The sequence below is a fragment of the Quercus lobata genome, chromosome 3 (assembly GCF_001633185.2).
Source record: "Quercus lobata isolate SW786 chromosome 3, ValleyOak3.0 Primary Assembly, whole genome shotgun sequence".
Taxonomy (NCBI): Eukaryota; Viridiplantae; Streptophyta; class Magnoliopsida; order Fagales; family Fagaceae; genus Quercus; species Quercus lobata.
Genome location: NC_044906.1, coordinates 819,736 through 924,746, shown reverse-complemented (window position 1 = coordinate 924,746; position 105,011 = coordinate 819,736). Strand labels below are relative to the sequence as shown.

Here is a 105,011-nt window from a genome sequence, read left to right as displayed (position 1 = left end):
CAATATTTTCACAATAAATCACATATAATTAGTCTACAATATTTTCACAATAAATCACATATAATTAGTCCACAATATTTTCACAATAAATCACATATAATTAGTTATTATTAGTTAAAAAAAATTGTGACAACTAATTGTGGCAATGGCATTGCCGAAATAGAAAAAAAAAAAATTGTGGCAATACCATTGCTGAAATAGGGAGAAAAATAAAAGTGACAAACTACTTGAGACAATTGCATTGCCGAAATAGGGAGAAAAAAAATTGGAAATACCATTGCCGAAATAGGGGAATAAAAAAATTTTTAGCAACTGTGACAATGGGATTGCCGAAAATGTGAGAAAAAAAGAGAGAGAAGGATTATGGCAATGGGATTTCCGAAATAGGAAAACAAATTTCGACAATTCCATTGACGAAAATGTGGAAAAAAAAAAAAAGAATTGTGGGAATCAAACTTTTTCGCAATAGCATTGTTGAAAATGTGAAAAAAAAAAAAAAAAAAAAAAAAAAAGAAAAGAGGAGAAAAGGATAAAAATTTTAGCAACTGTGACAATGGGATTGCCGAAAATGTGAGAAAAAAAAAGAGAGAAGGATTATGGCAATGGGATTTCCGAAATAGGAAAACAAATTTCGACAATTCCATTGACGAAAATGTGGAAAAAAAAAAAAGAATTGTGGGAATCAAACTTTTTCGCAATAGCATTGTTGAAAATGTGAAAAAAAAAAAAAAGAAAAAAAAAGAAAAGAGGAGAAAAGGATTACGGCAACGGGATTGCCGAAATAGGGGAAAAAAATTTTCCCTTATTTCGGCAATACCATTGCCGTAAATGTGAAAAAAAAAAAAAAAAAAGGAAAGAAAACGGCAATGGGATTGCCGTAAATTAAAAAAAATATATATATTTTTTTTCCCTTATTTCGGCAATCCCATTGCCGTTTACTTTCCTTTTTCTTTTTTTTTTACGGCAATCCTATTGCCGTAATCCATCTGTCCTTTTTTTTTTTTTTTTTTTTTTTTTTTTCACATTTTCGGCAATGCTATTGCCGAAATAGGAGAAAAATTTTGATTCCCACAATTCTTTCTTTTTTTTTTTCCTTTTTTTTCCACATTTTCGTCAATGGAATTGCCGAAATTTGTTTTCCTATTTCGGAAATCCCATTGCCATAATCCTTCTCTTTTTTTTTTTCTCACATTTTCGGCAATCCCATTGTCACAATTGCTAAAATTTTTTTTATTCCCCTATTTCGGCAATGGTATTTCTAATTTTTTTTCTCCCTATTTCGGCAATGCAATTGCCTCAAGTAGTTTGTCACTTTTATTTTTCTCCCTATTTCAGCAATGGTATTGCCACAAATTTTTTTTCCCTATTTCGGCAATGCCATTGCCACAATTAGTTGTCACAAATTTTTTCAACTAATAATAACTAATTATATGTGATTTATTGTGAAAATATTGTGGACTAATTATATGTGATTTATTGTGAAAATATTGTGGACATAAAACCTGTTTTTTACTCTTCTAGAGATTTCAAAACCACTTTTTTTTTCCCATTTTCGGCAATGCCATTATCACAATTGCTAAAAAAAAAAAATTTATTCTCCTATTTCGGCAATGACATTGCCGCCATTGCCTTTTTTTATTTATTTTAAGAGTACTCCACACTCGGACACACAGCATTCGGGCAGCAAAACTGGGCAGTGGAATTTCGGCAATCCCATTGCCGAAATTCAACATTTTCTCTCTCCTCCTTTTCTTATTCTCTCTCCTGCTTTTTGGCTGAATTTTGGCAATCCCATTGCCAAAATTCAGTCTCTCTCCTCAATTTGTCAATTAACTTCCAACAGTTCCTATAACGCAAATTAACTTTAAATTTTGCAATATTAACCCAAAAGACTCAAAACAAAATAGAAGAAAACGGTCAAATCCAAATGAACCCATAAACAACTTTATGCGAGAAATATCACAACATTTTGTCATAAATGGAAACTCAATATTAATTAGACAAAATGATGATTGGACTTTTCCACTCTGGTCTCTTTCAGGAGTCATGGGCAATGTCATGAATGGATCCATAAACAACTTTATGCAAGATACATCCCAACATTTTTTTGTCATAAATAGAAACTCAATCAATGCGAACTAAATCCTTCTGTGACATGACAAATAAGATCCAATTTTAAAGATAGTAAAACAAAATGCTAATCTACATAAAACCAATGCAATATATTGTACCCCCAAATTTGTAATTGAGATCTGGAACTCAACCATAGTTCTTTAGAGCATTTCCACCAAGGGAAGTAAAACTTTTAGCATATATCACCTCAAAATCCAAAATTTTAGCTTTTAACAACTCATTTTATAATACACTCAATATCAAAGATTCTATATTTTTTACCACTTCATTTTTTTTTTCTTTATTCTTCAATTATATTTCTCTCTCTTCCTCTCTGTCACTCGCAGCAAACCCATACCCACCCCATCCACCACCACCACCAGAAAAAAAACACCAACCACCCATACCGACCTATCTATCCAACAAACTTACACTCTTCCATCTCAACCTAGCAAACCCATATCCATCCCAGCCACCAACACTTAAAAAAAAAAAAAAAAAAAAACTAGTAGATGCAGAAAAACCCATAGAGACCCATAGAGATTCACCACAAAACCCAGAAAACAACAGCATCCACAAAACCCAAAATCGGTGATCGACGGAGACCCACAGATTCACCACAAAACCCACAATCGGACCAAATCTCAGCCACGACCTTAGCCACCACTGGAGATTCTAGAGAGGAAATCAAATCGAATCTCAACCACAATCCACCAAATCAGACCAACAACATCCATCAAATTGGAGCAAATCTCAGTCATGATCCACGATCCATCGGTGAGAAGAAGGAGAGAGAACCGGTGAGAAGAGAGGAAAAAAAAGAAGAGAGAGAGAGAGAGAAACTTGGGTGAGATGGTGAGAGGGAGAGGAAGAAGCTTGGGTGAGAATCGTGAGATGGTGTGACAAAGGAGAAGTGAGAGTGGAGAAAGAAGAGACTTGGAAAGGAGACAAACACGGAAGAGAGAGGGAAAGATATTAATAAAAAATGATAGCATTGTGCTACAATGCATGCACTGTAGCAATATTGCAAATTTTTTAGTATATGCAATCTTTGATGGAACATGTTTTTGGGTTATAAATACTAAAAAAACATCTTTTAGCATATGCAATCCTTAATGGGAATGCTCTTAGAAATTAGTACCTTTTGTTTTTCAAATCGGGATTTAAGTTTTGGGATGTTTGAGGTGCACCATGAAATTATTACAAACAGTGAGTCAAGGATCGGAGTGAACCATTTATTTTATATAAAGTAGATATGACATTATAGGAAGGTGGAACATGATCAATAGGAATTGAAACATTGTAAATGGTGCAAAATTCTTAACTTTTAAAACTGTTTCTTCCTATTTGATTCAACAATCAGAATTATTTAGTGACTCTTCCTTCGTCTTGTAAAAAAATTGAAATTAAAATCACCTTTTATTTTCCTAGAGTGTCAAGGTAATGCTCGCATCATTTTAATTAGCTCCCTATTTAATTCGGACTACTTTCCATTTTCATGTCAAAGTCATAACAAGTTATTATTGTCCGCTGCTACAAAATCATTCATTCCAAAACATTAAAACATGACATAATATGTCAATGGCTTGGTAATTCTTGCCTCAATATTCTTTTGTCTAGAGATGAACTTGTATTATAGAGAAAAAAACATATTAAATAGTTCTTAAACGCCCCTAATTTAGGTGAATATCATAAAGAGTACGTTATGTATTATGGTTTGCTTTCCCTTTTTTCCCACTAGGTTTGAAATTTAGTGCCCATTAGATATAGTTTAAGTGTATTGGTTTATTTGACTTGAACATATAGTTTTGTAAGGAATGCCGTATATTTCACTAACTTTTACTGTTTTACACATCTTACTCGGCCAAAATGGCCCTATACCACCTTTTTTTGAAATTTTTAGCAACAAAACACTGTTTCGGAAATAAATGGCAAAGTACCACTTTTTCCAGAACTCGAGTTTCAGAAACTCGAGTTCCTCAAAAAAATTATGTGGTACTCGAGCTTGGTAAACTCGAGTACCATTTACACAATACTCGAGTATACCAAACTCGAGTACATTTTATAAATAAAATGCAAAAAAAAAAATTTACACAGTACTCGAGTTTGGTAAACTCGAGTACTGTGTAAATTTTTTTTTTTTTTTTTTTTTTTTTTTTTTTCTGTTTTGTTTTGTTTTTTTGTTTGGGGATATACAAAAAATAAATATAAAGATAAAAATAAGAATTTTATTTATTTAAATAGAAGTATTGTAAAATATAGAGATTTTAATTTCGAAATATGAATTTAATTTTTACATTAATTAAAATTGTTCATTGTTTTCTCATAAAAATTGTTCACTATTTTCCGTATAAACAAATTCTACGATTTTGCATAAAATTATTTTTTGTTCAGCATTATTTATGAAATTATTCGCTCTCTTTTTTGCATAAATTATTTTCTGTTCACTATTTAAAAAATTGTTCACTGTTTTCTCATAAAACACCAAGTGAAATCGTGTTTTCTAAATTTAAACGCCAAATCTGAATGCTTTTTCATGTTTGAATTTCACAATAATCGAATATATTTTTCTGCTTTGATAAAATCTGTTTCTACATTAATAAAATTTTCTCTCTGCACATCATATTTACTGTATATTCAAATCTGCTTACACAGTACAGTGTAAATTTTTTTTTTTTTTTGTTTTGTTTTGTTTTGTTTATGTTTATTTTTTGTATATTCGAATACTTATTTTTATCTTTATATTTATTTTTTGTATATCCCCAAACAAAAAAACAAAAAAAAACAAAAAAAAAAAAAAAAATTTACACAGTACTCGAGTTTACCAAACTCGAGTACTGTGTAAATTTTTTTTTTTTTGCATTTTATTTATAAAATGTACTCGAGTTTGGTATACTCGAGTATTGTGTAAATGGTACTCGAGTTTACCAAGCTCGAGTACCACATAATTTTTTTGAGGAACTCGAGTTTTGGAAAAAGTGGTACTTTGCCATTTATTTCCGAAACAGTGTTTTGTTGCTAAAAATTTCAAAAAAAGGTGATATAGGGCCATTTTGGCCCATCTTACTCACATAGCAATTAAAAAAGCACTTGATTGGACTAATAGTACAACTCAAAAACACAAAGGAGGGCATGACAAAATTTAATGAATTATTTGGTGTCGAGAGACTTTTCCCTTCAACCTATCATAAGCATGAAATTGTTAGATTTATAACATAAAAGGACGAGAGAGTAGTAATGCTTAATTTGGAGAAAAAAAACATTGTAGTTATTACTTGAAAAGAAGTTAGAGGAATATTAACTGGAACACACACATGGTCAATCCAACGCCTCATTTTGTTGTTGGTGAACTTTTGACCTCTGATTAGGATTTTTGTTATCCTTAAATTCCTTAACTTGATAGTTTGAGGAAAGAAAAGGAAAAAAAACATCCATGGTTCTAGCAATTTCCATAAACTGCATGCCGTTTAGCACACGTATAGTGAAGTTGATCACTCACAAAAAGCAAAGGTCGTTACCCAAATCCCCCTCTTCTCCTACCAACCCTGTTGTCTAGTCTAGGAATTCTCACTTTCCTCCATGTCCTCTTCGTCCACTTCCTCCTCACTTCCAGACCTTCCTCCACTTCCACAACTACCACACAACCTTCGCAAATCATTCAAACTTCTCAAAACTCATGCTGCTGCTGTTGCCAATTTCACTCTCCAATGGCAGGACCTAGAGGACCACTTCCATTCCATTCACAATTCAATCCAATCCAAACTCCAAGAATTCCAATCCCAGCAAAAAACCCATTTGGATTCTAAAGAAACCATTTTGATTCCAACCCATGAATCCCAAGTCAATTCCAAAGAAACCCAATTGAGTCCAGCTCTTGAATCCCAAGAAAAATCTGAGGAAACCCAATTCTCAAACCAACAAGACCAAGCGGATTCTGAGGGAACTTTGCCTGAAAACAATGGGAATTCTTATGAGATTCCAATAAATGAAGGTTGGAAGGCAGTGTTGTTGTATTTGAATGATCATTCGAAAGAGCATGAATCTATGCACAACGATTTATATAATGCACTTAAGGATTATGTGGATCCTGGGAAGCTAGTGTTTGAGGCAGTGAAATGGATTCACTCACAGGAATTGGAGAAGGGGAATACAGATAAAGAAATTCGTGTTTCAAGGTGGAGTTGTGCGCTTTTGTTGGAGGAGTTGCTGAGAGTGAAACCAGTGGTTAAAGCAGAAGTGAGAGAAGAGGCACTGAAACTAGCCTTTGAATTGAAGGGAAATATAAAAGAAGACGATATTGAGAATTCTTGGGAGGTTTTGGGGTTTTTGCTGCTTGTGGGTGCATTTGGATTGGTGGCTGAGTTTGATGAGGATGAGGTTTTGGAGCTTTTGAAATATAGTTTGCATCGTAAAGAGACTCCAGAGTTGGTTCGGGCTCTTGGTTTTGCTAACAGGGCCCTTGGTAAGTTTCAACGAATTTTTTATGCTTGTTATTTATAATTTATATATGTGGTAATGTGGTATTATTATTGCACTATTTGGAGTGGTAACTCAGTGGCCTTACTAGTTACTAGTTACTAGTTACTACTATTTCCTGTACTTTGTAAGGTCAGTTGTTCTTATATAATGCAAAAAATGTAATGGCTGAAAGCTTGAGGGGTTCTTACTCTTTAGCTGGTTTGGTTAGTTTGAATGCTTTGATATGAACATGCTTGATGCTCTGACAAATAAAAATTCTTCTTCATTTATGGGATTTCTTCTAGGACAGTGAGTCCCATATTTTATCGCATTGTTTATCAGCATTAGTAACATCAAATCTTGGTATTGACCATTCAATATTCATTTCGAATCATTATGTTTGAAAGTTGTTTTTTTGATAAGTGATTATGTTTGAAAGTTGTTGCAATGACCATGTCAATTACCAAAAATGTAACCTTTCATGGCTGAATGACTTTTTATGTCTTACACTCAATATCTACTTTTATTCATTTTTTTTTTTAAACTTTATTACTTGTCTACTTCTAAGATTAAATTAGACTGTTTCAATCTTATTAATTATATGATTATGGTGCTCAGCCACTAGAATTATATAACCATCTTAAAATAGTCACAGTTCTCTTACTTTTTTGACGTATAATGTTCCTTATTGATGCTTTAAGATTTAGATATAGTAGTCCATAGCTCTTTGGCTCTCTATGGCATTTTATTTTTTCTGCTGTACTTACACTGCATTTTAATTGAATCTGGAACTTTTCCTCTGTTCTAGTATGAATTTCTGAAATGTTGTGCCATGTAATGTAGAAAAAGAAACGTTTCTGGGTGTCACAAAAAAGAAAAAAAGAAAGAGATGTATCCTGGTTGGAAATCAGTGTACTTCTGGATCATAGATTTTGATACATTCAGATTTGCCAATTCATGAGGGCTCAGGGTAGTCCTTGTGGTTTTGACTGCCTCATGGTAACACTTGATTGCTTTATGTGTAAATTATTTTTATTAAGAGGACTCTGCAAAGGGAATTTATGGTAACTGTGCTCTTGCTGTCTTTGTATTGTATTCAGTGCTAGGGGGTTTATTTCTTAGTAAGTTATACAATTTTACTTTATTGTTCACATTTTTTACCCTCTATTCTTCCCTTCCACAAGTGGAATCTCTTCTTGCTGCATCTGTCACTGTTATTGCCTTGATTTTTAGTCAGGATATTGCTTATTTTGTTGTTATCATATTTTACTCCTCTTTTCCCAAACCCTGATGAAGTTCCTTCATTTGTGTTTTACATGTCCTAGATTTTATCCAAAAACTCCTTACAAAGAATAAGCGACTCGATGCTATCAGATTTATATATGCATTCGAATTAGATGACAAGTTCCCTCCAGGACCCCTGCTCAAAGCCCATTTGAAGCATTCCAAGAAGAAAATATGGAGGAGTATCAGTAGAAACTATGGTTCTATACAACCTGACCAAAAGGTATATTTGCCTCTTGCTTTTCTTTATCACAGTTGCTTTCGATAACTAGTATCAAATGGCTGCTTTGCTTAAACTACAATTCATTAAATTCCTCACAGAATGAGATGGCAAATAGAGAAATAGCTGTTCTAAAAGCGATGTTACGATGCATTGATAAGTACAATCTTGGATCCCATTATGATCCTAGGAACCTTGTAAATCGCATTGAGCTTCTGAAAAGGCAGAATCAAGAGAGGAAGGCAATGAAAGCAGCTTCTAAATCCAAGGCTCAGGTGCAACAGAAGAACACAAATAAACGTACTGCCAATTACCACAAAGCTGGCCGGGATCAGCAGAGCAGATTTAAGCGTCCTCAGACAGATGAATCTCGTGCATCTGTGAATGCAGCTTTCTCAATCCACTCAGTACAGCCATCTTATCCTCAGCGAGAAGGTTCTTTTGTGGGTCAAGGTGCAGAATACTTAAACCCACCTGCTGGAATGGCTGTGGCAGCAGCTATTCCAAATGTTTCCGTTGGTACGATCCACTCGAGGCAACTAACTCATTGTCAGCCAGAAAGCTCATTCACAGCACAAGATTTACAATACTTAACCCCATCTGCTGGACAGTATGGTTTGGCGCGCTCCTCCCCTGATCCCACACGTGTGAGTTTATCAGGTGCACCATATGGTTTCCCGTACTCCAGTCCCGTCCCCCAATATGCAAACTCGTCTGTTGGATACAATGGAATGGTGGGCTCCCAAACTGGCACCCCATGGAGCTCATCATCTGGTCAGTATGGGGCAAATATTATTGCAAATGGGAGCACTGAGCAGATTGGATCAGCTGGAACCCAAATAGCTGTAGGCATTGCTTCTAATTCACATCCAGACAGATCAATTTCTTATTACCCAGGGAATCGACTTAGGAGCCCTAATTATCATGATGATAGGTCAGTGTCTCAAACTCACAGTAGAGATAAGCAGTCTCAGTGCCCACCACCAGCTATTTATCATCTTTAGATATTGCTTTTTTTTTTTTAAGTTACATTATAGTCATTACTCTTACAGTTTTACTTTCATTCTGTCTTCCCTCTCAATGAAATTTAGCTTGTCCATGAATGAACATTTTTGTATATGGCTTGAAGATAAAAAGAACTATTGTTTCAGTTTAGGCAATCTGAATGTCTTGATGATTGCTCATATCTCTCACTGGCAAATTCGTGATGTGTCATCTTATGCTTTCCGTATATACGAAGCCTTTGATGCTTGTCCTGTGTTTTTCAATAAATTCACTCATATTCATAATTCATCTAAAAAAAGGGTCTCCAGTACTTTTTTAACTGAGTTCAGTCGTCCCACCACTTGAGCTTAAGCTCTGGCCAAATCTCTGTAGACTAGCTCAGTTCGACCACAAATAAACTTGTTAGTCCTCCCAGTTACAATGGATTCCCTAATTTGCTTGGTAAGAAATAAATTATAAAAGAGCCTTCGAGTACTAGTTGGAAGAGGCAATCATACATTGTGAGTTTATATTAAGGGATAGGAATCAGAGACACTAATGGGGACTGATTAAAAATTTCCTGTCCCATTTTTCAAGTTTCACTTTATATTTCCACCAATTATATCATATATATATATGTATATATTATTTTTTAACTTTGGGTATTTTGTGGGTTCCAGCTAACCCAATTGGTAAAGTTTCTGATGGTTGAATAAGAGACCTGGGGTTCAATTCCTGCCTACACCAAAAACTGATTGGTGTCTTAGTCTGATGATATAGAGCTATCATCAGGAGCGGACGCCATAAGTTGAAACTCTCTCTCAAAAAAAAAAAACTTTGGGTATTTTAAGATAAAATTAATATATATAAAATGACAAATTGTGATTGGTAAAACATAATGTAAAACACAAAAAGTAGGATGAAGGATTTATATTCTATAAATTTTACTATGTAAAAGATTGATATTAAGGTTGTGTTTGGTATTAGCTTAAAAAACTACTTTTTTATTATTTAGCTTATTTTTACTATTATTCGCGGGTTTCATTGCACTTTTTGATACTATTCATGGATCTCGTTGTACTATTTCAACTACCTTTTAGCTTTATTTACAGTACTTTTAGCCAAAAAATTTCAATTTCAGCTAAATAAGCTGTTTCCAAACGGACTATAATGGGTACTAAAAATTTTATTATATATGCTTTCAAATTATGACTTTTTTATAATAAAAAAAATTTATAATTCAACAATTACAATGGAGGGAGGAAGGAGAATTTGAATTCTGAATGTTACTGTTAGAAATGCAAAGATATGTCAACTAGTTGAATTATATAGTTCTTAGTTAAGATGTGCCAATTAGTTGAACTACATGGTTTTTAGCTGACGAGTCAATTTTTAGATACAACAAAAGAGTAAATAATCAAATTATTTATTATATTGTTGATGGGACACCAATTACATTAAATGTCATATTACTTTTGCAGCCATGTATGCATTTTATAAAATCAAATATGGAAGGCCACATTATACATGATTCTACCTATCTTATTTATCTATATAATATTTAAAACATGAATATTAGTATTTATTGTTGCTATGATCTTGTTAAGCCATATCAGCGAAACATTTTAGTCTATTATGTCAATTTTAGTCTATTTGGTCCACTTTGATCCACTTGGTCCATTTCAGTCCATTCTGGTCTACTTCAATCCATTTTGGACTAATTAGGCCTTGAATTGGTTCTTTTTGTAGTTTTCTCTTTCCAATTTTGGGCTCAAATTTTTTCTTCTTCTTAATTTCTGGATTGAAAAGTATAAAATTTTATCTTATTTTGCCAAACTTTTTTAGTTTTAGGCTAAAACATACCAACAAAATAGGCATTCAAAATTAGAGATCATACCCTAAAAAAGCAATAAAATGAAAAATATTTAAAAGATTACTTTAAAATTCAAGTTTTAATAATATAGGCATTATATTTATATTTGAAAAGAAAAAAAAATGTTATTATTCTAAACTTATATAATAATTTAAACTTAATATAACATGTTAAATGTGTTCCATAGAATGTTGGTGTATATTTAAAAGTAAAAAAAAAAAAAATCTTGGATGTGTTCAAATTAGTCAACTGATTACAATATATTTAAAAATTTTCTTTTTCATAACATCTTCTCCATTTATATAAAAAAAATATTATAATTATGTGATTTAAATATTTTTTATTAAATTACATTATATATATATAAATATTTATTTATTTATTGTTGTTGTTGTTGTTAAATGCAAAATACATTATATGTTTCATTACATAAAACTTATAAAAATAGAAAATACTTTAAAATAACAGGCACTATTAAACTACAAATTTTACATTATATTCTTCTAAAATAATTATATTATATTTTCTCATAGAATGCGTAAATTTGCTACTACTATATATAACTTATACATGCATTGCGTCTATAAGATTATTTAATTTTATATCAAGTAAATCTTTATGCTAAACCACCAATTTAGTTTAAGCATTTTGTTAGCAATGACCACATTTTTACATCATATTGATTAGAATTAATAATCTCTAAACATTTAAATTCATATTTTTTGTTAAATAAATTAAAGATTACACTGTCAAAATATACTAATAGTTTTAAAAATTATGAAACATATAAAAATTCAATCAAAATTTAAATAGTTTAAATAAAAAACGTCCCTTTACATGTCTAAAAACAAGTCGATATAAGAAAAATATAAAAAGAAAAGCTTTAATTTTCATAGACAAATGCAATAAAAAACTCTAACTTCGTACCACTTACTAATGATTAAATTTGCAGTTGTCCTTTCTTAATGAAAATACAAGAATACAAACAGAGCTTCATATCTCACTTATCGAATTGTGAGTATTTTTATAAAAAAAAATATATATATTTTTCGAAAATAAGGATAGTTTCAATTAAAGAGAATTATTTTTTATAAAAGATTTTTATTTATCTATTTTTAGAAACATATATCAAGAATATACTTTAATTTAATGAGCTAGTTTAAGATAATAAGAATAATAAGATGATGAAAAAAAAAAGCAGTGAAGCAATAACCGTGAGGATGATTATGTTCCACTGTTAATTTAGTGAGGGTACCGAAGGGAGGCATAGCGTAATTCAGGCAATCATACATCCCTCATATTTTTCTTGCACCTACAACAGTGAAGCTACTACATGTTTGAGGCAAAATCTCTACGGAAACATCATATATTTGTAATTTAGGCAGTGTTATTACACACATTTCTTTTTTTGAACGGGGATAAGTTACGATTTCAGTTCAAAAAATAAATTGTGTAAGATATGCGCAATAATATGTGTGAACTAACAATTACCCTTGTAAGTTGGGTCCAATGTAGTCATTTACACACCGAGAGAGCCGATAAAAATCGCACAAAGTCATTTAGTAAGAAAATATTATTTCATGTGAGTTCTACTAGGTGTTACTGTTTACTAAAAAAATAAAAAATTAGGATGTTTATCCTACATTGGTTGTATGTGTCTAGAGTCCACTGTTTATAACCCAATCTACAACTACAAAATAGTTATACTCTGGTTATGTAATGTATTATAAAGCTGGTTTAAAACACTAGTATTATTATTTTCGTGTGTATTCTAATAAGTATTACTGTTTACTCAAAAAAAAAAAAAAACAAAAAACAAAAAAAAAGTAAGAAATATTAAAGTAACATCTATTCACTGTTTGAAATGGGGACTAAGTTTTTTTTGACAAGTTAAGAATTTTGTTACTAAAGAGCTACCTCATGAAATGAACACACAAGGTAGCCTAAAAAAATACATCAAGTATTACATGCAAACGAAAGTGAATCAATGAAATCTGTGACAGTACTACTAGAACTAAGACCCATTAAATTTGACCATTCATCAAATTGTCTAACCAGGTAACTGAATGTGAGAAAGTTTATTCATTGGCAGGTCTGTTGGACCAATTAAGTGCCATTAATTAGTTTCATACCGTACAAAATAACCAAACTTTTGGTTGGAACAACCCCACTTGGGTCCGTATCTCAAATTACTAGTGGATATGGCTTAATTAACTCCACAACTTTGACTACAAGATTGCCAAAGGAAAGATGTATTTCCTATAAAGCAAACAGAACATCCAGTCATAACCCGTTTGAATGTGAGCAAGGAACAAAAAGTCTGGCAATCACAGTGCTTGGGAGTAAGGCCAGCCATACAACGTCTGAAGTCATCAAGCATTCGATCCATTCATCGGCCCCAAGATATTATACTTTACCAAGATTAAGCTTAACATAATTTTTATTTAAAACAAAAATTGCTGATATGACATCAACATCAGCTGGATATTGCTTTTCCAACCGCAACAGCAGTAGCACCTTATCCGTTGCCTCACCTGACAAACGGGGGATGTCTTATCAATCATCAAATATATGAAAGGAAAAACAAATCGGGAGCCTGAAAAAAAATCTCCTTCTGCTTGTCATGCTCGCAATAACAGGTTGATCAGAGGCCAAATGCCATCACATCTAAATTGTTGAAAATTGAAGTTTATTTACATAAAGCAGAGTGTTTTGAAGGATGGAGAGCTAGTAACAACAACTTAATTTAATGGTGGGAAGTTTAGAACACATAAGGGACACACAGGGTGTAGCTGATCCACTATGGGTTTGAAAAATTGCATATACAAAATTGCTCAATTTACAGTGGCATAACTTAATCCTCTCTCTCTTGATATATATATATATATATATATATATTAGGTGTGCAATTATGTATAAGTGTATCTATAATTGTATATATGAGCTTTGTATTTGACATTGACCAAATCCATGTTGTGATAATCGAACATGACAGAAGTTTTTATTAAATAGTGGTAATATGTAGTAGGAAGAAGCATCTTCTCAAAGGCTAACTATAACAATGAAACCATTCTATAGATAACAGCATAAGGTCTTGAAGAGCAATTATAGAACTACAAACATAACAAAGGAAATCATAAAAAAGTGAAATTTTGCAACTAACCTGACCTTCCATTTGCAGACAACTTTTTCATATTGGATATCACTTCCATTATCATCTATTTGCCATGAGTTGGATGAAAATTGACAGCGAAACAGACTTTACTTTTTCCTCCCCATCCTGCTCATCAATATGCAAGATGGTCTTGCAACTGCACTACCAACCAACTCTAATATCTCAGGAGCAGTACAAAGCACACCCTTATGCTCCTAGGAAGGCAATAGCAATTTGCTCCAAGTAAATGATTTTGAGTTTAAAAGTCATCAATATGTGTGCATGCATAGAATATAAGTAAGCTTTAGCTCAGCAATTAGGGATTACCAAATCTTCTACTACAGTGATCATCTCTTACACTTAATATATTTGTAAGATCACATCCTTTGCGCCTCAAAATAGTACAATCAAAGGGAGAAAATTTTGGGGACCTGGAAGCAGAGAGAGAAATGTTCCTGATTAATTAATTTTCAATCCATCAACTTCCTTTCTTGTTTGTCATATAACCTCCTGGGAGCAAATTATTATCTACAAATTCTTCATTAAATCAGTTCTCAAAGTCCCACTGCTCTGTTTCTTCTTCTGTCTCTCGTAGCCATTCTCTGCCCATACCTCTCAAATATATCTGCCAAATCAACTGACCCTACCTCTCTCAATTTCTTTGCCACATCCTCAAACATAACAACACCCTCCTCATTTGAATAATACTTCAAAAACTTATTGTAATCAAATCTGGGAACCTCAAGCCCTTTCCTTAAACTCCTCTCCACATACTTTGTGGCTTCTAAAGACTTTCCCGCCTTAACCAAACCACCAACAAAAATAGTTTCAAAATTCACAAGTGGGTCAGTTCCCTTCCTCCCTCTCTTCCCTAGATGCCCTTGCAATAACATTATGTAGGTATGCATTGTCGGCTCACACCCTCTCTTTATCATCTCTCTAAACACTTGTGTTGCTTCACTTGCCCTTCTTAACTTCAAAAGTCCTTTTATCAACCCATGGTACACATTGATATCCGGTTTCTCAATCCCTTCCACAATCCTATAAGCCTCTCTAACTCTCCCTCTCGCCAAAAGCCCATATATAAGCGATCCCAATGTTAGATTATCAGCCTGAGCCCCTCTCTCACGCATTTCTTCAAACAACATGTACGCTTGTGCAATCTTACCCCTTTTGCACATCCACTCAATCACAAGCCTATAAGTTGAAAGACCCAAATCATCAATTCTCTTTGTCCTCATCATCTGAAATAACTTCAATGCCTCATCATACCTATTAATCTTGAAGAGGGATTCCATCATTTTCTCAACCGCATCAATATCAGGCTGGAACCCCTCATCCACCATCAAATTCCAAACCTTTGAAGCCTCAACCAAATCACCCACATCACAAAAACCCTGTATCAAACACTTATAAGTAACCCCACTTGGCTTTATCCATTCTTTCAACTTGGACACAACAAACTTGGCCTCCTCAACAAGTCCATTCCCACACAAAGTCTCAACCACCTTATTCAAAGTCTCCAAGCTATACTCATACCCACATGCATTCATAGAGTGAAAAAATTCCACACACCTTTTCAACTCCCTCGCTGCTGCCAAGGTGTTGAGAGCAATCCTAAAAGTCTTCTCATTGACAAGACGACGTCGTCCCATCTCATGGAGAAGCTCCCAGAAAAGCTCAATGTTGCGTGATTTGCCAATCACGTCAAGCAACTTGTTGAAGGAGACAGAGGTGTGAGTGAAATGTGAATGTGAATTGGCTTCTGTGTATTGAAAGAAGCGGTAGACAGGTCGCCATGAGTAAGGGAACTTGTTGCAGACTTGGAGGAAGAACTCAAGGGTGAGGTGGTTGTCTTGGTTGATTTGTGACTGGCAAGCGTGGAGCTTGGAGTGAAGTCTTGGGTCTGGTGAGTCTTGTTGCTGGTAGAGGATGGTGCAGACTCGGAGTAGGTGATCCGGGTTAGGTGGCAAAATGGTGGTAATGGGCTTGGAAGGTTGTGGTGTGTGAGTATGGTTGGTGCCTAATAGATGAAGGTGGTGGTGGTGGTGATGATAGATGAGGTTTATGATGGGTTTAGTGGGTGCTATTCGTTTCACTATCATTGAGAGAGACTGATCTTGTTCACGATTTGCTGAAGCAGACTGCATTGAAATCACATTTTGTAGTGTCAAAATGGAAATTTTATCAAACCAATTATAACATAAACTGAAATTGACTTATTAAAAACACACATTGATGTTTGTTACACATAACATTAAGCTATAAAGTTTCTATAATGGCAAAAGTCACCTTAATATAATTCATGGTAAAAAAAAAACCCTTCTACAAACTAGCATTTCAACTTGTAGAAGCTTCCCTAAAAGAAAGGGGCCCAATGGACATCACAATGCCTATCAGCAGTCTAAGCTTCCAGTGAGTTTTCAGACCTTGAATGCTTGGAATTGAAAAAAGCCACAGATGGAATCGGACTTAAAAAAATAACGCATAAAACTCTTTCAAATTCAAGGCACTTCAATTGGCACACCATTATTAATAACAAAGAGAATGTAAACCCTTTAAAATTACCACCATAAGCAAAGTTTGGAAGCTTTTCTTATTGATTTTCCTGTGGTTTCTGAGCAACCAAACAAAGGAAACAAATGAGAAAGAGATAGAGGCAGATTAGCACCTGGAAGTAGAACGAGCTTAAAGTGATGGCAGTTCCATCAACCAATGTAGTTGAGAAGTTGAGCTTGAGAATGATGGCTATGGGGGTTTGACGGTGCACAAAGAGAGAGAGAGAGAGAAGCGGCAGAAAATTCAGTGGGTCGGGTTTTTTATTTTATTTTATTTTTAATTATTTTTACTATGATTGATTTCACAAACTAGTGCATTCCCATCATGCCAGTTAAACTAGCATTTGGGGAAGAAAATAGATAAACCCACACAAATCTGCAGTGCATCAACCTCCTCAAACTAGCATAGAGAAGTAGCGTATGAACTTTGAACATTACCTCATTATTATTGTTGAGGGTACAATTAATTGCTATTGTTAAAAAAAAAAAAATCAGCTGTTTATTCAATTGCAGTATTGCACTCTCTCTCTCTCTCTCAAGGTCCAATCCACATAGATTAGCGGTAGTTAATTTGTTGCTGGTGGACTGGTGGTGGTGCAAGGTGTTGGAGCTTTGACTGGTTTATGATTTGGGTTGAGTTTTGTTGGGTTGCATCTGTAGATGCTGGTTTGCATTCCTTTTACTCATTCTAGGGTTGAAGGTGCATAAGTTGAGTGAGGAAGAGTGTGAATGCTTCAGAACAAAATGTTTGATATGAGGACAAGATTCCATTCTTTTCATTGAATTAAAAAAAAAAAATCTTCTTCCTTTTGTTTTCACAGGGCTTTGTTCCTGGTACAAAAATCATACCCTATGCTTCTACTAAAGAAAAAAAAAGGCTACAACTATAAATTTTCACTACCAAAGTTTCTCATAGTCATTTCTTCAAACACATTGCATACAACTTACAGCCTAACAAAAATTGAACAAGTTATAGTAAAACCACAAAATTTATAACTCCCAATACCAAAGTCTCTCATAGTAACTTGTTAGGACACAAAGAAACAATCAACAAACACTCACCTCGCAGTAGCTTCCCGATTCTGCTTACTACTTTTGCAACTTCTGCGAAGGTGAAGAAGACTGAAGAGAGAGCAATCGGAAATACTCATAAAATCAGAATTTCTGAACGTTTAGCATTTGACACGTCATTTAAAACTAACAACAATTTAACCTAGCTAGTACCAAAGTTAACGTTAATTTAGTTTTTATACCGTTAATAACTCTAATTGTCGAAGTTAAGGAGGGGAGGAAGAGAAATCTTTGATAATAAATTGTTACTGATTTACTGGTTTTAATCGAACATACCACTGATATTATTGCACTTAAAATTTGTTATATTAAATTATTGTGATATATTGTAGCATTTTTATCCAAGTAAATATTCTAAATTAATGTTGTCAAAAAATTTGTAACTCTATAACATTTTCCTACCAAATTTATTCTTTTTTTTTTTTTGTGATTTAATGATTTTTTTGAAGCTTTGTCAAGTTTATTGTTGTGCATACATGACTAGAGAGAGTCAGTAATGCAGGTGGACATATCTTTCTTGAGTGCATATTTTTTATTTTTTATTTTTGGAGAAAAACCTTCCCAGCAAAGCAGGGGAGGGCTATGTATTAATAATTTCTGCAGAGTATTCTGCATAGGAGCTTACAGGTACTTCTTCTATCCAAGTACAAAAAGGAGAAGAGAAATTACAAGCTTCCCTAGCAAGTCTATGGGCTACTTTGTTTCCCAATCTACGAGTATGGCAGAAGACCAAGGACCTAAAGCTGGGAGAAAAGGACTTAATATCAGTAATTATATGCCCAAAGGGAGCTGCCGAGTAGTCATCAGAATTCATAGCTTGGATTGCAATTGCTGAGTCGCCCTCAAGGATGACCTGATCAAATCCAAGTTCTAAGGCGAAGATCACAGCCCTTCTTGCTGCCAACACTTCCACTATCTCCACAGAAGTGGGTAGAGGAATAACTTGTGTTAGAGCAGCCATTACAAGAACATAGTCATGCACAATATCATGTGTTTTTAATCATAAGAACTTAGTACCAGCCTTCACAAATTTTATTGCAAATAATTTACCAAAATAATTTGGATCAAGTTATTGCAACGATATCTTTATTGTAATTGTAAGGACACGATTTGGTGACGAACCTAACAGTATTGGGTTCACACGTAAAAGGCCCAGACAATACAATTTTTAGAGCGTGGGTGTAAAGAACTAGGTTAACTATAGCATTTCCCTCCAAGATTTCCCTTAAACCAGTTTCAGGTACAGGGTCGGTCTCACAAATATTTTTCTTCGGTGAATAATACCACTTTCCCTTCTTACTTTCTTCTCTCTTCTTTCTCTCTATTTCTTCGTCCTCCTCTTTTCCTCTTTTTTCCCGATCCCCGTTTCAGGTTCTTCTTTTAGTTTATATACTTCCCTTTGCGCTTCATCCTTGCCGCACACGTGTAGGTTGGGTTCGGAGGATTTCTTTCTGTCCCATCTGGCACCTCCTGGAACTTCCTATGGGCAGCTGTAAGGCTGCCTTCCCACTGTTCAGGTATCACCTCCACATTAATGCGGCCAGAGAGTTGGTTGAGAGGTCATTAATGCGGAGGTAGCTGTAGCTTCAGATATTTGTTTGCCTTATCTCTTTCACTTTTAGTCGGCTACTCTACCCTTTGAGATGACCGAATTCGGAGCTCTGATCGTAATGAGCCCACGTCTTGATCGTCCTCGGAAACGGTCGTCCTCGGACGAGTTATGCCGAGGACCAGGGTATCCTCGGACGGATATACGATCTCTGATGGGCCACTGGCCCAACAGTCCTGACCCCATTTTGAACCCTAGGGGCCCATTAATCGAACGATCCCCACAATAGCCCCTCAAAATCCTACTTTTCGACTCTTCAGGAGAAAAGGTGGATTTTGACGTCATAAGCCTGCATCTGTGCGCGTTTCGGGGCATGCCCCTGACGCTTCAGCACCCCGGTTTTGGTAGCATTAAATTCTGACAACTCCCTTGTCTCCCACGTTCAACGGCGAGATCCAAATCAAACGGTAGGGGGTTTCTCTTATTTTGTGAGCGGGAATTTTACCGCTCACAACCTTCACATGACTATAAAGGTGCTCCCAAATTGAACCTGTACCTTATCCCTGATAATTATGCAGTTCCAGAGCTCATAAAACTGAATCTGCCTTCTTCCAGTCTTCTCTGTTCTCCTGGCGACCACAAATAATCACACGTTGTCCGAGGTCCTTCCTTTGAACCTGTAAGTCCTCTTAAAGCTTTTGCTATTGTTATTCAATCGCCAAAAAGTTTCTTTTCTACTAAGCCTCTCTAGAAAGATGGGGAAACAGCGGAATCCCTTTCGGCGTCTCGTTGACTCCGAGGAGGGTATTAGAGACTTTCACTCTAAGTACAATATCCCACCAACGGTAGGGATGAGGTATGCAGCCCAAGGGGAGTGGGTTGACGCCAGGCAAATTGGGGAAGTGGTTATCCCCATGATCGCCTTTATCGAAAGTGGGATGACCATCCCCATGGGCAGTATCACTAGGGGTTATCTTAGTTTCTTTAGGTTATCCCCCACCCAATGCGCTCCCAATATGTTTAGGATTCTGGGTAGTATAGACGCTTTGAATCAGTGAATGGATTTAAACGTATCCCATCACGATGTGAATTGGGTGTATAGCCTTCACCGCTTAGCTGACCAGGATTATTATCTCAAGTCGAGATATCCTGCGATAAGGCTAATTCAATGCCTCCCTACTTCAAATAAGCATTTAAAAGAGGATTTCCTTATTTTTTCTGGGAAATGGCACGATGGTCTACCTTGCCCGACAGTAGAAGGAACACCAGGTGGGTGCAAAATTGCAAACCTACGCCATTTAACTCATGAACACATTTTACTAACTTTTATTATTCTCGGGCCTCACAATTTTAACTTTGAAATTAACTGTTTTGCAGACAAACGCTACACGAAGCCCAATCTCAGATTAGTCAATAAAGCGAGCCTAGACAGATTATTGGGAGCCGAAATATACGTGAACGAGGCTGATGGTCAATTACGGGCAGCACATTTAATCCTTGGCTACACCCCCCTTTCTTTCGGCTTTCAGGCGCCGAAGTACGTGATTAGGGCACGCGACCCTCGGCTTCGCCGTATCAGTGTTGCTTACGAAGGGTTCGTCGTTCCAGAGGGTATTCCACTTCCCAAACACACACCTCTCACAAAGCCTCTTTTGGTGGCCAGCATCTCGGCTGGGCCCTCTTTACCCTTATCTTCCCTCAAAAAGAAAGGAACCAATAGAAAAGGGAAAAAGGGAAAAAATAAGGAAACCGTTGTAACAGTGTCTGAATCCACAGATGACTTAGAAGTTCTCGATCAGCCCACAAGTCCCGAGGAAAGTTCTGACGAGATGGGGGCACACAGAAAACCCCAGAAAAGTTTGATGGAGCTAATGGAAGGTCAACAGGGAAAGGCTGCACCTGCCCAGACAATACCATCCCTGGTTTCATCTCTTCCAGCCAGGTCTCATCCTACAGTTCCTCGACACCCTCCCCAATCACCTCCGCAACCAGTGCCAATTAATGCTGCCGAGCAAGAAAAGCACAAAGAACGGAAGAGTAAGGAGGCGGCAGATGCAAGTAGATCTCGCCCCACTCAAGAGGAGGGTGCCCAACGAGCTGTAAAGCAGCAGAAAACTAGGCACCCCGCTACACGGGGTCAAGAGAAACCTGATTCCCCACATCCCGACTCACCGGCGTGGCTGCCAGCTCCTATGCTCGGTGGGGAGCCCCTGCGAAACGATGCCTCTATAAGGGACTTCAATGGCGGCATTGGGTGTCACGTAGCCTCGGCCATAGAGGAGGCCTTATTGCTCCCAAAGGATATGGCTGAGATAAAGAACGTGAGGAAGAACCAACTCATCCTTGACAATAAACGATACTTGGGCATGGTGAGAAACTATTTTTTTACACTGTTTCATTGTGCGACTGTGGCTTACTAATGCGCGTTTCCCATTAACTAGAACGCTAATTCCCACCTCGTTTCTTATAGATCATCCAAAATACTTTCAAGCTCGATGAGATGCTCAACGCTTGCTCCACCTAACTTGACGGTGAAAGGAAAAGAAGGGCATCGGCTGTACAAACCTTGTCCAGGTCCGAACAGGATTTAACCGTCGCAAGGAAAAAACTACAGGTCGAAGAAGAAGCTCGCAAGAGTGCTGAACTGGCATCAGAAGGTTACCAGAAGCAGGCCGAGGAACAAACCAAGCTTCTGCATGAAGCGAACGCCGAGCTGAAAAAGACTCAGGAGCAAGTTCTTGTTCTTAAGAAGCATCTAGAAAAGACTCAGAAGCTAAGGGAGCAAGCTGAAAAACTCAAAGAACAAGCCGAGCAGAAGGGCTACGAACTTGGAATAGCTGAAACTGAGAAAGCCCTAAGAGCCGAAGTTCCAGAAGTGTGCCGCATCTTCTGCGCGAGAACCTGGAATGAGGCTCTTAACCGCGCTGGGGTTGAAGCCTCATCTGAACTACGCAAGCCAGACAACGTGTATTATCCCGAAGCGATACGCTCCTCGGCTCCTCAGTCATACCAGGCTGATACCCCTTCCCCAGCTATTAATCCCCCTAACGAGGAGGTTCCGTCTCGCAATTCTCCCAATAAACCCATTACTGCTTCCAAATCAGAGACAACCTCACACGATTTTCAACAAGAATTGGACTCCACCGTCCAATCAACTGGGGGCATTACCAATTAGCAGAAAAATATAGAAATTATTTTGTAATTTTAACTAGAAATGTAATGGAGTACTTTCTCATTTAGTTTTTTTTCATTCTGATGACTCTAAATTATCTTCACCCGCACTTACTTTGTTGCCGTAATTTTCAAGGGGTCCATCTCAATCACCCTTTTTCACTATACGCCATCCTTGCATTCGAAGCTTTCTCTTTCTGACTTCTTTATAAAGGTCCATAAGGCATTATTTCCACCAAGTTTATGATTTAGAAAACTCATCACCGCTCTGTTTACCGTTTAATAACTCGATAAACCACTTAGCAGGCCAATTTTTATCGAGTTTATGGTATGAGGACCTGGCATGATCTAATTTCTGTTTAACAATTTATTATGAATGGTAGGATGTTAATTTCCACTAAGCTTGCGATCCAAGGACCTGGCGTAACTTAGCTTCTGTTTAACAATTCAGTATGAATGATAGGATGTTAATTTCCACTAAGTTTGCGATCCGTGGACCTAGCATAACTCAGTTTCTGTTTAACAATTCAGTATGAATGATAGGATGTTGATTTCCACTAAGTTTGCGATCCATGGACCTAGCATAACTTAATTTCTGTTCAACAATTCAATTTGATAGGATGTTAATTTCCACTGAGTTTGCGATCCGTGGACCGGGCATAACTCAGTTTCTGTTCAACAATTCAGTATGATATGACAGGATGCGAAATTTATAGGATGCATATTCGACGTAAATTTAAAAGAAGATATCTGAATTGAAACTGATTTATTAGTAATAATACCTTCTGAGATTATTTACATTCCAAGGATGGAGTACAGGTTTTTCATCTAGGTCTTCTAGATAGTAAGCCCCTATTCCTGCTACAGAAGTAATCCGGTATGGTCCCTCCCAGTTGGGTCCCAGTTTTCCCCAATTTGAATTCTTAGTGGCCCCCAAGACCTTTCTCAGCACTAGATCTCCTATGGCTAACGGCCTCATCCTTACGTTGCTATCGTAGCTTCGCTTGAGTTTGTGCTGGTAGTAAGCTAGCCGAACCATTGCGCTCTCCCTTCGTTCTTCAATCAGATCTAGATTGTGCTTCAACATTGTATCATTATTGCTAGAAGAAAATGCATTGGTCCTCAACGTTGGGAATCCTGTTTCTAGGGGAATAACGGCCTCGGCCCCATAGGTCATAGAGAAAGGAGTTTCTCCCGTCGAACGTCGGGGTGTTGTCCGATACGTCCAAAGCACATGCGGTAGCTCTTCCACCCACTTTCCTTTCGCATCATCTAGTCTCTTTTTGAGCCCATTGACAATGACCTTGTTAACAGCTTCAGCCGCCTTGCAGATAAGCTGGAGTGGAATACCTGTTTCTTATTCCCAGCTCTGAACAGTATTCCTTGAAGGCATTGCTATCGAACTGGAGCCCATTGTCCGAAACAAGAGCTCGTGGAATACCAAATCGCGTAACAATATTCTTCCAGACAAACTTCTTCACATCCACGTCCCGGATGTTCGCCAGGGGTTCAACTTCAACCCATTTAGTGAAGTAGTCCGTGCCGACGAGCAAGTACCTCTTGTTTCCTATAGCTTTTGGAAAAGGGCCGACAATGTCCAGTCCCCATTGCGCAAAAGGCCAAGGGCTTGAAAGAGGGTTAAGGACTCCTCCTGGCTGGTGAATATTCGGTGCGTATCTTTGACACTGGTCACATTTCTTAACATACTCCTGCGCCTCTCTATGCATATTTGGCCACCAATAACCCTGCGTGAGTGCTCGGTATGATAGAGACCTCCCTCCGGTATGGCTCCCACAAATGCCCTCATGTAACTCTTCTAGGATTGATTCCGCTGTCTCAGGAGGCACACCGAGCAAATATGGTCCAGAGAAAGACCGTCTGTACAGCTTCTTATCCTCGGATAACCAGTACCGAGGTGCTCTTCTTCGTATTTTCTCGGCTTCCACCTTATCCTCGGGCAATGTGTCATTTTCGAGAAATTTTAATATAAGGTCCATCCAGTTTGGTGATGGACCAACTTGACGGATTTGGCGAACCTCCTTTTCTGGTGAGGTGGGAGTACACAAGTCTTCGACGACAATTACCCGAGGGAGATTTTGTACTGAGGAAGTGGCGAGGGTCGCCAAAGAATCAGCATGGGTATTCTCCCCTCGTGGAATATGTAGTACGTCAAAAGATTCAAACTCAGCTCGCATTCGCCTTACTCGGTCCAGGTATCCTTGCATCCTTGGGTCTCTGGCCTCTAACTCTCCGGTTACTTGGCCGACAACCAGCCTTGAGTCCGAGAGCATCTTCACCGCCTTTCCACCCATTTTACGGACCATGCTCATTCCCATTATCAAAGTTTCGTACTCTGATTCATTGTTAGTAGCTGAGAACCCTAGCCTTAATGACTTCTCTATGATGACCTCTTCGGGGGATATCAAAACCAATCCCAGTCCAGCTCCCCGTTGGTTGTCAGCCCCATCCACGTATACCTTCCACTCCGGCCATCCTGACGCGGATATTGTGCCAACCGCTTTCTCATCCATGTGATCTCGATTCCTACTAATCTCCTCAGGGCACTCAGCGAATTCAGCTACCAGGTCGGCAAGAACTTGACCCTTCACAGAGGTGCGAGGCATGTATTTGATGTCAAAAGCACCCAGAATCGTTCCCCACTTGGCTATTCTGCCGGTATAATCAGCACTTCTAATTATGGATTTGAGGGGTAATTGGGTCAAGACAACTACAGTGTGAGCTTGAAAATAATGCGGAAGTTTACGTGTTGCATGGACGACTGCCAGTATGGCCTTCTCTAACGACAGATATCTCACCTCGGCTTCATGGAGGGATCTACTCACATAATAAACAGGCTTCTGAACACCCTTGTCTTCTCGCATCAAGACAAAACTGACGGCGTGAGGAGCTACCGCCAGATAGGCATACAACACCTCATCCACTTCAGGGCTAGACATGATAGGTGGTTTAGATAAATAGTCCTTCAGCCGCTGGAACGCCTCGGCGCACTCCTCGGTCCATTCGAATCCCTTCCATTTATGTAACAGACGGAAAAAAGGACGACACCTCTCAGCCGACCTGGAGATAAACCGGTTCAAAGCGGCAGTCATCCCCGTCAACCTCTGCACCTCCTTTGGATTTCGAGGCGCTTGTAAATCGTTAATGGCCCTAATCTAATCTGGGTTCACCTCAATTCCCCTATGGGTCACCATGTACCCCAAGAATTTCCCGGAGCCTACACCAAAGGAACACTTCGAGGCGTTTAGGTGCAACCTATGCTCTCTCAATATCCCGAAGATATTAGTGAGGTCCTTCACATGTTCAGTCACTACCTTGCTTTTCACCACCATGTCATCAATGTAAACTTCAATGCTTCTGCCCAGCTGTGGCTCAAACATTTTAGTCATCATGCGTTGATAGGTTGACCCAGCGTTCTTGAGACCGAAGGGCATCACCTTGTAATGGTAGTTCCCAACCGGGGTCACGAAAGCGGTCTTTTCTTGATCATTGGTGGCTAACGGAATCTGATGATACCCCTGAAAGGCATCCAAGAAACTCATCCTAGGGTGGCCCACAGTTGCATCCACCAGCTGGTCAATCTTCGGCATAGGAAACGGGTCCTTGGGGCATGCCTTATTAAGATCCGTGAAATCCACGCACACTCGCCATTTCCCCGTCTTCTTCTTCACCACCACCGTATTGGCCAACCATTGGGGGTAAAAGACTTCCTTGATAGCCCCAGCCTGTTTCAGCTTAATGACTTCACTTCTGACCGCTTCGGCATGCTTCTTTGACGGTCGCCGAGGGATCTGTCTCCTAGGGGGAATGGCAGAGTTCACATTGAGCCGGTGACAAATGAAACTTGGGTCTACTCTTGGGGCTTCATACGGGTCCCATGCAAAAACGTCCACGTTGGCCCGGAGGAACTCTAGCAAACTCGCTTTCTCTTGCAGGGGCAGCTTAGCCCCTACCCGGAAAAATTTTTCTGGATCATTTGTGACGATCACTTTTTCCAGATCTTCACACTCTACCCCATTGGTTAACACGTCTATACCCGACGCTGGGGGCTTTAATTGCTATGAATCATTATCGGCAGTAGCCGAGGTTTCTGCCTCTGGCCGATGCCAAATGGCCGCTACTTGGCATCGCCGATCGACCGATTGGTTCCCCACTATCTCCAGGACTTGGTCTCCGGATGGGTACTTCACTTTCTGATGCAGGGTGGACGAAACCACTTTAAGTGTGTGAAGCCAAGGTCTACCCAGGATGGCCGTATATGGAGAATAAACATCTACAACAATAAAATCCACCTCCACCACCTCCGTGCCTGACTGCACGGGCAACCTGATTAGTCCCATAGGAATGACCAACCTTCCTTCAAAACTGACTAGAGGGGAAGTATAGGTTGTCAAATCCTCCTGTGTCAAACCTAGCCCCTTGTACAGATCCGGATACATTACATCCGCTGCGCTCCCCTGATCAACCATCACTCTTCGGACATTGTAACCACTAATCCTCAGCGTGACCACCAAGGCATCCTCATGGGGCTGTATAGTTCCAATCAAATCCTCGTCTGAAAAACCCAAAATCAAAGGGACACGCCTCTTGGCCCTCTTCGATGCTTGAGAGCGATCCTCGGCGGGGAATCGGGACACCGACAACACTCTCGTGGGGCAGGAACCAGTCCTTCCCGGGGCCGCGAAGATGACATTGATCGTCCCCCGGGGGAGCCTTGATGAAGCATCCCCCCGCACCTCAGAACCTGCCTGGCTTCCCATTCCGCTGGAATGGTGTAAGAGTTGCTTCAATTTCCCTTCTCGGACCAATTGCTCCAAATGGTCCCATAAATTCCTACAGTTGTCTGTCGTGTGTCCATGGTCTTGATGGTAATGGCAATACAAACTCGGGTTGCGTTTTGTAGGCTCTCCCGCCATCCTGTTCGGCCATTTGAAGAATGGCTCATCCTTTATCTTTTCCAACACCTGCTGGACAGGCTCCCGAAACACCGCATTAACAACTTGGGCGTCCGCCGAGGTTGGCTGCACAGCGAAATCCCTCCTTGGTCGGCTATTATTATAACGATCCGACCTGAAATCCCTTCTCTCCTGTGGTATCGCTTTTGCCTTTCCCTTCCCCTGAAGTTGATCCACCTCTATTCTTTTGTACTTCTCTATTCTATCCATCAACTGGCGCACACTGGTGACAGGTTTGCCCGTCAAGGATTTCCTCAAGTCGTGGTCAGCTGGGAGACCTGCCTTGAAGGTGGTTATAGCCACAGCGTCATTTTTCCCCCCTATCTCATTAAACATTTCCCAGTACCTATCCGAATAGCCCTTGAGAGTTTCGCCCTCTCGCATGGACAAGGTCAACAAAGAGCCCAGAGGCAAGGGAGTTCTGCTGCACGTAATAAAGCGAGCGCCAAAAGCTTGGGTCAGTGCTTTGAAGGATCCAATAGAATTGGCCCTTAAACCATTGAACCATCTCATCGCCGTCGGACCCAAACTCGACGGAAAAATTTTGCACATCAGAGCATCATCCCTGGAATGAATAGCCATCTTCTGGCTGTAATAACTTACATGTTCCACCGGATCCGAGTGGCCATCATACAGAGAGAACGTAAGTTGATTAAACCGCCGAGGATGAGTAGCATCATCAATGCCTTTTGTAAAGGGTGATCTGGAAATCTGGCTCAGTGCTTTGTTCATCGCATCATTTCCCAAGCCCCTGCTTGTAGGACTTTTACGCCTCCGCCTATGATGACGCTCCTCCTCGTAGGAGAAAGTCTCACTCTGCGGGGTCCTCGACCTCCGCCTGTAGCTAGCCCCATCCGACTCCCCGGATGATGGTTCGGAGCGAAGTGGTGAACGCTCCCGTCGTACATGGCGTAACTCTCTCTTCAAATCCGCAATCTCACGTTGCAGGTCCCCATCATACTTCGCATGGGACACGTGACTCTTCCCGCGTGTACGGGTTCTCGTGGTATGAGTGGTATGCATGCTCCCCTCCTGGACTTCCCTCCGCTCGGGACTCTTTCGAGGACCACCGCGCTGAGAGCCCCTTGACTCCGCCTGATGCGGGCTAACATCACCCTGATGCAGCCCTGCTGCGGGGTGAGGCGGTTCCACTCCTTCCATCGAAAACGTTGTATTAGAGGTTATACAAGCTAACACAAGCTCTCCCCACAGACGGCGCCAATTGTAAGGACACGATTTGGTGACGAACCTAATAGTATTGGGTTCACACGTAAAAGGCCCAGACAATACAATTTTTAGAGCGTGGGTGTAAAGAACTAGGTTAACTATAGTACTTCCCTCCAAGATTTCCCTTAAACCTGTTTCAGGTACAAGGTCGGTCTCACAAATATTTTTCTTCTGTGAATCCTACCACTTTCCTTTCTTACTTTCTTCTCTCTTCTTTTTCTCTGTTTCTTCGTCCTTCTCTTTTTTTCCTTTCTTTCCCAATCCGATCCCCTATTTCAGGTTCTTCTTTTAGTTTATATACTTCCTTTTGCGCTTCATCCTTGCCGCACACGTGTAGGTTGGGTTCGGAGGATTTCTTTCTGTCCCATCTGGCACCTCCTGGAACTTCTTATGGGCAGCTGTAAGGCTGCCTTCCCACTGTTCAGGTATCACCTCCACATTAATGCGGCCAGAGAGTTGGTTGAGAGGTCATTAATGCGGAGGTATCTGTAGCTTCAGATATTTGTTTGCCTTATCTCTTTCACTTTTAGTCGGCTACTCTACCCTTTGAGATGACCGAATTCGGAGCTCTGATCGTAATGAGCCCACGTCTTGATCGTCCTCGGAAACGATCGTCCTCGGACGAGTTATGCCGAGGACCAGGGTATCCTCGGACGGATATACGATCTCTGATGGGCCGCTGGCCCAACAGTCCTGAACCCATTCTGAACCCTAGGGGCCCATTAATCGAACGATCCCTACACGATCTCTGATGGGCCGCTGGCCCAACAGTCCTGACCCCATTCTGAACCCTAGGGGCCCATTAATCGAACGATCCCCACAGTTATAATTCATTTAATTTCCCAAATTACCATTTATTTCTAGTTTCGATCAAGTCCAAAATCAGTGTGTGGACATGTGAATGAGGTCACCTGGAAATGTCTTTGAAATTCTATGCAAGTTTTTGGTTCAAGTTATTGTAATTATCATGATTTTAAGTTCAGCTTTGATGCAAAATATATATATATATATATATATATATATATATATATATATATATATCATATCATCTTCGGAATGGGTTGGGGAAAAAAATAAAAATTGAAAGTGAACAATAAGGACATACTCTGATGATAAACTCAATATAATATGTAGGTGACAAGTTGACGACTTGTCGTATTGGTCAAAACCTCATAAAATCGTAAAAATTCTTTTGAAAACGTATTCTATAGTCATGAGAAATTATAAATAAAATATCATCAAATTATACTCTGACCATAAAGAAAAGACAAAGTAGTAAAATTCCCCAACGGAGAGATTGTGAAGTACAATCAAAATTCACAAGTGGCCCACATAAAGAAAATCACATTTCAAGTTAGTCCGCATTTGATTTCATTTGGGTTTCATTTGTCAAAAACCAAATGACTAAAAGGCTTACCTTTTTGAAATTTGAAGGACTGATGATTTTGACCGAAAAGAAAGAAAACAATTAGAGCAGGCAAAGAAACAGTGAAGAAGAAACGTTGCACTTTCCTCTCTTATTATTGTCCTCTCTGTTCATCTCCAGTTTTCCTATGCAACAAAATATTTGTTCACACTCACACCAGTAGTAGTACCACACCACTGCAAAACCAACCAACATTCTCATTTACCAAACTCACAGCAACCGCAACTCCTCCCTTCCTCCACCTCCCAAAACAAAGAGAAATGACGGAGTTGGCATTTTCCGTTGCAGAGAAAGTTATCGAGAAGCTAGGCTCCCTTGCTTACCAAGAGATTTCCTTGACATGGAGCATTGAAAGCGATCTGAAAAAGCTTCAGGATACCATGTCCACCGTCCAAGCCGTGCTGCTGGATGCTGAGGAGAAGCAAGCAACAAACCACCAGCTGAGCGTTTGGCTGGAGCGACTCAAAGTTGTCTTTCATGATGCCATGGATGTGCTGGATGAATTCGAGTGTGAAGATCTACGGAGGCAAGTGGTGAAAAAATATGGAAGCACTGGCAGTGGCAGTGGCAGTGGCAGAAAGGTATGCTGTTTCTTTTCATCTTCGAACTCGCTTGCCTTCCGTAATAAAATGGGTCATAGAGTCAAGGGGATCAGAAAGAGGCTAGATTTGATAGCAAATGATAGAGATCAATTTCATCTTGAGATGCGACTCGATGATAATCGTATTGTGCACAGGGAGACCCACTCCTTTGTTCGTGATCGTGATGTTATTGGGAGGGCTGATGACAAGCAAAAGATCATAGATCTTTTGATGCTCCCAAATGATAATGATAACATTTCTGTGATTTCTGTCGTGGGAATCGGAGGTCTGGGCAAGACTACACTTGCTCAGTGGGTGTATAATGATGTAAGGGTAGCTAATAGCTTTGACCCCAGAATATGGGTGTGTGTATCAGAAAATTTTGACGTTTTAAAATTGGCAAAAGAATTGCTTAAATTGGCAGGTGGTGAGATTAGTGAAAGCATGAGTCTGAATGAAGTGCAAGCTAGATTACGAAGAATTTTAAATGAAAAAAGATTCTTTATCGTTTTGGATGATGTTTGGAACGAGGATCGTAACAAATGGATTGACCTTAAGAATTTGTTAATAGGAGCACAAGGAAGTAAAATTCTTGTCACTACACGTAGCCACAAAGTTGCCTTAGCGATGGCTCCTGGACCAATCCATGACATAGGAGGTCTTCCAGACGAGGATTGTTTGTCCTTGTTCAAAAGATGCGCATTCATTGAAGGGGAGCATGAACAGTATCCAAAACTAGTAGAGATTGGAAAACAAATAGTGGAAAAATGCAAAGGCGTTCCTTTGGCTGTGAAGACTTTAGGGAGCTTACTTTATTCTAAAACCGAGGTGCGTGATTGGATCTCTATAAGGGATAATGAGATATGGAAACTGGAGCAAAAGGAAAATGACATTTTACCGGCATTAAGACTGAGTTACAATAAATTGCCATCGTACTTGAAACAATGTTTTGCTTATTGCTCATTGTATCCAAAGGATTTTAGATATCGTAATCAGGATTTAATTCAGTGCTGGATGGCAAATGGGCTCCTCAAAAAGTCCAACGAAAGTACTGAAGAGATGGAAGATATTGGAGAACAATATTTAAAAGAGTTGTTATCAAGATCTTTCTTTCAAGAAGTTGAAATCTATGACACTATTCGGTGGTCATTTAAAATGCATGATCTGTTACATGATCTTTCATTATATGTTGCACAAAATGATTATTGCTTAATTGAAGACACTAATAACACCAACAAGTTTGAAAAGGCTAGACACGTTTCAATTTTGGACCGTGAATGTGGTGTTGATGCAACAGTAACTTTTTTACACAAGTTGAGTAACAACATGCGGACTATTAATTTCTCAACTGATGATCGGGGCCAAATTGATTCTATTAATATTAATGAATCTTTGGTGGAAACATGCATCTCAAGGTTTAAGCACCTGCGCTTGCTAAATTTAAGTAATTCAACGTTGGAAACGATGTCAAGCTCCATTAGTACTTTGAAGCATTTGAGATATCTCAACTTATGTGGAAATAAGATAATAAAGAAATTGCCTGACTCCATTTGCGATCTACAAAATTTGGAAACTTTGATATTACGGGCCTGTACAGCTCTGGAAGAGTTGCCAAGGGATATAAGAAAGATGGTTAGCCTCAGATATTTTGTGATAACCACAAAACAAACGCGTTTACCTGCCAACGGAGTAGAGTGCATGTCTTCGCTTCGATATTTGTCCTTTTACAACTGTCATAGACTAGAGTGTTTTAATGAAGGAATCCAACGCCTCACCACCCTTCGCTGCTTGAGCTTCGAATTTTGTGAAAGCCTGATATCTTTGCCGCAAGGTATGAAACACCTAACCGCGTTGGAATATCTGGATATTACATATTGTGAAGAACTTAACTTAATGGAAAGGGATGACTACCCGACAAGTCTTCAAACACTCCATATTGGGGGATTACCACAATTAGTGAGTTTGCCCCAAGGGCTTAAAGGATCTGCCGACACTCTACAATTTTTATCTATTTTTGATTGTAAGTACTTGGGGGTATTGCCAGAGTGGCTTCCCGATCTTAGTTCTCTTCGAAAGCTTGAGATTTGGAGATGCCAAAAATTATCGTCTCTGCCAGAAGGGATGGATCGCCTCACTGCCCTAAGAGAACTGGAGATTGTTCGTTGTCCTGAGTTAAGGAGAGATTATGAGCGAGAGGTCGGCAAAGATTGGGGCAAGATGGTCAAATTCAGTTTTGGTGAGTACTGAGTAGGTAAGGGCTAAAATCTTTCTTCCTCTTCTCTTCTACGTATGCTCTGTTTTTCTATCTTACTAACCTAAAAGTCTGAATGTTTGTGGAATTAAATCACAATAAACAACAACTAACCCAGAAATCATTTCTACTTTTCTTTTTCTTTTTTAAAAATAAAAGGGTAATACATATTATAGCAATAATATGATTTTTTTTCTACTTTTCTTTGGTTCTTAATTTAAGATAGAAACAAATTGGAAAAAAAAAAAAGTTATGAAAAGTAAAAGATAATTTGTCATTTTTTTGTTATAAAGATTTGAGTCTATGGAGAATAAAAGAGTAGACAAATTATGAACTCTATTCTTGTCTCTCTGTTTTTTTGGTTGTATTTATTGAATTAATTCACAATAAAAAAACAACTAACCAAGACGGATTTTTTGTTTTTGTTTTTTTTAAGCAAAAGGGCAATAATCATTTAAGATAGAAATAAATTGAAAAAAAAAAGTATGTTATGGAATGAAAAAGATAATTGTTTTTTGGTTTTAAAGATTGAGTCTATGGAGAATAAAAGAGTAGACAAATTATGAACTCTATTCTTGTCTTTGATGGGAGAAAATTTTAAAATCTTGTAATCTTTTCATTTCCTCTCTCTAAAAGTGAACTGAACATGGTGTTAATGAGCTTATTTGGCCTGTATTTTCTGACTAGGAGTAGATGCAATGCAAAAATATAAAGTCATATTATCAAGGATGTATGAAATCTATATTTTTGTGAAATTGGCATTATTTTAAATATATTTGATTCTTCTTGTTTCTAAATTGACAGATGATCTTGGAAGATTGTTCTCTCAGAAAAGGATGTTCCTTGTGCTTAAAATTGCCACTGGTAAGATTTTTTTTTTTTTAAATTTTTAATTTTCAGTGTTCAATCTAGTGAATGATTGCATTGGATTTACATTTCTTAGTACCAGTGGATTTTCTTCAATTTATACTCATCTAATGATTCCATGCTTCAAAACATTGCAGCTTATCAATTCAGCCATAACATGCAGCACAGAAAGTCTCAGCCTTCTCTTGTATTGTAAATAATTTTAATAATATTGTGGTGTGCATTTAGTGTTTGTAATGATTAATGGAGTGATGTGTGTTTATTTTATGATTTCAATTGTAATTCATGTATTATCTAATTTGCACAATGTTTTAGTAACTTGAGTCATGTGTGTGTTATTGATTGTTTGTCTCTGCTTCTTGGTTATTGGAGTTATTCAAATGAAATTATTTGTTGTGCTTTATCATTTAATTGAAAAAAAATTGAAGTTTGAAATTATTTTCATGTGATGTAAAATAACTAATAGCATTAGAATATTTGGTAAGCCAACAATGTGAAAATTGTAATTTTATGGAAGTGGAATACTACCTAGAAGTTTGCTTTAGCCATCAATTGTTGGTTCCAAATGTCAATCTGTTTTGAAAATTTGGTATTTTAAACACCCAAAGTTCTCATATCTACTGAGTGGCCTTAATGCCCAAAGAGGACTAAAGACTGAAGATTGTTCTAAATCAAGATGACAATGCCAAGGAGATATTGGTGAGTATTGTGTATAAGTTGCTTGTAAATTTGGCCTCCATTGTTTGCTGAGTTTCACACAATTTTGACTATAATTGATGCCTCTTGTTTTTGAAGTTTTGTCAGGTTTTCGTGGAAGATTCTTCTAAGGAAAAGGGATTCCTTTAGCTTAAAATTTCTTTTCCAGGTGAGATTTCAGAGTTTGAATGTAAAAAAATCCATGATGATGTGAAAGCAACAAAGAAAGACATTGAATTAGCCATTAAAGTAGCTTAGTGTCTCACCTATGCGTACTTGATTGAATTGGTCTTTCTTGTAGGTCATACATGGCTCTCTCAAAACTTGCTGTTGATTTTGGTAGAGAATCTATGTTGTCATTGCAATGGTTTTTTAGCTCACGACATGCACTTGTGATATCTACTAACTCATGAAAACTTGCTATAGCTCTGAGATTTGGAGGATTACCAAAGGTGAATATTTGATGAAGCAAAAATTTCCTGCTTGCCACATGTTTGGTGGTGAGCATATGCATAGCTTCTTCAAAAATTTCCAAACCCTTAACTATTAAATCCATAGTTATTGTAATCCTAAAAAAAAAACAAACTTCAATTTTTTTACTTAGTGAACACCAGAGAAGATATATGTAGTTTTGTGTGTGAAGGCTGTACTTTTTAATCTCATTTTACACTTAAAAACCTTGATTCTTCTTGGATATTAATTAGGCTAAATCCACTAAATGAACACTATTGACTTCTAGATTTAGGTACTTTTTACTTTCATTTTCAAGGCTTTGGATACTTCCTATAGGTTTTTAATTTTTGGTACTTTCTGTAGATTATTAATATAATGTTCAAGTTTCTTATCTATAATATGGTCCTCTTTCTAGGTTATTACTATCATGCTCAAGGTTTAGAAATTCCTTTGGAGCTGTGTAATGTGGGATGTGGGGAAAAAATTAACATTATTTATGTCTTTCAAGGCTTGGGTTTTCATTGTTGACACTTGATACGCTTATGAGTACTCAACTGATATGTGTTTCTTGATGAAAATTTGGAATTACAGCCTATCAGTATATATAAAGAGTTTTATATTTTACTAATGATCCTTTGTTTATTGGTTTGATCTCAATTTTAGGTTAGTCTGGAGTCATTATAGCTTTGGTAAAAGGTTTACTCTGCACTGTACAGGGTAGAATCTATGAACTTTATGGGCGAGAGGCATCTGGAAAAACAACACTTAGCCCTTCACGTCATCAAGGAAGTTCAAATCAAAAGTTCTGAGGTACGTCCTAATTTTATCCTCTTAAACTTTTTGATCAGAAGTGTTTAAGGTATAATTGGAATTAGTTTGGTTTACTCAGGTAAACAAGGAACTTCTTTCTAACCTGTTATTGTGAAATCTGATAAGTCAATTTACATAGATCCCAAAGCCCTTGATTGTTCTAATATATAGATTTCACAATAATCAAAGCTAATTATAGATCCTTCTGCAAAACTTTCATGCCTATTTTAGCTATTATCATTTTGTCAAAGGCTGTTGAACCTTAAGCACATCCCTCTCTCATGTCTCTCTTCCCATGTGAGAGTTCCATGACCAATGGATTTGTCATATTTAGTTTTGCACAATTTATAACTTTTATCTGTATTCTTCATTTATGGTGGCACTTTTAAAAGAAAAAAGAAAAAGATGACGCTCCTGTTTTTTATTTGAAGAAAGTTTGAGAACTGCTATAATAATATTGTAAGTCATTACATCTTATATGCTATGAGGTGTAAAGACTCGACCAACAGTTCCCATGAAAAGAAGGAAGTATCAGAAGATATTGAAAACATTTACTTGAACAATAAGTAGTTAAATTTACATTTTACTGTGCTTAAATTGGTGGTTTGAGCAATGGCTTTTCATAGAGATATCCCATTGGTTTTGGAAATTGTCAGTTGTTTAGCCTTTTAAGATTATCTTATCAGCTATGTTCAGCGTAGCTTTTGTTAAGGCTAATATTTTGGTCAGACCACTCTTTTGGTGAACTTTTTATTCTAAATTTCTTACTTTTCTAGTTGTTCATAAGATATTTTTATAATGGAATTGTTGTTAGTCCATTGTTTGATATCCTGATAGTCTCTTAGATGAAGCCCTTTTTGCAATTAATCCTGACACACTAGATATGACTGTCTCCGATCTTATGCTCAAGAATGCAGGATCAAGCCATATCACATTGTTTGATGTTGCTTTGTCATGGAAAGGAGCTCCTACTATCTTTTAGTTCTTGCTGTAAGGTTTTTCCAGATACTCACTTTTTCTATATAAATGTTTTCTATTCATTTTACAACTATTAAGCTAAAATTATAAATACTTTGTACATAGCAACATGTAATAGTGAATATTAAAACCGCTTGCATCACCATAGCAGTGATTGCAATTTAGAATTAGGCATCTAGTGAATATAGATAGCAGCATAGATATTTGCTGGTGTTGTTTGTCAATGATGGAGAATCTTGCTACCAATTTAGTCCATAGATGGTAATGACAGTAAATTTGAAAAAATGAGTACTAATGAACCTTGTGTGTATACTATAAGCACAAATTTGTAAGATCACACTTAGTGATTGGCATGTTAGGATTTTTCATTTTCTTTTTCTTTTTCTTTATTCTTTTTCCCCTTTCTTGGGTGTACATTAGATTTAATACGGTAGTTGTTGCCTTGGAGTAATGCTTTTGGTTCTGAGTCCAGAATATTTGCACTTTAAATGGTTCTGGTATTAGTTGTTCAAGTTTCATTAACCCATTCACTAGAATTGCAACTGTAGAGTTGTCATTGTCATCATCATTTTCTGCCATTTAAAGAAAATTTACCCAACAACTATAGGTGGCCAAATCTCCATATGCTAACCTATATTGATCGGATTTGCAGTTTGTTTCATCATTGGAGCCTATATTATTACAACTTACTCAATGTAGACCAGAAAAGAGTGTTAAGTTATTTGCACTCTGTTATTTTCTTTCTCAATATTCTTATGCTTTAATACCATCTTGCATGTTTGGAATTTTCAGGTAGTTGCCCTTCTCCTCCAATGTGAACTTAGATCATATGATAGGTGGCACCTTCCAAGATGTAAATCATGAATAATAACACAAGAACTTACAAGAACTCATTCCTCATTCTACCAATCTCATTCATAAATTTTCTTCACTAGGTTGAAGACAATATATCTAGTCATTTTTAACCTCCTTGTTTATATGTTATAAGCTGTATTTTATCAGTTGTAGCATAGAAGAAATCCATTTACCTGCCCATATTACCTTTTATTTCCAGGTCCAATCACGTCCAAAATCATGGCAACGTTTTGGACATATGGATGAGGTCACTTGTGGTGAGAATGCCTTGAAATTCTATGCAGTTGTATGACTGAGGATGATAAGAACATGACTACTCCAGATTGAGGATAAGGTCAACCTTCTGTCACTTTTGATAATAAGGAGCATTAATAAGCTTACAAGGTTCTTAGAGAAATATTATTTTTTAAAAGTCATGCTACCAGTCACTTTAGGAGTAAACATTTAACTTTTTGAATAATTGTTCGCCTCACTTCTACCTCACCTTTTCATGGAGATAGTTCTATGTGCATTGTTTTCTATTAGTTGTACTCTCATTGCGTGTATAAGAAAATTTGAGAAAACTTCATAGCTGAGTATCTACAACTTAAAATAATGAACCAAATTTTTGGTTGCTACCCTCTTTCCTATTGATCTTTCTTGAGAAAGTTACAGTTTCAATCATAAAGGGCCATATTTCTATTAGATTAGTGGTATCCTTGAAATATATAGTCTCATTTATATCTATACAGACTTTATATTTTGTCATATAATGAGAAGGGCATCCACTTTTCTTGGTGGATTTGTGCATATGGGGTTTCAGGTGCATGGTGTCACTTTGAGATTGATGGTATCAATGTCTCAATTTTCTTTGGTCTTCTTAACAACATGAAAATAGATCATAAACTGAGTGGCAAGATTAAGACAAAAGGTAGCTAAGGAAAAAAAAAAAGATTCATGTAGCAATTGGAGCATAAATATAAATGAGACATTCCATAGCTAGCAGCTCACACAAACTGACAGTGCCAATATAGCCAAGTATTTGGGTAAGATGATTGAGCACTTTAAATCTCCCTAGATGCTTTTCCTTGAAAATTATGTTAAAATACTGAGAAGGCTATTGCTTTTGTTGAAAATAATTTGATCTTTGCATAAATTTTGGTTGTGGAAGCTCTTGAATAAATTATAGATGGATAAATAAATTTTTTCATGGACAAGAAAAGTGATTGAAATCTTTTGTGTCTAATATTAATTATGGATTTTCATACTTTCATAAATTTTGTTCCATTTTATTTAGGTAACTGCTCTTGGGGTATGCATGCAAGTTGGTTGAAAAATAATCTTACACATTCAATAAAAAGGTTGAATGGAGGGATACAATTAGGCGGAGGCTTTGGCTGCAACTCTGAGGTCTTGGATTTGGCTTGTTAACATGGAGTCATCATCAAATAAGAAAGAAACTACCTCTTATATCCAATGACAAACATGAAGTCAAATGGTATATGTTTGAAAATGATAGAATCCTTGATAAGTTAGTCATGATCTTAAGAAGGAAGTTGTTTGATAGAGAGAGAATCATATTAGATTCTTGAATGGTTGAGTTATAATCAAATATGTTAGATGTAAAATTACCTAGCTACTTTACAACACCTAAAGTGAGCTGAAGGATCTTTGAACTTGAGATTTCAAAAGTGTCTTTCTCTTCATGCATTGCTCCTAATATGAATTAACCAATTGACAACTGTAACATTTAAAGTTGTTTCAATTGAAAAAGCCTTTTTCATTATTTCAGAAGACAAACATCACAGCTCTTATGTGGTTGGGTTTCATTGGTTTGTCTTGGGTTAGGTCAACGGGTTGGAAAAATTTTGTCTAGTCAAATTAAAAAAATTAGATTTTCATTTAACTATTTAGGCTTATAATTCAATACAAAATTGCATTTTATATAATTGTACAAAATATTCAAAGTCTCAAAATACCAAAATAAATTAAATAACAAATTTAAACTAGATATCAAAATCCAAAATAAATTAAATGAAAAAACTTAAAATTATGAATTGGGTCACTTCTTGTGAAAATTTTGCTAATCGAAAGTTGTCTCATCAAGCTAATAATAATAATAATAATAATCATAATTAATTCTCATTTTAGTTTGTGAATCCATGAAAATCCAAAATAAGGTTTGGGTTAGGTTGAATTGGGTGAGCTTCATCATATTTGATGAGTTGAATGCAAACCTCTAATTACCATAATCACAAAAAATGTATACTTGTGCCGGTTATTATAAATTTATTTATAACTAACACCACAAATAGTAAAATACTCCAGGCAAGTGAGTTAACGTCACCAAGAATTTAAGGTATAACAAACAAATCGAACCCATAACGCCGTTCATCTTGGGCTTTGGGCTAGGAACTTGGACTGATGAACACAACCAAGGACTAAAGAAGAGCAAAAAAGTATGAACACAAACTTTGCAACAACTTGTGCATGTTTTAAGTAGTGATTGAATTACTTTTCACCAAGTACTAGTGCTGGTCTATGTGTAAGAGATGTAATTGAATCACAAATTGACAAATGTGCAAGTTATGGCAAAGTGTGTGGTCATAAAGAAAACCCAATAGGTGTAGGATCACAATGATGCAACAACTTAAAATTCCACAAAACAAAAATAATTGCAATGATGGCAACAACTTAGTATTTTGCAATTTATTACAATTTTGGCAATAAATAACAATTTTGTGTAAAATAGGCTCTTGATTCTCGATCGATCAACAAGTGTGTTAAGAGGTGTTAAGCTGTGTCAAAAATGCAACTTCTCTTTCCTTAAGCTAAACTTAGGTCTTCGTGTTGAACTGAAAAATGCACATTACAACTATCAAGACTTACAATTTGTCAATTTACAAACACTTAACCTATAGAACCTAACAATCTCATCTTTTTTTGACAATCTGTAAACCATAGTATATTAGATGCAGTGACAACATAATCCTGCAATTGATATCACTCGAGAACAAGTGAACACCAAGTACCAACCACTATAATCAGGCAAGAACTATTATCAACACTGATACTATTTTGATATACTCTTATCAAATAAAAATAATTTTTCAATCTACCCTTTACTTACAAGTAATAATGACAAAAACACTGCACCAAAGGATATCATTAGACTTAGTCTAGCATGTTCCATTGTCTAGATTTCATGTGATACATCAAGTTAGGTCGCAACAATGTGATTGTTGTAAATACCAAAATAGCTGAAATGTTGGGATAGTTAGCCTTTATTTATTTATTATTATTTTAGGATAGTTTGATAGATACAACAAAGGGGAATTTGAACTTTATATGTTTTCATTTGAAATACAATGAGGTGTTAGACTGCCAATTGATGTACATGACTCTTGGTAGAATAGCTAAGTTATTAGAGATACACATTTACAACCTTTTAAAATTATATATAGATCCACTTTAAAAAGAAAAAAGAAAAAAAGAAAAACTATTTAGACCAGTTGTTCAATATACAATTGCAATGTTCATAATTAAGCATAATATTCCAATTAAGTCTTTGATCCTAAATAATAAAACTAACAAATTAAAAAATATAATTTTTAAATGATTGATAGTGTGGATTAGGTTGGTTTACTTGAGTTGATAATTTCGCCAAGTCAAACTCAACCCGACCTAAGCTTAGAATAAAAATATTAATAAAATCCAACCTAATCTAACCCAACTCAACCCAAGACGCAGATTTGTTAGGTTAGATTAGTGGGTTGAAACATACTTGTGCATTTGTGCTGATTATAAATTTATAATTAGGACAAAAAAGGCATAAGAAATAGATCAAACCATATGGCCCGTTCATCTTGGGCTTGGGCCAATGAACACTAGCAAGGACCGAAGAAGAACATGAAGAAAACCCATGAACATCACAACAATGACGCCGGCAAACAGAAATACAAAACACAAACAGTGAAATTATCAGAAAACTGAAATGGGTTTCTCACTTTCTCTACCTTAAACCCCGAAGCCGAAATCTTCACAGGAATTCCTTACAAAAATGGGTATCTATACACCTTCACTAATGAACCATCTTTGTCTCAATGCCTTCAGCAGAAGACCTCGCCTTTCCACTCTACTCTTCTCTCTCCACCAGGTATCTCTCTCTCTCTCCAATTTTATTTCACGGTTTTTTGTGGTAAACTTCTGGGACATTGTGATTTTCTTGGTTTCTGTAGCTGCAGAAGTTTTGGGTGTTGTTTTATTTCAAATTTCAATGCCTTTGTGTTATATCTTAATTTTTCTGAACTGGGTTCCTAGATTTTGCAAAGTTTCCTGCTTTTTTGTTTCTGGGTATTTTGCACTGATTCCAATGCATGCTTTTATGAATATGAAATTGAAAAGATTTAAATAATATATAGAGCTTTTGCTTTTTCTTTGCTTAATGTATATGTGAATGAAGAAACAAAGGCCCATGTATAAATTGCAAAGAGGAAGAGAAGAGAAACTATAAATTGCGAAGGGAAGCCAGAGTTTTGCTGTTGTTGATTGAAACTAAAGAGGGAATAAGGGATTTTATTGCTGGAATGCTGGAGCTTGTGATGGTATAATGGAAAGAAGAAAGATAGGAAGAATTTGTGAAATTGATATGTGGAAAGAGGCTAGGTCTTGGAATTGCATAAACATGAGGAGTTGAGTAGGTCAGAGAGAAAATAAATAATGATCTCAACAATGTGTCTCAGATTTTTGTTTGAAAAAGACGATGAGGGTGGCACAAACCTACTTGACAGCCAGCAATATGATCCTAATAAAAGGAGAGAGCTGCATCACGGAGGAGGAATCCTTGTTTTGTGGCTTTCACTGGTCATAAATTATTGCTTGAGGTAGAGGTGTTTGGTTCTTTAATTTGTTTTCAAAGCCTCTTTCACTTTAGGTCTTGAATCATTTGGTGAAGTTTGGGAAGGAGAAAGACTATAGGGCTAGAGGTGCATGGCATGTATGTTAGTTTGATAGGAGGTACACTGCTCAAGAATCTCTCCCTCTCTTTTATTTATTTATTTTTAACTTTTTATGCACTGAAGGAACATCCTTAATAGTTGTCAGATAGCATTTCTATGCCTTTTAGGCTGCTCGTTGATCTTTATTATGACTAAGATGATTGCTGAAGAGCTCTTTTTCTGTCTTTAACTTCCTTCAAGATTTTCAGGATCTATAGTGTTGTTGTTGTAGTTATGGTAAATACCACTATAGGCAACACCTGTACTACCGTCAATGTATGTGTGCCTTCTCATGGTCTTTCTTGTTCTCAAGTCAATTGATTAATTCTTTATTTCTTCATTTCCACATATTAATTGTTTGATTCCTTCTGTTCTCAATTTTATATATTTTATTTAAATTCTAGATGAGTATTGCAATATTGCCTTCCTTGTTATCCTATAACCAATTTTCTTTTTCCTTCCAGAGTGGAAGAAGAGACGAGGTAACCTCTATTGCCATGAACATTTGCCATCTTTCCACTGTAGGTAGAGAGCAGCTCATGATGCAATTTTATGTATATTTTGGTCATTTTTCAGACAAAACTTTCCTACTACTAATGCCATTTTTAAAATTATTTTCTTCTTGAAATTCGTAAATGTATATGATTGGTCTGCTCTAATTTGTAAATTCTAATGATATTCATTTTTTCAGCTGAAGTTTCAGAATTTGAATGTGACGAACTCCTTGATGATATCAAAGCAACAAAGAAAGACACTGCATTACGTCTAGCTCTCTCAAGACTTGCTAGTGATTTTGGTAGAGAATCTATGTTGTCATTACAACGGTTTTTTAGCTCACGACGTGCACCTGTGATATCTACTGGCTCATTGAAGCTTGATATAGCTCTTGGGGTTGGAGGATTACCGAAGGTGATTATTTGAAAACGAAAAGCAAAATTTTTCTCGTCACATATTCTGTGTGAGCATATGCATAAGTGTACACCCCACATATATGCTAGAGACAGGCAGTTACCTGGTGCATTATACCAAAAGAGATGTGTGGGACATACGTGTATGACCCTGTACGGTCAGCTATCCTAATATTGTTTTTTGATACAGTTAGCTAGGTTAGTTGACCATAGCAATTATTCCTTTGTAGTTTCTGCTACCTAGATCTTCACTATGTTAATTTTCAATATGAATTAAAAAATATTGGCGCAGAGCATACATGTTATAATTACCTTTTATTACATATCTGACTATACATACTCTAATGTTGTTGGGTATTAGGCTCATCGAATTAAGAATGGTGGTTTTGTTTAATTTTTCTGCGAAATGGAATTTTAAACCCTTAAGTATCAATTCCATAGTTGTTATGAACCAAAAAGATGGATTTTAGGGATGTGAATGCTCTATGTTAGAGATTAAGTCTTTTTTTTTTTTTTACACTCTCCTTGATTGGAGTGTGGTCTTTTGTCATTTTTCTTGTTCTTCCCTTCTTGTTTATTTGATCGTTGTAATCTTGGTTCTTGATTTGTGCCCCCATTGTACATTCCCAAAGTACTCGGGTTGGCTGTTTTTCTTTGTTTAATAAAATTTTCGTTAATTATCAAAAAAAAAAAAAGAAAGAAAGATGGATTTTAGTTATTTGTGCAAAATGAACACTAGAGAGAGATTTTATAGTCTTTGGTGTGAAGCCTATTATTTTTAGTGGGATCTCACTTCATGGTTAGACCTGGATTGTGCTTGGACATTGGTAAGGCTAAATCCACTAAACAATCACCCCCCCCCCCCCCCCCCCCCCCCCAACCACCCACCCACTCACCCCACACGCACACACCAAAAAAAAAGTGTGTTTTCTGTTGTTGATGCCCAAACTTGGGATTTCATCTTATGCTTAAACATATCATCTAGGACACAAGTTGGAAACTATGATGGAATACATCATACTCCCTTTAATTTTACTTATCTAAAAAAGAAACAGTATTCTCTGTCAGTCATTAGCATTATGTTCAAGAAATGAACTCTTTTGGCTTCTAGATTTTGGTCCTTGTCACTGTTGTGTTCAAGGTTTTGGGTACATACTATAGTTCTGTTATGCATCTCCATATAGGTTCTTAACATTGTGCTCAAATTTTAGGAATTCATTAGTAGCTTTTTGAGGTGGGATGTGGAGTAAAAAATAGTGTTGCATGCATGTTTGACCATTTTATTTTGAGTCTCTTTACTATTAATTCATTATAGCCAAGAGCCTTGTAGCTCAATTGGTTGGCATCTCCTGGTGTCTCCAAGAAATCCAGGGTTCAAATCCCTCCTCCCCTGTTGTAATTATTAAAGTATCAAAAAAAAAAAATATATTAATTCATTATATAAAGAGGGGTTACTTATCAAAAAAAAAATATATATATATATATATATATATATATATAAAGAGGGGTCTTTGCATGCCATGATTATGATTCTCAACTGATGAATGTTGTTTCATGAAAATTTGGAACTGCAGTTTGTGAACATATAAAAACTAAAAGAGCTTAAAAACGTACTACTTATGTTATGAATCAGTTACTTCTTGATGAATGTATGTTAATGATTTTGATCTCAAAGTTTATGTTTAGCTACAAAGAAATGGAGTAGTGTCATTACTGATGTGGTTAGAGATTTACTCTACACTTTGCAGGGAAGAATTGTTGAAATTTATGGGCGAGAGGCATCTGGAAAAACAACACTTGCCCTTCATATCATCAAGGAAGCTCAAAAGCTTGGAGGTGCGTACTTATTTTTTCATCTTCCACTTTGTGATTGATGTTTTAGGTATGACTTGAATTAGTTTGGTTTGCCAAGGAAAACAAGAGACTTATTTTTAACCCATCATTGTGAATGAAATCCAATCAGTTAGTGTACATAGATCCCCTAACCCTTGATTTTTCTTATTTACAGTAATTACATTAATCAAAGCTAATTATAGATCCTTCTGCAAACTTTCATGCATATTTAAGTAATTATCGTTCTATCAAGGGATGTTGGACCTTAATGAGTAGATTATTATTTCATCACTTATGTTTAGCATAATTACTTGGGATCTGAATGATTGGGAGTTGGATTTAGTGGTGAATTTACTTCATATTTTGGAATCCAATATCCCTTCAACTGAAAATGGGGATTGCATGAAATGGAAGTTGAAGAAGAATGGGGATTTTGATATCTGTTTACTTTATATTGAGTTGCAAGGTCCCCTCTCCATTGTCTTTCCCTGGAAAGGTATTTGGAAAGTTAAGGCCCCTCATTGAGTTCCTTTTTTTTGTTTGGGCTGCAGCTTGGGATAAGATAGTCACGGGTGACAATTTGAAAATTAGGGGTTTCGCTTTTGTTGACTGGTGTGTTATGTGCAATTTTTGTGAGGAGATTGTGGATCATTTATAGCTTCATTGTGAGAAGGCTCATAGGTTGTGGTGTTTTGTTTTTTCGATCCTTTGGGAATCCGTGGGTTTTACCAAAAATGGTACTTGATCTTCTTTTGGTTGGTGGAATTGGTTGGGGAAGCACTCGTCAGACATTTGGAATTTAGTTCTGTTGTGGTTGATGTGGTGTACATGGAGGGAGCGTAATAGGTGGATGTTTGAGGATGTGGATAGTTCGGATGACCAGTTGCTTGCTTCTTTCAGTGGTTCTCTGTTTGACTGGTCACAACTCACAGGCTTGGAAACTAACATCTAGTGAATCCCTCCCATTGTTTATTAGTTCTCTTTCTCTTTTGTATTTAAGTTTTCTTTTTTGCTTATTTTACTTTCTTTCTTTGTAATTTTTGACTATTTTGTGCTCCTTTGCACAAAGTGGCTTTATTTATTCAGATCTTTATTATTTATTAAAAAAATAATTCCGTCGAGGCTAATGTTTCAAAATGACCACCCTTTTGGTGAACTATTTTTTTGGAAATTTCCCACTTTTCTGGCTACTGATCAGAAATATATTTATAATTCAATTGCTGTTAATCTGTATTTTAGATGACTAATATCTTATCATAGCTGATAATCTCTTAAATGAAGCCCATCTTGCAATTAATCCTCATATGCGAGATACAACTGCATCCAAAATTTCTGCTCAAGAATGCAAGACTAAGCCATTTCACGTTGCTTGATGCTTTTTGGTAATGAATAGGAGTCCCTACTGCTTTGTTCTTTCTGTATGGTTTCTCTGGATAGTCACTATTTTCATTATGAACGGTCCTATTACAGCTATTAATTGACTGTTATCAATGCTTTGTACATAGCAACATGTAATTGTGAATATTAAAACTGCTAGCATCACCAGAACAGTGCTAACATGAACAACCTTATGGTGATCTACTGGTGCTGTCTTGTCAGTGATGATGGTCATGACAGTGAGCTTGACAAAATGATTACTAGTGAATTCTGTGTTTATAGGCACAAATTTGTAAGATCACACCAAGTTCTCAGCATGTTAGGATTGCCTTTTTCTACTTTTGGGTGTACATTAGATTTAATATGGCAGTTGTTGCCCCGGAGTGCTTTTGGTTGTAAGTCAAGAATATCTGAGCTTTAAATGTGTGCTTCTGTCTTGCTATATAAATGCATTGTAGTTCTTCCAGGTAGTTGCTTCATTGTTTTTTTGTTTTTTGATAAGTAGTTGCTTCATTGTTTCCTAAGTTTCCTTTGAATGCGAACAAAAAAATCTAAACAGTTCCCTTTTTCAAGAAGATTTTTTTTGGTGTGTGAAAATATATACCCCTGCAAGGATCTGAGATCACATATTTGGTTGTGTGCTGCTTATTGACATAAGTTTGACATGAGTAAAAAAGTAAGCAGTTCTTTTTTAATCATTGATGATGGCATATTACAAACATGTAAGGAAGGCAGACATCTTAGTGCTTCACTGAGTAATTGGTTGTTTATTTTGGCAGCATGGATTACTATTATTTTTTAAATGGACTAGTTGGTTTACTTGTCCTTTAATAGATTTAGCCTTAATTAATTACATTTGTTATATGACATCTTCCTTCTACCCAATTTATTATTGTTCTTTATCTTGCTTTTTTTAATAGATCAATGCTTTCTTTGCCTCATAGAATTGTCCTTTTGGCAGGGTATTGTGCATATCTTGATGTAGAAAATGCGATGGACCCTTCACTTGTAGAATCGATGGGTATAAACACAGAAAATCTTCTTATCTCCCGTCCAAGTTCTGCTGAAAATTTGCTAAGTGTGGTTAACACTCTGACCAGAAGTGGAGCTGTAGATGTTATTGTGGTTGATAGTGTAAGTGATTAATTCTCATACACGATTCTGGTGTTATCCTTAAATCTTCCTCTGGGGGAGTAAAAGGGGGTGCCTTGCCTTGGTTTTTTTTTTTTTTTGGCTCACACCCACAGGTGGGTGTTGTTCAACTATGGTGCTTTGGCCAGTCTTTATCAGTTTGTTTTCAGTAAAGTCGTTCTCCTCATGGATGATGTATTCTAGTTTGTACAGAAAAATAAAATGTGGGACATTTTGTGAAGCTGTTATTATTATTGTTAATATCATCATAATCTTTATCAATTAAAGAAAATACACCAATAGTTCTAGGTGGCAATATCTCCATCAGTTAACCTAAATTATATGGGTTATGCAGTTTTTGTTTTATGGTCATTGGAGCCTTATTATTGCAACCTACTCTTTATATTTCCAAAAAAAAAAAACTTTTTCCTTGGGTTATTTTTTTGTTATTGTAGATGACTAGAGATCAGTCAATTGGACTCATTGTTTTATTTTCTTTATCAGTATTATCATGCTCTAATAATGTCCTGCATGTTGGCCTTTTCAGGTAGCTGCCCTTGTCCCCCAATGTGAACTTGATCATATGATTGGTAGCACCTTTCAAGATATGCAATCCCGGATAATGACCCAAGCACTTAGAAAAATCAATTACTCATTATGCCAATCTCAAACTCTTATTGTTTTCCTTAATCAGGTTGAAGACGATATATTTGGTCATTTTTAACCTCTTTGTTTATATGTTATTATTTTATCAGTTGTAGTGATGATGAAATCCATTTACCTTCTCGTATTACCTTTTATTTCCAGGTTCGATCAAGTCCAAAATCAGGGCAAGGTTTTGGACTTGTGGATGAGGTCACCTGTGGCGGAAATGCCTTGAAATTCTATGCAGCTGTACGAATGAAGATGATAAGGACAGGATTACTCAAGGCTGAGGAAAAGGTTTATCTTTTGTGACTTTTGATAATAAGAAGCATTAATGAGCAATAGTGTTTTTGATTATTGCTTGCAGATATTATTTTATTATATTTTTCAAAATCTCATGCTACCAACCTCTTTAGGAGTTTGCATTTAGCTTTTTGAATAAATATCTGCATCTCCTCTACCTCATATTTTTGGGAAAATTACACATTACCATCTTAAAACTATACCCTCGATTATACTTTGCACCGAAAACTTTTCGAATGCACGTTTTACACCCTAAATTATAATCTTTGTTCACTTTGCACATTGACATCAAGTTTGCTATTAATTTGGAGAAATTACATTTTACCACCTTATACTATACTCTTGATTACACTTTGCACCCTAAACTTTGAATTTCCATCCAAGTTAACATTAAATTAATGTCGGGGTGCAAAGTGTAACAAGGGTTATTGTTTAGGGTGCAAAATGTGCATTTGAAAAGTTTAGGATGAAAAGTGTAATATGGGGTATAGTTTAGGGTGGTAAAGTGTAATTTCTCCCATATTTTTTTATCATGCTCAGAGGAAAGCGATTAATGCACAGGTAAGAAAGAGTGAGTTAATTTAAGTTGAGGGAACAAAAAATGGTAGATGAGGACAAAAAATAATATTAGTAGTAGTTGTATTAGTAGTAAAAAAAGACATGTCAATTAAGGAAGTTACAATGATTATGACTTTGAATAGCATAGAATGGAGGAAAAGAATACATGTAGCCGACCCTAATTAATTTGTTGTGGATCTATAGCCCACCCCAAAAGATTTGGGACTAAGGCTTTGTTGTTGTAACATTGTTGTTCACCTAAATAAATAAATAAAAATGGTGGCTTCCCTCTTCCTATTAATCTTTCTAGAGAAAGTTAGTATTAATAATAACTGGCTTTATTGGGTACTTTGGCATTAAATTGTATTTATGTGTCTGTATAGACTTTCTATTATACCAAATAATGACAAAGGCATCCCCCCTCACTCTCTTTTGGAGTTATGGATCTGTGTTTCAAGTATATGGTGTCGGTTTGTGATTGATGGTGTCATTGTCTCAAATTTTGTTGTCTTCATAGTAACAACATAAAGTCAGATCTTAAGTTGAGTGGAAAGATAAAGGAAAATGTTAAATAAATAAATAAATAAATAAATAAATAAATAAAGATTAATTTATCAATTGAAGGATATATATAACCGCAACATTCCACTGTCAGCAGCTTGTGCAGATTGACACTTGCAGTAGAGCCAAGTATTCTGGTCAGATGAATAAGCAGTAGATGTTCTACCTAGATCTATTTTCTTGAAAAATGTGTCAAAATACTGAGAAAGCTGTTGTTTTGTGAACAATAATTTTATCTTTGCTTAAAATTTGATGGTGGAAGGTCCTAAATTTGATGGGTGAATAAAGGAATTAAATTAGCCATGGACAAGAAAGGTGGTTGCAGCCTATTGCATCTAGGATTATGTAGGGATTTTCATATTTTTTCTGCTCTTTCTTTTTACTATTGTGAGCATTTTTCTTTTGATTTATTGTGTTTACTTGATCATATTTTACTTGTTTTTGTTTATATTTTTTATTAGTATTTTTAATAATAACTTACGTTCCAGGTAACTGGCCTTGGGGTTTGCGTCCAAGTGGTGAAAAACAATCTGGCGCCTTCAATGAAAAAGGCCGAATTGGGGATACAATTTGGGAGAGGCTTTTGCTGTGAAGCTGAGGTATTGGAGTTAGCTTGTGAACATGGAGTCATTGTCAAAGAAGGAAGCAACTACCTAATAGATGGGAAACTTTTCAGTGGTAAACATGAAGCTGAGCAGTTTCTAGTCGAAAATGATGGAATTCTCGATAAGATAGTCTTGATATTAAGGAGACTGTTGTTTGAAAAGAGAAAAGAGCATCACGTTAGATCCTTGAATGGATGAGTTTTACTCAGATATGGTAGTTAGATGTCAAAGGACCCAGCCACTTTTCTAACCTGTAGGATCCTAGAACTTGAGATTACAACAGTGTCTTCCTCTTCAGGTACAAGTCTTGCTCTTGATGTGAATTAAGCATTCGACAACAACACTAATTGAATTGATTTAATCTGCAGTTCCCTTCTGTTATTTCAGAAGAAAGACATAATAGCTCATGTGGTTGGGTCCTTTGGTTTATCTTCAGACTTTCATTCTTTGCTTGTTTATCTTGTAAAATCATTTTAAATACTCTGATAATGAATTATAAATCTCTGTTGTAATATTATAGTAGTTGCAAAGAACACCAAAAACATCAATTTTGAGTACTCTTTGATGTATTATCTGTAAAATATTGTTTCAATGCTTGTTGGACCTTAGAGACGAAGACAGAGACTTTTGTTAGACCTTCATTAGAGGCTTGGCCAAACGAAACTCTATCACCATGTGTTTGGATAAAGAATTTTACTATTTTATATAAATTTATAAATGAAAGGATTGTATTTAAAAATGATAGGATTTACAATCCGCTCATTTATTTAATTTTAAAAATTCTGTTGATTTCTCAATAGGGAGAGAGTAAAGAAATTTGGAAAATATTTTTATATTATTTTCCTTTCAGGATACTAAAATTTTCAACAAAATAGGTAAAATTTGATTAGAGGATTAAGAAACAAAAAACCATTGTATACATTTTCTCTATACTCAAACCACAAAACAATAAAGAATTTCATTATTATCCATTCTTTTAATTTTTGTTCTGGGCATGAGTATAAAACCCTTAGTCCATTAAGGGTGAATACCACTTATTTACCCAGTGTTGATGGCAAATTTTGAGAATATTCTACATGCCCATTGCAAGCAAAGCTTAGTACTCTTTGGACCCGTTATACATTTTGTAACATATTTTATTTTTTCATGCATCGCCTAAGCTTATATATTTTATTTGGGGACATTGAAGGAGTGTGGTCTTGAGGTAAATAGTGAGCCTATTTGGGCTTATTCCAGAGCCTAAACTTGCATTTTGCGAAGTTAGCTTTGAATACTAGTAAAACCTAAAGGTCTATGATCAAGCCTATGTGCTGGTCACAAACAAAACTAAAAACACTAATCTAGATTTGCTATATTTGCCACATTATCCCGAATTTCCATAAAGCTCAAAATAAGGCCATTTTTCTAAAAAACCAATAATTAAAAAGCCTTGGTTCTTATGAGTAGATGGATAGTAAGTGCCTCCCTAATCTGATTTAAATTCCACAACCATAACAAATAAAAAAAAAAAATTAAAAAAAAAAGGCGGGGGGAGGGGGGAGTGGGCTTCCAACTCAACTCTAGAAAAACTCTCCGACTCTTTTAACTTAACTTATAAACCATATTCACTATTTTGACTTGGAGTAAATACAACAACATGAAATAGTAGCACTATTTTTATTGTCTTTAATGCTATACCACACACATGATCTCGTGTGATGGCACGAGTAGTGTCCACTCTCTCCTTCATCACCTTCCTTATTCTCCCTATTTGTATAACATTAACGGCAAAAAAATATATATATATATATATATATATATATAATTTTTAATATTTCGATAATATTCCTTTTGTTTTCATTATGATTACAAGGCCTTTTACGATCTTTCTTTATTATGCATCACTAGTTTTTATTTAATACTAGAGTGAATTGTGGGCTTTATTCTCCCTTATTTTGAACTCAGGTTATAGACCTAATTTATTGGCATTATCAAAAATCAACCCAAACACCCAACAATTGGTTCTGGCAGATGGGAATATTCACCTATAAGTTTTACTGCTTAGAAAAGGTTTCTTAGTTAGTTGTTTGGTTGTAATCTCACACAAAAAATAAGTAGAGTTAAATGGCCCAAATATTAAACAAAATAAAAATAAGGAGTAACATTAAATTGTACAATAGAAATATAGAACAGAAGTAGAAGACAAAGGAGTAGCCCTTATTTATTCATTTAGGAAATATGAACTATCTCGGGCCAATTCTTTCCAAATTCTCACTCACAGTTTCTACTCAATTCAAGACATTCTCCAATCTTAGGACAGAGTGGCATTTTCTTGGCCTTTTTCTGATGTTAACAATTCACACTTATCTTTCTCCACTGTGCTCGACCCACATCCAACCAATCCGGTCATTTTCAAGGCTCTTGAGTTAAGTATGATTTGCTATTCACAAATTGAAGACAAAATCAAGGAGTTGATTTTTTAGAGTAAATCAAGATATTGGAGCGACCAATTACATTGAAATGAAATTAAAAATCAGAATATCCATGTAATAAATTAATAATCGACCCATTTTCAAATTATGTGAATCCCATTATAAATATGGGTTCTCTTGTAATGTGTTATCAATCAAGTGAATACAAGATATAGCCACATACCCTTTAGAGGTATGGATGTAGCAGCCAAGCCTAACCATGTAATTCTTTCTCTCTCTTTATCTCTTGTTGCTTCTAGTTTCTACATCAATTTTCTATTTCACGTTTAATTTTAACAAGTTCAAAGAGGGAAAAATTATAACTGGTTTTTTTTTTTTTTTTTTTTTTTTAATTTTTATTTTTATGTAGACTTTTCACACAGAATGGTTAAAATTTAACCCCGAAAAATGGAATAATAGACAAATAATGGGACATATCGACAAAAAGTCTTATAACTCAATTATCATATTTTAGTATTTAAAACAGATAATTCTCCCCCATTGTAACTATTGATTTGTTATTATTATTATTATTTAAAAGGGAGGGTGATGGAACGGGTACCAGAACTGCTATTTTAGAAAACCATTGTCGTTGAAGTAAATGCTAAGAAGGTAGATGGACAAGGCGAACTCTTAGACTTTTCAAAGGTGCTGAGCAAAGCCTTAAGATAATAAGGAGGTAGATGTGCTTTAAGTGCTGCAACTTCCAAGGCGTGCTTGACCAGCTAAAATGTGGAGTGAATAGCCACTAAAAAAGTCTCAAGCACTTGCATTTCCCCCCTATAAAAGGGCAAAGTATTAGTAGTCCTGGAGACATGCTTGTTATACTTAGCTTTTTCTTCCTCTTCTCATTAGTTTTGCTCAATGGCTAAATCCCATTCTGCTAGTACTATAAGCCTTTCCATGATTTCTATAGCGCCACTACTATTTGCCATGCTGATGGCTAGCTTAGACACAACAGGTCTCTCTCTCAATTTGCACCATATGTGTGTCCTAAAATCTCCCTTTACCCCATCTTAGCATTTGTGGGATCATGATCCTTTTCCTAGGCCCTTGGATTAGGATCGTTAAAAGTTTCTTACGTAACTCCACTACGGTGTTCCTAAATATCTTATGAATTCATTTTGAAATGAATGGATTAGATTTGGCTGTCATTTTAGGAACTTTGTGGTAGAGTTACTATAAAAACTCTAGAGGATCTTAATTCCATACCTTCATAGTTTTTTATTCCTAATTTGATTAATACAACATCCTCAAAAAGATTCGTTCAGAAAGAACATGTGTACAATTACTGACTTCTTGTATGATGTACTGTAGGTGCCCAAATAGGTGTTTGTTATGGAATGCTTGGTAACCTACCACCACAAAGAGAAGTGGTAGCGCTTTACAACCAATATAACATCCGAAGAATGAGACTCTATGATCCAAACCAAGCTGCTCTACAAGCCCTCAGAGGCACCAATATTGAGCTCACCCTTGGTGTCCCCAATGACCAGCTTGGAAACATTGCTTCCAACCAAGCCAATGCAAACACATGGGTCCAAAACAATGTGAAAAACTATGGCAATGTCAAATTCAAATACATTGCAGTTGGAAATGAAGTAGACCCCTTAGGTCCAAATGCAAGGTTTGTTCTCCCTGCCTTGAGAAACATACAAAATGCAATTTCCACTGCTGGCCTTGGCAACCAAATCAAAGTTTCCACTGCCGTTGACACCGGAATCCTAAAAGTATCCTACCCTCCATCAAATGGCTCCCTCAAGCCCGAATTCTGACCATTTCTTGATCCTATCATCAGCTTCTTAGTGAACAAGAAGTCCCCATTACTTGTTAACTTGTACCCTTATCTTAGTTACAAGGATAACCCCAATGGCATCCGCCTTGACTATGCTCTTTTCACTGCTCCTTCAACTGTAGTGAGCGATCCCCCACTCAGTTATCGCAACCTTTTCGATGCCATTCTCGATGCTGTTTACACGGCTTTAGAGAGGGCCGGTGGGGGGTCTTTGGTGATTGTTATATCAGAGACTGGTTGGCCTTCAGCTGGAGGGACAGCGACAACACTTGATAATGAAAGAACTTACATCAACAATTTGATTCAACATGTGAAGGGAGGGACTCCAAAGAAGCCTGGAAGACCTATAGAAACTTATGTGTTTGCCATGTTTGATGAGAATCAAAAAAATCCAGAGTTTGAGAAACACTGGGGGCTTTTTCTACCAAACAAGCAGCCTAAGTTCCAAGTTAATTTCAACTAAAGATTGCATATCATGAGCACTTTATGCATGGAATAAGAAAGCTTCTTGTTCTTCCTTTTTATTATGATCATAAATAAAGAAGGCAAATAATCTTGGACTAAATATTACTCTATTTCCTGACTACAAAGTACAAAGAGAGATCATCTAGGAAGTGAATTTCCTATAATAGATGGGTTTCAATATTCACACACATATTTTGTCTTATATTTGTACATTATTGCACAACACAACATTAATGGTCACACTTTCCCCTACATGTAATTGTCCACAACGACAAAAAACATTGCTTGCTGAAATTTAACAAAAAATAATCATATCCTATGACCTGAAAGATGGAGATCCTGAGTGCTTAACGTTTTCGACCCGAACTTATCAAGGAAAATTGTAAAAGAGGGTTAGAACATTGTGCAACTAATAAACAAAATATTATGCTCTGGAGACTACCTTAGGCAAACTTATAACTCACCCAACTATGGAACTTTAGTAACTTACCTTAGGAAGGAGAGTACTGTCAAGAACTTACGAAGAAATTTCCATTCGGACGTGAGGCACTTCTCTTTATTTATTTATTTTTTGTGTGGGATTATCATACTAAAAAGACACTTTCCATCATTTCAATTAAGAAACAAATTTCTCTAAAATGATAGATTGTTTCTTTCGACACAATTATACAATAACCAAAAAAAAAAAAAAAAAAAAAAAGCCAAAATAGTTTTTCTATTCGTGGGAGAGAGCATGACTCATGTTTATGAATTCTTAGTCACATTCACATAGCATGGTTTTGCTTTTCCTTTTTTTTTTTTTTTTTTTTTTGTAAATACAAATTTTTTATTTATTTAACTAGTTTTTTAAACTAATTGAAATAAAGTATACCAAAGCAACGTATGACTGTAGTTCTTTCATCATAAATATGTTCCATTTGTAGAAAATGCATTTCGCTAGTATGCGGCAAGAATAGCTAGCCATAAATAGTAATTCAAGATTTCAAAGATTTCAATATGAGCCGTTCTAAAGTCACAAAAAAATTCTTTTGATAAACCTTTTATTTGAGTTGATAGATAAATCTGGAAGTTGTGTAAAAATTTTTGTGTATTTTGATCCTAGATTTATTGTTCAAACATGGTCGTATTGTATAAAGGAACATGAGAAGTTCAAAATCCTTCTAACATAAATGAGAAATTATGATCTCTGAGAACTTGCAAAGCTTTATCTGTAGTTGGACATCCAATTTTAGGTTGGCAAAAGGTAAAAGTTCGATAACTCTTTTTTTTTTTTTTTGTAAGTAAGATGTGCACGTATGTGTTGAGTTTAAGATTGTCCAACCTAGACCCAAACCTAACAAAACCATCTAACCGAGAGGAATCTGAACCAAAGGCCATCAAGTTTAATCATTGGATCGGTCAATGGTGGGTGTGTACCAAGAAAACCTGACGATCTCAGGTTGAGTGACAGGTTTCTTGATTTGAACTCTGACTCTGACCAATATGATAACTCCTTCTCCCTTCACCAAGAGTTTTTGTTCTTCATCGTGTGCCAACATGGTTTGCAAATTTGATGAGATCTCTACCCAATCTTGTGAGTCTCCACTGGATACGATAGCTACATCACTACGTGTCAATGCCACCAAATCTAACTTCTTTTCAATTGATTTGGTCATTGTAACTCTTAAGTTGTGGCAGTTGATGATCGATCCATATGCCTGAGGTTGGTAACAATTTGCGTGATTCCAAAACCATTGAGACTAGCTTGATTGCCAAGTTGACCACTCTGACTGACCTATGGATAGCTTAAGCTAAGTCCCACATTGGATATTTACTAGGTAGATCTTGAGCATCTAAGTGATTACGAGGAGCCCTAAATGTAACTTGACAAGTCCTTTTGGGGTATAGACACAAATATGCTACCCTTTCTTCATATCATTACAAATAGAATCAAAACAAACCTAGTACATCATGTGGCTCAAGGGTATTGTAGCACAACGGGGACTTTAACGAGGGTGTTAGAAATTTAAGTGGGAAATATAATGATTCTTTAAATTGTGTAGATTCAAATTAATTGTATTGAATTGAATTGGATTGTATGCGTGTCTTGTGTTATGTTTGGTTGTGTATTGAGACCCAAATCTAGTGTTTACTTAGTAGATCTTATGTGTAAGTGAAGAATTGCTCCTTGCCTATAGGACTGCACATAGATGTCCCTAACACTTCTAACACTTCTAACCAATTAGAAATTTAAGTGGGGAATATTATGACTCTTTAAATTGTGTGGATTCAAATGGATTGGATTGAATTGAATTGGATTGTATGAGTGTTTTGTGTTATGTTTGGTTTTGTATTGAGTCCCGAATCTAGTGTTTACTTAGTAGATCTTATGTATAAGTGAAGACTTGCTCTTTGCCTAGGATTGCACATTGATGTCCCTAACACTCCTAACCTATTTACTTTACTTAGTAGATCTTAGGTATAAGGGAAGACTTGCACCTTGCCTAGGATTGAAAATTGATGTCCCTAACACTCCTAACCAATGCAAGTAAACAATGAACATTAAAGATTTTTGTAAATTGAAAACTTTCCTTCCAAACTCAAGTTTTGGTGAAACCTCAAGTTAAGTCTTAGGGGATGTTAGAATATATAAGTATATTAGAAAAGTATAATTTGCTTTCAATGTTATTGGAGACCAAATCAAGATGTTAATTCTGGTAAAAAAATCGTGGGATTAGCTAATAAATCAGGAAATTGATTGTTGAAAATTGTGGTTTTGAAGCACTCAATATACAATTTAAATTTGAATTATATCATTGAATTTTGTACATAATCTCCATTACAAATATGCAAATATAGATTTCATTGTAAAATATTATCAAGAAAAGTAAATAAGAAAATCTAGTGTTTTGAGCACTTGTCCAGTGGATGTAGCCCACATGGCCAAACCACATAAACTATATTATCTTTTCTCTCTCTTTTTCCCTCCCATTATCACAAAATAAGAAAAGAACAAAATTGCCAATAACTACAACTTTATTCAATATCTTTTTATTAGATACGAATTTTGATAAATCTACCATTAATTGGATTACACATTCTTCTTATATCTTTTATACTTATAAAATTTCCAAAAGAATAAAAATCAATAATTATTTCATTAATCAAATGTTTAAATTTCAAGTTTTTATAGTCTAAAATTATGCATAAAAAAGAAGTTTATAAATCGAATAGTAAATAATATATGATTGATACAGAATTTGACATGCATGTTAAGAACATAAATATTATGCAATCCAACAGTAAGATATTCAAAATATGTAGTCATGTTAATTTTTATATTGAGAGTTATAATTATTGGCTACAACCAAATTTGTAATCAAATTTTGTCCAAAATATCTTTGAATATACACGTTCATATTTAGGAAGAGGCTAGAATATGATAACTGAATTAGTCCCATAAGATTTTGAGGTGGCTCCCTTCCCCTAGTCACCGCATGAATTTGCGGTTGTCACTTATTGACCTATTGAGCACACTGAGTCCAGCAGCCAGAAGTTCTAAGTCATGGTCTACTAATCTTGATAAAATCAGCAATATCGCACGCCTCTAAGGAAAGAGGTCATGTTGTTTCGACACAAACAACTATTGAAATCTCGATTTTCCACAATACAGTACATTGAGGATTACTAACTTCCAAATGCTCTTTAAATCACACCTTTGTTCATTTCTGAAGCTAGGATTTGGCATTTTGCCTTACAGATAAGATAAGGACCTCTTTTTCTAATATTTTGGGTCACTAGCATTCTCTTTGGTGATTGTCACTTCTCAGTATTAGCATCATTTGTTTTGAAATGTCAATTAGAAAATTTGGCAGGTCTAGAGTCTAGTCCCATGAGGGTTGGTCTCCACTCCTTAGCCACCTCCTTCAATTCTGTAGCACATATTCACGTCTTTGTTTTTTAATTATATGGTTTGTGCACATTGAAATGCCTCATGGAAATACTTGTACATTGTATTTAACAAGATTTTCAACTTAGGGCCAAGAGTATGTAATTCAACTGGTTAGCATTTTTTGGTGTTTTTAACGGAAACATTTAGGATTCAAATCAATGGTATAGGATTCTGTGTGCAATTAGTTTATTTGCTTAAATATGTGACAAAATTTTTTAAATAAGAAATAAAGAAACTTGTTATATAAAGTCGTTTTTTATCTCACATTTTAAGAAAATAAATTGACCACAAATAAGTTAGTCAAATACACTACTCCAATTTATTTGCTTAAAGGTGAGACAAAAATGTTTCATCAAATAACAACTTATATTATTGTTTAAAGTTAATTTTTGACTCACCTTTAAGAAAATAAGCTAACCTAGTGCAATGATGCATTTTTTTGACTCACCTTTAAGAAAATAAGCTAACCTAGTGCAATGATGCATCAAATAATTTTCACACCCTTTATGATCATTTCACTTCTACTTTTCCATGATTTTATTCAAATTTTTAGAAGTGTATGTTTGTTTCAATGCATATTTTTACCAAAAACAAAAAGGGAGAATCTATTTTTATTGTTACAAAATGACTAAAATTTAGTCTATTGATTTTTACTTCAATTGTCAAATGACAAATGAGCCCTTCTAGTTTAATTTTTGCCAATTTTAATCCCATACTTTGTCAAAATGAGCCAACAGAACCAAGTCCTATGATCTATGCAAATCTGTTAGTAAATTAAGTTGTTTAAATATAATTTTTTAAGTAGTACTTATCAAACAATAAGATCTATTAAATGACGAATCTCATAAATGCTTTCAACTAGATTTTTAATTTTTAATTTTTTTTAAAAATGTTTAAATGATATCATCTCCAAATTACAAATTTGGACAAAATGATCATATTGACTCATTTCCAATTTACAATTCTTGGTCACTAGATATTGAATTTCAATGGCAGTCTTATTAAATACAAGAACATGAAAATTTGAATTTCCTTCATATATGAAGACTAAAAAGTACTCACAACAAATAGAATTGTATTCAACAAAATCCTGCTAAGTTGCTAACCATCACAAAATCAAAATATTTTTTGTCAGATTTCTCCAATCCCACTTGCCAAATACCACCATAGGGAAGAGTTTGTGTAGCAACATTGGACAGCTCATCCCCAATTTTCCTCACAAACTTTTCAAAGATCCTTTGCAGCCATCAAATTAAGTTAATGAAATCATCAAAACAACAAACTTAGAGACTAAATTGACAAAAATTAAACCTTAGAGAGTAATTTAACAATTGAAGTAATAGTTGAGGAACTAAATTATATTTTAACCATTATATAACTAATTGTACAATTGAAGTAAAAGTTAAGGAACTAAATTAAATTTACACCATTATATAACTAATTGTACAATTGAAAAAGTCAAGGAACTAAATTAAATTTTAACCATTATACAATTAAGGACTCTAAGAGCCGGGTACCCAAAAATCCAATCAAACTTGACATAAGCGTCGGAGAAAAGTCTATCCGTCAAATTGACATTTAATGCTCTAACCTGCCACCACTCCTTCTGCATTATGTACAACCTTGGGACAAGCACCTTAAAAAATCCTTCCTTTAAATCAACTGGTAAATAAATAAACTTATGTACATCCTAAGCTCAAGGAAGAGAGGGACGTATGTTCATCACAACTATTCAACTCATGTTCTTACAAAAAGTATAATAATGGCAAGGTTGGCTCAGAGGAGACTGAGGCAATTGCCTAAGCCCCAAATGGAAGAAGGTCCCCTCTATCTATTTAGGCCTTTTCGCTTAGAAAAAAAAATTGTCCCAAAAATTTTAGTCAATAAAAATTAAGTTTTTTTTGGAAAAAAAAAAATCCACAACAACTTTTATTTCCTCATTGAATGTTGCGCATTCTCTTAAATTTGAATTCTATCTACCGTAGTTAAGATTGTACAAATTTTTACTCTCCCGAGAGCAGAAGTTGAGGAGTCTAACAAATTCAAATTCAAAATTAAAATTAATACTAGTTTTATGGAGTATGGACAAGTTAATTAATGAAATCCAATACTATCTCTAAAATTAAATAAATAAACTTTATATTTATCTTCATTCTTGAAGGAATATCTACCCTTCTTCTCTGCTTACCTCTTGCTGCTCTGCATCTTGATTATCTTTCAGCTTTCCTTTTTTTTTTTTTTTTTCTTTAGTTGCTCATAAATCGGTTGTACATTCATTTCAAGTTGACTTTTATTTACACTCCTCTTTTTGATCTTCTTCTTCATGTTTTATTTTACCATTGCAAAGTTATTTTCTCCCTTTTGTTGTTCTTGGTGGTGAATGGAAGAGTAACTTTATCTCTATATTTTTATTATTATTTATTGCTGAGTATGAGGTCCTCTAAAACTCATTGACTTAATGTTACGTACTCAATGCTTATCCTAATTTATCAATATTTTTTTTATATTTAGATTTAGGTTTTCTCTTTTTTACACACGTGACGTACGTGTATAGAAGCCTCTCTATATATAATTTTTTTTTTTCTTTCTATTTAATCAACTAGATTTCTGTCTCAAAAAAAAAATCAACTAGATTTCGAAGTTTCTCTCTTTTACACGTGTTACTTGTGTACTACTCTTTATAGCGAAATTAGATATGTTGCTAGGCCAGATGTGATTACTGTAAAATGTAAAAGATCTCTATTCATTTATCACATCAAAAACTAAATTATTAAATTTATATTTCGAAAGAAGCAGAAAAATAGTTTAATTATTAAAAAAAATAAAAAAATTAAATTAATATTTAAATATAAAAAGCAGGGAGTTTGCTATCAATCTTGGTTGGTCTTTCATTCCAAAACCTTTTACCACCACACATTTCACATTAGTGGAGGGAATGTGCAGAATAGATGTGAATAGCGATTGAAAATAGTAAGTTAGGAACTGCTTCAAAGATTTAAGAAAAGTAACATCTCAAGTTTTAAAAACTCGAGATTCAAGTTAAAAAGCGAGTGTTATAAAGTCGCTTTGCAGTTGTTGTGAACTGCTGAGGTGGCAAAAACTGCCACGTAGATTTCGAGTCTTAAAGACTCGATTTTTACATAGTAAAAACCGAGTCTTTAAAACTCGAGATTTAATTAAACAAATGCCTGCTTTTTAATAAAATTTTGAATAGAACTCGAGTCTATAAGACTCGAGTTTCTCTGGGACTAAGTATTAAACACGCGTTCTACATAATTTTATTTAGTCCACACTCAGCCTCACTAACCTCTCACCCAAAAACAGAGCATCCTCAACTCTCACCATACACTCAGCCTCACTAACTCTCACACCTCTCACTCTCACTCACCATATTGCCTCTCTCACTACTCTTCCCTCTCAACAATTTCATATTTCAGGTAAGAGTTTTTTGATTTGATTGTTATTGTAGTTGGGTATTAGTTGTCTATGGGTTTTGCCACTAAGAGAACTTTCCAATGGTTCTTAATATCTTTAAATCTTTTTATTGACTTCTTATCACAATTCATGTTCCCATTCTGTGCTGCCAAACGCTGCGTTGATTGTTATTGTAGTTGGGTATTAGTTGTCTATGGGTTTTGCCACTAAGAGAACTTTCCAATGGTTCTTAATATCTTTAAATCTTTTTATTGACTTCTTATCACAATTCATGTTCCCATTCTGTGTTGCCAAACGCTGCGTTAATTTATTTGTTTTGAGTTTTGTTATCTGATTTATTCTGAGCTGTAACAAAATTTATTTATTCTAAAGATTTTGGGCTTTTGACTTACCAACATATGTAAGATATAAGCTCATATTACACCTGGTGTAACTTTTTTCAATGTTGCACTATTAAGTTAATAACTTTCATTGGATTTCCATGCTTGCAAAATTCGCAGATGATTAGATATATATGTAAATTTCAAGGGTTTTTTTTTTTTGTGCTTTAAAAATGTTCGCAAAAATATGAGTTTATGGATTAGAATTAAATAATGTTTGAGTAAAGTGTTTGATTAAATTGAGAAAACTTTCCAATGGTTCTTAGTGTCTTTCGGTCCATGGGTATTAGTTGTAGTTTTTTACCATATGGTTCTTTGTATTTGATTAATGGGTTAAACATGCTGCCAGCCTTAGCGTATTGGAAATTCCTCTTAAGATCAACTTTAACCTGCTTTCAAGCATCTAAGAAGTAAATATTTGTCCAATAGCAAGGTTAGAAATTTAAGGTAATCAAGGTTCTGGTATCTTCCGTTTTGTTCAATAATAAGCTCACTACTTCTTTTTGATAAAAGGTTAGAAAATACGCTATCTACTTCTAGTACAGGTTAATATAGATGTGTATGTGTGAAAAAAATATTATGGACTTTAATCTTGTAACGACTTTTCACGGAATCATTACCAAAGTGCTTTGTACAGAATAGCAGAGGTTCTCTTATTCTTTTTCGAAGGGGCTTTTGTTGAGAACAGTCACAATCTTGAAGTAGATTTAATTTGTAATGAGTGTGTATCGTGTGTTTATTAGGCTAAAAGGTCCACTCTGATGTGATTATTAAAGGTAGTCTTGGAATCTAATAAAATAGTTGACTGGGATTTCAGTTGATACTAATGTCTTAAGCATGAAATATGTTGGAAATACTAAAAAGGTCTCGATTCTTTTTTTTTGGGGGGGGGGGGGTTGTATGTGTTACAAAAAATTTGGCTGTGTTTGTGTTACAAAATTATATGATATATCTTTTGCAATTATCTAGTCCCCCATTATTTTTTGCAATTTTGTATGTGTTACAAAAAATTACGTTTGCAATTATCTTTTGCTTTACATGTGTTTGCCTCTCATACCATCCTGTTGTAATTAGCCTCTTGTATATAGGAAGGACAGATGGATTTGTATATGTCCAATTGTTAAATATAGTCGTACTACAGCCAAAATTTTAGGAAAAAATGTTCAATTTGTATCATGAAAAGCAAATTAAAAAAATTTCTCGGCCACTTCTTTTTATTAGAAAGTTAAAGACCTGCTTCAAGTTTCTTTTAGATCAGGGAACTTGAAAATGTTTGTTAACTAACATAGTAACTTGACTTTCACAAGTTCACAATGCTTGAAATTGATATAATCATATATTATCACGGTGGTCCGTTGAAGAATGCCAATGCGAACAAGGGATTGCCATTTGAAGAGCCGGGTATAAAGACCTATTATACCCAAATTGATCATAGGTTGAAGACCCTTGACGAATTGAAGATGATGGTTATGGAAGAGTTGTGTGAGAATCCTGTTGTGCACAACATACAAATTACTTATCGTATGCCAAATGAAATCCTGAAGCACCGGATTAATTACAAGTATATGGCAATAAAAGCAGACAAACATGTGAAGATCATGTTTGACAAGTTGGAGAGAATACTTGAAGTAACTAACATTGAGTTGTACATATTGTTGGAGCCACGTGCAGAAGTTGGTATCGAGGAAATCCAACAAACACAAACAAGTTTAGAAGTTACAGTTTCGGATGCTCAATATGAGTATTTTACACATGTAGAGCATGATGATGTTCATGCCGATGATGATGAGGATGAGGATGAGGATGATGATGATAATGACAATGAGGATGAGGATGAGGATGAGGATGATGATGATGATGACAACTAGGTTGATGAGAGTATTGCCATTGACGGTGAAGATTTTGGCGATAGAGATGAGATTGAAGACAGGATTGAATAAGGGGACTTTAGGGACTTTGAGAGGGACATTGATGATGATGATGAGACATTGGATGGTAGTGAACCTGATACAGACAATGTTCTTAGTGTCCAAAACATTACAGACACAATCCCTGCCTACTCACCACCTGCCTTGTCATTTTCTGAAAATACTTAGGAAAATATGGTTGATCCTTCACATATTGAGACACCATTTGTGTCTACTTGGAGAGAGGGGATGAATTTGTGCAAAGGCTTGACTTTTGCCAATAAAGTGGAGGTGCAGCGCATATTAACAAAGTGTGTCCCAAGGAAAACAAACATTTTATGATCAGTAGGTCGACCACAACAAAACTTTGTGCGAAATGCGTGGATGAGTCATGCAAGTGGTATGTCTGCGCAGTCATGAAGCCCAAGTTCCACAGACTATGGATGGTCACCGTGTACAAGAGTCTTCACACGTGTATACAGATTGGGGTGCGAAATGATGGTAGAATGATGAGTTATAATTTTATTGCAGATGCCATCCTTAAGAAGTTATGTGAGGATCACACTACCCCAATTAAGCATCTCAGATCTATGATAGAGTCGAAATATGAGGGACAGAAGCATTCTTACTACAAGGTATAGGATGCGAAACAAAAGACGATTAGGAAGATGTTTGGGAATTGGGAAGAGTCTTACCAAAGGTTGCAAAAGTTGCTAATGGCATATATTGATCAGGATTCGACTACCCAGGTGTTCTATCGTACCACATCCATCGGTGAAGATGACATAGTATTTTTGAATTATGTGTTTTGGTCTTTCGGTCCAAGCATTGATGGATTCAAATATTACAAGCTGGTTATCAGTATTGATGGGACCCATCTATATGGTAAATATCAGGGAAAGTTGTTGGTTGCAATGGCAACCGACGCTAACAACAAGATATTCCCTCTCGCCTTTGCTATTGTGGATTCTGAGTCAGGATCCAGTTGGAGGTGATTTTTACAATGCCTCAGAGATGTGATTGGCCACATGATACCTAATGAAGGCATTTGCATAATTTTTGACCGATATCTCGGTATCAAAAATGCCATTGCAAATTGGCCTAGAAGGGATGATGGAAGACCACGGGTATTTCATAGATACTACTAGCAACTTCAACACACATTTTCAGAACTCAACTCTAAAGTCAGTGGCGTTGAAAGCAGGATATGTTAGTCAAGTAGTGAAATTTGATACCATAATGGAGACCATTAAGCAGGTGGAAATTGAGACCATTAGAAATAAGAAGAAGGTGACAGGGAAGGATGGCAAGGAAAAGAATCAAGATTATCTTCCATACATATACCTAATGGGCGAGTCTGTGGATATGTGGACCCAGTCACATGATGGTGGGAGACGTTTTGGGACAATGACAACCAATATATCAGAGTGCTTCAATGGTGTACTGAAAGGTGCATGGGGCCTTCCTATTGCCGCGTTGGTTGAGTTCATTTGGAACAAGCTTGTTCAATATTTCCACGACCGTCACAAAGAATACCATTTTGAGTTCTCAGAGGGTAAGAAATGGAGTGAATATGCCTTCTCCATGTGGGATGGAAATAAGCGTAAATCTGAGAAACACTATCTCAAGCCATTTAGCAATGAAGAGTTGATATTTCAAGTAGTTACACAACTCAACACGTGTAACGCAGGAGGGGGAAACCACAATTATGAAGTTTGTTACAGGAAAGAACATGCAGTTGTGGGAAATGGCAAAACATAGGGATCCCGTGTTCACATGCAATTAGAGTATGTGACTATTTACATATTGATTCGACCACATATATTCACCCATGTTATGGTTTGAACAATGCAATTAACACTTATGAGCATGCATTTGTGGTTTCGAAGTCACAATCATTGTGGAGGGATCCTATAGGGCCAAAGTAGTTGCCTAATCCAGCATTGTTGCAGGCCAAAGGTCGATCAGTGAAGTCTAGAATAAGGAATGAGATGGATAGAGTGAGGAATAAGGATCGAGAACCGGGATGGCGGAGGGAGGACGTAGATTTGATAAAGAGTCAACCCAAGCAGACATGAGGACTGTGTCATACTTCCAGGCATAACCGCAAAAAATGTTCGCAGTCCCATGGCGCTTCCACAAGCGGTTATGTTCCACACTAGGTAAGTAGATGGCAAATACTTATGCATCAGTTAAATATTTTTTGTTCATTCCATGTTAACCTAATGTTTACTATCTTCTCTCCTAACGTGATTACTCTACGTTTTTCAGGCATGCTTCCATGGACGATGTTTTTGTCGTGCGGACCACCGATCTTAGGAAAAGTGACTACGTTGTATTGGCTCTATGTGAACTTTTTGGTTTTTGTTGAATGTACTTATAATTCTCTATTCAATGTACCTCTATGAAGATTGTGATTTGAGTAGTATGGTTAGAACTACAAATTAAGCGCGGTTGGGCATGTTTAGAATGTTGATATTGAGAATGCCTTTTGCTACGATGTAAGTGCATTTGCATTGTAAAACCATGTTATGCAGAGAGCATAAAAGTTTCTAAGTTTGGTGCGTACTGAGAACGCGTTTTGATGTAATTTAAGTGCATTTACATTCTCAGCTTCTCTGCCTCTCAATAAGTGTTTATGGATTACATTCTCAGCTTCTCTATCTTTGTTTCTTAGCAGGTGCATGCACACGTTTCAGTTTTTGGTTTGTCTACATGACCAGGAAAAAAAAAAAAAAAAAATTCCCAGTGAATGATTCAGGAATGAGCAGAGGAAAACAAAGCAAAACAACAACCCAAAAAAAAAAAAAAAAAAAATTCCCCAATGGAACTCGAGCCTATGAAACTCGAGTTCTTTGAAATGATAAATTTCAGAATTTATGTGAAAAAAATACAACCAGTTACAAAAGTAGCTATGCCCTGTAGTAGGGGATTCTATACAAGCAAGGAACAAGACGCTAATAGAGTAAACACAACCAAAATGAGGATGCCAGTGAATAAGATAGGGGGAAAGAAAAATATGAATTGAAGAAAAATTCATGTCGGCCAATGGCCTTTGGGCTTGATGGCACTTCCATGTTGGGTGGTGGGTAAGATCAAAGGTTGATGTCCTGTTGGGTGCATTAATAAAAAAAAATATATATATATGGGAGAGACTAGAGCAGCAATGCCTTCTAAAGAGGAGGAGGTAAGAGTGCAGAGAATAAAAGCAATGGACCTTATCTATAGGTTGTAGAATTTTTTTTGCAGTAAGCAAAACTTCACAAAAAAATCAAACCTGTAAAGAAATTTATAGGACTCAATTTTCCTAATATAGAAAGAGTCCAAATAACTAATTGAATTCAAAGAAGGAAGCAAGAAAAAATATGAACCGATAATGATCGGAAGTCCAACATAATAGAAACATCTTAACAGGAAGAAAAACAGCACCGTTTATAGGCATGTTAGAAAAGAAATAGAACCTTCTTACCATAGAAACTCTCAAGTAATACTTCATAAATGTGTGAATCCACTAATTTCCTAGAATACACCTAGGCTAATATAATAATAATAATAATAATAATAATAATAATAATAAAAAAAAAAAAAAATATATATATATATATATATAATAAAATCAAATCAAATCAAATAAAAAAACAGCTCTAACAAGTAACAACTACAATGAAGGAAAAATTACGAAATTCCCAAACAAAGTTTCTAAGATGCAACCCCACATCAGAATTTTCACATCAAACATCATAAACTACGGACACCTTACAAGCTAAAGAGAATATCAACTACAAAACACTGAAAGAGTCCATATATATATATATATTGCAAGAATCTAAACTCCAAATAGATATTACAAAACCCTTAAGTCACTCACTTCATCTGGTGGAAGCCGAAACAACTGACGATACTCTTCACTCTTCAATGACGTTGGAGAGACTGTAATAGAAAAGTAGAAGAGCTAAATAATGTTAGAACATAACATTCAAAACATATCTGCTTATCAACAAAACTGAACTGTGTCCCTCATTTGTTACATATTTCATATTCCCATCTATGAGCTATGTCCTGTATCTGTGACATGTTAAGCATTGCAAAGTGTGTTTGGGTTAATCAATTTACCCTAACACATGCTTAGCATTTATACTAACAAATTTAGTACATTATTACACATTTACCTCTTAACCTAAGAAGCATGGATACAAACACAGCACAAGACATAGTGACACAACAATTCTGAAAAAAATAGCACAAGACACAACAGTAACATAGCAATTAATTAATTAATATTTTGTGTATTTTACATTTTTAAACAAGTTTAATATTAGGCTTTTGTTAATGAGTGCTGTAAGAGCAAAACCTTTTTTTTTAGGAAGGGCTTGAACCTTCGACGTTGTGGTTAACAGCCACATGCTCTAAGCTCTAAGAGCAAAAGTTAAGGTGCATTCAGCTTTTTTTACTACAAAAAGCCTTATTCCCAAATTTTGGGATTTGCTAAAAACCCTCAACAGATTAGTTAGCATCAGCCACATGTATTTTTTTTGTTCACAGCTTGTTTGACAGAGAGAAAATTTGATAAGCCCGGTCTTCAGAAAGAAAATAATTCAAAGCCTCTTCCGGAAGCCACTGACTCTCAAACCATCCAAAGCAACCAAAAAGAAAATTAAATGAAAGAAGAAGAAGAAGGCAGAACATATGAAGGCAACTAATGGCAAGAATGCTGATGCGATGAGAGCAGCAGTGAAGGTCTAAGACCACTGCCAATGGGCTGAGACCAGTGCTGGCCACGTCAAAAATCCTACTCTCTTTTCCTTTTTCTTTTTCTTTTTTAATTGATTTCATCTCTGTGTTGCAATTATGTCCGAAACATGTCTTGATTGTGTCCAAAAAGAATCTTTGGACACCACATCAACACATAAGCAACCGTCTCTAAGGCATGTCTATATCAAATATGGACACGCTAAGCTTTTTAAATTGTTCGTGCTTCCTTACTCTTAACATGTAAATACTACTCATAACACAATCACTCAAACTAGGACATACATATCATATAATCCCAGCTGGCCATATAGTAAATCCAATCAAATCTTGCATTAGGGTTTAGTAAACATATCTGCATATTGAGCTCCTATAGAAACATATGGCAAGACAATCACTCTATTTTCCACTTTTTCCTAACAACATGGATTGTTTTGTAATTTACAAATATAAAGCAACACCAAAACAGCAGTATTACAAGTTATAAAAAGTGACCTTTTTATCGTTGAAGAAGTTGGCATCAAATAACTCAAATGCACATCTAAGGGATGCAACGTCATTACTCTTTTCCGGACACTCACCATTCTTCTTACTGTCCTGATCAAACAACACAAGATTAATCTATTACAGAATGTGGTAGACAAGCAGCTGTACCTGTACTTTGCCTTATAGTTTAATCGGCGTTACTTGAATGTGAAACTATCCAAATGTACCTCAACTTTCTGATGGAACATTTTCCAGATTTTTTTATAGGTTCTCACCTCTTTTATTTAAGTTAGGTGCAAAAACAAATGGAGTTTAGCACCACAGTAAGTACTTAAAGCATTGGTGATTTCCAGTTTAGCATAGACTGACATAGAGTGACACCACTAAACAAGATAGTTAACAAACCTCTTTTTCAAGGTTCACGAATTTTGCGATTTTTAACCCTCGTGTAATGTTTGGGCGGGGGAGGAGGCTGCGGCGCATCATCCTTAGGCTCATCATCGTGCTGCAAAAAGGACAAATTTATAAAAGAGCCATTACTGAAGGATGAATTTATAAAAGAGCCATTACTAAAGCATAAAGATCGATTCATCTCTAATCTTACAAAGGGCAGCTCCATCCATCAATTAAAAGAATGCAGTAATGCATATTGAGAAGTTGATATTATGGTCCAATTCCATGACTTTAGCACTTACTCAAGGTTCACCAATTTTGTGTTTTTTGGCCCTCGTGTAATGTTTGGGCAGGGGAGGAGGCTGCGGGGCATCATCCTTAGGCTCATCATCATGCTGCAAATTCCATTAGATGCATGCAATCAATATTCGGTATAATGATAAGAACAAATTGAACTAGAAAATATATCATTGCATTCTAATTAATGTTATCATACCATAGAGCTGCCTTGGTGTCCTATTTTGTGTCCACTTGTCCCACAAGTGGGTGCTCTTCTAATGCGTTGCGGTCTACCTCGTGGGGGTAAGGGCTGATGAGAGGGATGCTCGTCCGGTACATCAGTATGTAGCTATAGAGTGTCAATCCCAACCGAAGGTCCTAGAGGGTTAGATGAGGAGGCGATAGGTGGGTAATGATGCTCTATGTAGAGGCCAGGAGTGGGTGCAATAGAGCTGGTGGGTGGGTATGAGGGTATCTTGGGGAGTATAGGAGGGGTCAAATTTTGATCAATACTGACATCAAAATTGGACTGCGATGGTGGGCTGGGTGAAGGGACCTTGGGCTAAGGAGATGCATTTGGGATGGGTGGAGGGACCTCAGGCTGAGGAGATGCGTGTGGGATGGGTGGAGGCATCTCAGGACTAGTTACAACCCGAGGGGTTATTGCACGTCAACCACGGCCCCTGATTGCACTTGTGCTTGGGCTTGCTGTAGCAAGCTGACCACGACCCCTAGCTGCGCTTGTGCTTGGGCTTGCAGTAGCACGCTGACCATGGGTCGGTGTACCTACAGGCGCTGCGCTTGTGCTTGGGGTTGCAATAGCTGCTAGTTCAGTCTCATGCCCATTGTTTGCCTGCCCATTTGCTGCAGGACCACCACCAAGGCCAGCCACATTATTTAGGACACGCCGGACATGGTTGTGAGCTTGGCTGCCTTCAGGAAGCATCTCCAACAGCACTAAATGGCTTTGAATCTGAAACGGAGAAAGAACCAGTACGATCAGATTTGAGACATTTATGTATCAATTAATGAATGGATAATATAATACTTATTAATCTACTCAAATACTCAACTCAAAACTAACAGTTCTATTAGAATAGTATATGTATCAGAAACTCTTTAATTAGATGTCAGTCAAATCAAACCAGATTTGCTGAAAAATTCATAGAAATTGATTCTACGTTCATACATGTACTCAAGTAAAACGAAGTAGGCAATAAAATGTAATTAGAACACATTACCATTATATCTAATTTAGCGCTGTTGGGGTCGACATACTTTCGAGTGACCAGACGATACCAGAGGTAATAGGCATGATTGTGGGGCATCTTACCAATTTGAGGAGGTGCATGACAAACTTGTTGTCGTCTCATTTCCCATGAAATGATATACAGTCCATGCTCCTCCCTCCAATTCTTTTCCACCTTCCCACGTAAGTCTATTTTATGCAGTCTATCATCGTAGACAACATCATCAGGCCGCTCCTGCGCCAAGCCAAACTGTCGAAGGACATGGTCCGGGTGGTGTCTCTCTACTATGCAAAAACACACAAGTGGCACCCTTGCTGTCCACGTATCCCTCCCTGCAACGCAGAACTCAGGAAGGTGGCCGAAGTCTACCTCGTATGGCTACCACACAATCTACAATAGAAACAAAAAACAATTATCATAGCATCTTAAAATGTGAAACAAGGGAGAATACATAGATAAAGGGAAAAACAAAAATTATAACAAAAGATATGTTAAAGGATAAAGCAATCATATTCTTAAGGAAAATTATCATAACCTAACAGAATTTTTGAATATTATTACCTGGTCTGGCTACATTGTAACTAATTGCTCGCGATAGTAGATCAAGGCCGTGCTGGATGGCCTACTCTTCGGGCTTGGCACCCGCACCCACCTATAGTTATGAGCAAATAACATAAAAATGATAATACAATTTAGTTACTAAAAAGAGTATATTGCATAACACACTAAATATCAGGAAAGGACTTAAATGCAAGTGGAGCATGTGGCTATGGGCCATAATCACATCCAGGTGGGGGCTCTATCCTCGGGCATAAGAATGGCAACCTTGCCCATGCCCAATACTGGACCAAGGTGCATGCCCCACCAATCTGCGATGCCCCTTTCTCGCTTGCCTGACATAACTCCTTGTACAACCAGGCCAGGCAACCACTACCCCAACTATAATGTCGCGGATCATGAAGGTTGTACATGAAGTCCAGGAACATCAGATGCACCCTATCTCCTGACTTGTCCATGAAAAGTTTATCCCCTACTAGCGCTAAAATATAGCACCGGGCATATTGGTGTATCTGCATCTCCGTTGCGTCATGAGGCAGTGGCGCTACAATGGCCTCAACAAGTCGGCTAATGAGAATTCTTTGCCCCACCAAAGTTTTATTGTCATTCGGCGGAGTAAAACCAAGCAACTCACTACACAATTGACTCCAATCCCCATCCACCATAACAGTCGGCCCAACCAAGACCTCATCGTCTATAGGAAGTCCGAAAATTATCTCCACATTGTAGGGTGATTGACATCTCACCATGTGGAAGATGGAACGTATGAGTCTCTAACCGCCATCGCTCAACTAGGGCCAATATTAGGCAATGACCTATCTCTCTGGAAGGGGCTCTAAACAATCCTTCTAGCCTTAACAATTTGATAATATCAATCACTCGATTATCTTGCATCTGAATGTTTGCCATCTCCTTAGTGCGACCAACGCACGTAACTGGGCCCGAGTCCTACAAAATCGATAAAAATTATAGCGGTTGTTAGAACTAGAAATACAACTTTGAAAGAACTTGCTAACTAAAAGTCAAAGGCAACGTAAAAATTAAAGCAGTTATTAGAACTAGAAATTTCACCTCGCCATTCCAAATGGCCTCTGATTGATGATATGGTTGTCGCATCAACAATGACCTCTGAAGTGGACCGGGGTGCAAGATCTCTAGCTCCTCATTGATCCGAGGCTCCATACTGCAAAGAGTGCTACTGTGAGATCATTAATAGTGTAGTGGCAAAGGAGTGCTATTCTACATGAAAGGAAAATCTATACTGAAGAGCAGCTTATTGGCATTATTTAAAAAAGGATGCTAAAACAATGATGAGTTAATAAGACAACTTTGTTTATAGAAAACTCAAAAACAATGATGAGTAATTATGTCAAAATGCTTGAGAAGCATTAATAAACACAATGTGCTTCTTCATATAGTAGTTCATTTTGTTGTTCTAAAAACACATGGAAAGATTGTCAAATTAAGTAGAATGTAACAGAAGCTTTAACTTCTTCACTATAAAGATCACTAATAGAAACACCTGTCCATAGAATCTTCAGCCATAATGTTGAGTGGGATTAGCTACAATAGAAATGTTTTTTGGTAATGGTGGAAGAATTGAGCACATTTGACAAATCAAATTGCTTCAGACTAGTAAAAACTGTTAAAGGATCCTCTAATTTTCCAGTTTCATAGGATGGCAGAGGATAGCACCAAAATGCAGTACCAAATTGATAGAAAGAATGAGTTTACGACTTGGAAAGATGGGCAAGGCTAAGTCTCTTAGTGCAAGCTAGGGTTGTTTCAACTCTTCAAGAGACAAAATCTTGGAAAATGCCTCTCAGTTATGCTTTCTTGTTGATTATAAAACATGACTATACTATTTTTTTGATAAGTAATTATAACAGATGACTACAATATGCACTACCTTGTCTATTTATAGTTACACAAGGATGCATGCCATTGGCTAACTGCAATGCTTTAAATATATATATATATATATATATATATATATATAAAATAAAGATTTATGTACTATATGTGGGACCTACACAAAGTGAGTGTGATGGTGAATGGTCTTACTAGAGTACCAGTGTAGTACAAGGCAATTGATTCTTCCATTTTTCATTTTATTTAATTAAACACAAGCTTGACCAAGTTGAGATTTAATTGGTTTGGTCGAAGTAAACCTAGAGTGGGAATATGGATTATATTTTAGTACTAGGAGGCTACTGGCTAATAAGGGCTAAGGAATGGCATCATTAATATTGCAGTGATATCGTACTAATAATTGCTATTTGATGAAACCTATATCACTACGTTTTAATACTAACTAGTCGCTAACCCGTGCGATGCACGGGAAAACTATTGTGTACGAAGATTTAAACAATACTTTGTTTTTTCATCTTTGATTTCACATTAGGATTCCTATCCTTGATATGAAACATTAAATTACGAAATGGAAAATATAAATCAAACTTAAATTAAAATTAAAATTAGGATTTCAATCCTTACATCCTCAAATATCTAATAAATGCTAAAATATCAATTTCCAATAAATTGAAAGACAACTTTAAAGTACTTTTTGTATCTTCTTCCATTGTTGTTCTTACATTTATTTGAAGTACCACTAATATAAGGTTGTCAATAAATTACGTTGAGAAATGTATTACAATATGCAGAAGTTAGATATCAAATTTGTAATTTTGCTATATTAAAAAAAAAAATGCACTTCTCAAGCTTAATTTTTTTGTCAGTTTCTATAACAGAGTCAAAAACTTTCTTAACCATATAGAATTCCCATCTAAACTTGAGATTATATTCATTTAATTATATTTGGAAAATAAATGTTTTTCCATTCAGCTTCCATCAACTTCCATATACTTGAGAATCCCATCCGAGGCTCTACTTCCTTCGAGCTTAATCTCAGTGGTCTGCTTGGGCTACAATCTTCGGTCTTTCCTTAAGCTTCTTGAGTTTGATATGATCCTTCCACATTCGCCTTTCCAATTCTTTTGCTTCAATCTCTTCTTCATTGGCTTACCCTTCTTAGGAATGATACCATAGACAAAGCTGCGAGCTTTGTAAACTTCCATCAACTTCAGCATATACTTGAGAATCCCATCTTGTGCTCTACTTCCTCCGAGCTTGATCTCAGTGGACTATTTGGGCTTCTACTTCTCTGTAGCTTGTTGGGCTAAAATCTTCGGTCTTTCCTTAAGCCTCTTGAGTTTGATACGATCCTTCCACATTCGCCTTATCTGCTATGTTGTCACACTTTAACTAAGTCATCAACTTCTAAATCCAAACTGTTGCCCAAAGTGTCACCAACCAACATAAGGTGGTTCATTGAATCAAATTACAACAACCCTCTGGTTGATGAGAAAAGCACTTGGAAAAAAAAAAAAAAACAAACAAAATCATTAATCTTACTAATTTTGTTTCACTCCCCAAGCTATACAGCCACTCTAGGACTAAAACGAAAAGTTGTACCAGGCTCCCTAATAGCACAGGGTTCTGTTACATTGAACATCAAAATCAATCCACAGTCAAAAACCCAAATTAATTTTCTATTCCTCCCTCATCTCAAAAACCAAACAAAACATAATTATTGTTGAAAGCTAATGAATTCACAAATATTGTGCCAAATAGCCCCTTTTCTTTATTCAATCAAACCCATCTTCCTGATGACCCCAAACCTATAAAAATCCCTAAAAAGTCTTAGATTACAACAATTCAAATATTAATATACAAGACCCAACATCCTATAATAGATTTATAAACAAACATACATTTCAAAAAAAAAAAAAAAAATATATATATATATATATATATATAAAACCCCAATTCTCAGAATTTCCAAAAACCGAATCTTTTAAACAGATAGAAATGAATCAAACTCAAATTCTATAAAATTATTAAATTACACGTAAAACAGGTCCACAACAGAATTAATTCAAAGGACCAGATTAAGTTTTACAACAATTTCAGTAGCCATAAAACAAAGTGGTTGACAAATGACAGCAAAAGTTATACTCTTACACTACATGTTCGTTGAAATCACACAGGATAAGACCCAACCCAAATACTTACACACAACAATGACAGAAAATACTTACACATACCTACACACATAGTCGTTGAAATCACACAGGAGAAGACCCAACCCAAAAATCTAGGCTCGCATGATGCATGCAACGTAAATAACCTCAAAATCTTTAAATTAATCCCTATCTACCAAAAAAAAAAAATACTGGTGCAAGCCAAACAGCCAGATAGCAGAGCAAGCTATGCATCATTCTGTACAGCATATTGCTGCAACCTCCAACCTCCATATACAACACAAAGACTGATATTGTTACAGCAAAAGAGAATCCAAATTATAGCAAAATCACCTGTACAAAACTATACAAATGAATCCAGTCCATTCCATTACTTGGACTTAAGGGATATTAGAATTGAGACTCCAATTCCTGCATAAGACTCTATCAAGAATTAAGTCATCATAAATGGGGCCACTCTCCACTCTATTAAGTAGAGTAGATGGAAAAATTAAATAGTAAAATAGTGGAATTAGAGACATTTTTCTTCTTCTTTTTTTGCTTTTGATAAACGAAATTACAGACATTACTTATCATGCGAAATGAACAAATCCAAGATGCGAAAAGGAAAAAAGAATATGATACTTCCTACTTAACTTAGTCAAGGTAGCTAGGATAGGGAAAAGTTTGTTTTCTTTATAATAACAAAACCCTTGCCCTGCAGAATTTTAAGTAGATTTTGGTGTTCTTTTATTATGCATACATTATACCAAGAATAGCTTATTGCATCAGGAATTTGTAAAAAAAGATTTTTTGTAGTCTATGAAACTTAGACTGTATGAGGTGTTTTTGAGTGTGAGGTTGGGCAAATGAAAATTTTACAGATCCAAAAAATTATGCATATGTTTCCTAAAACTTCCTAAGGATCTAAGTAGACCCTTAATATTGTCCAAGATTGTTTCACATAAATTCTCCCAATAATCTAAGCTAGAAAAATATATCATTGCATTAGTCTTGCATTGTGTTATGCTGAGAAAGAAAATAATGACTTGGGCAAAAGGAGAAATTTAAATACCTGAACTTGTTTGCAGGTAAAAAAATTTCTTACCTCTCCCTAACTGGATAATCATCAAATAACCCTACAGGCACATTCAAAATTTGGGAAATACACTTGGAAATAACACAGAGAAAAAAAAAATCTATAAAAGAAAAGAGAGAGTAGAAGATGGACTCACCACATTGTTTTTGTATTACCATTGCGCAAACAAATTTGGAGCTTCTCTTATTTGGTTTGTTATCACATGTAGCTCTTGAATTTCAATCATTTGCAGCTGAAGAGAACAGAACATTCCATTTTATTGTTGCTTCTTAAAGTATAACTGGAAATTTAAGAGAGAGAGAGAGAGAGAAAAAATTGAAAGGGAATTTGGCAATCTTTGATAATTGTTTGGTCGATTCAATATGAGAAAACTTACGGTTGGGATCTATCTTGGACCAATCTACATAGCTAGGGACGGATTTTAATAGCGTCATCACCAAAACATCAAATATGGGAAATTTTGGATCACTCTAATTCACTTTTTATTAATTTGGGGCAACCCCTCATATCATATGGGAAATAAGTCCACATGAACTATTTAGCCTCTCTCTTTAAACAATATCTACATAAACCCATATATGACCCACAACACAAAAGAGTTAGAACTCCAATTAAAACACCCAGTTGGCATATCCCTAGCAAGAGCTATCCCATATGTTAACCAAACCAAATTGTTGAGGTATCCAAACAACAGCACTACACGAAGAAATCAGAATCACACTGACCCATATACGACCCACAACACAAAAGAGGTAGAGCTCCAATTAAAAAACACAACAATCTAAAATTCAACATCCTTAAAAAAATCAAATATAAAGAAAAATCAACATAACAATCATCCATATCAAAGCATGAAAGAGGCAGTAACAAATTTTTAAAAGAAAAAAAAAATTCAATCAAAATAATATAATCCTTACATTAAATAATTATGCGGGGCAATCACAAGAATAGAGCACAAATACCTGAATTGAATCATCCACCTTTTGTCAGTATTAATATATTGTGAGGAGAGGAAGAGACAAAGAAGGAAAGACAAAGAGACTGTTGTTATAGGTTGGCGTTAGCAAAAGCTGAAGGGTTGCCGTTGAGGAATTTAAACCACTGAAAAATTAACACTAATGAAGGGTTGCCGTTTAAAAGGTGGGGAGACAGAATCGTGAAACACAGTAAACCAAAAGGTGAGAAGACAGAAGGGTATTTGAAATCGTGACACAAGCTGAGGCTTAGGCTTGGGCTGGGGCTTGGGCTTGAGCTTTATTATGGAATTAAAGCTATAAAGACTGGACTTTATAATGGAGATAAAACAGAATTATTGGCTGGGGCTTGGGCTTGAGCTTTATTATGGAATTAAAGCTATAAAGACTGGACTTTATAATGGAGATAAAACAGAATTATTTTCATTTTTTTAGTATTTTAAATATAAAGATTGGACTTTATAATGGAGATAAAACAGAATTATTTTCATTTTTTTAGTATTTTAGAATTTAGGAAAATTATTTTAAAATTATAGGAGAAATTCAAGAAAAAAGATGGTAATGACATGACTGCTGACATGGCTCAACGTGAGCGTAACAACATTAATTGTTACGCTTCAGTTTTTAGTATTATATAGATTAGTTGCTGACAAATACTATTAGATTTTCTTTTGAGTAATCTCATTAATTCATTGGATATTTTATATTTCACATATCAAATGATTCATCCAGTCAAACAAATGTGGTTTCAGTCAATGTGCCCATTAATTTAAAATAAAAAGCAAGTCCACTTTTTAAGGATTCAATTCATACATAAATGACCTGCTACTGTAAAATAGAATTTTCTTCAAAAAAATGTAAGTTTGCAACCTAACCCAATTAAGCAAACTACTATAGCTTCTATTTCTAGAAGTTATCATGGTATGTTTTATTCCTAATCATTGTTAGTACTATTAAAAGAAAATTACTATTTGGGAGAGGTTTGTGTTCTTATATTGAATTATTTTTAGTAATAAATTATAAATTAGGACAATATTTATCTAATCACCCATGTAAAACCTTTTTTTTTTATTTTTTTTATTTTATGATATTTGCTTCCCATGTTGGGAAGGTTAAAAGTATGAACCCAGATAGAAAATAATAATCTGACCACTTTTTTTTTTCTTAATTTCAACTACTCCATTCTACCAAACATGGGGAAAAAATCAATCTTTCATTTTCTGTTTACTGAGCTTGAGCCATCTCATTGGAGACCATTTGTCAACATTTGAGACTTCATAGCAGAACTGTCATCATATGATTCCAGAATTACTATTTTATTAGCACCAAGCAGGGTTAAGTGGTTAACCAGATTTAGTTTGTTGCAAGTCTTTTTGTTCTTGGTTCTTAGCCCCCATAAAAAAGAGTGGGGTTATAAGTGCTTAACCAGCATAGCTATAGTGAGTTGAAAATCTCTTTGTGTGAATTATGATAAGAAAGACATAATTGTTAATCTATGCCAAACTATAAGAAACTCAAAGCATAAAAGCTAAAGCGAGACATAGGAACAAAGTCATCCCCACAAAATCAAAAGGTTAGTGGAAGATTCATAGTCCACCCCAAAAAGCTTCAGTATTCTTCAATCTTTAATCTTCAGACCATTCACTACCTAGTTTATTTATTAAATAAACTATAGTGAAATAATTGTAATAAAATAATTATATATATATTTGGATGGATGATTGGATCAGATGGTTTCAAAAAACTATTAACCTCAAACTCAACCCAACCCAAAATTATTATTATTTTTTTTTCAACCTTAATCTATCAATCTATGGAAACCAAACAATGACTCATTCCTTATTCCCATGGCTGAACCAAATATGGCACAACCCAAAAACCATGTCCATGTTCAAATACAGATGTTCTGGTGTAAGTTCTCGTTTTTTTTCAAATGAATATTCTCTCACTTATTACTTCACAACTCATACACTGTTCATAGAAGTATTTCATCAAACCCATCATTTGCATTACAAACCTACAAACGAAAATACATACAGAAAATTAAAACAAACCCAAAACAAATCAGTGAAAATACCATGAAACAAGATACACAAACAAATCAAACAAATCCCACAAACAAATCAAATGAAACCCAAACAAACTAGATTAAATATCAATGTAATCCAGATATTAACACTTTTTACACTATCCAACAATTCGAATGCTCAATTAGTTAAAAAAAATTAATTTTCCAAAGAATCAAACAGAACAATATACATGCATTCACTGAAATGACATGAACCACCAAAACCCAGAAAGATCCGAAATTGAAAAACGAAATAGGTAACATCATGAAATTCCAAAACCTAAAATTGGAGTTGGAGAAAGAGAGAGTACCTTCGGCTCATGGTGGGTCAATGGGAGCAATACTGAGTTTGAGTGGCTGACTGTCAATGGGAGCAGCACTGAGTTTAAGTGGCTGAGTGTCAATGGGAGCAGCACCTTCGACACGGTGAGTTTGAGAGAGCGGAGTGTTTGAGAGTGAGTTGATTTTGAAATTTTCACAATGAGGGGATAAGTTTAAGAGAGCGGAGTGTCTGAGATTGAGAGATTTTGAAAGGGTCTAAGACTGTAGATTGTTTTAAGTGGTAACTGAAACTCAGTTTTAGAAGAAAAAAACGTTAAACAGAAACCGAGTTTATAAAACTTGATTTTGGAAAGCAAGTTTTATAAACTTGCTATCCAAGTGGAAAACTTTGGCCACGTCATCATATGAAAAACCACAAAAACGAGTCTTAAAAGCTCGATTTTTAATTGGATCTCGAGTTTTAGAAACTCGAGATGCTAGTATTATATATTCTTTTGTAACCGGGCAACTAACGAAATTCTTAGCATATTACAGTTATTTAGAAAGGGTGTTCCACATTAGTGACATATTTTAGCTTTCTCTTTGTGAAAGCAAATATTATAATCTAAAATCCCCATCAGTAATTAAATGACATGTACGCTATGAATTCAAGCCAAAAGACCTTGTGGGACAGAGATTGTTTACTTGACATGTACGCTAGAATCCAAGCCAAAAGACCTTGTGGGACAGATTGTTTAACTATCTTTCGTAGAAAGACTCGTTTTATCGTCTAGCTGACCAACAGAAACTTGAAGTACCAAATTGTAGGATATGGAATAATGCTTTTCTCTGATTCCTCTTGTGTTTAAACCTACCAAAATCAAAGATTAATCGTATATAGCTCTGTTACTTTCAAGTTTTCTCCTTTAATTTGATAGGGAGGACTGAACAAAAGTAGGATGGATATAAAAATAAAGAAGAAAAAAGAGATTGTTATTTTATCTTAAATATTTGGTAGGAAGAATGCAAAAGTGAAAGAATGTCGAATGAATATGACATTTATTTGTTTGGTAGAGAAGAAAAATGAAAGGACAAATCATTTGACTATGTTACCAAAATATGAAAATAATATGTATATATTTCTCACTTTTTTTTATAATATTAGTCGATGCAAGAAAAATGGGAGGTTTTTGTTTTTTTATTTTTAAGGGAAGAAAAACGAGAGTTAGAACTTGAGATAACACAGTGTAGAGAATATATATCTGGATACTCAAAGTTCGAATATTACATAAGAAAAATTGCAAAGATTTCCTTTTAAGTTTTCCATTCTAACATTTACCTCTCTTCTAGTTTAGAATAAGAAATTTATCTCCTTTAAAAATGTAAACTGTTTATACTAACTTTCACTCAATAACTGAAAAAGAGTTTAAAATTCTTATATTTTATATTTTACCCTCCACTTGCATATAGGAAAATTTGAGATTAAAAAAAAAAAAAAAAATTCAATTATCTAGGGAGGTCAATGTAAATAGTATGTAATTTAGGAGAAGTGAGTGTCTTATTCAAAATTAGAGTAAATGTATGTGAGTACAATAATAATAATAATAATAATAATAATAACCTCAAGGAAGGTCAATGAAAATTTTTCATAATGAATATTAATTAAATCTAATTACTATTTGGTTTTTGGCCCATATGACTATAGTTGGCCTATAGTGGACCTAGTGGAAATTAATATCCACTCTCTTTGCTTACCCACTTATTTTCTACTCATTTGAACAATTATCTTGACGTGGTTCTTTTTCGTTCTTCCCCTCTCTTTGCTTTCCCACTTACTAACAATGCATTACTATTCTTTTGTTAAATTAAGTTGGGGAAGGGGTGGGAACCTAGATCCTAAATGTTGCTATTAGGAATGTTGGAGGTGTGCCAATTGACGATTGATCAATTATTCACTTCTATGGGAGAAGTACTCCCTTGATAACAATGAGTTTTTGTAGAAACAACATTCTTTTACATCTAATAGCACTACAAGTAATCCAGACTTTGCACGTGATACAAATAAAATTGGAAAATGATTGATTGTAGAAATGAAAGATAGAATCCATCCATTAAATGTTGCATTGATGTAAAATGTAGGAACAAGATCATCTCTATTTATTTGATATGCTTTCATGTAAATAGAGAGAGTACATTTCACTGTTAAGATTTTATTTCCTGAATTTAACAACGTACAATTTTCACACCATAATAGATATACTTTTAGATTTATAATATTTAATCTGAATCATAAAATTAAGTGAATTAATTTTAAATATCATCAAATTGGTAAGCACTATGCATATCCTTCACATAAACATGTAAATTTACGTAGGAAGGCAACCAATAATATTGTTTGTTTCAAATAAAACCAAACACGGTGGGACATTGAAAAATTGAAGACAATTCAAAGGCATGGGGAGAAATTTCCACAAATTAATAAGCAGTTAGATGTGCCTTGAATGATGCAAGTTGGTTTGTCTACGACTTGGTTCACGTAAAGTGCTTGACCAACAAAAATGCAGAATGTGGATGTAGTCACTCAAAAAAAATATATAGTACAAGCATCCATCTATATCTCTCACTCTTATAAAGGGCAGTTAAACGATGGTATAAGGCATAGTTGGTTATCTTAGCCTTTTGTTTCCTATTCCTTCCATATATAGTTTTCTTAATGGCTAAATCCGGTCATGCTGGTAAAAGCCCTTCCATGATTGCCACAATAATGCTAGTGCTTGGGCTGCTAATGGCTACCCTAGGCACAACAGGTCTCTCTCTCTCTCTCTCTCTCTCTCTCTCTCTCTCTCTCTCTCTCTCTCTCTCTCTCTCTCTCTCTCTCTCATTGATACACATCTTGAAAGTTTTTTATAGCCCAAATCAAATGCTTTTGTGTCATAATTAACCCAAGGTTAAGGAGCTGTGATATTGTCACAAACCCTCAGTGTACTGCCTGGCTTCTTGCACCCACATGTGGGTTCCATGTTGTTGTGAGAGGATGTACGGAACAGTACACTTATTAAGACACCAAATAGTACTATCCCTGGAACTATAGGAGTAGAAAGTAGAAACCACCAATGTAAAAGGGCTCCTAAATCAATTAATGTTGCCCTCTAGGCAATAGATTTTCCTTTGAGCTAAGCTTGATTGAACCAACCTTAGTCTCCACAAATCTGTCTTGGTCGTCATGCCATTTTTGGAATTGAAGCACGTTCACGTTGCATGCTCACCAAAAGTAGCCTACAATGTATTTAGCTCTCTGTGTGTGGTGGTGGCCGATGGAGGAAAGGGGGGGAGGGGGGGGGTAGGACCTTTCTTCATTTGTTTTGTTTGGTTTTGGCTCTCTCTCTCTCTCAAAATAATGGGATGAGAAATAAGGGAGAGGGAAGTCCAATAAAATCATGTGTAGAACTAGGATATTTTACCAAGTGATATAGGACAACATATGGGGTTTAATGTTTATCATTTGTTAGTTTTTTAATTTTTATATAATTATTGCTATCTTAGAACAGAGGATTTAATTTTCTTGATTCTAGGTGTTTTTAAGGGTCTGCTAGTCAAAATATAATCATATTACTTGAAAAATAAGTTTTCTTAAGCCTTTAAATAGGCGTATAATATGTAAACAAAAATTCGGGTCAGAATTTCATGAATAAGAATTTCAAAAATATTTTTCTCCTTACTTTCCGTTGATTTCTAGTTATTCATTGTGGATTCAACTGGGAAGTTAGAAGACAAAATAATCAATTCATGGTTGTGGCAAGTGGCAACAATTAGCTGAACAATTGAAAATTTCCATGATTTCTTAATCATATAGTATATCTTGCAGAAAATGCTATGCTAGTCCTTATTTTTATTACTATAAATTTCACATTAATGTGATTGATGGATTTTAACAACTTAATGAAAGAATATTTAAATTATTATTTTTTATAATTGGTAACACGTCAGTTTGTAAGTCTTACGTTTAATATCTCTAACATTACTATTATTATCCAATGAATCTTTCACTTTTAATATATTATTATATTATGCGAGCCTACAAACCCAATGAATCTTCCACTTTCAATATATTTATAACATTCCTACCCTGAGTCCCTGACTAAGATAAATTGCATAAGCATATTTATGTATGTAGAACCATTGACTTATTGTCTAATCTAATGCAGGTGCCCAAGTTGGTGTTTGTTATGGAATGCTTGGTAACAACCTACCGCCACCAACAGAAGTTGTAGCTCTCTATAGACAAAACAATATCCAAAGAATGAGGCTCTATGGTCCAAACCAAGATGCTCTCCAAGCCCTTGGAGGGTCCAATATGAGCTCATGCTAGGCCTTCCAAATGACAAGCTTCAAGAGATTGCTTCAAGCCAAAACAATGCAAATGCTTGGGTCCAAAACAATGTGAAAATTTTTGGAAATGTCAGATTCAAATACATTGTAGTTGGAAACGAAGTAAAGCCTTCAGATTCATTTGCACAGTTCCTTGTCCCTGCCATGCAAAACATTCAAAACGCAATTTCTGGGGCTGGATTAAACCAAATCAAAGTTTCCACTGCCATTGACACTGGAGTCCTTTCACAAGATTCTTTCGCCCCATCAAAAGGCTCATTCAGAGCCGATTATAGGCCAATTCTTGATCCTGTCATTCACTTCTTAGTAAGCAATGGGTCCCCATTACTTGTTAACTTGTACCCATATTTTAGTTACACTGGTAACACCAAAGACATTCATCTTGACTATGCTCTTTTCACAGTTCCTTCACTTGAAATGAATGATCCCCCACTAAATTATCGTAACCTTTTTGACGCCCTTCTTGACACTATTTACTCGGCTTTAGAGAAGGCCGACGGGGGATCATTGGTGATTGTTATATCAGAGAGTGGTTGGCCTTCAAATGGTGGAGTAGCAACATCACTTGATAATGAAAGAACTTACATTACCAATTTGGTTCAACATGTGAAGGGAAGGACACCAAAGAAGCCCGGAAGGCCTATTGAAACTTATGTGTTTGCCATGTTTGATGAGAACAACAAGACTCCAAATTTTGAGAAACACTGTGGGCTCTTTTCTCCAAACAAATAGCCTAAGTTCCAAGTCAATTTCAGTTAAGAAGAGGGCTTTATTAAGTGCATCAAGGAATAAGAGCCACTTATTATGGTGCATAACAATTATTATTATAATAAGATTTTTTGCTAACTCACAGTAAATAAGAAGTAATAACCTTGTAGATAACGAATATGAGTGCAATATCTCTGATGTGATATTATTGAGAATCATTTATCTCTAATGTAATGTTTAGGTATGTTTCATTGATGTATTGAATATCTACAAAATATTATTTCAGAGATTGTTGGATTGACTAGTGTTTTTTTTTTTTTCCTGGTTGGGGGCTAGAGTTAATAAGTATTTTTCATAATCTAAGATGAACTATTTGTGTATGTTAGTTATTATCATAGCATATGCAAATTGAAAATTTCAAAATCAAAATGTTAGTGTTACTGAATTCCAATAATTATAGTAAAATCTTTTATTATTGTATAAGGGATTTGGAATTCTACCTATGCTAAAAAGAAACTTGTTGGCTTCTTGACTTAATGAGAATGAACAATCACCAAGAACTATCACACAAGAACTAATATTAGAGCTACTATTACCCATAATGACCTTGTAGAAAGGCAACCAGTTATGATGAGATAGGTCATTTCAATATGTAAACATTCTCAAATCGCAAGGTAGAGAAGCCTAACATTTTCTAGAGGAAAGACCAAGTCCAAAATAACAACCAGTTAGACGAGCTTTAAGTGATGCATTAGGTTGTCGTAGATAATTTAGTGTTACTTAATTTCCATAGAGTGCTTGACAAGTTAAATTGCGGTGGCATATAACTATTAAACAATCCATTTCCATGGAATGCTTGACGGGTTAAATTGTGGTGGCATACAACTATTAAACAATTTATTTCCATGTAGTGCTTGACTAGCTATAGTCACTCAAAAATCACAATCTCAAGCACAAGCATCTCTCTCTATAAAAATAATGTTGGAAGCATAATTGCTTTCAATCCAAGCTCTTAGTCTACGTTTCTCTTCTATGTTTTTGTCAATGGATAAGTCTTATTCAACTGGGAACAACCCTTCAACGATGTCCTTAATGCTAATGTTTGTAATGCGGAGGGCTAGCCTAGACATAATAGGTCCCTCTTTCTCTCTCCCTCTCTCACTCCTTTTGCACGTTATACATTAAGCTCCCAAATCAAAACTAGTCAAAGTAAATAATTCTTCTGGAAGCACATCATTTGCCACAACTTGATGTGTGGTCGATTATGAGTGGTAATAAATCCACCCCCATTTCTCTACCACTACAATCAACCACTCAAGAGTTGTGGCAAAAATTGTCCCTAGACCTTTTTACAAAGTAAAACCTCTATGATATCACTTTATAAATTCTCATAAACCACACATATATATTCCATGTATTGCTTGAACAATTTCGATGAGTGGAGATCACAAAAAATTTCACAATAGCTTAAGTGACAAGTAATGATTAATATACAATAAAGTAATGCCTATTGTGTTTCTATTTGAAATTATACTATTCATAACCTATCACCTCAAAAGTTGTAAAAAAAAAAAATTGTGAAATTATTTATGTATGCAGCATTATTGGAACATTTAACATGTATGACATGAGAGATAATCTTAGAAAACCAAGAAATTGGTAACATGGACTCTATTCTTGTGTATTGTATGCCAGATGTTACCTTCGTAAAAAAAAAAAATAAAAATAAAATAAAATAAAATTTATATCCACTTCTAGTCATGTTTTTAGTTTGTTTAGAAAGCATAATAAAACCATGATTTTGAATATTTTATAAACTTATAGAGAAAATAATTTTTAATCTTCTTGATGTTTGTTTAGCATGATAATGATAGATGCGTGTGTAATATATATTAAATGTCTCTCCAATTATAAATTTGGTATAATTGAGTCTGCATTATAAATTTGGTAAAAATGATCTCATAAAAAGCTATAGGGTAGTATGATACTTTTACACTATGTTTGAAATGGAGAAAGATTGGGGGGGGGGGGGGGGGAGGAGGAAAGTGTCGAATATACAAAAATTTATTGTATTCTAGTCATCTTCCATTTTCCTCTCTTCTACTCTCCCCTTATCTCCCACAATCCAAACATAGGGTTAAAGTTTAACTATACATGTAGATTTAACCATAAGTGTATATATGACTGTTAACTTGTAAAAGGTTATGGGCCGTAGGTCCACCTTATTTTACTTGTATAGTACACGTACTTGTACTGCACACTTTACCTCCTATATAAAGGAACTCATGTATATTTTATTACTTGTGAAATACAATACAGTTCATTCAATATTTCTAACATCGTATTAGAGTCATTACTCTGACCTTTTCTTAGCAATCTTATCTCTCTTTGGTGTTACTCCAAACTTATAGTTGCTTCCGCTATCACAACTATCATGCAATCATTCGCCATTGAATCTCCAACGTCTCTCAGTCATCACCTCTGGTGCTTCTTATCCAGTTTTTCACATAGATTTCATTTTTGTAATCCATTTTTTCATATTTTGCTTCTAAATGAAGAACTAGGAAATGTCTTCTTCGTGTTACAATAATTGTCGCCGACAATCCAACAAACTATTTTGCAATTTTTGCAAACGTCTTGACTATAGTATCGAGGCTTGCTATCGTCGTCAACAATCCAACAAATGATTTGATTTTGAATTAATAATTTGATATGCTATGATAAATAAACTTAAATTTCAACACTATATGAATCAGGTAGTTATTGACTGTAGATTTATTATGTACTTTGTCAGCATATGATGAAAATATGGTCAAGACACAAAATTTGACATGTTCTATTTTAATCAACCGCCAAGATAGGTGTATGCTATGGAATGCTTGGCAACAACTTACTGTCCCCAGGAGAAGTTATAAATATGTACAAACAATATAACATCGGAAGGTTGCGACTCAATGACCAAAACTATGCTGCTTGCCAAGCCCTTAGAGGCACCAACGTTCAGCTCATGCTTGGTGTCCCTAATGAAGAGCTTCAAAGCACTGCTTCAAGCCAAGACTATGCAAACACATGGATCCAAAACAATGTACAAAACTATGAAGATGTCAATTTCAAATACATTGCAATTGGCAACAAAATAGAGCCCAACAGTCCATATGCACAATTTCTTTTCTCAGCCATGGAAAACATTCAAACTATAATTTATAATGCTAACCTTGGATATAAGAATATTAAAGTCTCCACTCCCAATTATCAAGTTGCCCTTTCAGAGTCCTACCCTCCATCAATAGGCTCCTTCACGTCTGAGTACCAATCACTTCTTGATCCTATCATAGGCTTCTTAGTGAAGCATAAGTACCCATTACTCGTTAACATTTATCCATACTTTAGCTACATTGGCAATATTCAAAACATTCATCTTGAGTATGCTCTTTTAACTACTCCCTCAGTTGAAGTGCAAGGTGGCAAACATGGATACCGAAACATTTTTTATGCCATTTTTTATGCCTTTTACTCAGCATTAGAGAAGACCAAATGGGGGTCTTTGAAAATTGTTGTGTCCAAGACTAGTTGGCCCTCTGAAGGGGGACCAGCAACAAGTTTTGAATATGCTAGCACTTACAACTCGAATTTGATTAGGCATGTCAAGGTAGGGACTCCAAAGAGACCTAACATGCCTATAGAAACTTACATGTTTGCCATGTTTAATGAGAATCTGAAGACTCCAAATTATGTGAAAAACTTAGAGCTCTTTTATCCGAACAAACTGCCTAAATTCCAAATTAAGTTTAGTTAAAAATAGCACTAGCTAGTTCACTTCAGAAAAAGGACAGCTTTTATGTGCATTATAGCTATAAATAATAATTACTTGTAATCCCTTTTCGTGGTTGGGAATCAAGTTTATGTATATATCCAAGATGTGAAAATAGTCTTTATAAATTTTGTTCTTATCAGAATATGATAATCTCTTTTGCATCTTTGCATGTTAATTTGGTACAATACCGCACTTATTTTATATATTCAAAATTATACATGAATTAAAGTTCTAGGGGGGGGGGGGGGGTTCTGTCAGATTCATAGTTTTACATATTAAGACCAAGGCCTTGGTTTCTTAATTTGTTTGAAAAATTCTATGGCATCCTGCATAGTCTATAACCTCAAATCCATTATGGAAAACTTTAAAATGGCCGCAAAGAAATCAGGGTGCTTCTCTTCCATGGTAGAAAATGTTTTCACATGATTTGTCATAAGAACACGTTTTTTTTTAAAAATGAATTTGATTGGGTTTGTTTATTTGAGTTTGTACTGTGCATGTGTGTCGAATTCCATGTAAGATGTTTATTAGATGAATTATGGGTTTATAAATGATTATAAGGAATCCTAATTTCATATTGACTAGTCCTTTGAAAAATATGACTAGATTAAATTGAATTCAAAGTTTTGATTTTATGTTTATGGAAGTGATTTTTGAAGTGAAGGGGAAGAGGTTTTGAAGGGATTTAAAGAGGGTGAGATATCTTTCAATTTCAAATCCTTCAAATTGGGGAATTAGGGAAGAGGAGAGGGTTCCACTTTTATATACATAAAAGTGGAACCCTCTGAGTATTAATAAATTTTATTTTTGTTTAATTGAGTCTTCTAAATTTATATACATAAAAGTGGAACCCTTTGAGTACTAATAAATTTTATTTAAGTCATCTAATTTTATTTTTGTTTAATTGAGTCTTCTAAATTTTAAATTTATTTAATATAAGCATTTCACCCAATTTTTTTTTTTTAAATTTCCATTGAAATTTTATTTTTCGCACATGAAAAAGATCTATAAAATTAATAAAAGTATTTTATAGATTTTTTATGTGAGATTTTTTTTTCAGTTTTTTTTTTTCATTAGTTAATTGCATACTTAATCACAATTTTGTTAGCAAAATTGGATTAGAAACATGAATTTAATAAATTTGAAATTTAGATAACTTAATTTAAAGAAAATAAAGTTAGAAGATAAAATAAATTTCATTCAAACTTAGGGATAGAATTTGCATTTTAACCAACAAAAATTGAATTGTCAATTTTATCTTTAAAAATATATATCTCTTGAAAAAAAACCACTCACCTCTCCTCTTCTCTCTCCCCCCAAATTTTCAAACACAATTTCTTCCTCTTCATAAACTCAACCCCACACTCCATCCATCAAGAAAGAAGGTGAACCCAAAGTCGTAAATCTTTTAGTCAATTTTCTTTTCTTTTGCTTTTGTTTCTTGAGAAAAATTCTAGATTTTTACCTTATGGGTTTTCCGCAATGATGTTGCTGGAAGTTCTTGCTTGTTTTTCTTGTGTTGTCATAGGTTTGCAATGATTTCTTGATGTATGTGACTTGTTCTTGATGGGTCTTGATTATATTTCGATAAATTTGCACGGAGGATTTACTTTGCACTGCTTGGTTGAACGCATTTGAAGATCTTGTTAGTCTTGGTTGCATTTCACATGCTTGTTAAAATGCCACAAAGATAGAAAATCGTTGTTCTTTGAGAATTTATACATGAATTCTTCTGAAAAGTTTGTTTCTTTTCATGAAATAAAATATTATTTTAAAGTCAACGATCATTCTTGGCAATGTTGGACTTTTTGGTGACAAAGAATGCTCATTACACTTGCACATGACTTTGATAATGTGACTTAATGAAGACACGTAACCTTTTCCAAATGATAAATCTTGCAATGTAGTTGGTGTCATTAAGGGCAATACTTCACAATTGAGATTGAGGCATAACATATACCTGGTTGCATGAGATATGTGTACAAGTCTTGGCATGATTTGAAATTATTTCAAATTGACTCCATGAGTCATGTATTGGTATGATGTCATTGATGGAATGACATGCTTGCATCAGTTGCATGATCTGCATGTGATAGAGCATGCACTATATTGGAATCTCATACATAACTCACTCTGTCTTTGTCGTAGTAAGCCCAGACTTGCAAGAATCAAGGGTCTAGGGCTTGTTCAGAAGTTGAAGCCAAGATTTGTGCAGCAGGTTTTGGATATTTCCTTGATGCTATCACGATGAAAGAAGATCATCGTCATGAGTAAGGATTTGATTAAATTTAGTGCTCCAGCAGAATTATTCTGCGAAACCACAATAACTTTCACTTTTTAAATGTAGGCAAGGTAACTTTGTACTTGATGACTTCACACTAATCTTTGGCATCAAGATTGGAGGTCAATCTCGCAAAATTAATAGTCCTAGTTATTTTGGTTTTAGGGTCGCATTTTGTTTTATTAAGTTATATGTAATGTCTTATTAGAGAAGTGTTAAAGGAGGAGATTACCAAGACTTAGGTTGTGCTGCAAAATTTCATGTGCCAAAATAGGTGCTAATGAGGGTTGTAATCATTGCAAAATAAGTTAGGTCAATTTTAAAATTAGGAATTGCTGAAGATCTCAAGTTTTAGATGGTTCCCTCGAGCTAGCTCGGGACTCACTTAAAAAAAAAACTAGGCAGAGACTTTGCTCAACCTTTGCTCAAGTGAGATTACCAATTTTGCAAATTGATTTAACCTAAACTTTTACCTACCTATAAATACATACCCTTTGATGAACGACTTTCAAAAGAGAGGATGTTGTACAAGGAGCATTCTAAGAAGCCTTCTTGCTCTGAGCCTAAATGGAGAAAATACTTCTCCCATTCTTTTCACATCGTGAACCTAAACTGATTTCCATCCAAAGAACAGAAATTCTTAACCTTTGTCACTGAGTTCACTATCATACCGAAGTTTTGGATTGGTGCAAATGAGTTCATTCATGGGGGAGAGATTCTAATCTGCAGTGGGAGACAAATGGGTCATTTGCTTGGTTACACATCAATTCTAAGTTTGCAAAGTTTTGTAAGTATAGGCTAGTAGTAAGAATCGTTATCTTATAGTGAAACTTCATGTGGGATTGGTTATCCTAAGTGGATTTTCTTTTAAAAGTTCTACAGAAGTTTTCCACTCATCATGAAAATTCTTGTGTCATATTTTTGCTTTATTTTATTGCTTTTGGATTGTGGTGATATTCATGTAGGTGTTTTATCATTGTCACTGTTAAATTGTTAATGATTACTTAGGATACAAGTGGCAAAAAATGCGATAATTAGATTTCTGGGATCAATATTGAATTTTTCAGTATATATATCCATGACCCTTGAAATTCGTTTAGTTAATCTTCATAAAAAAATTTATAAGGAAAACTACATGATTAATGTGTTTACTTTGATTTTTTATTTTTATTTTTATTATGTTTATCCTTTGTTATTTGCACCTCATATATCTATAGTTGGATTTTTCATTTCCTAGGAAAAAAAAACTAATTCACAGAGGAAGAGAGCCCATTTTTGTATAGCTTGGAAGCCTATTGTGTGATAGCTGAAACTGTAGTCCAGTACTACTTACACTAATTGTTGTGCACTATATGGTATAATTTGATAGTTATAATGGGGGAAAGAGGATTTGAATTCTATATGTCTTCACTAAAAACATTGGGAAATGTCAATCAATTAAACTACAAGGCTCTTAACAAACAAATATTAATTACTTTTTTGAAGAAGAAATACATTAATTTTTTACCAAGAATAACCTTTCCTTCTATACAAAGAAAACTTCAAAAAAGTAATCAAGTCAACATCTTTTTCATGCCATGAAAAGTTGAAAAGTCAAACAGGACCCAAGTCCAAATAGGAATTTGTTATAATGGCTTTAATGTCACACTACGTTATGAGCACCTTGCCCATAACAAGACTACTATTAACCAATTCTTAAAGTAGGTGGCAAGCAATGTACCGTGCACTCCAGCCACTATAATCATGTATATGCTAAGCCACCTATTTAGTTTTAGTGTATGTGAGAGTGCCACATCATTGTTTTTCTGTCTTGTGTCATTAGTGAAAGTTTGAGGCAAACTGTGGGATTTGGGTTTCTTGAGATAGTTATTGTACTACTATTGTAATCTTGCTTGAATTTTTTCTTGTCTTGTGTCTTTTGTTAAAGTTTAAGGTAAATCTTGGGGATTTGGATTCCTTGAGAAGAAGCGAAGAATATTAGAAGAAGAATTCTCTTAGGAGAAAATTAATTTTAGAAGAAGAGTAATTTGATCATTCTATGGATTTTTTTTGGATAATCGATCATTCTAGGGAGTTAACAGAATACCCAGATGAGAGTAAGAGAGATCGTGCGTTTTAATTATTATTGAATATAGTGGATTTGATTTCTCTTTCCATGGAGATAGGCTACTTGTTAAACCACATAATTTCTTGCATATTTGTGTGCTTGGTGCTTTATTTGTCTTTTCTGTTATTTGCTCCAATCTATGAGTCTTATTGCACAAGAGATTCTAGAACTTCTACTATTTGCACAAATGATATTTCATATTAGAGTTTTGACTATCACGCAATTGTATTAGAGCTTTTGTTACTCAATGAGGACCTCGTAGAAAGGCAACATGCTATGGTGAGAGATCATTTATATAAATAAACATTCTCACAAGTCACAACGCAATGTAGAGAAGCCTAAATTTTCCAGAGGAAGGACAAAGTCCAACAAAATAACAACCAATTAGACGAGCTCTAAGTGATGCACTTCGTTGCCATAGATAATTTTGCATAACTTAATTTCCATGGACCAGTTAGACGAGCTCTAAGTGATGCACTTGGTTGTTATAGATAATTTTTTATAACCGAAAAAAGAATTTAAAAATCTTGAATTTTCTATTTTACCCTCCACCTGTATACCCCCTCTAATAGGAAATTTGAAATTTTTTTTAAAAAATATTTTATTTCAAGATTTTTAAATTATATATTTCAATCATTTAGGGAGGTTAGTGTCAATAATTTGTAATTTATGGGAGGCGAGTGTCTAATTAAAAATTAGAGGAGAGGTGAGTGTAATATATATATATATATATTTAAAATAAAATAAAAAACCCTTAGGGAAGGGCAGTGAAAATTTTCCATAATGCATATTAATAAATCTAATTACTATTTGGTTTTCGGCCGATATGACTATAGTGGACCTGGTGGAAATTAGCATCCACTCTTGTTAGGTTCTAAGAAATTAGGAACTAATGTATTAGAACTTCAATTTGTATTATGTTGGCAAACTATGATAAAAACATAGAGTCTAGGTTTAGGCTTGCTCAAAATATGTTTATTTGTAAAATTAGAATCAAGTGATTGCAGAATTCGTTGGACTAAATCTGCAAGGCTCGATCGATCGAAAATTAGACTCGATCGATCGAACCACGTGCAGATTTATTTTTCTGTAGAATTCCAATTTAGCTCAAACTCTACTTAAATGTATTAGGGTTCAAGTAAAACTCTCCTATATATAAAGGAAACCCTAGAACTTTTCTAGAAGTAGTTTTAGAGAGATTAGAGTGCCTTTTATGCCTCTTTGTGTATTTAGGGTTTTGTACCCAAAGGCTCTCTAAAGGTTGCTCATATTGTTGTTTGTGTAAATCTCTTGTGAGATCTAGAAGAACTTTCCTTTACACAAACTTAGGGTTTTCAAGGAGGAGATATATATTATCTACACCTTGATGATCAATTCAGTTGCTGCCATGGAAGTTTAAAGAAACACAAGCAGGTGTGTTTATATCTGGTGATAAATCCAAGAAAGAAGGAGTCCGTGGATTCGGAGCTTGCACGTGGTCGTGTCAGTAAGTTGTACTGGTGGGTAGTAATAAGAAGTTGAGTGTGGGGGCTTGTAAGTCTTATTGTATGAACTTCGATTCTTTCAAGATAGTGGATTCAGGTTTACCTTGAGAATAGTTAGGTTAAATCCTCCCCAGGCTTTTACCGATTTGGTTTCCTAGGTGATCATATCTTTGTGTTATTTATTTTTCCGTTGCTTTACATGATATGATTGTTGTAATTGTGATAACCTAGATTTGTTAAATTGGACTAAGTAACAACTTGGCTAATTACCTAAATTAATCCAATTGTGTTTTTAAGGGGTCTAAAAACCATCAACTCTCTTTGCTTTCCCACTTATTTTTTACTCATTTAAACAATAGAAAAACTTTTAATCTTGACACGGTTCTTATTCGTTCTCTCCCCCTCTTTTCTTTCCTACCAAATAAAGCGTAATACAAAATATATAAAATTTGCTAAAAATGTGTTACTATATATCCTTTTGTTAAATTGAGGAGTGGAAACCCTACATCCTAAATGTTGCTATTGAGAATGTCGAAGGTGTGCCAATTGCCGAATTGTGTTTGATAAGAAAAATTATTCACTTCCATGGGAGTACTCCCTTGATAACAAGGAGTCCTTGTAGAAGCAACATTTTTTTACATCTAATAGCACTACAAGTGATCCAAACTTTGCACATGATACAAATAAAATTGAAAAATGATTGATTGTAGAAATGAAAGACACAGTCCATCCATTAAATGTTGCATGGATGTAAAAACGTAGGAACAAGATCATCTCTATTTAACGGTGTACAATTTTCATACCATAATACTATATGTACTTTTAGATTTATAATATTTAATTTGAACCATAAATTAAATGAATCAATTTCAAATACCATCCAATTGGAAAGACCAATGCGTCCTTCACATAAACATGTAAATTTCCGTAGGAAGGCAACCAATAAGACTAGTTGTCTCAAATAAAACCAAACATAGTGGGACATTAAAAAATTGAAGACAATTCAAAGGCATGGGGAGAAATTTCCACAAATTAATGAGCAGTTAGATTTGCCTTGAATGATGCAAGTTGTTATGTGTACAACTTGGTTCACGTAGAGTGCCCGACCAACAAAAATGTAGAATGTGGATATAGTCACTCAAAAAAATATATAGTACAAGCATCCATCTATATCTCTCACTCTATAAAAGGGCAGTTGAACAATGGTATAAGGCATAGTTGGCTATCTTAGCTTTTTGTTTCCTATTCCTTCCATATATAGTTTGCTCAATGGCTAAATCCGGTCATGCTGATAAAAGCCCTTCCATGATTTCCACAATAATGCTGGTGCTTGGGCTGCTAATGGGTACCCTAGGCACAACAGGTCTCTCTCTCTCTCTCTCTCTCTCTCTCACATATTGATACATGATTTTAAAGTCTTTTACAGCCCCAATCAAATGCTTTTGTGTCTTAATTAGCCCAAGGTTAAGGAGCTGTGATATTGTCACACACCCACAGTGTACTGCCTGGCCTCTTGCACCCACAAGTGGGTTCTATGTTGTCGTGAGAGGATGAACAATTATTAAGGCACCATATAGTACTATCCCTAGAACTATAGGAGTAGAAAGTAGAAACCACCAAAATCAAATTAATGTTGCCCTCTAGGCAATAGATTTTCCTTTGAGCTAAGCTTGATTGAACCAACCTTAGTCCAATCTCCAAAATCGGTCTTGGTCGTCATGCCATTTTTAGAATTGAAGCACGTTCACGTTGCATGCTCACCAAAATAATAGCATTTAATTAAGCGCCACTCAATAGTTGTCTTTAGAGTGGGCACCTAATAAAAGGAAGTCGCCAAATTACTTCTCTTAAATGAGCCACAACTAGCCTTCTAAGCATATTTAAATTAAGAACTACCTCATTAGTTGTATTTAGCTCTCTGTGTGTATGGGTGTGTAGGGGACCTTTCTTCATTTGTTTTGTTTGGTTTTGGCTCTCTCTCTCTCAAACTAATGGGTTGAGAGAGAAGGGAGAGGGGAGTCCAATAAAATCATGTGTAGAACTAACACATTTTACTAAGTGATATAGGACAACAGTTGGGGTTTAATGTTTATCATTTGTCAGTTTTTTAATTTTTATATAATTATCGCTATCTTAGTACCGAGGATTTTTTTTTCTTGGTTCTAGGTGTTTTTAAGGGTCTGCTAGTCAAAATATAATCATATTACTAGAAAAATAAGTTTTTATAAACCTTTCAATAGACATATAATATATAAAGAAAAATTTAGGTCAGAATTTCATGAATAAGAATTTTTCAAAAATATTTTTCTCCTTTCTTTCCATTGAATTCTAGTTACTCCTTGTGGATTCAACTGGAAAGTTAGAAGATAAAATAGCAAATTCATGATGGTGGCAAGTGGCAACAATTAGTTGAACAAATGAAAATTTTCATGATTACTTAATCATTTAGTACTCGTTTGGATACTGATGATTTGCTCCAGTGTCTGCGTTTTTCAGTTTTTTTTCTTTTTTTGAGAAGCGCGTTTTAACAACTATTCTGCTTTTCTAGCAGGTCCCATGTACTATTCACGAGACCCACAAACTTTTTTAAAAAAAAAACTTTTATTAAAAATGGGCCACACAGTATTATTCACACATTTAAAAATTATTTTTCTACAACGTTTTCAATTTTCAGCAAAATAAGCGGTATCCAAACACACCCTAGTATATATCTTACAGAAAATGCTACGCTAGTCCATATTTTATTACAATAAGTTTACATATTATAATGTGATTGATGGATTTTAACAACTTAATGAAAGAATATTTGAATTATTATTTTTTATAATTGGTAAAGCTTCACTTAGTAAGTCTTATATATAATATCTCTAACATCACCATTACCATCCAATGAATCTTTCACTTTTAATATATTATTATATTATGCCAGCCTACAAACCCAATGAATCTTCCACTTTCAATATATTTATAACATTCCCGCCCTGAGTCCCTGAATGAGATAAATTGCATAAGCATATATATGCATGTAAAACCATTGACTTATTGTCTAATCTAATGCAGGTGCCCAAGTTGGTGTTTGTTATGGAATGCTTGGTAACAACCTACCACCACCAACAAAACAGAAGTTGTAGCTCTCTATAGACAAAACAACATCCAAAGAATGAGGCTCTATGATCCAAACCAAGATGCTCTCCGACCCCTTGGAGGCTCCAATATTGAGCTGATGCTAGGCCTTCCAAATGACAAGCTTCAAGAGATTGCTTCAAGCCAAAACAATGCAAATGCTTGGGTCCAAAACAATGTGAAAAACTTTGGAAATGTCAGATTCAAATACATTGCAGTTGGAAATGAAGTAAAGCCTTCGGATTCATTTGCACAGTTAACATGTATGACATGAGAGATAATCTTAGAAAACCAGAAAATTGGTAACATGTACTCTCTATACTTGTGTATTGTATGCCAAATATTACCTTAGTAAAAAATAATTTAATATCCAATTCTAGTCATGTTTTTAGTTTGTTTATAAAATACAATAAAACCATGATTTTGGATATTTTAAAAACTTGTAGAGAAAATAATTTTTAATCATCTTGATATTTGTTTAGCATGATAATTACAGATATGTGGGTAATATATATTAAATGTCTCTCCAATAATAAATTTGGTATAATTGAGTCTACATTAAAAATTTGGTAAAAATGATCTCATAAAAAGCTATAGGGTATTATGATATTTTTACACTATGTTTTAAATGGAGAAAGATGGAGGGAGAGAGGAAAGTGTCCGGAATATACTAAAATTTATTATATTCTAGTCATCTTCCATTTTCCTCTCCTCTACTCTCCCCCTCATCTCCCTCAATCCAAACAGAAGGTTAAAGTCTAACTGTACATGTAAATTTAATTGTATATATGACAAAGTAAAAACTAACTAGCTTCACAATGATAACTTTTATTAGAATTATATTTCTCTAAACTAATGTTATTAATTTTGTTCCATTTTGCCTGAAATGACTGAAATATTTCATTCTAGGTAATTAAATTAATATGAATCATCACTCTATTCAATTTCATCCAAAATTCTAGCTCATTATACCCTTTTCGATACATTTCAATAAATTTAATTCAGTAAATAAACGAGTCATTATTTTTATTCCTAAACCTATTTCTTTTTTATTACTTTACTCACATATGACATTTTATTATTATTTTCCATTAACAATGTGTTTTCCTTGTTTACCTTACTCACGTATAAATTGCAAAATTTAGTTACAAAATTAGTTGCAGTCTTAGGTTACAAAATTAGTTGTAGCCTTATTCAATATCTTTTTATTGGATGTGAATTTTAACAAATTCACAATTGATTACATCTTTTTCTTATATCCTCTATGCTTGCAAAATTTCAAGAAAATTAAAAGATCAATAACAATTTTATCAATAAATTTTTTTAATTGTAAGTTTTTGTAATTTGAAATTATGCACAAATTTTAGGCTTTAGATCATGTAGTAAATAATATCCGATTAACACAAAATTTAACATGTATATTAAGAGCATAAAGAACATACAATTCAACGGTTAGATTTTTAAAATATCTTGTAATATATATATTTTATTGAGTGAGTTTGTAGCCTTAAGCTACAACTAATTTTGAAACTAAACTTTGTCCTTGCTTTTTTTCTTCATCAAGATTATTTTTTAACTTACTCATATATGACATAATATTATTTTTTAACTTACTCATATATGACATGTTATATTATGTAATGAAGAATGTACTATATTTTATTTTTTTTGGTGAAAAGAATGTACTTTATTTGATTTTGAATTAATAATTTGATATGTTATAATAAATAAACTTAAATTTCAACATTATATGAATCAGGTAGTTATTGACTGTAGATTTACTATGTACTTTGTGAGCATATGATGGAAATATGATCATGACATAAAATTTGACATGTTTTATTTTAATCAGTTGCCAAGATAGGTGTTTGTTATGAATGCTTGGCAACAACTTATTGTTTCCAGGAGAAGTTATAAATATATACAAACAATATAGCATCAGAAGGATGCAACTTTATGTCCAAAACTATGGTTCTCTCCAAGCCCTTAGAGGCACCAATATTGAGTTCATACTTAGTGTCTTTAATGAAGAGCTTCAAAGCATTGCTTCAAGCCAAGACTATGCAAACACATGGATCCAAAACAATGTGCAAAACTATGGAGATGTCAATTTCTTTGTTCTTTTTTTTTTTTTTAGAGAGTTTCAACCTATGACGTCTTCTCTTCATGATAGTTCTTTATCATCAGATCAAGATACTAATCGGTTTTTGGTATAAGCGGAAATTGAACCCCAGATCTCCTATTCAACCGATGTTAATTTCAGATACATTGCAGTTGGCAATGAAATAGAGCCCAACGATCCATATGCAAAAATTTTTTTCCCGATCATGGAAAACATTCAAACTGCAATTTATAATGCTAGCCTTAGATATAAGAATATTAAAGTCTCCACTCCCATTTATCAAGTTGCCCTTGCAGAGTCCTACCCTCCATCAATAGGCTCCTTCACATTTCAGTACCGATCACTTCTTTATGTTGGGTTTTGTGGAGCTTAGTTGTGTTTGATCCGGTTGACAACTCGACTTGATCCGAAATAATGTTGCATGATTTTTAATGGGAGATTTTCTAAGGTTTAGTCCATGGAGCGGAGGCTTGGGTTGATAGGCCCAAGCCATAACACCCATGGACAAGCCTTCTGGGGGTCTATGGGTAACACCCTCGGGAAAATTTTTTTGCCCGTTGTGTACCCATTGTGAATCCTATGTGCAGGATGTAGAGAACATTGTTTTGGTGATTAGGGTTTGTTGTTGTAGTTTTAGAGAGAGAAAAAAAATTGTATTGCCGCACTTGTATTTTTCCCTAATAATAGTAAAATCCCTGCAACTTCGTCGACATAGGCAAATTGCCTAATCACGTAAATACTATCTTGTGCATGCGATTATTTTTCTTTAGCGTGTGTTTTCTCTATTCTTTGTTTCTCATAGGTTGGGAATTTCTTGTTGATTCCCTTCACTTTATCCCATCATAAGCTTTTTAATGAAGCATAAGTACCCATTACTCGTTAACACGTATCAATACTTTAGCTACATTGGTAATACTCAAAACATTAGTCTTGAGTATGCTTTTTTTACTTCTCTCTCAGTTGTAGTGCAAGATATGGCGAACATGGATACCAAAACATTTTTTATGCCATTTTGAATGCCTTTTACTGAGCATTAAAGAAGGCCAAATGGGGGGTCTTTGAAAATCATTGTGTCAGAGACTGGTAGCCCTTTGAAGGGGGACCCGCGACAAGTTTTGAATATGCAATCACTTACAACTCAAATTTGATTAGGCATATGAAGGGAGGGACTCCAAAGAGGCCTAACAGGCTTATATAAACTTACATGTTTGCCATGTTTAATGAGAAACTGAAGACACCTGATTATGAGAAAAACTGGAGGCTCTTTTATCCAAACAAACAACCTAAATACCAAATTAATTTAAGTTAAGATTAGCACTAGCTAGTGCACTTTGGCATAAGGATAGCTTTTATGTGTGTTATAGCTATAAATAAGACTTACTTATAGTCCCTTTGCCTGGTAAGGAATCAAGTTTATGTATCTATCCAAGATGTGAAAATTGTCTTAATTAAATTTTGGTCTAAGAAATCAGGCTGCATGTGTGTTGGATTTGTTTATTTGATGTAAACAAATATTTTCACACAGATTTTTCATAACACATTTCTTTATAAATATGGATTTGATTGGATTTGTTTATTTGAGTTTGTAGTGTGCATGTGTGTTGAATCCCACATTATATGTTTATTAGGTGAATTTTGGGTTTCTAAGTGATTACAAGGAACCCTAATTATAAATTGACTAGTCTTTTGAAAAATATAACTAGATTAAATTAATTGAAAGTTTTGATTTTATTTTTTTAGAAGTGATTTTTGAAGGGAAGGGGAAGAGGTTTGAAGGGATTTAAAGAGGGTGAGATATCCTTCAATCCCAATTCCTCCAAATTTATATATATATTAAATGGCTAAAATGTAAATTGCATCCTCTAAGTATAATTAAAATTAATTTAAGTCCTTTAACTTTATTTTCATTTAATTGAGTCTTTTATGTTTCAAATTTATTCAATTCAAGCATTTCATCCAATTTATAAGAAAAATAAATTCCATTGAAAAAATATTTTTCTCACATGAAAAAAAAAATCTATTAAATTAATAAAATTATTTTATAGATTTTTTATGTGAGAATTTTTTTTTTTTTAATAGTTAATTGCATACTTGACCACAATTGTTTTTAACAAAGTTGGACTAAAAGCCTGAATTTAATAAATTTGAAATTTAGATGGCTCGATTCAATGAAAGTAAAGTTAGAAGACTTAAATGAATTTGGTCAAACGTAAGGTATGCAATTTGCATATTATCTAACAAAAATTGAATTATCAATTTTATCTTTATAATATCTATTTCATTAAATTGAACAAAAGAAAAAAAGAATGTGTATATATACATACATACATATATATATATATATATATATCAATTGCTAAGAATTTCGTAACTCAAACTTCTGGTGTTTCTAATTAGACATTTTATTATTTCATCTCCTTCTCATTTTAATAGTTAAAAAATTATTTTAAAAAATACAAAGGTTAATTACAAAACTGGTTGTAACTTAAGACTACAACCTTACTCAATATATTTTTATTTAAAGTGAATTTTAACAAATTCACCATTGAATTATATTTACTTCTTATATCCTCCATATTTGCAAAATTTTTAGAAAATTAAATATCAATAACTATATCATTAATAAATTGTTTAAATTAAAAATTTTGTTATTTTTATTGTTTAAAATTATGTATAAAATATAAACTTATAAACTATATAATAAATAATATCTGAATTATACAAAATTTGACATAATACAAAAGTTGCCCTTACCCTCTCCTCTCCGCTCCTCTCCCTTCAAACGGTCAAACACAATTTCTTCCTCTTCACAACCTCTACCCCACGCTCCATCCATCAAGAAAGAAGGTGAACAAGATTGTGATTCCACCAACAAATGAGGAGCAAAGGTTATTGCAAGAACCCAAAATCATAAATCTTTTCAAGCATAGTCAATTTTCTTTTCTTTTGCTTTTGTTTCTTGAGAGAAATTCTAGATTTTTATCCTATGGGGTTGCCGCAATGATGTTTCTCGAAGTTCTTGCTTGTTTTTCTCGTATTTTCATAGGTTTGCAATGATTTCTTGATGAATGTGACTTGTTCTTGACGGGTCTTGATTATATTTCGATAAATTTGTATGTAGGAACTAGGTTGCACTACTTGGTTGAAAGCCTTTGATAATCTTGTTAGTCGTGGTTGCATTTCACATGCTTGATAAAATGCCACAACCATAGAAAATCATGATTCTTTGAGAATTTGCACATGAATTCTTCTTAAAAGTTTGTTTCTTTTCATGAAAAAAAAAAAAAAAAAATTATTTTAAAGTCAAAGATCATTCTTGGCAATGTTGGACTTTTTGGTGACAAAGAATGCTCATTACACTTGCACATGACTTTGATGAAACACGGTATTCCATGAAGTTTGAAAGAAACCTTACCTTGAGCCATCTTCTTATCTTTTGTAAATTTTGATAATGTGACTCAATGAAGATGCGTAACCTTTTTCAAATGATAATTCTTGCAATGCAGTCGATGCCATTGAGTGCAATACTTTTACAGTTGACATTGAGGCATAACATATGCCTGGCTGCATGAGATATGTGTACAAGTCTTGGCTTGATTTGAAATTATTTCAAATTGACTCCATGAAATTATTGGTGTAATGTCATTGATGGAATGACATGCTTGCGTCAGTTGCATGATCATGATGTGCATGTAATAGAGCGTGCACTATTTCGGAATCTCATAGATAACTCACTGTCTATATCATAGCTAGCCAAGACTTGCAAGAATCAAGGGTCTTTGTCCCATCCCTCTTCATGGTGGTCTAGGGCTTGTTCAGAAGTTGAAGCCAAGATTTGTACAACGCGGGCTTTTTATATTTCCTTGATGCTATCACAACGAAAGCGGATCATCCTCATGAGTAAGGATTTGCTTAAAGTGAGCGCCCAAGGAGAATTATTCTGGGAAACCACCAATACCTTTCACTTTTTAAGATTGGAGTTCAATCTTGCAAAATTAAAATTAGTCCTAGTTTTTGTGGTTTTAGGGTTGCG

General features: G+C 35.1%; 6 protein-coding genes and 3 pseudogenes across 30 annotated transcripts; 8 read left to right on the top strand and 1 right to left on the bottom strand.

Moving 5' to 3' along the window:
* Positions 1–5,625: 5,625 nt before the first annotated feature.
* LOC115978747 (FRIGIDA-like protein 4a) lies at positions 5,626–9,229 on the top strand. Its single transcript, XM_031100606.1, has 3 exons — positions 5,626–6,574; positions 7,896–8,077; positions 8,176–9,229. The coding sequence occupies exons 1-3, from the start codon at positions 5,692–5,694 to the stop codon at positions 9,076–9,078; spliced, it is 1,968 nt and encodes a 655-aa protein (XP_030956466.1). The 5' UTR covers positions 5,626–5,691; the 3' UTR covers positions 9,079–9,229.
* A 3,626-nt stretch (positions 9,230–12,855) lies between these two features.
* On the bottom strand, positions 12,856–17,860 carry LOC115978683 (putative pentatricopeptide repeat-containing protein At1g26500). 4 transcript variants are annotated; one of them, XM_031100526.1, is made up of 4 exons: positions 17,706–17,860; positions 14,413–16,229; positions 14,095–14,300; positions 12,856–13,465 (listed from the first exon to the last, which is right to left on the bottom strand). In XM_031100526.1, exon 2 carries the CDS (start codon positions 16,188–16,190, stop codon positions 14,640–14,642), a length of 1,551 nt encoding a protein of 516 aa, XP_030956386.1. In that variant the 5' UTR covers positions 16,191–16,229; positions 17,706–17,860; the 3' UTR covers positions 12,856–13,465; positions 14,095–14,300; positions 14,413–14,639. The 4 variants fall into 4 exon arrangements, with proteins under 4 accessions (XP_030956386.1, XP_030956387.1, XP_030956383.1 ...); XM_031100527.1 differs by lacking the exon at positions 17,706–17,860 and adding an exon at positions 16,757–16,900 and having other exon boundaries at positions 14,095–16,229; XM_031100523.1 differs by having other exon boundaries at positions 12,857–13,465; positions 14,095–16,229.
* Positions 17,861–21,092: 3,232 nt separating this feature from the next.
* On the top strand, positions 21,093–22,438 carry LOC115979724. The gene is made up of 2 exons (XM_031101787.1): positions 21,093–21,462; positions 22,065–22,438. Exons 1-2 carry the CDS (start codon positions 21,093–21,095, stop codon positions 22,436–22,438), a joined length of 744 nt encoding a protein of 247 aa, XP_030957647.1.
* A 7,638-nt stretch (positions 22,439–30,076) lies between these two features.
* On the top strand, positions 30,077–39,303 carry LOC115979909 (putative disease resistance protein RGA3). Of its 21 annotated transcripts, none has more exons than XM_031102018.1 (9): positions 30,077–32,877; positions 33,697–33,756; positions 33,897–34,458; positions 34,564–34,624; positions 34,757–34,907; positions 35,572–35,718; positions 36,629–36,708; positions 37,489–37,885; positions 38,828–39,303. In XM_031102018.1, the coding sequence occupies exons 1-3, from the start codon at positions 30,321–30,323 to the stop codon at positions 33,953–33,955; spliced, it is 2,676 nt and encodes an 891-aa protein (XP_030957878.1). In that variant the 5' UTR covers positions 30,077–30,320; the 3' UTR covers positions 33,956–34,458; positions 34,564–34,624; positions 34,757–34,907; positions 35,572–35,718; positions 36,629–36,708; positions 37,489–37,885; positions 38,828–39,303. The 21 variants fall into 21 exon arrangements, with proteins under 21 accessions (XP_030957878.1, XP_030957864.1, XP_030957863.1 ...); XM_031102004.1 differs by having other exon boundaries at positions 34,555–34,624; XM_031102003.1 differs by having other exon boundaries at positions 33,897–34,624; positions 37,489–37,631; positions 37,751–37,885.
* A 2,162-nt stretch (positions 39,304–41,465) lies between these two features.
* Positions 41,466–51,117, top strand: LOC115979912 (DNA repair protein recA homolog 2, mitochondrial-like). The gene is made up of 8 exons (XM_031102023.1): positions 41,466–41,686; positions 42,992–43,052; positions 43,219–43,436; positions 45,184–45,271; positions 47,607–47,779; positions 48,324–48,470; positions 48,584–48,718; positions 50,332–51,117. The coding sequence occupies exons 1-8, from the start codon at positions 41,591–41,593 to the stop codon at positions 50,644–50,646; spliced, it is 1,233 nt and encodes a 410-aa protein (XP_030957883.1). The 5' UTR covers positions 41,466–41,590; the 3' UTR covers positions 50,647–51,117.
* A 2,475-nt stretch (positions 51,118–53,592) lies between these two features.
* On the top strand, positions 53,593–55,258 carry LOC115979913 (annotated as a pseudogene). The gene is made up of 2 exons (XR_004089235.1): positions 53,593–53,859; positions 54,216–55,258. The product of XR_004089235.1 is annotated as a glucan endo-1,3-beta-glucosidase, basic isoform-like (transcript).
* Positions 55,259–83,660: 28,402 nt separating this feature from the next.
* Positions 83,661–86,205, top strand: LOC115979914 (annotated as a pseudogene).
* A 2,589-nt stretch (positions 86,206–88,794) lies between these two features.
* Positions 88,795–89,843, top strand: LOC115979715 (glucan endo-1,3-beta-glucosidase, basic isoform-like). Its single transcript, XM_031101782.1, has 2 exons — positions 88,795–88,803; positions 88,905–89,843. The coding sequence occupies exons 1-2, from the start codon at positions 88,795–88,797 to the stop codon at positions 89,841–89,843; spliced, it is 948 nt and encodes a 315-aa protein (XP_030957642.1).
* A 7,159-nt stretch (positions 89,844–97,002) lies between these two features.
* LOC115979915 lies at positions 97,003–101,994 on the top strand (annotated as a pseudogene).
* Positions 101,995–105,011: the final 3,017 nt, after the last annotated feature.

Bases quoted from the DNA above. Each gene is read 5' to 3' on its own strand.
- LOC115978747 (XM_031100606.1), top strand. From the start codon at position 5,692: ATGTCCTCTTCGTCCACTTCCTCCTCACTTCCAGACCTTCCTCCACTT. The intron at 6,575-7,895 runs GTAAGTTTCAAC...TACATGTCCTAG, and splicing joins TTTTGCTAACAGGGCCCTTG to ATTTTATCCAAAAACTCCTT. The intron at 8,078-8,175 runs GTATATTTGCCT...AATTCCTCACAG, and splicing joins CTATACAACCTGACCAAAAG to AATGAGATGGCAAATAGAGA.
- LOC115978683 (XM_031100526.1), bottom strand. From the start codon at position 16,190: ATGATAGTGAAACGAATAGCACCCACTAAACCCATCATAAACCTCATC.
- LOC115979724 (XM_031101787.1), top strand. From the start codon at position 21,093: ATGGGGGCACACAGAAAACCCCAGAAAAGTTTGATGGAGCTAATGGAA. The intron at 21,463-22,064 runs GTGGGGAGCCCC...AAAAACTCAAAG, and splicing joins GCTGCCAGCTCCTATGCTCG to AACAAGCCGAGCAGAAGGGC.
- LOC115979909 (XM_031102019.1), top strand. From the start codon at position 30,321: ATGACGGAGTTGGCATTTTCCGTTGCAGAGAAAGTTATCGAGAAGCTA. The intron at 32,878-33,696 runs GTGAGTACTGAG...CTAAATTGACAG, and splicing joins GATGGTCAAATTCAGTTTTG to ATGATCTTGGAAGATTGTTC. The intron at 33,757-33,896 runs GTAAGATTTTTT...AAAACATTGCAG, and splicing joins TGTGCTTAAAATTGCCACTG to CTTATCAATTCAGCCATAAC.
- LOC115979912 (XM_031102023.1), top strand. From the start codon at position 41,591: ATGGGTATCTATACACCTTCACTAATGAACCATCTTTGTCTCAATGCC. The intron at 41,687-42,991 runs GTATCTCTCTCT...TTTTCCTTCCAG, and splicing joins TACTCTTCTCTCTCCACCAG to AGTGGAAGAAGAGACGAGGT. The intron at 48,471-48,583 runs GTTGAAGACGAT...TTTTATTTCCAG, and splicing joins TTATTGTTTTCCTTAATCAG to GTTCGATCAAGTCCAAAATC.